Source organism: Strongylocentrotus purpuratus, unplaced genomic scaffold, assembly GCF_000002235.5.
Source record: "Strongylocentrotus purpuratus isolate Spur 01 unplaced genomic scaffold, Spur_5.0 spur5_scaffold_6, whole genome shotgun sequence".
Lineage (NCBI taxonomy): Eukaryota > Metazoa > Echinodermata > Echinoidea > Camarodonta > Strongylocentrotidae > Strongylocentrotus > Strongylocentrotus purpuratus.
The window spans coordinates 17247955-17392133 of record NW_022145612.1 but is presented as its reverse complement, the minus strand read 5'-3'; the positions used below and the strand labels follow the sequence as shown (position 1 = coordinate 17392133).

The 144179-nt window shown below is 37.7% G+C and overlaps 4 protein-coding genes across 7 annotated transcripts; 3 read left to right on the top strand and 1 right to left on the bottom strand.

Annotated features, from left to right (window-relative positions):
- The first annotated feature begins 8184 nt into the window (after positions 1–8184).
- On the top strand, positions 8185–11234 carry LOC105445197. The gene is made up of 3 exons (XM_030973184.1): positions 8185–8650; positions 9693–9982; positions 10233–11234. Exons 2-3 carry the CDS (start codon positions 9746–9748, stop codon positions 10422–10424), a joined length of 429 nt encoding a protein of 142 aa, XP_030829044.1. The 5' UTR covers positions 8185–8650; positions 9693–9745; the 3' UTR covers positions 10425–11234.
- A 17252-nt stretch (positions 11235–28486) lies between these two features.
- Positions 28487–98513, top strand: LOC594826 (tyrosine-protein kinase Fer). 4 transcript variants are annotated; one of them, XM_030973151.1, is made up of 22 exons: positions 28487–28581; positions 30095–30510; positions 33539–33571; positions 36886–37082; positions 57554–57664; positions 61641–61766; positions 66282–66452; positions 68731–68827; positions 69456–69648; positions 70992–71129; positions 75232–75354; positions 77074–77205; positions 81310–81526; positions 82638–82739; positions 83424–83486; positions 87070–87273; positions 87656–87838; positions 88608–88821; positions 89667–89790; positions 90781–90935; positions 91780–91902; positions 93013–98513. In XM_030973151.1, exons 2-22 carry the CDS (start codon positions 30165–30167, stop codon positions 93153–93155), a joined length of 3195 nt encoding a protein of 1064 aa, XP_030829011.1. In that variant the 5' UTR covers positions 28487–28581; positions 30095–30164; the 3' UTR covers positions 93156–98513. The 4 variants fall into 4 exon arrangements, with proteins under 4 accessions (XP_030829011.1, XP_030829012.1, XP_030829013.1 ...); XM_030973152.1 differs by lacking the exon at positions 33539–33571 and having other exon boundaries at positions 28489–28581; XM_030973153.1 differs by lacking the exon at positions 83424–83486 and having other exon boundaries at positions 28489–28581.
- A 7499-nt stretch (positions 98514–106012) lies between these two features.
- LOC100891139 (monocarboxylate transporter 7) lies at positions 106013–111394 on the bottom strand. Its single transcript, XM_030973360.1, has 3 exons — positions 111018–111394; positions 107500–107640; positions 106013–107166 (listed from the first exon to the last, which is right to left on the bottom strand). The coding sequence occupies exons 1-3, from the start codon at positions 111214–111216 to the stop codon at positions 106013–106015; spliced, it is 1494 nt and encodes a 497-aa protein (XP_030829220.1). The 5' UTR covers positions 111217–111394.
- A 16969-nt stretch (positions 111395–128363) lies between these two features.
- On the top strand, positions 128364–137600 carry LOC115919485 (monocarboxylate transporter 2-like). Its single transcript, XM_030973427.1, has 4 exons — positions 128364–129001; positions 134625–134765; positions 135336–136235; positions 137306–137600. The coding sequence occupies exons 1-4, from the start codon at positions 128803–128805 to the stop codon at positions 137476–137478; spliced, it is 1413 nt and encodes a 470-aa protein (XP_030829287.1). The 5' UTR covers positions 128364–128802; the 3' UTR covers positions 137479–137600.
- Positions 137601–144179: the final 6579 nt, after the last annotated feature.

Here is a 144179-nt window from a genome sequence, read left to right as displayed (position 1 = left end):
TTAGTCTCAGTAGGGAGCTTGGGCATGGATGGGATTTCTATTTCCCACTCTAGACCTCTTTCATATACATGTACATGTATATTGATATCGCTATGGGAGTTGAAATGGCAAATATCAGCCTGGTGGTGGTTATTTTACCTGACTGCTAAGAAAGCATGAATGCTTGTTTTGTTAGTAAGCAACTAGACGGTAGACGGCTTTAGGTCCTCTCCGAGGGTCTGGTAATGAGGATTAATGCCTTAACAAAGGGCACTAGCGCCTTGACTTGGTTTCAAACCCCGGTCACCGGATTACAAGACCACTGCTCTACCGATGTTAAATTATCAGCCTGGCAAATATATACACTTAATATGTTGTAGTTACTCCTCACTGAAAAGAGCAAGCGGAATATTCATTTTTGTAGCACTGATCTATTTCTATAACTCTCAATCTTGTAAGTACAGTGTAAACTGTGCTTACGTGATACCAATGGAATACAGATTTCTACAATATTTACTACAATATTATGCGAGGGATGCTAGCGAACGAGCGTTAAGGTTTTTTTGAATTTGTATAGAGTACCGAAGCTGTGAAGTCATAAAAATCTATTTTTAGAATTTCTCAATTTTTTCTTCATTTTCCGAAAGAACATCAAAAATAATGTCCAAATGTCGAAAACCAATTGAATATGTTAAATATTGGCTGAGATATGACCATCTGAATAAGATACTCCCCATAGGAACTCAGTGTTATATGCTCTGGCTCCTAATGGTAGGAGCCAGAGCATATAACACTGAGTTCCCATAGGACATATAGTCAGTATTTGCTATTCATTTTTTGCACTTTTTCGAATTTTCCGGGGTGTCCACCGTCCCCCTGGGATCGCCGCCCCCTGCCTACAATTAATGTAGCTAATCACAGCCGCTGCTAGCTACAAGCCCGAGTATGTACATCTCCAGCAATCCAAAAAATATCATACCGAGAAGAGTAATGTTAGACTCTGTCTCCAGTCATTCGCACAGTATACTTGACTGAACTGGCTAAACAGTACTGTTGTGTAAAAAATATATGCGCATCCCGGGCCCACCCCCCCCCCCCCCCCCAATCAGTCTGACCACGCTGCGCCATTCGGCTCACCCTCCCTGCAGTATTCCCTTAGTGCAAGTACATATTACCGACAGTAGTTCAGATGGCGTAGCCTGTGTGTGTTTCACGGGGGGGGGGGGGGGGTGTAACAGCGTTGCCATCTAGGGGCTGATGTATCATGTTCCTAACCCACAGCCAAGGAAGGAATCAACAGAGAGGGGTTGTAGGGACTTGAAGGGCAAGTCCACTCAAAAAATCAATAACAAACCAATCAAACTAAAAGTTTGCAAAATCGGATAACTAATAAGAAGGTTTTAAATATTTTAATGACATGGAAAAAACTTTGAAAATCACAAGACAAATTTGAAATTATGCGAACCAAATATTGGTACGTAATAGGGACTTTTAGATGTGCGACAGCTTTGACTGCAACGTGTGGCGTCATTTTATGGCACTGCGCATGCGTTACGTCGTCTCAGTCGGGGATCGAGAATGCGTCGACCGTGATTTTCCTAAATCTAGTACATACACACATACATATAGCGCCTTTCACTATAAATATGACTGACAAAGAAAGCGGACAAAATATACAGTTCCTCAGGAAGACAAAGGAACATCCCTTCACTGCTATTATGTAAAAATGTGTAGAACAGGTGTCACATGCATATTCACTTTTTACAAAATAGCAGTGAAGGGATGTTCCTTTGTCTACCTGAGGAACAATATATATTGTCCGCTTTCTTTGTCCGTCATATTCATAGGTTTATATGCTCAAGGTACTAGTATGCCGCGTACGCATAAAATATACAGTTCCTCAGGTAGACCAGGGCATGTGAGTAGTCTCACCTCCCTGGGTATCCCTTCCCTGCTATTATGTAGAAATGTGTAGAACAGGTGTTACATGCATATTCACCTGTTCTACACATTTTTACATAATAGCAGAGAAGGGATGTTCTTTTGTTGAGGTTGGAATGAGGAACTGATTATTTTGTCCTCTCTCTTTGTCCGTGATGTTCATAGTGGTTCTTCCTACATGCATGTATATCGTCGAGTGCAATCTAAAAGACTTCTAATTGTAGTCAACATGGGCAGTTAAGTACGTTGACATGCGTGATCAGTCGGCGTTCGTCGTGTTCTCGTCCACTCAATCTAAAAGTCCCTAATGGTGACCAGCAGTGACGTAAGAGGGGATGGGTATACAGGGAGGGGCGAGTTTCCCCCTCCCTAGCTCCTCTAGGAATTAAGGGCGGAAGCTTTGGAGTTTCATTAAGAGAAAGAAGATGATTCGTTGTACCGTTCTCGTCTCTTAATCCTCGTCTGAATTCAGTCCCCCCCCCCCCTCCTGCGCGAAGCGCGAAAGCTTTTACTATTCATTAAATCATAAGAGAAAGAAGACGATTCGTTGTACCGTTCTCGACTCTTATTTTAATCCTTGTCTGGAACCAAAAAGGTTCTTTGTCTGCTTCTTTTTCGTCCTACGTCCTCTTCCTTTTTGCTCCTCTCTCTTATTTTTTTGTTTTTGTTTTTTGGGCCGGCGTTTTAGGGAGGACCGCCCCCACCTCTCGGCCCCTGGAATCTCAGGGGTTTAAGGCAATCAATTACCGTCAGATGAGCATCTAAGGGCCCGCCTTAGGGCCCTAGATGGAATCCAGGGGGAAGAGCCCCCGAAAGCTTAGGGGTTTTATATGCATTTAATCACGGTCAGAAGAGCATATTTTGATACCTCATTATTTTGTGACACTGGCAGTTAACTATTTTTTCTTTCTTGCTCTCTTTCTTTCTATTTCTCCTTAATATACTTTTTTTTTAAGTGGGGAGGGGGGGGGGCCGGGGGGGGGGGCTCGAGGCTCCCAATCCCCGTCGTTGCGCGGGCCCTGACATGTAGGCATCTCAAGAAGCCTATTTCTTGCCTGGCTGTAAATTTAGGAATTTTCCAACAAACGCATACAAAAGTATAATTAATTTACGAAAAAGTGAGGACAAATCTCGGAAAATTATGTCATTTTAGCATGATGTAAACCACCGTAATGGAATTAGTAATAAACCACGTTTAAATTTTATTTCCCCAAAGCCGCCCCCCTTCCTATCAGTACGCCAGTGCCCACCCCCCCCCCCCCTAATTACACCTTGTTGGCGGGAAAAAGTCGCAACTGATCTCCCCTACCTTTCTTCTTTCTCATTTTTTCTTTCCCTTTCTTTCCTGTTTCCCTTTCCCTTCCCTTCCTTCTCTCTCTTTTAGGTTGCCCGGGGAGGGGGCAAGGGCCTTTCGGCCCCGACCCCGCTCCGCACGTTGTTGCATGATTAACAGCAACTGATCTTCCCTTCTTTTCACCCTTTTCTTTTCTTTTTTTTCTTCTTCCTCTTTTTTGTTCCCTTTTAGCTCTCCTCTTTCCCTTTTCCTTCCTTCTCTCTCTCTCTCTCTCTTTTTATATATACCGGTAGGCTTTCATCGAAAGGGTGCGGTGCGGTGCGGCGCGGTGTGGTGTGCTCAACGCACCCATTCGATAAAAGAGGGGGGCCTTTTCTCGAAAGGATGCGTTGAGAGCGGAGTACCGTTTTAACACACCCTTTCGATAAAAGCGGGGGGGGGGGGGGGCTTTTCTCGAAAGGGTGCGTCGACTAGTCTTTCGCATCAGTCGTTTAAAATGAGGATCTCGGACAGAAGGTAATAGTTGCCAATCTAAGTATATCGAAAATGTATTAAATAAAATGGAATGGTCTTGATTACAGAGTGGTCTCTTTCGTTATTACTATGTTGATTGGGGAGACAGAGAGAAGGAAAAAAGGGAAAGGGAAGATAAAAGGAAAGAAAGAAGAATAAGAAGAGAAGAGGGAAACGGGGGGGGCGAAGGACTCTTGCCCCCCCCCCGCCAAAAAATAAATCAGAGAGAGAGAGAGAGAAGGGAAAGGGAAAGAGAAGATAAAAGGAAAGAAAGAAGAGGAAGAAGAAGAAAAGAGGGAAACGGGGGCAAAGGGCTTTTGCCTCCCCCCCCCCCGCCAACAAATAAATAGGAGAGAGAGAGAGAGAGAGAGAAGGGAAAGGGAAAGAAAATATAAAAGGAAAGAAAGAAGAGGAAGAAGAAGAAAAGTGGGAAACGGGGGCGAAGGGCTCTTGCCTCCTCCCTCCCCCCCCCCGCCAAAAAATAAATAGGAGAGAGAGAGAGAGAAGGAAAGGGAAAGAGAAGATAAAAGGAAAGAAAGAAGAGGAAGAAGAAGAAGAAAAGAGGGTAACGGGGGCAAAGGGCTCTTGCCTCCTTTCTTTCCTATTCTCCCTCTCTTTCGTTTTTCTCTTTCTTTCTTTTCTTCTCTTTTCTTTCCTTTCTTTTCTTTTTTTCTTTTCTTTTTCTTTTTTTCTTTTCTTTCCCTTTTACTCTCTTTTTCCCCTTCCCCCTTTTCTCTTTTTTCCCGACGGCAGCGCAATTTTACCGACAATATCCTGACAGGTGGGGGGGGGGGTGTCGCACCCCCACACCCCCCAGCATCTTTGCCTGCGACGCAGTCGAAACCTTCAAAGCCAGACTCTGGGAAGCTATCCGAGGGGGTAATATAATCATAGTCCCTCCCCACAACTGCAAGGTGATGGGACTTAATTCTAAAATGTTCTAGAAGCAACAAACACTCTCTCTCGAACGATAACGTTCTTATTGGTCATCTTTATATCCCTCTTGAGGATCAGGACCAGGATCAGAACAGATTCTCTCTCTCTCTCTCTCTTATTTATTTTTTGGCGGGGGGGGGGGGGAGGAGGCAAGAGCCCTTCGCCCCTGTTTCCCTCTTTTCTTATTCTTTTTCCTCTTCTTTCTTTCCTTTTATCTTAATCGTACGCGTAACTATGCGCGTAACTATGCGCGCGTACGCGCGCATTGTTAGCGCCCTTTTGGCATAAGGAAATTTTCTTGTTTCGCAACACCTTTGGTTTGCCAGAAAGGCCCTCCTAACGCAAATGGATCATCCGTGTAGGTTAAGGCCCTTTTGGCGTAAGGAAAAAGATGAGATACGCGTTAAGGCCCTTTTGAAATTCATAATTATCTTCATAAATAAATCGAATTTCAACAAGTGAAGCACATCATTTTAAAGAGAATGATGAAATCTACAAGGTGATGTTAATAACTCAATAACCCCCAAAATCGGGTTAAGGCCCTTTTGGCATAAGGCCGACGATATTATATGGTAGACTATATTTCTATGGTATTTCTATTGAATGGTATCCCTATGGTGGAGGATATTTCAGTGGTAGCTCTATGGTGGATGATGACTTTATGGTATATCTATGGTGGTTATGTGACTCTATGGTGGCTCTAAAGTGAATGGTAGATCTATGGTAGCTCTATGGTGGCTGTATGGTGTATGGTATTTCTATGATATATTATGGTAGACCATATTTCTATGGTATTTCTGTTGAATGGTATCCCTATGGTGGAGGATATTTCAGTGGTAGCTCTATGGTGGATGATGACTTTATGGTATATCTATGGTGGTTATGTGACTCTATGGTGGCTCTAAAGTGAATGGTAGATCTATGGTAGCTCTATGGTGGCTGTATGGTGTATGGTATTTCTACGGTATGTTATATGGTAGAATATATTTCTATGGTATTTCTGTTGAATGGTATCCCTATGGTGGAGGATATTTCAGTGGTAGCTCTATGGTGGATGATGACTTTATGGTATATCTATGGTGGTTATGTGACTCTATGGTGGCTCTAAAGTGAATGGTAGATCTATGGTAGCTCTATGGTGGCTGTATGGTGTATGGTATTTCTACGGTATGTTATATGGTAGAATATATTTCTATGGTATTTCTGTTGAATATGGTATCCCTATGGTGGAGGATATTTCAGTGGTAGCTCTATGGTGGATGATGACTTTATGGTATATCTATGGTGGTTATATGACTCTATGGTGGCTCTAAAGTGAATGGTAGATCTATGGTAGCTCTATGGTGGCTGTATGGTGTATGGTATTTCTACGGTATGTTATATGGTAGAATATATTTCTATGGTATTTCTGTTGAATGGTATCCCTATGGTGGAGGATATTTCAGTGGTAGCTCTATGGTGGATGATGACTTTATGGTATATTAATGGTGGTTAGTGACTCTATGGTGGCTCTAAAGTGAATGGTAGATCTATGGTAGCTCCATGGTGGCTGTATGGTGCCCGGCCCCCCCCCCCCCCCACTCAGGGGTCGGAATGACCGCATGCGTGTTGCCAAAATGTCCGGTAAAGGGGTACTTTTCGTGCGACAAAGTCCGGCCTGAAAATTGTAAAAAAAAAGGGGTGTATTTGACTTTTCACCCGGAGATTTCTTTAAAAAGGGGGTGTTTTTTCTTTTTTTCTCTCATTTCTTTGGACTCCTGAGAAATTATTCCGAATTTAGGGGGTACATTGAGCATTTTTCCTGATTTAGGGGGGTCTTCAAAAGGGGGTTTGAAAATGTTGGCAGTCCTCAGATAGGGGGTGCTTTCAAAAAGAGGGAACGAGCATATGCGTACCCTAAATAACACTGAGTGGGGGGGGGGGGGCCGGGGTATGGTGTATGGTATTTCTACGGTATGATATATGGTAGAGTATATTATATGGTATTTCCGTTGAATGGTATATCCCTGTGGTTTAGATATTTTAGCAGTAGCTCTATGGTGGATGATGACTTTATGATATATTTCTAGTGGTTAGTGACTCCATGGTGGCTCTAACGTGGCACTTTTTACATAAAAAGGGCCCCTTTAGTTTAAAAAGGGCCCCTTTAGTTTAAAAAGTGCCCCTATTATTTTTTTTTAAGTGCCCCTTTTCCTTCGATAAGTTCCGGTTTTCCTTTGCAATAAGTGTCCATTTTCCATTCTCTTAAGTGCCCTTTTTCCATCTCTAGTAAGTGCCCCTTTTCAGATACGAGAAGTGCCCCTTTTCACTTTTGATAAGTGCCCCATTCACCTCTGATAATTTCCCTATTCAAATCTGAGAGGGGCCTTTCCCCTTTTAATAACTACCCCTTGTTTAACTCAGATAAGCGCACCTTATATTTTCACATGTGCCCCCTTTCCTTTCTAACAAGTGCCCCCATTTAAAAGAGAGCCCCTTCCCTTTATCATAAATGCCCCTTTTTCATCTATCAAAACAGTTACTTTTCATTCTTAAGTCCCTCTTCATTCTCATAGTCCCGTTCCATCTCTAGTAAATGACCCTATTAAATTCTGAGAGGTACTCGTTTTATTTTGACAAGTGTCCCTTTTCCTCCTGATAAGTGCTCTTTTCATCTTCAATAACTGCTCCTTTTATTTTGCCCCATTTAAAAGAGAGCCCCTTCCCTTTATCATAAATGCCCCCTTCCCTTCCTAATAAATGCTCTTTTTCCTTCTTTTAAGTGCCCCATCCCCTTCCCATAATTACCCCCTTTTCATCTCTCATAAGTGCCCCGTTTATCTTGACATGTGCCTCTTTTCTTTTTAATAATAGCCTGCACTTCCCCCTTCTCATAAATCCCCCCTTCCCCTCGTATTAAATGCCCCTATTAAAAACTGATCGGTGCCCCTTTTCGTACAACAAATGAACATTTCCCCTTATTATTAGTGCCCCTTTTTCATTCTCATAAGTGCCCCTTTTCTTTTCACCTCAGATAATTACCCTTTAACAATGATACGTGCCCCATTTTCACCTTCTGATAATTACCCGTTGTAATTTGACATGTGCTCCTTTTTTTTCTAATAAGTGTCATCCTTTTCGATAAGTGTCCCCTTTTCCTCTCATCACGTGCCCCTAATTTCTAGCTACTAAGAGCAATATCACCGAAAGCACACTTGCATTTCTAGATGTTATAATTATGGTACTTATCAAAGGTCTTTTCAGTCTTCTGTTATGATAATGTAATAAACCCATCAGGATTGGGTTTTTCTTCTTTATAATTGATGTAATTTTTCGCACTGTGACCTCACAAATCTTATTTATAAAGATAAAAAAAATATTGAAATCATCCCTGATAATGTATTCACAATATAGGGGGTATATACAAATGTTTTTTTTAAAAATATATATTTTCGCTTTGAGATTTCCCTTTGTAGGTGCCCTATTTATTTTCTCCAGAAAGTGCCCTTTTTGTTGGTCCCCCCCCCCCCCCCCCCCCCCCCCCACTTTGGAAGTCGCTCCACTGCCTCTGTTTGCACTCAATTAGTCTCAATCAATTAAAGAAATCATTAAATAAAAAATTCTAAACCAAATTGTAACAAGTAATGTATATCAGCAGAAAGTAGATAACAAGGGCTGTTTGCTGCCACCTTGTGCCCAAGATTTGAATAACTCTTCTAGCCGTTGGTCTCCAATTTCTACTCACTGAAAATGCTTCGCAAAACTCCAAAATATGTGAGGAAGAGGAAGGTGTTCAAAGGAGATCAATACCAGATATTACAGAAGAGTAACATGAATGCTGGAGAGGTGCCAGAAGAACTAACAGCTAATTCAGAGATCGAGGAAGCTTTCCCTGAATAAGTGTTTGGACAGCCCTATTTTTGGCCCTGGTCCCACATGTGAAGATCCGCGTCATTAGTGGCCCACAACTTGCAGCTGCTTTGCAAAAGGCTCACGTGTGTCTGGGAGGTATGTACTTACTATCAAACAATATTTTTAGTTTGCAAACTGTTACTTTGAGATTGTATTGCATGCTCAAGGGGTGAATGGCTCAAAAAGCCAAATCAAATGATTAAGAATAGAGTAAAGGAGGGGGTAATCGACCATCACCAGTTTTCGGCCGATCCGTTGGATGCATGGTAAAATCCCTTTAAAATCCATCGCATAATAGCATATCATATATCCCACACATACCATACCATGCCAGAGTCACTGAAGAACCACATTTGCAATGGAAAATATATCCTAAAAAAATCACATTTTAGCGATGTAATCGGTAGTCCCGCTCCCTGAATCTGAAAAATTAAGTATCTTACGCGTGTAAGAAATATGGGTACCATAAAATGAGCTTTATTTCAATTATTTTTCAGATTTAGAGTCCGATTTTGTGTGAGTCGCAAGCTCAAAAGTATCTCATCGCATGTATTTAATCAATGCAGCCTGATACCGCACAGCACACACGATATCTCTGTCCAATTCAGATTCCAATTTCTGATCACCGCAGAGGTAGTTTTCGGCACGGGAAGCTCCGGCTTGGGATACGTGCTCCGGCCGCTAGTGCTATAGATCAGTGGGGAAACGCATGGCGCGCTTGCTTGCTTCCTATTGACTTTGTACATGCGGCCGAAAACTGCCTCGCTAGGCCGAAAACTACTTCCGAAACAGTGAAAATGGAAATGAATGTTGTCATGGTAATTCATGATTTTTTTTCTGGGATTCTTTCTTTGTTTAAATAATAATAGTATTTGCTTCATGATTTGAACAAGAAATGATAATAAATATAGGAAGTAAAGAGTCCAAAAAATAGGATTTTGTCTTAAGTGGCCGAAAAACCCCTCCTTTACTCTATGGTAAATCGAAGTGGGGGCATCGGAATTGTCGTGAAATCTGTGAAAATGTGTATTTGTGTAATATACTACATGTATGTCATAACTAGCACTTTATTATTTGGGGATTGTGCTTTTCAAAATATTTTCCCTGTTCCATAAAGTGTTTTTGATATCTTTTACAGGGCATCTCATTCCTCTGGAGAATTTGTCAAAGAGGAATGGGTTGAACTGCGCCATGGTCCTTGGTTGCTTCATTTGCAAGAAGGAGAGGACATTCTCTTCATCAGAAAATGAATGCGAAGGACGTGGAAAGTCTGCAGAAATAAACCGCAGAGCTACTCTGGCAGCAACGGAGGTTGGTTTGGCACGGGATAGCTTGTGCGACTTGCTGACCATCCTCGGAACAGCCCCACTAGTCGAAGCCCCTAGCTACAACAGGCACATAGCCACTTTATCTTCCTTATCCCAAGAGGTTAGTCACCAGCCTTGTGTTTTCTTCATTACATTATCTTAGCTGTACGTACATTTAATCCAAACATATTTTTATTTCTTAGTTATGGTCGATAGACAGTATAATACATGTACATCAATATCCCTTCTTGTCAAATCAAGGGATGAAAATTAATCAAATCTAAATATTTGTAATAGGGTCTAATAAGTAAGGGGCCTGAGGGAACTTGAAATTTACTTGTTATTTATTACAAACTCTTTTTTTTTTGCAGACCAGTAAGGATCAGAAGAAGAAGGTGGCAGCATGCCTACGTCAAAGGGCCATGGACAAGGATCTGACCATCAGGGAAAATGATTATATGGACGTGGCAGTGCCCTACGATGGAACATGGCATAGACGAGGTTACACATCGAATCATGGGGTGGGGGTAGTGATACCGATCGATACAGGGGAGATTGTTTGACACAGAGGGTCTATCAAAATCATGTAAACAGTTTGAGTATAGAAAGGGTTGGGTCTTCAGTGTTCTCAGCCAGAGGGACCTTGATCGCCTTCAGAGACTCCAAAAATGAGCAGCAAGGCTTGTCTTTTCTGCTCCTCTTCGAACTCACATACAACCTCTTTGACTTGAACTTCATTGTACATGTTTATACAATGTTTTAGAATATTTCTGTGCTGCAACTCAGTGCCTTAGTTTTTATTGTACATGTTTATATATTTTTAACTTGCCTTTCATTTTAGTCATGTTTACATACACACTATATATGACATTTTAGATATTTAGAGGAACTAGGGTGATATATATGTGGGTATTTATTACACCTTAGTAGAATAAGTCCAAGTAATATGTGTTGCAATTATGAACTTGCCTTTTATTTGAGTTTTTATTGAACATGTTCATACAATGTTTTAGAACAATCCTGTGCTGCAACTCAGTGCCTTAGTTTTTATTGTACATGTTTATATATTTTTAACTTGTCTTTCATTTTAGTCATGTTTACGTACACACTGTATATGACATTTTAGTTGTTTCTTTTTAACTTGCTGATTATTTAGAGGAACTAGGGTGATAAATATGTGGGTATTTATTACATCTTAGTAGAATAAGTCCAAGTAATATGTGTTGCAATTACGAACTTGCCTTTCATTTTAGTTTGTAGTGTACATGTTTAAGTGATATATATTTTTACTTGCCTTTTATTTTAGTTTTTAGCATATGTACATGCATACAACTTTTGATATAAACCAAATACATCCTGCCACTTTCATTCAATTCATTTTTTTAATAAGCATCATGTGTGTATTGTAAGTTAACATTTAAGTTTAGATTTCTCAAAAATTCAATATATTATATAGTCACCATTCTGTTAACTATAGAACGCACTACAGCCACCATTCTGCTAACCATAGATCAAGATCCAAACTACCATTCTGAATATACCATTTCAAAATGCTACAATTAAGCGTAACATTTTGTTGCATATTTTGAATGGTAGTGAATGGTAGATGAATGGTGGCTCTATGGTAGATGAATGATGGCTCTATGGTAGATGAATGGTGGCTCTATGGTAGATGAATGGTGGCTCTATAGTAGATGAATGGTGGCTCTATGGTAGATGAGTGGTGACTCTATGGTAGATGAATGGTGGCTCTATGGTAGATGAATAGTGGCTCTATGGTAGATGAATGGTGGCTCTATGGTAGATGAATGGTGGCTCTATGGTAGATGAGTGGTGACTCTATGGTAGATGAATGGTGGTTCTATGGTAGATGAATGGTGGCTCTATGGTAGATGAATGATGGCTCTATGGTAGATGAATGGTGGCTCTATGGTAGATGAATGGTGGCTCTATGGTAGATGAATGGTGGCTCTATGGTAGATGAATGGTGGCTCTATGGTAGATGAATGGTGGCTCTATGGTAGATGAATGATGGCTCTATGGTAGATGAATGGTGGCTCTATGGTAGATGAATGGTGGCTCTATGGTAGATGAATGTTGGCTCTATGGTAGATGAACGGTGGCTCTATGGTAGATGAATGGTGGCTCTATGGTAGATGAATGGTGGCTCTATGGTAGATGAATGGTGGCTCTATGGTAGATGAATGGTGGCTCTATGGTAGATGAGTGGTGACTCTATGGTAGATGAATGGTGGTTCTATGGTAGATGAATGGTGGCTCTATGGTAGATGAATGATGGCTCTATGGTAGATGAATGGTGGCTCTATGGTAGATGAATGGTGGCTCTGTGGTAGATGAATGGTGGTTCTATGGTAGATGAATGGTGGCTCTATGGTAGATGAATGATGGCTCTATGGTAGATGAATGATGACTCTATGGTGGCTCTATGGTAGAATATGTAGGTGTGGCCTAATTTGAATAAATGAATAAATTTGTCCCAATTATTTTAATTAGTTCTATGGTAAATGAATGGTAGATCTATGGTAGATTTGCTATGGTGTTTGTATGGTAATCTATGGTAGATTTGCTATGGTGTTTGTATGGTGTACCATAGAGATTTTTTTTGTAAGGGACTGTCGCGGAGCAATTGTCGCGTTTTGCGGAGTAAATGTCGGCGGAGCAATCGTCGGCGGAGCATGTGTCATGGAACCGCCAGGCCGCGGCCGAGACTACCTCCAGAGCAGGGCCAAATGCGCGGCCAGTTTGGCCTCGCATTTGGCCTTTTGCCCTGTTACAGTGCGAGGCCAGGCTTGGCCTGGCCTGGTCTTTTGCTCACTGTAACAATGATCTAAGATTCAATCATTGTATATACAAATCTATCTCAATAGTCTAAAGTTAATAGCGCCACCTTGTGGTGATGTGTGTCGTGGTCGAGTGGATACGTCACCGGACTGTCGATATCACAAGGTCCGCGGTTCGAGTCCCGCAGCGGCACTAATAGGGACTTTTAATTAGATTGAGTGGACGAGAACACGACGAACGCCGACTGATCATGCGTGTCAACGTACTTAACTGCCCATGTTGACTACAATTACAAATCTTTTAGATTGCACTTGGCTATACATGCATGCAGCTAGTAACACTATGAACATCACGGACAAAGAAAGATGACATAATATATAGTTCCTCATTCTGCTATCAACAAAAGAAAATCCCTTCACTGCTATTATGTAAAAATATGTAGAACAGGTGAATATGCATGTGACAACTGTTTTTACATAATAGCAGGGAAGGGATCGTATCAGGACAATTACCCCCTGGGCAATTACCCCCCGGAAAATTACCACCCAGAAAACTACCCCCCACGGACAATTACCCCCCAGAAAATTACCCCCCGGAGAATTACCCCCCGAGGACAATTACCCCCAAAGGACAATTACCCCCTGGAAAATTACCCCCGAGGACAATTACCCCGAGGACAATTACCCCCGAGGACAACTACCCCTCGAGGACAACTACCCCCGAGGACAACTACCCCCCCCCCGAGGACAATTACCCCCGAGGACAATTACCCCCCGAGGACAATTACCCCCGAGGAAAACTACCCCGAGGACTTACCCCGAGGACAATTTCCCCCAAGTACATCTACCCCCTCCTCCGAGGACAACTATCCCCGAAGACAACTACTCCCAATGACAATCACCCCCGAGGAATTTGTAAGACATTGACAAATGTTGCGAGCTTCTCTCCAAATTGCTCTTTACAGAAAATTTCATAAACTTTCAATTTCTATGTTATTTGTGAAGTTCATTTTAGTGTTTTCAAATTATTTACTTCGATGTGGGGGTGGGGGGGGGGGGCTGGGAGTTGCCTAATTCCCCCGAAGTTTTGCTACCGAGTAAAGAACAGAAATTACATTTTTTGAAGAAATTCAACAATACATTGCGCGCAGATGAATACGCCTTACAGCCTCTCTCACCGACAATGGCAAAACAAAGAAATTAGTAATATTTCATTTATGTATCCTCTGTAACTTTTTTAATAAGCTGATCGTGTATTTGTCTTTGTATAATGGGCCCTCGTCGATGATCCGAAATTAAGGTTTTCTTCAAGTTATCTATATATTTCTGTTATCTATATATTTATGTTGTCATGCGGGAGTATGATATAGGCAGGTCGAGGGTTCAAATCACGACACCAGCACTAATATCCTTTGGCAAGATATTAACCTGCACTTGCTACTCTCCACCCAGGTGTTAAATGGGTACCCAGTAGTATGCGACCGTCATTGTTGGTCACAACGGTGTCGATTTTTATCCGTGGTTGGGGGGATGATAGGTGCCAAGATATTTTCGGCAATGGATCAAAGCAACCGAGAGGTAGAAGCGGGTGGCAGGTTGCACCCCTTCCCTTACAAGTCACCTTCAATAAAGATAACATTTCAGAGAATATGGGACCCATGTGGGCTTGCAACTTGGGTTATCATCCTCTCAAGCGCGTAGCAAGGATTTTATTTTAGGGGGCGGTGGGGAGCACGCGAAGCGCACTCCCTATAGGGGGTGGCTGCAGGAAAGGGGGTTTCCCCGTCCCACGCGAAGCGCGGAAGCTTTTATGATTCATTAAATTATTGGAGAAAGAAGACGATTTGTTGTACCGTTCTCGACTCTTAATCCTTGTTTGAATGAAGTTCCTCTTCCCCCGCGCGTAGCGCGGAAGCTCTGACATTTCATTAAATTGATAAAGAAAGAAGACGATTCGTTGTACCATTCTCGACTCTTAATCCTTGTCTGAATTCAGTTCACCCCAGGGCCCTGGGAACGATTTTTTCACCGGGGGTGCTGAGATATATATATATATATATATATATATATATATATATATACACGTATATATCCAGAGTAGGAAGCATTTACAACTTTATAACAACAAATTAGTCGCATTTTCAAACACTTCCTTGAGTAATATGATGTAAAATCGGTTTCTCCTGCCCCCTCTAAGAGTAGGGATCTTTTGCAATTTGAGAACCACATTTGGCGCATTAATATCCACCTGCACTTCCTGGAGAGAAAAAAAACGAGACTTTCTGATTAGTTAGAGGTTAGAGAAAAGTAATCTGTCATGTCTCGAGACGTTGCATATGCTTCGTTGCTGCACAATGCACAAAGACGGTGGTCTGGTCAGTGGCGGATCCAGGGGGGCCGGGGCCCGCCCCCCCCCCCCCCCCTGGGGAAAAAAGAAGGAAAAAAAAGAAGAAAAAAATAAATAAATAAAACAAGGAAAAAAAGGGGGGAAGTGTTACTTCCCCCAAGCCACTGAACGAAATATCTGACGACGTAATTTTTCCAATTTCCGGGGCCCCAAAAAAAATGTGGAGAGAAATTAGGGAAAGAAAAAAAAAAGAGAAAGAAGAAAGGAAGGGGAGATCAGTTTACCAACAAAGTGTAGATCAGGGGGGGGGGCGGGGCACTGGCGTCTTGATCGGGGAGGTGTTTATTTCTGATTCCATAACCGTTACGGAGGTTTACACATAATGCTGAAATGACATAATTTTCTGAGATTTTTCCTCATTTTTAGTAAATTATACATTTTTATGCGTTTGTTGTAAAATGACCAATTCCTAAATTTACAGCCAGGCAAGAAATATGCTTCTTGAGGTGCCTACATGTCAGGGCCCGCGGAACGGCGGGGATCGGGAGCTTCCACCTCCCCCCCCCCCCCCCCCCCCTCACACTTTTTTGACAAAGTATATTAAAGAGAAATAGAAAGAAAAAGAGCAAGAAAGAAAGAATATTGAACAGCCAGTGTCACAACAATATATAAGGTATCAAAAAATGCTCATCTGACCGTAATTAAACGCCTAAAACCCCTGAGCTTCCGGGGGCTCTGCCCCCTGGACTCAACCAACGGCCTTAAGGCGGGCCCCCTGATACTCATCTGACCGTAATTTAGTGCCTAAAACCCTTAGGCTTCTGGGGGCTCCGCCTGCTGGACCCACGCCAATCAGTGTCCTGCCAGTGTAAAAAATAAGGTATAAAAATATGTTCATCTGACCGTAATCAATGCCTAAAACCCTTGAGCTTCAGGGGGATCTGCCCCTTGAACCCCGCCTAGGTCCTTAAGGCGGACCCCTGGATTCTAATATGACGGTAATTTAATGCCTAAAACCCCTGAGCTTCTGGGGGCTCCGCCCGCTGGACCTCACGCCAATCAGTGTCCTGTCAGTTGCACAAATAAGGTATAAAAATATGTTCATCTGACCGTAATTAAACGCCTAAAACTTCTGAGCTTCCGGGGGCTCTGCCCCCTGGACTCAACCAACGGCCCTAAGGAGGGCCCCCTGATACTCATTTGACCGTAATTTAGTGCCTAAAACCCTTGAGCTTCTGGGGGTTCCGCCAGCTGGACCCCACGCCAATAAGTGTCCTGCCAGTGGCACAAATAAGGTATAAAAATATGTTCATCTGACCGTAATTAAACGCCTAAAACCCCTGAGCTTCCGAGGGATCTGCCCCCTGGACCCCGCCTAGGGCACTAAGGTGGACCCCTGGATTCTAATATGACGGTAATTTAATGCCTAAAACCCCTGAGCTTCTTGGGGCTCCGCCCGCTGGACCTCACGCCAATCAGTGTCCTGCCAGTGTCACAAATAAGGTATACAAATATGTTCATCTGACCATAATCAAATTCCTAAAACCCCTGAGATTCCGGGGTTTCCGCACCCTCGACCCCTAAGGCGGGCCCCTGAATGCTTGTCTGACCGTAATTTATTGCTTTAATCCCCTGAGTTTCCGGGAGCGGACAAGGTATCAAAATATGTTCATCTGACTGCAGACGCGTCCCCCCCCCCCAAAAAAAAAAGAAAGACACCGGCCCAAAAAAGAGAGGGGAGAAAAAGAAGAGGACGTAGGAAGAAAAATGAGCAGACAAAAAAAACATTTTTGAAATTCAGACAAGGATTAAGAGTCGAGAACGGTACAACGAATCGTCTTCTTTCTTTAATAATTTTAATGAAACGTCAAAGCTTCCGCGCTTCGCGCAGGAGGGGGGCTGAATTCAGACAAGGATTAAGAGTCGAGAATGGTAATACGAATCGTCTTCTTTCTCTAATAATTTAATAAAACGTCAAAGCTTCTGCGCTTCGCGCAGGAGGGGGGGGGGGGGGGAGTGGGACTGAATTCATACAAGAATTAATAGTCAAGAATGGTAATACGAATCGTCTTCTTTATCTAATGATTTAATGAAACGTAAAAGCTTCCGCGCTTCGCGCAGGAAGGGGGGGGCCAAATTCAGACAAGAATTAAGAGTCGAGAATGGTAATACGAATCGTCTTCTTTCTCTAATGATTTAATGAAACGTAAAAGCTTCCGCGCTCTGCGCGGGAGGGGGAAACTGAATTCAAACGAGGGTTAAGAGTCGAGAACGGTACCACAAATCGGTTTCTTTGTCTAATAATTTAATGAAACGTAAAAGCTTGGGCGCTTCGTGCGGGAGGGGGAGGGGTAAACTGAATTCAGACGAGGATTATTTTCGAGAACGGTACAACGAATCGTCTTCTTTGTCTAATAATTTAATGAAACGTCAAAGCTTCGGCGCTTTGCGGAGGAGGGAGGGGGAAATCGCCTCTCCCTGCACTCCCCCCCCCCCCCCCCCCCCACTACGTCAATGCAGGTCACCATTACGTACCGATATTTGGGTCGCATAATTTCAAATTTGGGCCCCCCTAAGAAATCCTGGATCCGCGCCTGGTGTAGAGCTTCTCAAGCGTTGGGAGGCCCAAAGTTTGATGGTAAAATTTGACTCAAATTGTATCATAATGTGAAAGAGGGTCTAATTTAAGACATATTTCTGCGAGGGTTTTCAAAACAAATGCGTTTAAAGTCGAATATTGATGAAAGAATACAAAAAAATTCTGCGTACAACAGAAAACCCAAATTATTGTTCTGCTTCTAATGAAGCTAACTTAATATCAGGGTGGACTTCCCTCCCTGTATTCAATAATGAGCAGAAAAGTGTAATCTATTCCTTTTTCCATTAGACCATTTTTCACCAACATGACTTATGTCTCAGCAACAATTTTTTTATATTCTCTCAGCAAAATAAACCAACATTTCAAATATATACAGGGCGTCTATAGGTTTTTTTTGTTAACAAAACTTTAAAAAGTTACGCAAAACGTTGTTTGAATATAAAGCTAAAATCTGACCGACCGTTGCCTGCCCCCAGATATCGATTTGCACAATCATGGATTGTATGTACTAATTCCAATTATGTTTTCACTCCGATGGATTGATTGTACTCCTTAGCATATAAAACAAGCTACAATAAACACACCGTTTAGAATAGTAGAATTGTAAGCAGGTAACCTTAGGTTCTTGATTAGTGCACGACAATCAAACCTTTCTGATTATCATAATAATTAAAACACCATATGGAATAGAATCGTAAACAGGTAACCTTAGGTTCTTGATTATAAAATTGTGCATGACAATCAAACCTTTCTGATTATCACAATAATTAAATCACCATATGGAATTAAATCGTAAACAGGTAACCTTAGGTTCTTGATTAGTGCACGGCAATCAAATCTTTCTGATTATCATAATAATTAAAACACCATATGGAATAGAATCATAAACAGGTAACCTTAGTTTCTTGATTATGTGCATAACGATACAAACTTCATGATTAAAATATTACTACAAACACCTATTTTACAATCTTTTTAGGTGCTCTTCAAAAAAAAAAAGATTAGAGATAAATGAGGTAAAAGTAATTATAGTTGTACAGGTTAATGCACAGAGAAATTTCAAGTCCATTGAATTGAAAGAGTGTATAAGCAGGCTAAGGTAATGAGAGTACATACATTTTGCACGATAGAAATTTTAGTTATTTTGTGGAAAATTGTTGGACACCAGTGGTGGATCCAGGAGGGGTGGGGGGGGGCGGAGCGAATTATCGGCCGGCACGATTTTCAATTTGCGGGAGCAAAAAAAAATTAAAAATTAGTGCTCACTACACCCCCCCCCCCCCCACCCCCTCACCCACTATGCGAATTATCGGCCGGCTGTTTCGCCGCTAAATATTTTCTCACGAATTGGGCCCCCTCCCCTGCCGCCGGCTGGATCCGCCCCTGGGCCTGGTACTTCACCAATAGTACTTGCAAATATTATTTCGAGTGTATAAACTGTGTTGTTATCAGAGGCGTCGATCGCTATACCTTTTTCAGTAGGGGGGGGGGGGGGGGGGGGGGGTGTGGAGGCCACCGATTACCGACAAAACGAGCCACCAATTACCGACAAGTATATTAATTCCAATGTCCCAATGTCTACAAATTTAACACTATTAACCCGGGGCCAGGAACTAAGTTATTTTTCAGTTTTTCCGTCACCCGCGCATAGCGCGGAAGCTTTGACACTTCATTAAATTATTAGAGAAAGAAGACGATTCGTTGTACTGTTTTCGGCTCTTAATCCTTGTCTGAATTCAGTCTCTCCCCTCCCGCGCGAAGCGCGGAAGCTCCTCAAGTTTCATAAATAATTTTGTTGTACCGTTCTTGACTCTATATCCTAGTCTAAATTCAGTTGCCCCCCTCCCGCGCAAAGCGCGGAAGCTTTCGCGTTTCATTAAATCATTAGAGACAGAAGATGTTTCGTGGTATCGTTCTCGACTCTTATTCCTAGTCTAAATTTAGTCTCCCCCCTGAGCCCCCTCCCGCGCGAAGTGCGAAAGCTGTCACGTTTCATAAATAATTTCGTTGTAGTACCGTTTTCTACTCTGAATCCTTGTCTGAAATCATTTCGCCTATCCCGCGCGAAGCTTTCACGTTTCATTAAACTATTAGAGAAAGAAGACGATTCGTTGTATCGTTCTCTACTCTTAATTCAAGTCCGAATGCAGCCCCCCCCCTTCCCGCGCGAAGCACGGAAGCTTCGGCGTTTCGTTAAATTATTAGAGAAAGAACAAGATTCTTTGTACTGTTTTCGACTCTTAATTCTTGTCTGAATTTTCAGTTCCCCCCTCCCGCACGAAGCGCGGAAGCTTTCACGTTTCATTAAATTATTAGAGAAAGAGGACGATCCGTTGTATCGTGTCCTTGTCTGAATTCAGTTTCCAGCAATCTGGTTTCCATTGTCAACACAAACAAATTGCAATCATCACTGTACACATAGATTGGCATATTGCAAGCTTTGCATGGCACCAGACCCATGTACTATTAGCTGTCACCACGCACGTGTGTCGCGGGTATGTTATAGGATTTTGTGAAAGAAATTTGTTTTAAATAATAATAATAAAAAACATAATTTGTGGCTGTCGGCTTTGTGACAATTTCGTAAACGAAGCATAATGATGTAGTCTACATTAAATATATCATACAACAGCATCATATAAATTTCCGGGGGTGCTGCAGCACCCCCAGCACCCCGCTTCCCAGGGCCATGGTTCACACACCCCCCCCCCCCCCCCCCTCCCGCGCGAAGCTTTGACGTTTCATTAAATTATTAGGGAAAGAAGACGATTTGTTGTACCGTTCTCGACTCTTAATCCTTGTCTAAATTCAATTTCTTTTGACGTTTCATTAAATTATTAGAGAAAGAAGACGATTCGTTGTACCGTTCTCGTCTCTTAATCTTTGTTTGAATGAAATTCCCCTTCCTCCGCGCGTAGCGCGGAAGCTCTGACATTTCATTCAATTGATAAAGAAAGAAGACGATTCGTTGTACCATTCTCGACTCTTAATCCTTGTCTAAATTCAGTTCCCCCCCCTCCCCGCGAAGCGCGGAAGCTTTGACGTTTCATTAAATTTTTTGAGAAAGAAGACGATTGTTGTACCGTTCTCGACTCTTAATCCTAGTCAAAAATTCAGTTTCTTTTGACGTTTTATGAAATTACTAAAGAAAGAAGACGATTCGTTGTACCATTCTCGACTCTTAATCCTTGTTCTTCCTACGTCCTCTTCCTTTCTTCTTTCTCTCTCTCTCTCTCTCTCTCTTTTTTTGGAGGGGGGGGGGGTGACCCCCCCTGCATACGCGCGTGTTTCCTCTCTATCTCTCATTATCTCTCTCTCCCACTCTCTACTTCTTTTTTTGCACTTATGCGCTTCGCGCTTGACATTTAGCTCACTGCTTTTTAACGCTGCGGCTTTGCATTTGGCGCACTGCATTTCTATGATGCTGTTGATTGAATAAATTGAATAAATTCATCAATTCCTGATGAAGCCGTATGAGCGAGAATTCAATTTATTCTTGTTTCATATACGGATGTCTCATTTACGTAATGTATCATGAAAATGAGATAGCAAAATGTGTATATTGATGGTCATCTTGCGAGTAATAACCATTAACTACTCTCATCGGACTCTCATCATTAATGTTTCTCTTCATTTTTTGGTTTTGATGGTGAATTGTTTGGGGGGATGATTGTACAGGCCACCCCCCCACCTGAAATATTGGGGGGGGGGGGGATATATCCCCCCCCCATCCCTCCCCCCCCCCCCCCTGGGATCGACACCCATGAACATAGAACTTGGCGGGTGCCTGAGTCATGCAAAATAGATAGTCTGTGAAAACTTTGGGATTTGGGAGAAACTTTTCATTTCTTAAGAGGGTACCATGACTCAAAAAGTTTAAATGACGCTGCTCAAGAGAAATGTATTTCTATGCATTTTGAGAAGCGCTTGACAATTACCTAAAACTTACATCCTTCGTGGAAATCAGCAGCCGCACTGCCGTTGTATAACTTATATGTATTAAAGGGAAATGTTTAGTATCGAGAAAGACAACGTGCTAGTAGTAATTGAACGAATATGGTAGCCATCTCTCAATCTATCAGATCGTCTTTTGCTATTGAATCCTGATTGTCCACGGGGGGTAGTTGTCCTCGGGGGTAATTTTCCTCGGGGGTAGTTGTCATGGGGGGGGGGGGGGTAATTGTCCTCGGGGGTACTCCTCGGGGGGTAATTGTCCTCGGGGGTAGTTGTCCTCGGGGGGTAATTGTCCTCGGGTGGTAGTTGTCCTCGGGGGTGGGTGTCTGGGGGGTAATTTTCAGGGGGGTAATTGTCCTCGGGGGTAGTTGTCCTCGGGGGGTAATTCTCCGGGGGGTAATTTTCCGGGGGGTAGTTGTCCTCGGGGGGGGGGGGGGGTTATTCTCCGGGGGGTAATTTTCCGGGGGGTAATTGTCCTTCGGGGGTAGTTTTCCGGGGGGTAAATTTCCGGGGGCTAGCTGCCTTAGGGTCCTTGGTGGTACTCGGGGTGCAATTAATCTAACAGTCCCTGGTCATGCTCATCTGATTAATGCCCCACTGGAATTAAGCTCTCGAGCTTTCGTGGGTTATCCTGTCCAAGATGACTTATTTTTGATCTGTTATTATTGTATATTGTTGTATGTTGGAAGCTTATCGAATAAAAATCAATCAATCAATCAATCAATTAAAACCCCTAAGCATGGGGCTCCGCCCCATTACCCCCGGGTTTTGCCTCTGGACCCCACGCCAATTTAGGCCAAATAAAATTTAAAAAAATGTTTAGCGTCCTGTTTTTTCGAAAAATAGGAAGGAGGAGGCCCCCTTTTTTTTTTTTTTTTTTAAATGGCCACTCAAACTGGCCGCTCGGTACATTTTCCCCGACAGTCGGGCTATTTTTTAAGATGGCCGCCGAACTTTTTTAATTTTTTTTTTATATCAGAAATGGATCCATCTTAGCAGTGTTTTCTTTTTCTTCAAAAAAAAAATTCAAAAAAAAAATTCAAAAAAAAATTCAAATAAAAAATAGGAGGCGGCCCCCAAAAAGGAAGCGGATGGGGACGCTAAACATTTATATTTTTAACATGGCCTTACGCTCCATTTGATTCGCTCGCTTTGCTCTACCTGATGTGTATTATTTGTCTTTGATGAAAAGGGGAATGTAATTGTATACTATATCATTTAAAAAAAAAAAAAATTATATCTCATTAGTCTAAAGTTAATAGCGCCATCTTGTGGTTATATTCGACACAGACAACAACAGAGGCACAACTCTGTTTGGTTGCTACAGTGGGAGTCTCTCGTACGGACTCAAGTATGTATCAAGTAATAGAGTTACATTTGAGCTTAAAGGGATAGTTGAGTTTTGTTGCAGGGGGCGCTACACACAAAAATAAATAAGAGGAGCCTTCCTTTGAAGGCCGATAAAAGGTGGAAGCCCGCAGGTTCGTCTTAATTCGCTAACATGTCCGGTCGTCTCTTGGACTGCAGAGACTTATGGATGTTAATGCAGAAAAGAAATGAAAGTGAAGGAGGGGGACACGAAATACTGGTAGGCCAATGGATCGAGGTGTCGATAAATCGACCCTTCGAGGAGAAATTTCTCCTGTACGCGTTGTTCTTCAAAATGCCAGTTCTTCAGATGACGATAGTCATGCAACAAAAGTTGAAAGACACAAAGCTTGAGATACGAGAAGCGCATCCCTGCAGACACCACGTACTGCATTAGACAAATTCGTGACAGAAGGCCAACCACACGGAATAGAGCCCTGTCCGGGATTTAGAGTCTGTCCTATAATCTCACATATTATTTCGTCTGTCATCCCTCTTGACTTCCAATACACACAAATAACACAATAATACACTTCAATTATTGTGGAATAGCCTGACAACGACTACTGAGAGCCGGCCGTTTATTCAGTATGAATGTTTAACAAACATTTCTTCTCGTTTCCGTCACTGGAAACCGGACCTATCATGGTCCAGGATAAAAAACCAGAGATAAAACTCAACGAGCATAAAAACTCTGGAAAACCTTATTCAAACACAGTCATGTAACAGTACATGACAAAACGCACTTTTATTGTAAATAAAAGTTGTCTCGTTGAAAGCTCAAGCTAGAATGATTCAATTACACACTAATTCATGCCACGCCCTGGACTCCGTGGCAGAATTAGCTCGCACACCTGTACGAGCTGCCTATGCAAATTACATTCCATCGGGGCACAGCCCCGGACCCAACATAAGTATGCATTCATTAACGATACAAACAACATTTGTCTGCTATACAATCGTACCGCAGACAAATAATATTACCATGTGGTATCAATTTAGTGAATGACACCAGCTATCAAATTAAACCTTGAAAACTAGCGATGCCGTTTTGCTCACACATCGGGCAAAATGGGATTGGGCTCAATATTGATGAGTCAAAAACATGAAGGCCAAAAATTGATCTTTTACTCCCAAGAAAGCCCAAATAAATACACCAAAAGGCATCGTTCCACCTTAAAAAATATTACCACGAAGCTTATGATTATGTAATGTCATATCGCCACAGGGAGTCGCAACTCTATGGCAGTTTTGGTTACTACGACACCAGCAAGCCATCAGTTGGTTTAAACATGTAAACGCTAGAAGAAACCGGGCAGGTGATCGGAAGCGATTGGCATCCAACTGCTTGTATCGATCTACACTGGAAAAGGACAGGGCTCGTCAAAGAGCTGTCCAAACTCTTGGATGTGGGTGAACGGCAAGTGCGGTCAGCAATGAGTCAGCTCTTCACGTTAGATGATGATTGTAGTGGAGTCCACCAACAGTTCAAGTTCTGTCTTGCTTTCGTTTGCTCTTCTTTCCTTAGAATGGAATATAATGTTAATGTGATTCGATTCGGGTTTTGTTATTTTATCTTTCTTTTCTTTTTTTTTTTTCGGGGGGGGGGGGGGGGGGGGCGAAAATGCGCTCACCCAACATTTTAGGTGACCGCCCCCCCCCCTGCCCCCTCACCCCCATCCCCCGCTTCCGATGCATGTGAAATATCCAACATTAAAATACAAGTCATGTTTTTCGACATTCTTTACATTTTGAAGCTAATTGACATTTATAGTTAAAAAATGGTCAATTTCGGTTAACCGAATTCTTTCTTTTAACCCTAGACCAAACAATTTACAAACGAGTCGGAGAGTTAGCTCATTTCATTTTCTTCTTACTTTCCATTTTCACCTTCCCTTTCTTGCTCCTTTCTCTCTGTCTTTCTTCTTCCTTTTTTTCTGCCAATCGATCAAGGAGGCAACCCCAGTGCGCCCACTCCATGTAGCTACACTATTGTATAAAATGGTGTTGATATTGTATTCCTAATATTGACGTAGACGTAAGATAGGTGTAATGTTTTGTTGACAAATTTATTCCACATGAAGATTCTGAAATATTCATTAACTGAAAAAGAAATAGGCCTATGCTCTTACATAATACATGCAGCCCCCCCCCCCCCTGAAAGCTCAGGGGTTTTAGGCATTAAATTACGGTCATAATTTTTATGAGCATATTTTGATACCCTATTTGTGACACTGGCAGGCGACTAATTGGCGAGAAGTCCAGGGGCTGAGCCCCTTGAAGCTCGGGGGTTTTATGTATTTGATTACGGTCTGGTGAGCACCCAGGGGCCCTCCTTATGGCACTTGGTGGGGTCCTGGGGCAGAGCCCCAGAAAGCTCAGGGGTTTTAGTATTTAATTACGATCAGATGAGCATCCAGGGGCCCGTCTTAGGCTCCTTGTTGGGGTCCAGGGGTGGAACCCCCGTAAGCCTAGGTAATTAAGGCATTTAATTACGGTAAGATGAGCACATTTTGATACCTCATTTTAAACACACCCTTTATCTGTGTTTTGTATGCCCCCCCCCCTGGCAAAAAAAGTAAGTGCTTACAACCCCCCCCCCCCCCCGCTCATTCACCGGCTGGCTAATTCGCCGCTAAATATTTTCTCACGAATTGGGAAAAAAAGGTGCTCCTTACCCTTCTATCCCCCCCCCCTTCCCCGCTTATTCAATGGCTGGCTCATTCGCCGCTAAATATTTTCTCAAAAAACCACCTTCCCTTAAAAATCCTAGATACGCCCTTGGAGGAGGGACATATATTTAATTTTTCTTTCCCCCCCCCCCCCCTCTCTCTCTCTTTCTTTCTCTCTCCCGCTCCCGCCCCCCCCCCCCCCCCTCTTTCCATTTCTATATCCCATGTTTGTATCACTCCTATCGCTTCCTTTTGTACATAGTTGCTTCGCCCCACCCGTCTTTATGATTCAGTTAAACCATGTTTATAGTTATTTGTTTTAGTAATCAAGCGCTTTTGACGAACATTTCTTGTATTAATTTTCTACTATATTATATAACCAGGCTGGTTGTTTTTGCGTTGATCTTGCGTTGAGGGACCTGACTTTTACAAGTTAAGATTTTCTTAAGGTCTCCTCGTCTTCCTACTGTACTTCACTAAAATGCATTATATGAACTTGTTTCTTATTATTGTTCCTTTTTATGTACTCTACCACATGTAATAAATTTGTTAAATTGAATTACATTCATGTTGCAAGAAAGACAAAAACTTGAACTTGAACTTGAACTAATTGAACTTGAACTATTCGGATTACGTGTCATTGTAATGGACGCACATTTCATTGAAAATAAGAAAGTTGTGATTTTTTGAAGTTGTTATCAGTGAAACACAAAGTGGCAACCCTTTGACGTATCTTGCGAGCTCCTGCTCTGTATAGAAAAAAAAGCATAAAACGTTGATTTTCTTAGTTACTGATGACAGAATAGATTTGTTTCATACAGGGGTTGTATAAATAATTGCAACAATGTATAATTGAACATTTTCGTAAGGGAAACTAAAAATAAATTGAATTTGTTCTTAGTTCATGGCAAATGGGAGGGGAGCTCCCAATATACGTCAGAGAGTTGCCTATGTGGTATTGATCACATCTTCAAAAATTCATAACTTTCTTATTTTCAATCGCTTTTCAATGTTCTCAAACCTTCAGTGACCTGTTTCTCTATTTTTTCTGCTTCTGGTAAAACCAACACTTAATAATCAGGGTGGACTTCCCCTTTCAGTTTAATAGGCTCAACTTTATTTTATTTTGTTTAGTTTTGTTTAATTTTTGTCTTATTTTTTTAGTTTTGTTTAGGTTTTGTTTAGTTTAGTTTAATTCAGTTTAGTTTTGTTTTGTTTATTTTGTCTAGTTTAGCTAAAACCTGAATTTTACACTTTGAAAAAGATTCGCGTATTCTTTATTCTATTTTATACGATAATTCGCTAACGTGAGGTGGGAAAATATCGGAGATCCTGAAAATCAAGGTAACAGCTAGTCCGCACCGTTTTGATTTGATCTTCTTTCATTATATTTAGGGTAAAAGGAACTTGTTGTAATTTCATCTTCTGCTATATTTTGTTATTTGTTATCATTCTATCATTTTCTTTTTCCGCTGTTTTTCCATCTTTCATCTTCTTTCTTATCTTTGAATTTTCTATTATTTATCATTTTCTTTTTTTGTCTATTCTTCGTTTATTATTCTATCATTTTTTCTTCCTATCGATCTTTCGTCATGTTATTCTTTGTTTTCTTTCTATCACTTTATTTTCTGTTTTTCTTATGTTATTTGTTGTTTTTCCATCTTTCATCTTCTCTTCTATCTTTCCATTATATATTTTTTATCATTTTCTCTTTCTATCTTTCCTTATGTTATTTTTTGTGTCTCTTCTTTGATCTCTAATGTTATGGTTTGTTGTTATCATTCTATCCTTTTTTCTTTCTATCTTTCCTCATTTTATTCTATGTTTCTTCCTTCTATCACCTTCAAAAAAAAATGTAATTCATTGTTTTTTGTTATTATTTTCTCTTCATATCTTTCTTTACGCTATCCTTTGTTTCTTCCTTCTCTTATGTTATTCTTTGTTTTATTATTCTATAATTTCCTCTTCCTATCTTTCTTTACACTCTTATTTCCACGGAGTCAAATTTCACTCTTTCTTTACGCTTCCCTTTGTTTCTTCCTTTTATCACCTTCTCTTATGTTATTCTTTGTTTTTTCATCATTTTTATCACGTTGTCTTTTTGTCTTTACTTATGTTATTATTTGTTTCTTCCTTCCATCACCTTCTCTTATGCTATTCTTTGTTTTCATTATTCTCATACTACTAAAGGCTAATGAGAATTATCTGCAACACAAGCTATCGTTCTCATACTAACACACTCTTTTATAATACTAAGGTCTTAAAAATGGATGAATTACATTAGTTTTGTTTAATTTTAGTAGGTTTTGTTTGCAGTTTAGTTTAATTCAGTTTAGTTTAGTTTTGCTTTGTTTTGTTTATTTTGTCTAGTTAAACTAAACCCAAATTTTAAAACTTTCAAAAAGATTTGCGCATGGCATCATATTTTATGACAATTCGCTAACTCTGAGGTGGGAAAATATTGGAGGTCCTGAAAACCAAGGTTTCCTAGTCCGCACCGTAATGTTTGAATTGATTTAATTTGATTTTTTTTCATACTATTTAGGGTAAAAGGAACTTACAGAAAAAGCATGATGCTTTTAGGTTAATTGTGATCGAGGGAGTTTATTCATTATTAGAAAGGACCATTTTAGTATTATTTCATATATCATTAATATATATATATTTTAAATTATTTGTATTATTATAATTTTGTTGATATATAATATATTTAATTTTTTTTAAGGTGGGGGGGGGGGGGGGGGGGGGCTTACTTTCATCTTTTTGGAGCGTTGGTCCTCATTACTAGTATGAACTTCAGCTCTCAATATTATTATGCAGGAAGTGGGACCACCATTTGGTGTTGGTACATGGATTTCATGTGGGTGGGAGTTAACTGCGCAGCGACTGTAGTATACTGTGGCGATAAACCTTTTTGACTTCCGTGTTTGGTAAAGTTCGCGGTGTTTGGTGTAATGTTTCATTCTTTAACTTTACTTGGTAAGTTTTATTTTTGTTGGTTATTTTTATGTAGTTTTTGTGATTAAATCCCAATCAAGACATACTTGTGATATTAAATACTCCATCTGAGCTGAGTGTGGTCCTAATTGATATAGAAGAAGATAGCAACAAAGATTAAAAAACTGGGATTATCCGGACCAAAATCAACAGGTAGCCGGTAGGTACTATGTAGTCCCACACGTTTGTATTTGTGTAAGGAATTGGATGGCCTAAGCTAAGCTAAGGCTAATGCATGCCAAATGGCCAATGGCATGGTTGTCTACACAGTTTTTAATATACAAGAATGATACTAATGCTGCTATGTGTGGTTGATCCTGTAATAGGGTCTACTTTCTCTCGCAGAATAATGTGTAGGTAAGTCATTGTTTTGCTATGATGCGTATCTGTTGCCGTGTTGGCTTTACTTTAGTACAGCCCATACATAGACCCTACTGACATAAGGATTAGGAGCATCACTATCCTGGCTGTGCTTTTGATTCTCAACATTTCAAACACCACTGTACAAAACTTAACTGATTTCACTCAAAATCGGTACTTTAGGGACAATTGATGACACCTTAATAGCAGTAAAATATTTTGTTTAAAACTTACTAATGTTAAAAAGAATAATTTAAAAATTCAAATTGCAAGTCTAGTGTCAAACTTTGCCAACGTACAGCTGCATCGACATGATTGTGTGCAGTCTATGCAATATTGTGTGGTGTGTATATATGTGTATAGGTCTAATAATACCTGCCTCACAGCAAGCATGCAGTGCTAGAGGTCAATACGCATTAGCATCGACTCTCTATGCTTTACTGGAGTGGTACAGCCTACTTACAGGTTCAAATTGAAGACAAAAATGGGGACAAAAAAAATCTTTATGGACAGGGTGCACGTAGAGCTTTATGCATTAAGCGCTGTACAGTGAGTTAACATGCTCCGATTGGCCGATCCTCTCTAGCGGTTTCAAATTTAAGTGAGAAAGGGCTCACTTTTAAGAGAGCGCAACAACAATGCCAATACGTAATCTCACATAACACACACTGCACACATAACTGGTGCACACTAAGTACACATATAAAATAGAACAATCAACGAACATTTGAGTACAGCTTGCAAGTTTTTACGTTAAATATGACGAAGATGAGAAGTTTTCAAACTTAAGTAAGGCTTAAACTTGAGTTAAATTCTTAACTCTTTACGGATGCTGAAAAAAATAGTTTAAAATAGAAGGTTTGACTAGAATATCATGATTTTGGTATCGGATCAAACAGGAGAAAGCGAATGGCAGCCAGCGATAGCCAATCAGAAGGGCCCTTGTAAGCGCCATTGTTTGAAAATGAGTCTGAGACCGGTCGAATTTAAAGCGCATGCACAGAGATGTAAGCTACTTTTCTACATGAGGGGTCTCTTTATCCAGGTGGTCGCTATAGCAGGTTTCAATGTAATTGACAAATATCAATTCAGCAAATAAGATTGAGTATATGAAATACCATTGTTCTTGCTACAGCTGATCTATGACTTGGTTTGGACAGTTCAGCGATGAGAGTGATGTCAGTCACTGACTTTTGACCTCGGAGATGGCGAGTGGAAACAAGTTTGATGAACTAAGAAAAAAATTCAGTGCAGATGGGGCAGGAAATCCTGCTGTGGGTTCGAGGCCTCCTCCTCAAGGCGCAAAAAATGTAAACTTAGCAGCTACGGGACAAGTGGGAGGGAGAGGAGGAGTTACACGAGGAGGGGGAAGAGGAGTCACACGAGGAGGGAGAGGAGGAGGAGGAGGAGCCTTTGGTAACAGAGGGAATAGCTCCAATTCAACAGGAACAAAGTTTTCTAGTAGTCACAGTCAGCCTATTCTGCCATCATTGCCATCCAGGACCCTGTCTCAGAGTTCCAGCTCATCGGATATTTCAGACATACCCCCAGGTACTTCATTTAATGCTTCTATGATAAATTTATATGACTACTCCTACTACAACAAACACTAAATCTACATGTACAAGTCCTACTATTTACTACTACTACCACCACCACCACCACCACCGCCACTACTACTACTTCTACTTCTATTATGATGACTGCTACTACTTCTACTACTACTACTACTACTACTACTACTACTACTACTACAGTACTACTACTACTACTACTACTACTACTACTACTACTACTACCAATACCACCACTACCTCCACCACCATCACTACCAATATCCACCACCATTTCTTCTTCTATAACTAAACTGCTCCTGCCAGTACTGTTGCCTGTTTACCATTACTATTACATAACCAGTGCCATTATATTATAGATATATTGACTGCTATGAGAACCTTGAGAGGCATTGCTGTTTCTATAGGCTCAAGGGGACGTAACCTTCTGCCGATGACCCCAGGGCAGGCGGCGCGCCTTAGGTCATCGGCAGAATGTAACGTCCCCGAGAGCAGTATAGAAACAGCTATGTTTCAAATATTAAAGGTAATGCAAAGTTTTGGGAAATTTTGAAAATTGGGTGGATAGTGATTCTTTAAAATTTTGATATATTTGGATGCCCCTGTGGATGTATTATAAGCACTAGAAAATTTAGCCCCTAAACTATTACTGCTTTCGAGCAAAATTGAATATAAAAATTTACCGGTACTCCCGGTAAATTTTGATGAATTTCAAATAGGGCCTACGGCCGTACAATGGTAGCTGCGACCATGATAATCTCAGAATATGTAGTTGTGATATATAATTTCTGAACGGGAACAACTAATCGGTAGATTTTAGTCAAGAAACATCGTTTTATAGCTTAATTTATATCTTGACCTTGAGAGGGAGCTATACAACATAAAGAGTTTATTATTTACAATTTCATAACTTTAGACTCGATTTCAACCGCGACAACGATCACTGAATATTGTAGGACCGCATATGCGTCTAATATGTTCATTTGAACCTAATTCACTACCCCCATACCAAACTTTGTATTACCTTTAAAGCAGTTCATTATCTTTTCTATAACGAATTCACAAACAAATCTACAAAGAATTCTTAACTTATCCTTTCCTTGAGTAAAGACAGTTTAAAACATCACAGAAAATCTGAGACACTGTCTATAAATCTTTGCTAGAAAGTTGCCTGAATCATTTGGGAATCGCACACACACTGCACTCTATTTTGTATCTGCGCTCGCAAAAAGAAACTTTCTACACTCAGCAATTAAAAAAAAACAGAATGTAGTGACTAAATCGCATAAACAATGTGTGGTATCCATGCTCGCACAAAGGAACTTTTTACACGTAAACCGTAAGAGAAATCTAGCCATCTGATTAGTCAAAATTGTTGTGATTTTAGCCATGCCCGCCTACCGGTCAATAGTTTTTTGAAAGATGCCTGTTGCCCTGGGTAACGGGCTGCATGAATATATTTTGCTGAGATCCTCATTTATTTATGTGTAAAAAGTTGGATACCATACAGTGCTTTTTGTCTGCGATTCCCGAATGATCGCTTCATTCAAGCAACTTTCCAGCGAAGATTTACAGACAGTATCTCAGATTTGCTGTGATGTTTTGACCAGTCTTTACTCAAGAAAATATAAGGTAAGAATTCTTTGTAGATTTGTTTGTGAATTCGGTATATAAAAGATATATGGACTGTTTTAATATTCCAAGCATAGCTGTTTCTATACTGGCTCTTGGGGACATTACATCCTGCTATAACCTATAACCATGAGGCGAGCCGAGGGGTTATAGCAGGATGTAACGTCCCCAAGAGCCTCTAGAAATAGCGATGCCTCTCATAGCAGTCAATATATCTATATTACCATCACCCTTACTGGTACTATTACCATCAAAATTACCATTAACATTACCAATACTATTACCAGTCCATGTAACATTACCATCATCATTACCATCATCATTACCATTACCATTATTATCATTACCAATAGCCATTATCATTACCATTACCATTACCATTACCATTACCATTACCATTATCATTATCATCAATATCAATACAATTAGCATTTCTGTTACTATTGTCATCATGTACCATTACTGCAACAAATCATTTATAATATTCAAAATTGTATTAATATGTCTATTTCTCCTACAACACACAAATTACATATCAGGAGCACTAACTGCTATTGTAGACCATGAGTACTGCTGAAACTTCTAGGTCTACTATAAATGTTACTAATAAGTAAATGTTACTAATAAGTAATATATCTTGTCATGTAACTGCTATGTAATTTTTACTTTGACCAATACTTACATATAATGTTTTTTTGCTCTTGCTATAACATGTTGCCTTCTACTGTCATTGCACTAGATTAACTAGCTCATTTTCTGGTATCTGCTTAGTACTGAAATTTGCATAAATTCCATTTTCTTGGTTTGTTGAAAGATTAGATCTATTCTTTAAAGAGTCTGTTCATAAAAGACTTGCATACTTTGGGTATATATTCGTTTCTATAAATATTTTCTTTAGAGAAAGCAAATTATGCGAGAGGTACTCTAAAGGTGTGTTTCAGAGTTGTCAAATTTGTGTTTCATCAATTAAAACTGTAGGAATTTATATTTGATATTTTCTTTTTCTATTGGATTGATCTGTTTCTCCCATTTTTCATTGCTGTTACCGTAAACTCTATATTAGGATATCAAGGGGGACTTCCCCTTTGAATTGTTTTTCTTCCGCCTATGTTAATCAGTTTACTCTCATTTTCTATCAGTAATGAATGCATTCGATTTTGATACAAAAACATTTATGTGGAACAATATACTGGTAACTTCAGTCATGTACTGAGTACATGTAGTTCACAAAGTCATTTAGGTTTAAGCGAAAGTAATGTGACCTGCAATCGTATGAAAAATGTACCTGAATGCTGAAATTAATTTGTTATAACATTAGTATGCTTTGTATGTTTAAAAGAAATGTTATGTTTTTTATCTTAATTGTATTCCAGTTAGTTCATCAGTGGCTGGTTATTCCAAGAAAGGTATATCAAATCAAGGGTGTATAAGTCATTGCCTGTGCACATGTGTATAAACATATTCCACTTTTGTCATCCATGATATTTCCAATATTCCTTAAAAACGTTTGAATTGGTAAAAATTTCTTTAAGTTCATTCATTTAAACAAAATAAAGCTATGGAAATTATAAAAATCAAAATTGTGTATAACAAACAAAGAAATCCATTACTGTGGATGTCATGAATCATTTGCAGGCACCTCAAAGGATCTAAACCCACACTGAATAATGCAACACGGAAGAAAGTTATAAAAGCCACATATTCCGCTATGATTTAAGGCTATATGTTTTCTGAAATAGCAAAATGGGGGGTTTTGGTATCATTATGTTCAAGTGATTGGCAAAGAAACAGGATTTTGTTGTGGGATCATTGAGAATCTTTACAACCTTGTACTCCCACATGAGTTTCTATAGTTTTTAAAGATTTTTTAAAATTTTATTTTTGTATTTACTGTTTTATGAAAAATCAGGGTCAGGTCTAGGACATTTGATAACATGGTATGCCAAATGTTCCATGGTATTTCAGGGGAGATTGGGGGGGGGGGGGGGGATGGTAGCTTGCATCAACTGTCATCAATATTTTTCTCTCCCTTTTTTTAAATGCAGAGTCGTTTATTATTCCTTAGTGATAAATCCTGTCATTTTGTCATACATTCTTTTGAAAACGAAATTTGATGTTCCCTGCATCTTACCAAGAGTTTGCATTAGCATTTTGATTGAATTTCAGATTCTCATCGTTGAAAATGAAAATTATTTCAATGCTTGTAACAGGTTTAAAAAAAGCTGTGCGATCATTTTTTGATAAGTATCTTCAAAAGTCAACAACATTGCAAGGTAAAAAGGGGACAATGCCAATCATAACCTTTGTGAAATTTTAATCAAGTTTTGTCACATATTTACATGTCATCAAGTTTTGTCACATATTTGAGGCTTTAAATTACTTTTATACTGCACAGCATAGGTGTTGGTACACTTCCGGTTCTTTTATTTCCCAAAGCTTGGTTATAAATGTTTGTATTTCCTTGATTGGTTAATTTTCTTAATCAAAGGTAGCTTTAAAAAAATTAAAAAAAAAAAAATCTTGTGTACTGTACATCTCTTCTGTACTTTTAAAGGTACTACAGGGTATGTCCCATTTGCAGGCCAAAAAAAATGAAAAGGTTAAATTCCAACGGCATTTGTACGATAATACTAATTTAGAACTTTCCTTAAAGAAAGGAGGCTTGAAAATGTCTTTAAAAGTGGGCAAATAACAACTATTAGTTTTCGAATAGACTTAAGTGCTACCAAGTCAGTAAGTAAAAGTCTGATTTTCAGACCATTGTACCAAATGGTCATACAGTACGTTTTGTACTGCACAAAGATTCAATCAGTTTAGTTTTTGCCATTACAAGAAGCGGATTATTGATGTAGACAAATGCTCATGTACCCTTTACAGCTCATTTTATGTACTTTATTACCAACAAAGAAAAAAGCCAGTCAGTTACTTAATAGTGTTTGACAGTGAAGTCTAGCAAGTAAACAGGTTTCCTTGCATAATTTGAATATTAGGATACTGCTAACGTTTAAATTTCACAGATAGGACATACAGTACATGACACATAATTCCTGGAAAGTTCTACAGAATCTGATGTTGGCTGCAAAAGGGACATAGTATCTTTAAAGGAATGGAGCCTCCAAGGTTAATTTTCTTTGTGAGAAGTAGTAGTTAGATGAAAGTAACAGATTAACATTATATTTCATGATATAATACTTTGATATTTAAATCATGACACAAATCATTTTTTTGTTTTTTTTTTTTTTTTTTTTTTGGGGGGGGGGGGGGGGGTGGTATTATAGAAATTAAATGTACATGTACAAGTATTCTAGTTTAAAGGGATAGTTGAGTTCTTGTTTCAAAGTGCATGGTTATTTCTCTTATTCTTATTTATGACATTTCTAGTGCTCTTTTAGAACCTGAAATTGCTATGAAGATAATTATAGACCACAAAATGTGTGAAATTTAGCCAATACGATCATACCAATTTAGCTCCACTTTAAACAAAATATGGTGACCGTTAATTAATTAATTAATTAATATTAATAATACATGGGCCGGCTGGTTGTGCGTATTATAGCCATGTTTTTTTATTGGTTCTGGATAAAGTCAAATGGCTGAAAAGATATCAAACTTTTTGTTATTATTGAAGTCACACAGAGATGGAAAGGTCACATCATTACACTTCTCTTTACGAAGATAAGACAAGTTTGCAGTACACTAAAGTATAAGCTTTCATCTGTACTTTCATCGTCAGATAGATGTTGTTTCAACCACTATGATCATAATGAAACAATAAACAAGATGGTCTTCAAAATTAATTTGCTTGTTAATCATGCTGCATTGTTTACCTTTACTGTGCCCACCCATTGCATGCTGCCAAGAGACTTTTGTTTGCATGAAGTCATTGTATTTTGTCATTGTGAAACTGTCTGTTACAGAGCCAGAAGGGCATTAACTACCTGTGTAAGAGAATATGAGTTAACGTCCTTCTGGTTCTCAGAAGATGCTATTTTTGCATGTTCACTTGCATGTTCACTTGCATATAAATATAGAACCAGTTTGGATTATCACCACTCATTTTCTCCACATTACTGCTAATTTGTCATGCATGCATGTGTGTTCTTGCAATTAAACTTCTTGTGCTGATCGAGCATCACATAGTTTTATGTTCTTAGGTTCACTTTCAGAAGTTAACCAGAACAACAGATGTTGAAAGAAAGAAAGAAAGAACAGAAAGATTGTTTTTGGGGGGTGTTTTTAACACTTAAAGTACAAGTCCACTCCAAAAACAACTTACTTTCAATAGAAGCACAAAAATCAGACAAACCAATAAAAACAAAAAAAGTTTGAGCACAATCATAAAACTAATAAGAAAGTTATGAATTGTTGAAAAAGTATTAACGCAGAAAAGATTGTTGAAAAGATTGTAGGAAATAAAGGATTACATCCAGTCAGCAGGATTTCTCTTTCTTTCAGTGGTGGGGGGAGGGGGGGGGGGGGGGGGAGAGAGCACGAGCAAAGGGTAACCATTTTCAGCAGGGGACGCCATAACAAAATTGCATTGAATTATCTTGATATTGATTTTTGAGAGGCGGAAGGGTATTATTTGTGTGGAAAAGTATGGCAGTTAACTCCCTACTGGGTCTTGACTTGCAATATCATAACTTTTTGCACTTTTGCAACATTTTGTGTAACAATTTAATGACTTTTTATATTGAATTTTGTATGATGCATCATGTAGCTCTGCCGGCAAGGATAACATCGCAACCTCATGCCAATTTCCATCAGTCTGAGGCACATATAGAAGAGGATGACATGTATAATGTACCAGATGAGGAGCCCAGTATGAATGGTGGAGAGCCAGATGATGACCTCTACATAGTGGATCTGGATCTTGACAATGATGCCGTCGTTAATTTTCCATCGATGTTCTACTTGGTAAGAGAGCATTAGTTGCATTTTTATAGTGCTTAATACTACTATTCTAAGCGCTTTGCATGGAATTATTGTTAAGTGCTTTTCTGCACATATAGTGCACACCCTCCACTCCAGAGGAGCAATCCAGTCAAATGTCGTTATGGTTTAAAGGTATGGCCTTCGATTCTCCCTCCTCAGTCCTGCATGGCATTCACATGTTTACTCTGCCCCTAGATAATCCTAAGAATATTTGTACACACAAGGTTATTCATTTCATGAAGTTTTGGTTTTGAATTCAAAACAAAGGTTAATTAATGCACATTGATTTCATGCTCATCTTCAGGCAGCCTTTGTGTGCTCAATAATGGCTGAAACTAACAGGCGACAGAGGTGATTTCTTGATGTGCATTTCTGAGGAGGAAGTACCGGTACATGTAGGAAATGTTTACTTAGCGTCATAGCCACCATAGTGGAGACACCATACTGAAATCAGTAACACCATCTTGAGTTCAACATCTTCTATCAACTGTGCTTTAATTTTATCTACTTTATAATGTACTGTGAGATAAACCAAATGCATTGTGGAATAGAAATGGATTAAGCGAAGCAATTCTCAGCAGCCTTTAATTAGTGAATAATGTGTGTTCAAATCGGACTATTTTATAACTTAGCAACAAAGTGATCGTCAACCGCTGTATTGATTGGATGATTCACTGTTTGTGCAGAAGGGCTACATGTGTACTTAATGATTTCTTTTCTAAGGATCTGATGGAAAAGTATTTATGTGCACCAGTCCCTTATTAAAATGTTGATGATTTTGGTGGCTTCTAGGTAAAATGTAGGGGCTCTGTATATGATTATGTAAGCCTTGGCATTTACCAGCACTCCAGACACCTACAATTCAGGTCCAGACCTCCCCCCTCCTCCCTCAACTCCCCCACCCCTAAAAAAAATGGAATTTTAGCATGGGTTGAATGATGCATAAAGACCCTAGAAAATTCAGTTCTGACCCCCAATGAAAAAATTGTGTAGACCTAGTATATGGGGGCCGCCCTTTCTGTATCAAACCAGGCTATGTTCCATGAGAGTCGCTGATTGACAGTCTGGATTCAATTAACAAATTATCATCAATGAACTGTTCATACATGTAGGTAGAAAATTATAGCCTGCACTCTACACTCTAAGTCGGCTGTTGAAATTGAATATAACGTTGGTCTAGTGTCTTAGGCTGTTCTGAATTTGAGATCAATCAAGATAGGGTTCTGCACACAAAAAGGGTATCACTATCAAACGGGTCATATTACAAATTGGAGAGGCATAGCTACTTGAAGATCCATGCATGTCTGCATTGTAGCTGGAAAAGTCATTTCTTTCGCATGTGAAATTCATTCTTCCCTGTTCCTTTTACAGGAAACTTTATAGATAAGCACTTGAGATCCTTTGTTTTTCTAACACTTACATTTTCCTGTCATTATTTGGATACAATGTAAGCCTGAAAGGATCACTGCAATATGCAGAAATTAAAGGATGCTTTTGAAATATTTTTGAGAAGTCATTTCAGATTGTGTAGTAACATAAGTCCATGTGAATTTAGAGTTAGTTTAAAAAATGTTGAATTTCCAGCTTTTATCAGTGATTATGAGGCAAATCTTCAAAATGAGTGTGACTGTTTGGGGATTAGTTAGTTGGAACAAAGCAGAGAAAGTTTTCCTGAAACTGCTCACAACATCCTTTGTGAGCCTTAAGTGACAGTCTTTAATGACTTACATGCATGTATCTTCCTTGTTTGTGTCATTCATTTTTCACGCATATTCTTGCCAACATCAATAAAAGCTTCATGTAGAGGCAAAGCTCTCCATTTATTTGGGATCATTGCTTTCAGAAGGCTGAAGCCATTCAACTTTGGGACCCTCTCGAGTGAAACTCTTGGCCAATAACGTTCTTGAATATATATATCTAAATCTGGTTAAAAGCTTCTTGTCAGAAGCCATTTTGGATTTACTTGTGAATATTTTACTTGTGACTGCCTTCGTTGGATACATTTTGTGAATATTGAGTGATTCTACCATGTATGAGCCTAGCTTTGATGACAACGGTCTTGATGATGAAGAATATGTTGCTGTTGATCAAGATGACTTTCCAGATATTTACATGGTGCCTGATGCAGTTGAAGAAGAAGAACCTACTGCACGTCGTCCATCCGTGCCAAATCGTTCATCTTTTGGTTCGTGTGTTCCAGACCATTCATCCGCTTGGCCAGCTGTCCCAGACTCTGCCCGCCCGCCTGTCCCAGACTCTGCCCGCCCGCTTGTCCAAGACTCTGCCCGCCCGCCTATCCCAAACTCTGCCCGCCCTCCTGTCCCAGACTCTGCCCGCCCGCATATCCCAGACTCTGCCCGCCCGCCTGTCCCAGAATCTGCCCGCCCGCATATCCCTGACTCTGACCGCCTGTCTGTCCAAGACAATTCCTCTACTCGCCCACCTGTCCCAGGCCAAGCATCGTCCCCTAGGATACCACATGGTCGTACTCTGTCTATGGTAAGCACCATCTTATTGGTATTTTCATTCTGTAGAGAGTTAACTTTAAAGGGATCCGGTAACTTTGTCTCAGATTCTGAAAAAAAATCCTGGATTTAGCTCATGCTGCAATGATAATTATAAACCTTAGGTAAGTCAGGAACCCCATGACTTTTACAAGCCGATCGCCTGTCTAATTATCAAGATATTTATGATTGGAATTACAAATTTTGAAACCGTTTGCCAACGGTTTTCATAAAACTACAGTCTATTGGGGAAAACGAGTATGGTAAAAACCGGTCACTCAAAGATTTTGACTTTTGAGGCACTTCTTGATCATTTTGAAGCGCAATTTTTTTAGGGCTTCAATATTACATCATATCACAGATGCTGATAACGCGTAGTGTCGTGCAACTTAACATTGTTAAACGATGCCTTTAATAAGACCAACAATAAGCCTCTTCACACAAGAAAAGAAAATTCTGAACCACGATTCAAATCTCATTTTTTTTTGTACATATGTACCTGTGAGGTATGTTAATGTACAGTGCATCCCAGAAAAAACGAAACCGAGAAGTATCGATGTTCTATCATAACTTAATCAAAACTATAATAAATGAATGATACATATTTGGAAAGCTTAGAGTCTCCTCTTTCAGTTGATGCTACTCAGATAATGCATATTTCTCGCATGAGTGATTAAAAGCAATTTGAAGGAAGGAAACCAAAAAGACATTTGGCGGGCCGTATCTGAATTTCGAAGTAAAATTTACATTTCTAGAAAGTTGAGTTTCTGCCCTTTCATATGACACCTCAATTAGGAAAAATGAGCGAGGAATGACAAAGTTCTGTTTGTTTAAATTAGTGCTTGCATTTCCATAAACGAATTCGTTTTCACTGGCTGCCTGTCGTATTAATAAACAAAATTAACAAAAGACTTAACTCCATTTCGTTGACAATCAGCCATGCATGAAGACTCTTGTCTACGGCTGATTGTCAACGAAACGGAGTTAAGTCTTTTGTCAAATCTGCTTTTTGCTACGGCAGGCACCCAGTGAAAACGAATTCGTTTGTTAAAATTATGAAAATGTAAGGGCTACTTTAAACAAACAGAACTTTGTTATTCCTGTCTCATTTTTCTTGATTGAGGTATCATATGAAAGAGCAGAAATGAACTTTCTGGAAATATGAATTTTTCTTTGAAATTCAGATACCGCCCGCCAAATTACTTTTCGGTTTCCTTCCTTCAAAATTGCTGTTAATCACTCATGCGTAAAATATGCATCACGTGAGTAGCATCAACTGAAAGAGGAGACTCTAAGCTTTCCAAATATGTATCATTCATTAATTATGGTTGTGATTAAGTTATGATAAAACATCGATACTTCTCGGTTTTGTTTTTTCTGGGACGCACTGTATATTGTCTTATCTCCTTGCCAATAGCTGTAACAAACAAAATCTCTAGTGATATTCATTGTAACAACATTACCAACTTGATTCACAAAAATGCACTACTATAATAATTACAATTTGGATCATTAATAGAACCTCACTTATCAGTGAGATTTATCTGTTTACACATGCAACAAAAATGATGGTGGATTCTTTTTATGGTTAAAAAGTGTTGTTGTTGTTGTTGATTGTATTCATGGCGTTCAGTCAAATTTGACTATTTATACCTAGTCTAGTTCTTTAGTCGTATCGAGGTAGTCGAGTCGTAATAATTCCTAGCTTGGAAACTCTGTGCGCCTGTGCTTCGCTGGTCCACTGGATGTATCATCCCGGCCCACCCTGCGACGTACATTGAGCAAGCTTATGAATGCTTCACTGGATCTAAGCCACTCAGATACACAATAATTTTAGAATCTCACTTTATAGTGCTCTGTGTTTAAAATGCCCTGAAGTTTTTTTTTGTTTTGTTGTTAAATTCAGCAGAGACGTGCCCATTACATTATTTAAAGATACTATGTCCCTTTTGCAGCCAACATCAAATTCTGTAGAACTTTGCAGGAATTATGAATATGTCATGTATGTCCTATCTATGGAATTTAAACATTAGCAGTGTCCTAATATTCAAATTATGCATGGAAACCCGTTTACTTGCTAGACTTCACTGTCAGACACTATTGAGCGACTGACTGGCTTTTTTCTTCTTTGGTAATAGCATACATAAAATGAGCTGTAAATGGTACATGACCATTTGTCTACATCAATAACCCACTTCTTGTAATGGCTAAAATTGAACTGATTGAATCTTTGCGCAGCATAAAACGTACAACCATTCCGTACAATGGTCTGAAAATCAGACTATTACTTACTGGCTCTATAGCTCTTAAGTAGATTTGACAACTAATAGTTGTTATTTTCCCACTTACAGACATTTTCAAGCCCCCTTTTTTTAGGGAAGTTCTAAATTAGTATTATCTTTCAAATGCCGTTGGAATTTAACCTTTTCATTTTTTGGCCTGCAAATGGGACATACATGTAGTGCCTTTAATGATAGTAAAGTTAGTAATTTAAGAAAAAAAGCCTTATAATTAGTTACCGAAGAAATGAGAAAATAGTAAAATTGAGAATGGGCAGTGTGGACAATACCAAATGAACCATGGAGGAATCAGGAATGATAGTTATGAAAACATGTACAGCATTATGATACAGGGGAAAAAACAGATTTTCTCAATAGGTTCACTTCCTCGTTCGATCTGCTTAGATTTACAGTTGGTTGTGAACTTCACGAAGTCATTACCATTCACTGAATTCGTTTGTTACTTTAATCATATGAGTGGTCTAAAATTTATCCCATTGCTAGTTCATTTCATTTTTGCAGTTCTAAAAATCTTGTGAAAATTAGAGAATAGTATGGCTCTCTTCTTCTTCTTACCCGACCCTAAATTGAATGTTTTGTCTAAAAACATACAAGGGCATACAGATGCACCCAAGTACTGTACTCACAGGTCACTGTTTTTGCTAATTGAGGTTTGTGAGTGTTATAAAATTGCCGTATTTCTTTAGAAGTAATATTCAAAGTTCGAATATCACAGAGACATGGAACCCCCCTATTAAACATCCAGAGCAAAATATTTGGGGGTGGGTGATTGGTATATTCGAATTGAATTGAGAAACACTATGATAGCTTCATATATTTCAAATCTCGCTCCTGACCAGGGGCCCGTTTCACCGTCAAAACCTTTTTTCAATGACAAATTACAAAAATCAGTGACGAATCTGCTGATAACCAATCAGAAGCAAGGATTTCAGTAGCTTATAACACACACTGTCTTTTGTCACTGATGACAAGTTTTGTGAAATGCCCCCCAGATCAGTGTTCTAAAATGTACCAATGAAAGATTTAAGTAGCTGTGATTTATATTCAAGTGAGGCATTAGTATGATATCTATTTATTGTATTTCTATACTTTACTCTATTTAATGTTCACAGTCCCCCAAAGTGTATTAAGGTGCTTAGAATTGTGAGTAACCCTATATCTTGTGTGTATCATGTAATATCAGACATGTACACTTATGGTGCCATTACAGAGAAGAAAATCCTTTATGTTTCACACAGAAAAATAATAAAAATAGAAAAAGTAAGTGCACAAATGGGCAAAACTTTGAAGAAATACTTGTTGTTTATGTATGATATTAATTTCACATTGTAATATGAATCCTCTATGAGTTATATCCTCATTGAAGGAAATTGATATGTAGGATAAATGTTATTGTTTGAGAGAGTCTGTGTTGAATGATCACTTTCTTCCGTGTCATGCTGTTATAACTGATATCACATGCACTTTCATTCATGACAAGCATACAGTAAGTCTAAAGATTCATTTTTATACAGGATTTTATATTTTGATCATTGAACAGTGATCTCTTTGCATTCATTCATTGTGCAGGGTTTCATGAGGGAAATACCCTGCTTTGTTGTTGAGCAAAGATTGAGAGAGCTAGCCTAATTCATACTTCAAACATTGTGCTTTGAACTTTGCAATTATTTGCACTGCAAACATTATAGTAGTAAAGATTTCTTGCTTATATACCCATTTTTATCGATTAATGTCTGTATTAAGAAAAAGATTGTGTACTACATGGTGATGATATGGACAATATGGAAAATGATTAAAAAATAGAACCTTTTAGGGCAGGCATATTGGTTTATATTATAGTAAGAATAGGTATACAAGAGTTAAACTTACAACTACCTCTATACAATACAATTGACTTGATGTTGAACCTCTCAAGATTGCTGAGGTAGAATCTTGAACACTATGATGTTATTTTACCAATCAAAATATTAATTAAAAAAATTAAAACCAAGAGCTGTATAGCCTTATTATTAAAGGTACATGTATCATTCTTATAGTAACCTCAATATTCTTAACAGCATTCTGAAAAGTGATGAATCACAATTCATTGAGAGATATGTTTGGTCAAACAGTTTTTGAGCGTCAAGTGACGCCTGGCTGGAATGCTCCCCAGGGAGTGGAGACTGTGGACACAGTGTGTGCGGGCAAGTTTTGAATCCAATGACCGTGGTAATAGTATATCTGTAAAGAGCTTAGAGACATTTGTATTAAGCACTATTTCAAAGCTGAATATTAGTATTATTATTATATATGTTTACTTTAGAAGGCCTGCAAAGAGACTTGTCTCTCATTAACAATAAAAAATACCCCCCCCCCTTCCCGATAACAGGGAAAAAAACACATTTGAAGCCTGCAATTAATGGAGTAAATGCTCAAATTGATTTTGAAATTGTCAGTTGAAATCTCATACTTCAGTTCATTGGGAGTAAGCACCTGTTACTTTGTTTTTAGGTCAAATATAATGGCCACCAGGACAACAGGTTGAGCTGTACAAATCAGCGAAACAACATCTGCACACCTATGAGGTCTCCATATATAGATTCCACTTTCAGTTGTAAATCAGAATCAATTCATACTGTAGGCTAGTCCATTATATCAATCCACAGTGCGGAATAAATTTCAAGATACCGGTGCACTGTATTTTCAGATGGTACATATTTGTGATTTTTTTTCCCCCCGATATTTGAAGCAAAACTTCCTTGAAAAATCATGTTTGACGTAAGTATCATTTTCAGTCCAAACATATGTATTTGTCTAATGACAGTTGATATCACACCATCCAGGGACGTAGATTGTCTTTTTTTCTACACAAGCATTGAACACTAGTCACTTCATTGAAAGAGAGTGGTTTACATGAGCTTGTTTCCTGTTACAGGTATCTTTAAGTTGAATATGAATGACCAAATATTGGATATTGATTGATTGATTGATTGAAATTAAAAATAACTTCCTTTGTGTCAGTGGTACAATATTTGTACATATTAGAGTAGGCACATGAAACGGGAAGCTTCTACTATGCATGTATATTGATGTTGCATGCAATATAATCAGTATCTGCACTGAGCAGTGTTTTTCAAACCGGTTACTAGCTGCAGCACCCCAGGATGTGACATCTAGCTCAAGGGGTGCCGGGAGAGGAATGGATTAAAGATCTATTTTGAAATAAACATCCAATTTGTGAAAAAATATGAGAAACAGCTACCTATGTATTTATATGAGAAAAAAAATTGACAGCGATTTGCTCGAATGTCCTCATATTTGTGTATCGAGGTGAGACCAAATATAATGTTTTTTAAATTCATGTATTCTATTTACAAAATAGCAATTTGACCATATTGAAAATGTCACTCGCTTGCTTCACTCGCATGACACCTGACAAGTACCAGAATGATGCTAAACTTTGTTTTTCTTAAAAGGGTGCCATGACTATACAAAGCTTCAAAAATGCTGATCTACATGTATATGTGTGTTGTTGGGGAATATAGCATAAATAAAGAAATTGAACCTTACATGCCTCATATGCCTGCATACATGGTGATAGAAAATAACAGTAAACACTGCCTGCCAGCTTTGAAGGTCCGTCTTGGGCCATTGAAAGGTATATACCCAATTATTCACATGTGCCAAAGGTAGCTGATATATTTTACTTGAAGTTGATGAAGTTTAGGAGTTGTTGTAAGTTTTAATCTAAAACTTGTTCCTTCATCCTATAGTGCTTCAAGGGGCAGGTAGTTCAATTATTATACTTATGCAGATTAAAATATGTATTTGAAAACTGTGAAGACACAAGTAGTGAATTGCTTTAATGTGTTTGTGATCGATGGGTATGTCATTCAGCTTATATAGAATTGGAAGTCTGTTATTTAATCTCTTTTCATGAAAAATTCTCCTGGATATACGTAACTATCACGACCTTCAATGCGTCATTGAATGCTAACTACAGTTTGTACATTACATATTACTGTTAAACTACAATTGTTTGTCTCAGCATCTCAAATTGATTGAAAATGTGCTGCACATAGCAACAGAGAGGTCTTTAATGTAACCTCGTAGTAAATACCTAGTAATAAATGTCTTTTTATAGTAACCACTGATTACAAATAGAGCTCATTTTCTATTAACCTGTGAATGAAAATTGTACCAAGGCGTGTCAGTGACAATGTGTAGCATATTGGTCTTTTTAAAAGAAAATTCATCGGGGGGGGGGGGGTAAATTGTTCTTGTTAACTTATCATCTACAAACATGTGGGCCTTTAAAAAAAAAACTTCATATTTCACATTTTTTTTAGAGATTTTGATTTATAAGATGCAGGCATAGAAATAAGCAGATATTTAGACTTGATGAAAATCTTTGTTTATGTTATTCAGGTATTGATTTTCAAAGGGTTATATTGAAAGTGCATGTGCATGTATTTCGATTAGGATTATGTTTGTCTGTTGAGAACTAGGGGGGCAAAGATTTGATATTTAACAAAGTATTGTGCCCGTCTGGCGCTCAACCGACGATTTGATGTAGAATAATAATTTGAATAGGTTTGTACCTGCCAATATCCAAGAATCACAATCTTATCAACCCGAACAGTGCCCTCTGTGGGCCAGAGAGGTGAATCCGTGTTCTCTTGACTCATTGTGTGGCATAATATGTTGGGGCAGTGGAAAGAACCTATAATGCCCCCGTTAGACAACACAGCACAGGAGCGCATCACTGTGCCCTATCACAGCCTGGAATGACGGGAGAGGCAATATTTAGTGCGTGCTTAAAATTGTGAACAAGTGATATTTTTCCTTTTGGTTTGTTTGCAAAGGAGTTTTCACTCATTTGTATACCCCTGTCACTTTAAAAAAGTATGAAATTTTGCTATTTTAGTCGGGTCTTGTGAAAACATGACACCAAAGTCATGGACTAGCATTGAATTTTATTGGACTCCCAAATTTCTCTTTATTTATAGGATTTTTTTAACAAGGAAATAAATAATGATAAACAATAATGTTAATAAAAAACTCTGGTGAAAAATCACAGGGGTGCAAAAAAAAAGGATATTTGCCTTTACATGTATGTTCTCCATTTATCTTGCCTTTTGTTGAGTAAAGATGAGCCTTACCCACATTGCCTAATGCATCACTTGCAAAATGAGATTTTAAAAAATAAATTGCTTCCTTTAAAAAAAATTGTGTAACATGCAGCACTCCCCCTATCCAAATATTAAATACCGGTAGGCATGTACATAGTACTTTAGGTTAAATGCAATCCGCTTTTCTGTTAAAACTAATAAAAACTGCATTTTCAGTAAATTAACTTTGTCAGGACTATTTACTTTTTATTTGGGAATAATAGAATAATTTTCCTCACAACTCTTCAACAATTCTTTAAAATAGAAACATAGTCACATATATTCACATCCGATATCTAATCTTTGTGGAGCATGATTTGAAAGCAGAATTAAATCCTCTCCTGAGAGCCAAGAGGGCATTAACTCATATACTACAAAGATTTAACTCCTTTCTGATTCTCAACAGACCAAAGTGATGTGGTCATAGCAACGGCAATTACACAAAGGCATATTATACCTCATGTTTTCAGTGTGGAACTCTTAAACATGTTCATTATTAAACAGGGACATAAAACATGTACATGTATGTTTCTTTAATAGTTTGTTGGGTACCGGTAGACAAATATTGGCACTACCCTTATTCATGACAGAGAAGAACTTGATAAAGGTGTTGCTAAGTGTTCCCATTGACTAAAATTAGTTTGTGTACTAAAATCATCTAATTTTGTGGGAGGCGCGATAGCTCAGTTGGTAGAGCAGTGGTCTTGTATTCCTGTGACCCGGGTTCGAAACCAAGGCGATGCGTTAGTGCCCAGGTCTCTCGGAGAGGACCTAAATCCATCAGTCCTCTGGTTGCTTTAAATACTAACAAGCATTTATGCTTTCTTAGCAGTCTGGTGAAATAACCACTACACTACACTACACTATCCCTTATCAAGTGGTATAGATTGTAATAGATACATTTACGTAAAGGTTCAAAGAACTTTTAATGTGTACAAATTAATTACCTGAAAAAAAATCATTTGTGTATAGCTAGAATGTATAAAATCAACCTCAATATACTTTACCTCACGGTAAAGTCTATTTAGAATCTAATCTATGGGAGTGCGTACGTCAAACTAGTTTATTCGCTAAGAAGACAGTTTACTTAGAATGTATTTAAATTGCGATATCTCTTTGAAGAAGCTCAAATTTTGAAAACAGTATAGAATGTAGCCACATGGAACTTTTTAGATACATATCAAGAGCAAAACATGTTTAGTGATTGGTACTTGGTAGTACTGCTAACAAGCATTATAATCCCTGGCAAGCACATTTGGTAGAAATCACATTTTAAAGCAGTGAACTGGTCAGTAAACATCACTGGGTGTTGTTTTTATTTAGAAAAAAGGGCAATGCCCCTGTCTAGTTAATAGCTTACAATATAATATTTCATGAGATGATCATGTTTTCCTGCTTGTAAATTAGTGTGCAGGTCATAATATAGGTTGGTTTGGTTCACATATGTTCGTATCGGGCTTATTGCCAGGCTGGAAATGAGATGTTTACCCAGTCATTTTCCCTTGCCTAATATGGCAACGATCCAACTCAAAGTTTTAGTTTTACTGTAATGAACTATTAAAATGAAAGACACTTCATAGACAATTTAGCAACAAGCCTCACGAAGCATGATATGAAATTGCTTGATAGATGTGATAAGACTTTTTACAGTAATATCAGTTCTAATGCATGTTCTTGTATACCAAGCAATGAAATATTACAAATACGGTTCATAACAGCTCTACATGTATTGTACTTCATCATGTTTAAACCCCTTCTGTGCTGTTGACAGCCACAAGGTACGTGTTTGGACTATTAAGAATTGCCACTTTTAATTCTCCTTGGAGCAAAATTAGGTACCTTCGGCTCAAAGTTTATTTCAAGGAAGATACAGTGGCTGTTTGGAACCAGAAGGGCATTAACTTGTACCTTGTAATACAGAGTTAACAGCCTTCTGGCTCCAAACAGACAATAATTATGTTATTCCCAATTTAACAGAGGAACAAAGAAGTATAATTCAAAAGTACATGTAAAATCTTGAAAGCTATGTACCGGTAGTCCGGATTGTCAAAAAATTTGGTGGCACAGAAGATGTGGATATTTAATAAAGACAACAAAATACAGAACCACTGAAATACCTACACTTTTCCTTGTCAGTAGAACATTGTAATTTGATTCTATTTGGGGTGTATTGACAGAATTCCAGCTTTTTTTAATGAACAAAAGTCTGTTTTTATGGTGTATTAACAGAGATATATGCCATCTTTTGTGTACTAAACAAACACATACGGTACATTAACTTTCCCAAATTATGGATATTGGGGATTTCGCATGTAGTTCATGCATGTCTGTATACTGGCTTATATAGTTTTTATTTTAACATTCTAAAATCGAAGTGTTGTGTATCATAGCCTTGTGTTATTCTGTATAGTAACCTCGAGAACCGTGGTCCATATGACATGGCCTGCCGGTAATTATTCAGTTACATTGTTAACTTTCCCCTTGAGTTGAATTTCAATCTTAAAGGTCGTCTAAACCGGAGAGAAAATTTGACAGTCACGTTGAATGGTAACCAAGCATCAGTCGACCCTATGACATCATAGTCTTGTTGCTTCCTGTTAGATGAGGGGAAAGAGAGAGGGAAAGATAGAGAGTGAGTGAGAGAGAGAGAGAGAGAGAGAGAGAGAGAGAGAGAGAGAGAAAATGCAGTCCAGTATAGTCTCATTTCTAGGCAGTTTCCATCTTGCGTGCTGTATAATGATCAGCATTTTTCAACCTTTAAGTTTTCTGCTATTCCAATCCATAACTCATCAAAGGATTTTTGTTTAGTATCACTCTAGTAATTGTTGAGATGAATGATCATGCAGGCGTACAGGCATATTTTCACAAGGGTGGGGGTGACACCTCATGCCTGCATGTCTCCCTGCCTTTTGCTAAATTTTGCTCGCTTGCTTTGCTTGCTCATTAAGCAGAATAACACCAATTTTATTGTGAAAATGTTATTTTTCTGTGGCACTAATGTCCTTTGGCAAGACATTAATCTACATTTGCCACATTCAACCCAGGTGAGGTGAATGCGTACCTAGGTAACGGCTGCCGGAGCTAAAGCTAGGATAATAATTTCCAAAGCTCTTTGGAAGCACATAGAGATGTTATTTCATAAGGTATTATGCGCTTTACAAGAACCGAATATTATTATTATTATTATTACCGGTATTATATGATCTACATGATTACTGATATATTGACCAATATGGATCTTATTTGTAATTTGTTAACATTCAAATTGCTTATATAATCTGAAATTTCCATTTTGTAATATGCTCTATTAAATGTAGTTCTTTTACCATACAGGCAATCAGACACCTCACTTAAATTAAGTCGCCTTCTTAAAGTCAGAATGCTCTGATCCCACCATCAACCATAATTATGTCAATATTTTTAAAGAGCATAACACATATTTGTTTCTTTGGTTTTGTTTTGTTTCACTGTATAATTTTTTTCACTGGGGTTGCTATGGATAGAACTGAGGAAACATCATAATGGTGGGTCTGTGAAGGAGACTAAGATGACATATGACGTCGGCTGTCTTGGGGGGAAGACTGGGAAACATGTGACATTTGAGCAATAGAAATAACCAATGCATTCAAGGATGTTTGATGTCTAATCTCTTCCTATTATGCGACTGGTCCATATAGGAGGTGACTTATAAAGCGGAAAATAATGTTCATACTAATTTTAGATCAGGGAATAAGTGTTCTCCACTATTTAACCAATCTGACTACCACTACTAATAATTAGCCATGGGGGGGGGGGGGGTCAAATGAATTCTTATTGTTTTACTTTCTATATTTGTATTTAACAATTCATTACACTTTACAGTTTTCATAAGAAATCGCTCCTCCCCCAGGTTGTACTTTTTCAATTGCAGAATAATAAATCATCTATAGTTGGGTCTTCTACAAAAAGACCTAATTCAGTTATGCTGAAATATTTCATAGACTCGATTACATTTAACCTGCACAAACAGAATTTTTCTTATGCATGAAATGTTCATGAATTTTGTTGACTATTTCAGATTCTCAAAATAATTTGTTGTCAATCAAAATAAGAATATTTGATTTAATTGATATGTATTTTGTAGTGATTTTCCATCATTGAAATAATTCATTTTGAATGAAGGATCTCTGAGTTTGACGAGTACGTCTTATTCTGTCATATCTAATCTGTGGTTTGGAAATGAAAGCATTGCTTCCACAATAAATTGAATATTAGGCTTTAAAAATCATTGAGCTTTGATTGTACAGCGGTGCTAATTTCTGAATACTGTGCTAATGAGCAAACATTGATATCATGCCAGATACATGTAGGTTTAATAGCCTCTTTGTGAAAGGGATCACTATTTCTCCCTTATTATAGTTTTAGTAACAGACCATGCATTAAACTACCTTATTTTAGATATGGCTAATAAATGCATGCCGTCACTGTGCTATTAAGTTTTTGTGATTTTATTCTTTTTCAGCACTCGTTCTATTTACCATTACTATTTTTTTATTGTATGTCTGCTATTTTATGTTAATGTTTTTTTTTAATAATGTATGTTGTTTGACTCTGGTTGGCATACCTACCAGCCTCTGTTATTCATCCCAATTAGATAAGATAAGCTGTTAATTACGATCATTTCAAATTTCGATATTCTTCAAATTGCTGAAATAAAGGGGAGAATACTATTTGTAGTTTAGCAGTACATACTCTCCATACTATATTTTGAGCAGTGCCCCAAGCCCCCAAGGGTGAAGGCACTTGGGAGAAAAACAGAAATTAGTGATATTTCTGTACAGGACAAACGGGAGAGTTGACCGTTACCACCTCACAATCCACTGACAAAATTGCCCATTTGAGATTCGCACAGCTGTAGTGATTTCATATTTCATCCATTCATAACTTTATTATTATTAGTCCTATTTATTTCAAACTCTCTCCATTCTGTTTTTTGTGAATATTCGGCCCTCATTTAAATGAACAAGAGTTAGATTGCCCTTTAAGTACCACTTATGTTTAGCAACTTTTGTAGCATTGACAACTTTTCATGATGAAAATTTGTCTGTTTTGTACCTTGCGGTATATAAGGAGTATAAAGAAGACATGGTTTCAGGAGTTATGTTAAGTAGCCTGAAAATTATCGCAAAACAAACAAAATGTTTCTTTGCTTTCATCCTTGAGAATATGTGAACAGGAAAATATCAGCTGATAAGGTATGATATTAAAGGCATCGTTTAACAATGTTAAATCTGACATGCACGGCCCTACATGTTATTAGTGTCTATGATATGGTGTAATATTGAAGCCCTAAAAAATTGCACTTCAAAACGATCAAGAAGTGCCTCAAAAAAGTAAAAATCTTTGAATGACCGGTTTTACCATACTCGTTTTCCCCAATAGACTGTAGTGTTAGGAAAACCGTTAGGAATCGCTAAATTTGATTTTTATTTCCAATCATTAATATCTTGATAATCAGACAGGCAATCGGCTTCTAAAAGTCATGGGGTTCCTGACAGAATGAGGCTTCAGTGAACTTACACTGTCTTGTTGTAATGCATTTTAAATAGCAACTATGGTTTGAGTGACCTACTTGTCGTAATGCATTTGAGCTAGCAACTACGGTTTGAGTGAACTTACATTTGTCGTAATGCATTTTAACTAGCAACTACGGTTTGAGTAAACTTAAACTTGTAGTGCATTTGAGCTAGCAAATATGGCTCGAGTGACCCTACACTTGTCGTAATGCATTTAAACTAGCAACTATGGTTTGTTGTGTGGTAATGAAGAGTTGTGTGACACGGGGGAAGGGGTATACATGAGGCAGTATCAAAGGTAGGCTCATCTTAACACATTGAAGTTGGCAACTATGCTTTGTTGTCTATGATATTGAAGGATCGAGTGTCAAGGGGGGTATGAATCACGATGAGGCAGAAAGCCGACCCACAGGAAACCTCTCATTTCCTACGCGTTTCAACAAGGGCAGACTATGATGTGCGAAGCAGCCTTGCAAAAAGGGGGCTCGATGCTCACTTAGCGAAGGAAAAACAACTTTAATCAAATCATTGGGGTAACTGTCAAAAGGGGAGTATCGTGTGGGGCATTATAACATAACTGTACCTGGGAAGTAGCACCTCATGAGACGAGATTCTTAGAGACGAGACAATGTTGTTTTGGTGTCTTACGTCGTAGAATTCGGACAGTTTTTGTTTGCTGGATGCTGTGTCAATTGTTACCAGTGCGGGGGTCAGAGACGCGGTTTATGGAAGCTTCCTATGCGTTGTGTATTTGAGACGAAATGAGTCAGCGTTGAACTGCCAACAGCTGCCCCCTCTCGCAACAGTGAAGTAAAACCTGGCTGTAACACGTAAACTCCCCCTGCGCCCTGAAACAGCGACACAAGACAAGAAATGTGTGACTAAAGCCAGGGGAAACAAATAAAAGTTTCGGGGGAAGCCATGTTTATTTTTGCCGTCTCATGACGGCAAAGAGGCGCAGCTAGTATTCCTCTCTCACATAAACTTGGAATCTAATACTTTGGATTTAACTTCTGGGAGGAAATCTTATTGCTTTCTCGGGGTAGAGATGAGCGGAAAAACTCTTCTCCAATCGACGCACTCGCCGGTACACGACCAGCTGACGCGAGAGGTGCGCACATTCAGCAATGCAGTGCGATGGCACAAGTTGGTGAGTCAAACCAACCTTTCCAGCCCCTTTGTACACAGAGCTATGATGTCTATCGTGACTGTCCAATCAACAACAGAGTTCTAGTTGTGTAGCTAGCTGATGTTGTTTTCCGCCATTTTGGATTCGACCCAGATGGAATTTATCCTATGTTTCTACCCTGGAGATGGCTAATTGTTATCCTACAGATTCCTGTTTATACATAAACATCTCATATGTTTTAGTTCTTGCAAGATTTCTATCTTTATAGAATTACACTACATGGAGTCTTTTTATTTTAAAATAATTTTGAAAAAATCTTTCAGAATAGTAGAAGCATGGACACTCGTACTATTATAAAATGTAAAAACTAAGTAAACTATATAAATGTTTGATGTATATTGCCTTTACTATTTTGGGGGTGTTTTGATTTTGTTTTTTATTTGCGATACACCTGTAGGTGTTATCTTGGATGCCAGCTAAAATGTATCAACTTGATTTAATCTACATGTATTACGCTGTTTTATGCTGAAGAATTAATGTAACTTTATTATTTGCATTTTTTATAGTCAACATGTTTTTAATCCTTGGCCCAGATATTATAGTAAAATTATCATGATTAGATCAAGGAAGGTAATATCTGCACAGAGACCCGGCACACAGACAACCACAATTTACTACAATTATATGTGCGTTGTGTATATGCCTGCATGATTGATGGACCATTGTGTTGTTTTATTACCCAAACCTTTCCTTATTACTAATCACAGAACGAATCATAAATGATGTGTAAAGTTGCTCTTGCACAACCTTTTACAATGCACATTAAACCACCACTCATATTAGCTGTGTTCACATGGAAATTTCTTAGTTTTAAAATCTATGTGAACAAAACCTGAAAGTTATAAACAACATTCCACTAACCACGATGAGGGTTCACACAAGACCGAAACAACGAGTATTCAAAGTTTGCATTAAATGGCAGTCAAGCAGTCATTCTCACCTCATGCAAGCCGGGTGTATAACCTCAAAGTTAACTGCCTCTGCACAGCACATAACTTTGAGTGCATGCATGAGCTCCTCCCGTTGCTCATAGCTGTCGCGCTAAACTTAAGATCTATTGTGTTTTGTAACTTTGAGTTAACTTTAAAACCACATCCTAAAATTTAAGTTAACAGAATGTTGTGTGAACCTCGCTATAATAAGCTTTAGAGGAAAGCATGCATGAACTGCAATTTTACAAACCTATACAGATCGAGCCAGGAGTATTTGCTTTGAATACTTTGCACTTTTGTGTGCATGAGATCGGCATAATATACTCAGTGGTTTTGAGTTCATGCGTATTTATGAAACCAGGGAAATGCCTTTTCCATGTTTCTTCCTGTGTATGAGATGAATAGATCAATGTTCCTGGGCCCACATTCAATCTGATTTCAACATCTCAAGGTTTTTAGCTTCATATCTGAATATTCAGGAAATAATATGCTTTGATGTTTGAAGGGGAAGTTCGTCCAGGTATTAAGTTGGTTTTATTGAAACTGGGAAAATGAGAGGAACAGATTAGTGAAAGTTTGAAGAAAATCTATTTACAAAAGTTACACGATCAAATGCAAATTGGTAACTCTGTGGCACACATTTCCAGGACCATCAAATTGTGCTCTGAAGTAAATTATGAATTTTCATTTTCTTTAAGGAAAATATTCATTTGTACCTGCACTCTCATGGCTTAATGAAATATATGAAATCCTTCCTCAACCACCCCAAAAATGGAAATGTATGAAAATTTCAAGATAAATCAAATGAGAGGAATGCTTGAAAGGTGCGTTACTGAGTTGCCATTTTGTGGTTGATTGATCATAACTTTAAAAGTTCATGAGATTGCTATTGTTCATTGGATTTTCCTCAAACTTTCACTGATCTATTTCTCTCATTTTTCTGCTTCCATTAAGACCAACTCAATATCATGGTGGACTTCTCCTTCATGAAGTTGCTTGAAGTTTTGTTTCAATTTTAATGGTAGGTAATGTTGAATCAGATTTGTGAAGTAAGTGTCTGCATTATGCAATTTAATTTTTGTTCTAAGAGACAAACATATACATTTACTCTATTTAAAAAAAATGAAATTACGAAATATATTTAAAAGGAATTAAAAGGATTTCTGGGCACTGGATCCTTATTCATAATTCACACTGAATTTGATCTTAAAGAGTTTTGTTTTCCTTTCCAAGTTTCCATTAATGATCTTGAAGATTTTTGTTTCCTTCCTGTTAATGATCTTGAAGAGTTGATTGATGAGTGGATAGTTTCCTTCTCAGAAAAGTGTCAGTTGCAGATAGAATTATAAGGTGTCATTAATGAGGAGTACAGTAATTTTGTAAGGTATACAGCATGACTGCGACAATTGTATTTCTCAAATATATTTTGTTATTCCTTTCAATTTTTTGTCTGTTTGCAAGAGTTGTGGAAGATGTAGACATGTCATTGCCAAGTGGTATTAAAAAATGTCTACAGACGAATGTGAAAGATATAGCACTCATTAAAGAGAAGGTTGAGTTCTGGGAAGAGGTAAAAAATAATTTGTGAGCGTTATCATTGTTATTATGCAAGGGTGGAAGAACATCAGATTAAACATGTTCCCTGAAAAGCATGGCTCTTCAAATGCCTTCATATTCTAAATATGACATGAAACATCGTAAAAATCGGGGGGTAGGTTTTTTTCGCCATGTGCTCGTGTAGTCCCATATACATCATTTTGTGTACAGTGCTTGTAACTTTGCCAAGATTTGGCCAAATTTCTTATCATTTTGATGATTCCAGAACCTTGCAATACACACAAATACTTATATACTAGATGATCAACTTTTTCTGATAGATTCCACACCGTTTCTTTCACAATGCAATCACATGACCAGAACTCAACTTTATCTTTAAGTAATCTTACATTTGTCAACTGGGCAATAACTGTCACGATTCTTTTCAAATGAGGAAACACTTGTATTCTAAACAATGGCTTTCTAAAGCAGATAGTCTGCAATAGTAATAGTCGTAACTCGTATAAAAGATGCAATAAAACAATCCAAGCCTTCACTATGATATAGAAACTTGATCAGAAACTTGGTCATAACTCTGTGAGGTTTGTGGTTGTTTAAAAGACAATGGATGGAGATGCCTTAATTGGCTGTAAAAATAAGGTATAAACATTGCTCTTTACTGTGAAGTTATAAATCACATGCCGCTTCCTACATCCAAATTATCAAGTATCCGTCTAAAATTTGTGATCTACGTGTAGGTATAGTATCAGCAAGGTCATCACAGGAAATTTGCAAAATAAATGAAGTTAGCAAGAAGGCAAAATAGAGGTCTAAATCCCTGTCCTGAAACACCAATGTTGCCATGGCTGTAACATACACATGTTCATTTGATTACATATGTGACGTATGGACTATGGAGGAGAGCCGATGATTTTAGTATGAGGCATGCAAATGATTTGGAATAGAGGTCGTTTATCATGGTTGCTTGAAGTTATTTTTTTAATGACAATTGAAATATTAAAAGTAAAGAGATAGAAATTAACCTCCAAATGAATTTGAGTCAGCATGAGTTGCCTAACCATATTAAACCTTGCTTTCATTTCATAACTTTGCACTTTGTGCAGTTTATGTCCAATCTGACAGTTTGATACAACACAATGTTATTACAAATTGTTTTACATTATGCAATTAACATGGCTCCTTTTCATGACAGTTAGATTGTCCTGTTTGGTTTGATTGAGGTTTGATATGAATATTTGTTTCTTCTGTTTTGCTTTCCTCATTTAGGCAAGGAACTCAAGTCGAATGGGATTTGGCTCTGAACTACAAAGTAAGACGGCCCACGATGCAATCCTCAGACTCAATGATCAAGAACTACGTCTCATGGACACACTGAAGGTAAAAATAAGGTTGGAAGAGAATTGTAACAGCTAGTATATTGATGACACCCTGCTTGTCCTATGCTTCAGTGGCCTTATGCTCAATTGGTGCTACACACATTGGTGCTACACACATTGGTGCTACACACATTGGTGCTACACACATTGGTGCTACACACATTGGTGCTACACACATTGGTGCTACACACATTGGTCCTACATACATTGGTGCTACACACATTGGTGCTACATTCATTGGTCCTACATACATTGGTGCTACACACATTGGTGCTACATACATTGGTCCTACATTGGTGCTACACACATTGGTGCTACATTCATTGGTCCTACACACATTGGTCCTACATACATTGGTGCTACATTCATTGGTGCTACATTCATTGGTCCTACAAACATTGGTGCTACACACATTGGTGCTACATTCATTGGTGCTACACACATTGGTGCTACACACATTGGTGCTACACACATTGGTCCTACATACATTGGTGCTACATTCATTGGTCCTACACACATTGGTGCTACATTGGTTCTTAGTACCGTAACTAGTACCGTAATTAACGGTGTATAAACCACACTTTTTTGCCTAATTCAAAGTCGGGGGTGCGTCTTATACACGGTACACAAAAAAAAAGTTTTTAAAGTTTTGATTTATGCCCCTCCACCTGACGCTATGCCTGGCAATGTGTCCCAGCTCAGTAATCAGTGTGTTGACTCACCACTCGGAAACTAGAACAACACTCAAATTTGTCTGTCATCTTGGTTTGAAAGTAAGCTTTCTGATAGATCTCAATACCGGTATGTAGTTTATAATAATAATTCCTCCAATTTTTCTTCTATTACACGGCGTACCACAAGGTTCTATCCTAGGTCCTCTACTGTTTTTTAATTAACATTAATGATCTTACACTTACACAGCTGCACCTTGCAGTTAAATGAAAGGCCTTCCCGCGTGGGTTTTTTTTTAGGGCGAAAAAGAGGGGTGCGGTTAATACACGAAGGCGGTTTATACACCGTTAATTATGGTAGTCTTACACTAATATTTTTTCAACATATTTTGTGCATGCAGTGAAGGCTAAAAGGGTTAAGCTAAGGGACACCTAAAAACCTGAACCCGTACCCTCAAATCACCTATAAGGGAGGGTACACAGAGGGGCACATTCTTGGATCTGTATACATACATGTAGGTATGCCACTTGGGTTTTAAAGCCCATCTGTACTATTTTACAGGAGGGATTAGACCACCCTGCAAGGTCACTGACAGGTGATTATCTCATCAAATCAGCTCTCAATTAACATAAGAAAAAGAGGATCATGGGGGACCAGTGGTAACCGATTAGGCATTGTTTGCTACATAGAGGGCGCAAGTAGCTATAAATAGTGCAGTGGGGCTTTAAAGGAGGGGGATGGCAAGGGACAAGATGTGCCCCCTTCCCCTAATTAACCACTAACTACAACTGTAGAATCTTGAGAGGCTGTTTAAAACAATAAGCGGTGTGGTGTGAACTCATGACTTGTTTTCAATCCCTCTATCTTCTTGTTCAATATTTGCGTTTGCATGAGCACTAGCTACAGGTTAGACAAATACAATTGTGTGTATAGAGTAGGAGCTGTGGATAAACAATAAAGAGCATACAAGTCCTAGATACCTCTGTGAAAAACATCAGCAAAAACAGTTGAAATCTATGATAACACAGAATAATGTCATTATTGTGACTTCAAGAAAACAAACATTCTTGCCAAAATCGATTACAGGAAGCGCTTTCGATTACTCTGCAACCTTTTGCAACCTACTTCCAAAACATTGTCATTGTGGAGCAAGTAAGTACCGTACTTGCAGAAATTGATTTACTAGTATATCATCAATAATGATTTCAATTATACTATTATACTATTAATTTATTTTAATTTCATCCATTCCTGATTTCAGTGCTTCATAGTATTACTATTCACTACATTTTGAAGGAGATAATCATTCCTACAGTACTATAGGATTTGTAAAAACAGATTTTAGAATGTATGCAATCAAATTGGTCAAGCGACACCACATGACAGTGCATTATTTTTTCCTACCACATCTAGCTTGCCAAAAAAATTCCTCTAGGTTGATCTTGTTGCTTTGACGGGGGTACATGTATGTACATGTATGCTGTGCTGCAATGTACTGTACACATCATTTTTTTCTTTCTGATAGATGACCAAAATTTTTCTCTGAAGGTTTCATTCCTTTAGAAATGTCAGTGTATACATTATGTATTTGGCACACCCCGCTCAAATTGGCAAGCCTGCAACGCTGATAACCAGAAATACTAACGACAGGACGTAGCAATATAGAGCTGTATTTAAAGCTATCGCTACTTCCCTGGCAGTGGTTCAACTCTACGTGATCTTTTGTCAAAACACGTTGTTATACTTCAAGTGTTCACATCATTACCACTATAGGCTTGTTTACACTTGCGGTAACCACCACACTTTCACTTGTCACGTGTGAACAAGGTGGTTTACAATGGTGATTTATTTTTTTTACATTAATTTTTTTTTTTTAAATGTAAATGATAGTTGGATATGAAATAAGTGGCTTCATGCCACAAATTCCTATGCGTACTCACTTATCTATGTGTTACAAGATACATAAATGTGAAGTGTAATTAAAGGTATAGACCAGTTTTGGAAAACGCCCCCCTCTCAAAAAATGAAAAGGAAGCTCTTATTACCAATCATGTGAAAGAATATGTTTCTACTAATACGTGATGATACAAATTTTGCCGGGAAACCGCCTACTAATTGATATATTTGGTACATGTGTTGCATAGTCCCATATACATCTTTCTGTGTGCAGTGCTTGTAACTTTACCAAGACTGTGCCAAATTTCTTATCATTTTTGATGATTCCAGAACCTTGCAGTACACACCAACACTTATATGCAAGATGATCAACCTTTTCTGATCGATTCGACAACGTTTCTTTCACAATGCAATCGCATGACCAGAACTAGTCTTTACCTTTATAAAGCTTACCAGTATGTCTTTATTCAGAAGAAGAAACAAAACTGCATTTTAGTTTACTTCATAATATGTGAACAAGCGATTATGAATGCATTTAGGGAAGAAAAAAACTAGTTAACAATGTTGAACAAATATGAACTGATTTCCCTACATTGTACAACTGTTGAAACATATTACCCGTCACTAGAGACTGATGTATAGTTACACTTCAAATCATTAAGTGTTGAACATTATTGCTTTGGTGATTATGCAGTTTCAGTTTCAGTTCAGTTTCAGTTTTATTTTTCATTTCCAACAGAACAGTAATTATGACAAGAAATCAGATATACAATTCAACATTCAATAATATAATACATTTTACATGGTTTAAAGTTGTGAAAATAGAAAGTATACATAATTATCCAGTATAATGGGTTTTTTAATTCTTAAAAAAGATAAACCTGTGGAAATGGAGGGATCCACTGAAAAGCAGAGCTTGTAAAATGTGGATAAAGATAAAGACAAACATAATTTTTGTCACATGTAAATATATCAACTTGAAAAAAATATATATACCTAGATTACCAAAAAGTGGCAAAATAATAATACAATTATAAATCCGTAATTTGACAACTTGTTACGATAGCGTATAGTGAGCACTGGAAAGGTCAAAAGAGACAATGACGACTGACAGATAAGACATGCATATTAATAATTAAAAAGAATATATAAGACAAAAGAAAATAAAGCAAGGAAAGAGAGAAATGGAAGAATAGAAAATGTTGCTGCATATGTGATGAGTAAAGAAAAAGAGAGGAGAAGTGGAGAAGAGAAGAAGAAGAAGAAGAGAGAGAGAGAGAGAGAGAGAGAGAGAATGGAAGTATGATTCAGTACAATGCTTTGATAAATAACATTATCATCACAAATATATTTTTTAGGTGAAAGTGCATTTAAAACAAATAATGTATGTTCATATTTTGTTGTTACAGCGAGTTGTATCACATCGGATGAGAGCAGACAAGGATTATGCAACTGCTCTGCAAGGAATCGGTAACCTAGCAACCAAGTTTGACACCGATGCCCAGTTATCTCACAACAACAGCCCTCTCCTCAAGGTAAATGTCCTGTCGTAATTCTCAAATGCTCAAAAAGGAAACGAGTATCTTGGAGCTTTGCACTAAAAGCCCATTGCACAATGTAAGATCCCACTGCGATCCAATTTTTGAAGCAATCACAATTATATTAGGTATTGAAATTTAAACAAAACATTGTATTGAAACCTTTTGGTCCAAGTAAAAGCCACATTGGCTTCAGTTTATGGCATTTTTACTCCAATATGGAAGCTTGCAATCCTTCAATGCTTCTATCATTTAGATTTTACCTGTGTGAACGGTCCTTTCAAATGCTATCGTGGATTCTTCAAAAGTTGGACTGCGAACAGAATTATTAGGAATATTGTAACATTCCCTTTTCAATGATGCCAACATTATTAAGGTACCGTTGTTACAAGCATTGTTAAACCTTCGCTCTGGTACTTTAATGTGCGATGACTTGTAGGCTACACAAGGATTATTTATGGAATGTAGAATTAGTAATATCGAAACAAAGCAGGCACTCGATATGAGAATTATTATCAATAGAGAGTGCTATATTGACTTCCTCTTTATCATTGCTAGGTAGAATGTGAAGCCTAGTCATAGCTCATCACTATCAAGGTTAACAATAAATCACTCCAAATCACTCCTTCAGTGATTCTGTATAAAGGCAATGAATATCATTGTTGTAGGTCAGACCGCAATGCTTATGAGCCTTTCTATGCCATTTCCTTATGACAGACTTCATCAGTGTGAGAGTGAGAGCCAATTATTTCACTCCTTGAAAGTGACTCAGTAACATTGTTGAAGGTTGATGAAAAAAAATGTAATTTTCGTATGAAATGGTATTACATTCCTTGTACTAACCCTCTGACATGCAAAAAATCCTGAACAAATTCTCTAATCACAAAGATATTTATGGTTTTCTTTGGAGGCGTCACTGTGCAACACCCTCTAAAAGTAAATTCTCCTAACCATTTTTGAATTTTCCCAACCGTTTTTCCATGAAAATAAGACATAAGACAGGTTTTTTAGATCATTCCACACTTAAATGTCTGGAACGGTTTTTCGAGCCAATTTATTGCTTTGTGACGATTTACATCCACTTAAAATGTAATTGAATTTTAATGATACAGTTGGGAGAATTCAGGAATCAATCAGATCAGTTTTTCCCAATTTTTATCATTAATCATGGTCTGTTTTCACTCAAACTTTTAGATTATCTTCAATTATACATCTAGCATTGCAGTACTACCTTAGCACCATTTTCTCTCATCTGAACAATGTTACCAAGTCCCTTTAATGTGACGTCCGTTCTAAAGAACTGATGTGGCCAGTGTATCTTGTGTTTTAGAACCCAGATTATTTACTCTTTCATGTGTGACTATATTTATTGTTATTGTTATTATTACATTAGATATATGCATATTCATAGTTTTCATTATCATTAGGGTATGATCAGCCCTGTACATACATGTATTTACTGGCAAGTTCAAGCTACAGTCAAACCTTCTTTTAATAGTGCCCACCTGTATAGAAAGTCCACCTGTCTATAAAGACCACATTTTTTGTTTCCCTTAAATACGGCTTCCCACTAAAACCTGTACTAGAGGAACATGTGCATAAAGACCACCTACCTATAAAGACCACTTTTCGTGTATCCCTTTTAATAGCGGTCTTGAGATACAGGTTTCACTGTATTGTTATCCAGTTTATTAAATTTGAATATATCTGATCATTGTATCAAGTGAGAAGCGCTTTTATGAGCTAAGATAAGACCAACTATGAAGTAAAATGGCCCATTTGATGTTGATCTCTGTTCAGGACTCCGCAATACTTGTTAATGTATGGGACATCAAATTACCAAATACCTTGTGTACCTGAATTTTTAGATTTAGAAGTTAAACCAATCAAGTTTTGGTTCCAGATTGTCGTGGCTAGCTAACTCCCGAAGCCTAAGTGCTGCAACAGTTCCTCCTCCTGGTTTTGTGTCCATATTTCTCATATTGGAAGTTTCGTTGAGCATACCATATTCATTTGATAAGAGACTGGTTTACCTAATGAAATGGTTCTTGACCGAGTCAGTTGTACTTGATCGTTGAAAAGCTGACAAACATGCTTTGCAGAAAATGTGATTAAATTGTAGAAGAAAACCCTTGAGATATGAAATAATGTAGTTGACAATTTCCAGTATATAACAACTTGTATGTCTAAACTGGAGCAAGGCTAGCCATTGTATTTTTTCCATATCCTTCCTGTTGTTCAAATTTTATGTATTTTTTGCTTTATAATTATGTAATTATTTCAAACTGGAATTCTCAGTATAAGAGAAGGTCAATGCATTTAATAATTAGGAGATTTTACAGCATAGTAATGGAAACTAGGGCATCGTTTCATGAAACTGTCATAAGTACAAGTTCACTGACATCCCATTGAAATGCGTGTTAACCCTAATACACGTATTTCAAGGGGATGTCGGTGAAGTTGTACTTATGGAGGTTTCGTGAAACGCTGCCCATGTGTACTAAATATTCATTAAAGAAGGGTATCCTCTTTCTGGATTAACCGTTTAACTTTCACAGCAGTAGACTGTTGTCTCTGCCCAGTAGTTTGATATCTGTTAATCAACATTTGCACATGCTTCTAATGTCATTATAGCACGTTGTAATGGATATGTCAGCCATGATGATTCGATATGTCAATTGAAAATAATCTTGTATTTCTGTCCTAGTTAACACCCTAGATGTATTTGAGGTTCATGTATTGCATGTAAAGAACCAAAAGTCCCAAATATTAGGGACAGCAAATTGCAATGTAGAAGCAGTTTCAAGGAGTTGAAATCAAAGATATTTAGTATATCGGTGAGATGTGTATTCCTAAGGTCAGAGCTTATGTCATAAATTAATGAAGTTTGCATATCATACAGTAATTTACAGATATTGGTACCGGTATGTGTGATGTCTTATCTGTAAATGAAGAAACATCTGTTTCTTCATGCAGTTTACAATTTATTTTTAAAACACCCAACCTAAATATGGATATCATTCTGTTATAAATCCTTTAAAAAAACAAAAATCCTAATTAGTTGAGTAGTCATACAATTTATTAGTTATGACGTTTTTGTCATTTGTGTGTTAAAAATGTATTGGAAAGTTACCCACCACTATATTACAGTGATACATGTACATGTAGTTACCAATATGCAATTTCGTAATGTAACCAAATTTAATGCGTAAGTCTTTGTGAAGTGCCTCAATACAATTTATTTCATTCACCTGATATTTAAGTATAATAGTATTTCAATAGACAGAATCTGAACTGCATACATTAGTTGTTGCCAGGTAGGACAAACATTATGGATTGACCTACCTAGCAACACTTAATATATATGCAGTTTGCATTCTGACTATTGAAATACTATTATTCTTATCAGGTGAATTAAATAATTTGAAATGAGGCACTTTGCAAAGACGTATGTATTTAATTTGGTTACATTACGAAAATGGCCTATTCAGAAAGTTTGAAATTCTCATAACTTTTGAATTGTTTGTCCAGTCCATACCTTTTGTAAATTTTGTCAAAATTTATTCAAACTGCCCCCCAATCTTTCCCACCCTGTTTTCCTGATTTTTCTTTTTTCCTTCAGAGCGACTTGATGTTGAGTTCAGGGCCCCCGTCTTATAAAGAATTGCGATTGATCCAAATCAATTGAAAGTCCTCCATTCAATCTTAAGTTTGTAGTCTACTATCTGCCATGTACATACTACATAGTTGCAATTAATATCAACTCTTTATAAGACGGGGCCTGTAAAAAAAATATTTGTATCTCTTCTACATATGGCTTGATTTTCTAGGTTTACATGAAGTCAGGGTAATTAAAAAAAGTTCACTGTACTAATGACTACCTGAAGGATACATCTGAATCATGACCCACCTTCTTTTCCTAAATCCAAAACCTGGCATTTTCCCAAGACTTTAAGAACCAGTTTTCCTCAAGCAATATATAAAAGTGGTCAACCCAAGGACAAAGTGCTAATTACAAGATTTTAATTTGCAATCTTGACCCAACCTCAGACCCAATCTCAGTGCGAGTATTGGCTCTATCCTCGTTTAGCAGGATCCAAATATAGATGGAGATTTCAGAGGATTTTGTTCCAGACAATGTGGGCTGGTTTAATGGGCTTTACGCCTAGGCCTAACAATCCATTGCCATGCTAGTGTGCTTTGGAACTTGAAATAGGATTGAAGAAGGTTAGACCCCCACCCTATGTAGGCTTAATAGTGCTCTACCTTCTTATCATGTTCTCCCTGTTTGAAATTATATTCTTTTTAGGAACCTGGTTCCTTCTAAGAAGTACAATCAAAAGTTCTTTTATAGACTAACTTGCATTTTTTTATGTCAATGTTAATTGCATTTTGCACATCTATCCCAATGAATACTGATCATGTATCATAACTTTTGACAATGATTATGATATAATACATTTGATATCACATATCTATCTATACTCATATTTTTTTTCTATTTCGGTACAGGCATGGAATCACTTGATTGAGGAAACCGACAGAATATGCAAGTTGGTTCGGAGTAACGCTGACGAGGTTCAGAACATCGTAGAGAAGCTTGCGTTGCTCATCAAAGATAAACACGACTCAAAACGGCAGTACACGCAGGAACGAACCAGGATAGACTCTGAGTTTATGAAGGTAACTTAAATACCTATGTAGCTATAGCTAAAGCGTTTTTCAACTTTTTTTTTATAGTCACTGCACCCTTTTAAGAACTATAAAGTTTTGCGTCAACCCAATTCTGTATTCATCAAAGAAGATTCATTTTGCATCTCTCTGGCACTCGTAAAATGCCATGCACAGATGTAAGGACACATTTGTTTCTAAATTTTGCGAGAAAGCAAAGCAAAAAGAGAAGACATCATTAATGTTGTAAACAAATTATTTTGTAATCAAAACACACTATATAATATATAAAATTACTTTTATGGGCACATTGGTGCTATTATTACATGAGGTTGCCCTTCCAATAAACTACACAAATAAGCTTACTATAAGGCTTGAAACATCTTTATTATGAAGAAGGGTGACAACATGTCTGCTCTCAAAATCTGCCCCCCCCCCCCTGTTGTGTGCCTAGTCTACAAATTCATACTGTAGGTTACCACAGCCACCAAAAGCATAAATACAAACATCATATAGTTATTTGGTCACCTGATACACGAATGCAACAGTATTCAGGTATCTTGTTGCCCAGAATTATTCTGTTTCTTAAACTCACTTCAAGTGATCTATGTGATGAAGTTAATGCAATTGAGATTAGAATATACTTTTTTTGGTGGAAAGTTGCTAAAATCGATTTTGATTGATCATTATTGATTTACCAATAGAAGCCATTGGACTATGGCTTCTATTGGTAAATCTATAATGATAAATCAAAATCGATTTTAGCAACTTTCCACCAAAAAAGTATATTCTAATCTCAATTGCATTAACTTCATCACATAGATCACTTGAAGTGTTGCCAGTCCGTGAAGTGAATAAGCGTAGTAAAAATGAAACTTTTATATATAAAATATATGACATATTTGGGCACCTTGCTGCATGAATAAGACATTCAAGCACGTCACTGCTACAATATGGAGGTATTGAGGCACTTAATGGTCTGGATTCATCCTATTAGTTTGTTTCCAAATGTGAGTGTGCGAAGAGAGCAAGGAAGAAAGACAAATAATTAATTTGAAAATGTTTTTTTCCTCCTGAAATACATAGCAATTTGTGTTATATTCTTTCCAAGAAATTGACATTATTCCAAAAGAAATTTTGGTATATTAAATTTCTCTCTCTCGGCACCCCTAGATATGGAGTTATTGGAGTTTTTGTTGTTGCAATCTTCAATATAGTTTTTCAAGTTGCACCATCTCTCCCTCCCTCATACCGTCCCCTCTTATCTCATTCCCTCCCTCTCTCTTTCCTTTGCTCTTGCTCCCTCTCTCTCTCTACTAAGCACGCTCTCAATTTCCGTTACTAAACAAATTTCATTACTATGTACATACATACCATGTAATGTTTGTTTAATCTCCTGGGTTTCAGTGCATAGTTCTCAGACATTAAAAGCAGCAATTTTTCCATTTATTTGGTTTCACTTGATGCAATTGTAGTACATAAATTGGGGAATAACAGGATATACCGCGGAAGATGTGAGGATAATAAAACTGCACGTACTGTGATGTGATGTTTATGAACGTATTTTAACAGTAAAATGAGCGAAATTGTTCTGTGCCTTCTGTAACTATTACATATCTTGAATACCACTTTTTGTGTGGTCTCTTCCCGCTTCCCTAGTTATTTACTTATGTATTAAAGTCTTTTGATTGTGATAAAAGAGAAAGATATTTTGTCAAAATACCTGTTTCTCACTATAGTTAGAATGTACCTGTACATTTCCACTTTTAAGTGATTCAAACAGTGTTCTGCTCAATGATAAGGATAACGTTGGAGGCAATTAACTTGTACCTTAAAGGAGAACATGCACAAATATTCCGACACCGTGTATACATGCTGCATCATCTTCCTATTTCCCTTGTATGCAACATTTATCTACCCCTCCCCTAAACTACAGGCACAGACTCTAGTCTATTGTAAAGTTAAACACTATTCCATCAAATTTCAAGCCTTGCTTAACTTTTTTGTTTAGGTCTCTGGCTGTGCAAGGAGCACCTACAGAACATTATGGAGTGCAATAGATCATGACATCTAGTAGTGAAACAGTTCAGGTATTCTGCTACATTTAAAGGACAGACGAGTATTTGTGCCTGCGAACTACTCCCCCACCCCTCTCAAGAGTGCAGACTTTAGAGATGCTGCTTAAACAAAGATGATCTCTTGTAGTCTTATGATTTCTAATGTTCAGCTTGTTCAATGTTGTGCTTGGAATATCAAGATTGATATATTTGTTTGTTATTCTTTTGTGTAGGCAAGGAGAGAAGTGGATGAAAACCTAAGTACTTACAAGAAGTCAGCGAGGGAAGCCAGAGAGAGTAAATCCAAGTATGAAGAACAACTCCAGAAAGGTGAGACTGACTATAGGTTGTTATGATGGTGATGGGTTAGCTGGTGATGGAGAAAAAAAAGGGATACGAGAGAGAGAGAGAGAGAGAGAGAGAGAGAGAGAGAGAGAGAGAGGGGGGGGGGTCTGGATTAGAGGAACCTATTGACAAGTTGCATCATACTGCTTTAATAGATGATGATGACATGATGAGATAATTAATGGTGAAGATGATATTGATGACAGTGATGATGATGATGGCAATGACAATGATGCTGACGGTGCTGTTGCTGCAGTTAGCAATGATGTTTGATCAAAATGATTATGTTAATGAATTTGATGGTGAATGTGAATATAATGGAATAGATGGTAAAATTTAACTGATAACCAGTGTAAAGCTGAGGAGTACGAGTGCATGTAATGAGTTAGCTGGTTGCACGGCACTCGTTCCTGCAACATCTGCTCCATGTCAGTATCCTAGACTAACAAAATTCTTAACTTCAACACTTGACTCAACACTACAGCTAACCCTAATCCTGAACCTAACCTAAACCCCAAAGCAACCCAAACCCTAACCCTAAACCTTGAAATAAAGCCCATAGCAATTGTTGCCGGAGCGAATTTCATGTCACCCATGTCTCTTCTAATTTCAGGTAATAAAGTTAAAGACATTGATAGATCCAAGGAGAAATACAAGAAGTGTGTGATCAAACTCCACAAGGCACACAATGACTATGTCTTGTCGTTACGGGCAGCAGGGTTACATCAAGAACACTATCGTAACAACATCCTTCCAAGGCTGCTCGAATGTTTACAGCAGACGCAGGAAAGCCAAGTCGCTCAGATGTAAGTTGTAGTCCGTTTGATCAAAGACATACATTTTAGGGTTCTCACTGGAACTTTGACACCACTTGGGTATCCACATATATTCATACCCATCTCACACGAAGCCAAAAAGGGCATGAGAAAGTCCTGGGAGAGGAGTCCAGGGGGTGTTTCACAAAGACTAAGATCATCTTTAAGTTGGATTTAAAAATGGCAGGCCATTCATGCCACTGTTTGCTCTCTCCATTGGTCTCTTGATTATGATCTTTAGATAATATTTTTTCCTTCAATAATGGACTATCAAAAGATGAAAGTTCTGTAGATTTGTGACCATGATTGGTACGTCCCTTGAGAAACCAATGCCAGTAAATGATGAGAGAAAATAGTGGCATGAACAGCCCATCATAGTTAAGTCCAACTTAAAATCGATCTTAGTCTTTGTGAAACACTCCCAGGAGTTTTGCAGGTGTCAGGGTGTCATGATTCATTCACGTGACTCTTCATCCAAGGGTTTAGGGTTCGAATCCGAACCTGACACTAATGTCCTTTGACAGGACATTAATCCATATTTGCCACTGTCCATCCAGTTGTAAATGGGTACCTGGCAATTGCTTGGGTTACAATAATTGCTTGGCCCTCGGCCCTCAGGAAGAACAGCAGTTACGACAACAAAGTAAGGAGTCACACCAGTATTTAATGATCGAAGCAAGCTTTTAATGACTTTAAAGGGATCCGGTAACTTTGCTTAGATTCTGAAACATAATTCTAGATTTAGCTCATGATGCAATGATAATTATAAACCTTGAGGTCAGTCAGGAACCCCATGACTTTTACAAGCTGATCACCTGTCTGATTATGAAGATATTTATGATTGGAATTACAAATTTTGAAGACTGTTCACTTGACGGTTTTCATAACACTACAGTCTATTGGGGAAAACGAGTATGGTAAAACCGGTCACTCAAAGATTTTACTTTTTTGAGGCACTTCTTGATCATTTTGAAGCGCAATTTTTTTAGGGCTTCAATATTACACCATATTACAGACACTGATAACACGTATGGCTGTGTATCTCATATTTAACATTGTTAAACGATCCCTTTAAGATAAAGATGTTTTTTATCAACCATGGTATTTATGATTTTTTTCACTAGGTTGGTTCATCACAATCTCCATTGTTATGTAAATATATTTTTCGAAAAATATAATCAGTTATAAAGTGGCACACCAAAGGACTTACATTTCTATGTTAAATCAATTTTCATTGGCTGTGAGGAATAAGCCATGTGAAAAATACATGATTTGACTAATTATGTGACAATAATTCAAAATTGCCATAACTTTTTTTTCCTTCTCCCTAACAGTAAGCAAGTGATGGTGGAGCATTGCAACCTGATAAACTCAGCATCTGGGAAGTTTCTTTCACACTACAACAGCATCATGCAGAACATGGTGGAGATTAGACCAGAGAAAGAATACAGTAGCTTCGTGGAAAATTACAGGTAAGAGACTGCCACGGAATATTGAGAGCCAAAAGAGCATTACCGTATTTGCCGGCGTAAAGGCCGCACTATTTTTGGAAGAGAAAATATCCAAAAGTCGGGGTGCGGCCTTTACGTCGAAAGAGTTAAAAAAAAAAAAAAGTAAGTCAAAGCCAGCACGAATTTGCACATATGGGACTACGAACGGTACAATAACTATACTACTATGATACAGGACATTTCCACACATTTCCACACAGCCAATGCATTGCAAAAGTAAAAGAAGGGCCCGTTTAACGGAACTGCCGCGAAGCATCCAGCACGTGAATTTGCCATTTTCAATCCATTTCAATGTATACATCAGAGAAAACTGCAGGCTATGGCATCAGTGCGGGATGGCCGAGCGGTCTAAGGCGGTGATTTTAGTCACATCAACATTTGTGCGCAAGAGATCGAATCCCAACTTCAACTTATTTTTTTTAAATGTCAAAATCGGGGGTGCGGCCTATGCGGCACTGTGGCCTTATCGCCGGCAAATACGGTAACTATGCTCTTCTGGCCACCTGTCTATGAAGACCATAATTTTTTGTTTCCCTCAAAGTGATGCTTGTAATTGAAACATGTGTTAGAGGAAACCTGTGTATATAGACCACCGGCCTAATAAAGACCCCTTTTTGCATTTCTCTTAAGGCCCGGTCACACAGCCCTCCACGGGCGTATCGCGGCCGAATCACGGCCAAAAATTTCTGCCCGTGAAGCAGACGCTGTTGGACGCTTTGAGGTCGCGATAAAGACGCGATACAGCCGTACTTTACCCGTCGTTACACGCGGTAAGAAATTCACACGCGGTTGGCCGCGCGAAAAAGTTTTGGGCTGCCCAAAAATTTAGACCGCGGGTAATCGCGGGCGGTACACGTGGTACACACGCGGTACACACGCGGTAAAGACGCGGTACAGACGCGGAACGAACGTGCTAGGACGTGCTACGGCCGCGGTTAAGACGTGGTTACACGCGGAATTGGACGCGAAATTTTAGCGGGTAATCGCGGGTGGAGCACGGTCATAGCACGTTTGTTCCGCGTCTGTACCGCGTTGTTATCACGTGCATTAGCGTGTGTACCGCGTGTAAGCGTGGTAGGCCGCGGTACCGCCGCGCTTCACTTGCGATAAGGACGCGGAACAGTCGCCGGCGTCTGTTCCGCGGGCATACCACGGGTAAACCGCGGGTAAGCCAATTTTGCACATTTTCCACCACGGGCAACCGCGGGCAAAAAAAAAAATCGCGAAATTTTACCCGCGATACAGACGCGAAAGGCTGTGTGACCGGGCCTTAAGGCGGTCTTTCTATACAGGTTTCACTGTAAATGAGTGAATGCCTTTCTAGCTCTTAGTCGATGAGATGTAGTAACTTGGATTGGATTATAAACTTTATATCTTCTTGGTATTAGTCATTGAGCTATACATCCTTTAGCTGTAGGGGAAATTGAAAGGGATTTACCCTCGCAATGCAACACACTGAATTAAGGAAAGACTTAACTCCGTTTCGTTGACAATCGGCTGTAGACGAAAGACTTCATGCATGGCTGATTGTCAACGAAACGGAGTTAAGTCTTTTGACAGTTCTGTTTTTTGCTATGGCAGGCAGCCAGTGAAAACAAATTTGATAAAATTATGGAAATGCAAGCACTTCTTTAAACATACAGAACTTTGTCATTCCTTGCTCATTTTTCGTGATTGAGGTGTCATATGAAAGGGCAGAAATTCAAATTTCTGGAAATGTGATTTTCTCTTTGAAATTCAGATAGCGTCAGCCAAATGAATTTTAGGTTTCCTCTCTTCAAATTCATCTTAATCACTCATGCATGAAATATGCATTATATTACAGTTACATCAGATGAAAGAGGATCTCGGCTTTCCAAATATGTGTCATTTATCAATTATAAATGTGACTAAGTTATGATAAAACACTGATAATCCAAGGGAAACACAAAAAGTGGCCTTTGTAGACAGGTTCCTTTAGTACATGATTCAATGAGAAACCATTTTCAAGGGAAACAACATATGTGGCCTTTGTAGACAGGTGGTCACTAAAGCAGTTTTAACTGTATATTTCTTTTTCTGTTATGTATTCCATATTATGTATTAATGTTTTTTCGACTCACATCATATCAAATCAGACGAGATCATGCATTTATTTTTCCAAAGAATTTCCTGTGAAGGCCTTCTACACCTGGGTCCAGAAAGATAAATTTAGATTATCTCCTAATACCTCGTCTGATTCCTTTCCTTTACTTGAGCTGTAGGGAACCATTGGTTATGTAGTCCTATCAGTGAGACTATGGAGACTGAATGCTTAACCAAAGGCCAAAGCAATAGCACACTAATTCAGCTACTCCATTTTCAAGATAGTTGTTCCCTCCCCTTTGTCACACCACTTCCTTTAATGTAGTAAATATCCTGAAAGATGGAAGTTTGCTCGAAGGAACAAGGGAAACATGAGGGCATTCACTGGAGATAAAAAACTCAAGAGGTTGAGTTCGGGGGAAAGATGGAAAAAAAATTGTCTGTTTTTCATTCTTTGCTTGCCACAACTTGTAACATAAGGTGACACATCAAGTACCATTGGTGTAAGAAGAAGTGCCTCTGCTTCTCACCTCTATGACACAAACACAGACTCAACCGGCTGTGATTTTAAAAGATGCGAGAGTGCCGGACCGTCAGACTTGGGTCACTACCAAGGGGTTGATACCTATCACCAAGATATTGTTTTGTATGTTTGAAGGAATCATTAACAATGTTAAATCTGAGATGCACGGCTCTACGTGCTATCAGTGTCTGTGATATGGTGTTATATTGAAGCCCTAAAAAAATTGCGCTTCAAAATAATCAAGAAGTGCCTCAAAAGAGTAAAAACCTTTGAGTGACCGGTTTTACCATACTCGTTTTCCCCAATAGACTGTAGTGTTATGAAAACCGTTTGGCAAACACAAAATTTATATTAATAGATATTCAATCGTAAATATCTTGATAATCAGACAGGTGATCAGCTTGTAAAAGTCATGGGGTTCCTGACTGACCTAAAGGTTTATAATTATCATTGCAGCATGAGCTAAATCGAGGATTTTTTTAAAGTTACCGCATCCCTTTAAGTTCAGGTCGAGAAGCCTATCCCAAAAATTTGTGCTTGTATCATCAGTAGTGAATGAATCCTAACTGAAATCATGGCACACTGCTGAAGTGATTGAGAAGTGAGATAAGGTGCTTTCTACTCGTCATTAACGTCCAATTCTAAAGACAATGTTGAGTTCACATCAACCAATTTCATAGTGAAATTTTGTATCTAGAAATTATATCTGATTATGAAGTAAATAAAAAAACATGCATATCATTTACAACTTACATTTGTTATGGTGTTGCAAGTTTTTCACAAGTTAGGTCACCGCCAAATTGTTAAGTGTGCGATGTGCTTTCAGAGTTTCACCAGCTTGCTTGAGTAGATTAGAACAAATGAAGGCCATTAACTCTCGCTCCAAACAGACGTTATGCAAACAGAAATTTGATTTATAGATAAAGACCAGTTATGGCCATGCGATTACATTGTGAAAGAAACGTTGTCGAATCGATCAGAAAAGGTTGATCATCTAGCATATAAGTATTGGTGTGAACTGCAAGGTTCTGGAATCATCAAAATGATAAGAAATTTGGCCAAGTCTTGGTAAAGTTACAAGCACTGTACATAGAAAGATGTACATGGGACTACGCACACGTGCGTTATATCTATCAGGTCCAAATAGATATAATAATTTACCAAATATATCAATTAGTAGGCGGTTTCTGGACAAAGTTTGTATGATCATGTATTAGTCAAAACAATGAAAACATATTCTTTCACATGATTGGTAATAAGAGCTTCCATTTCATTTGTTGAGAGGGGGGCATTTCCAAAACTGGTCTTTACCTTCAAAGAATGAAAGATTTGTATAAACTCAAGACTACATTGACCTGTAACTTCTATTGATTCCTGTATGCACCAGTAAGATTTTTCTGCACCAGTAAGATTTTTCTGCACATATTTGAATTTCTTTTTGAATTCTTTTTGAATTTCTTTTTGAATTTCTTTTAGAATGGAACCCCCTGCCATGGAGACATTCACCTTCGACCTCTCACCTTCAGAAGACTTCCCTGATGGCCTCAAAGAAAACACTATAGTACTTGACACCCTCACCATTGAAGCCATTCAACATTCGTAAGCCAACATTCCGCTTGCTTCCTTCGCCCCTCTCTCTGCATTGTCGCTCGTGTGCCACATGTGCAATTTTTCAAAAAACAATGGACACTAATTGATGAAATTAGCAAGAATTGCTTTGTGCAACACAATGACTTTGCAAATTAACATTTCAAGTCTTGTTTTAGCTACATGACAATTCTTTAACAGCAGTATAGATTAATTGTGCACTGGAAATGGTTACGGTAAATGATCTTGAAGCTCTTGGTATTAATATCTCTCCCATAATAGAAACTACGTGATACAGGGAGATTATTTGTGTGGCATTTAAAGAGTTAAAGACACTATGTCCCTTTTGCAGCCGACATCAAATTGGGTAGTACTTTCCAGGAATTATGAATATGTCATGTATGTGATATCAGTCTTGAGAGGGAGCTATACAACATTAAGAGTTTAGTATTTACAATTTCATCACTTTAGACTCGATTTCAACCGCGACAACGATCATTGTATATTGTAAAATCGCATACCGGTATGTGCATTCAAACCAAATTCATGACCCAATACCAAAACTTTGTAATACCTTTAAGTCTCACTGGCTTCAACTTAAAGCCAGTGAGACTTAAAACCCAAGTATAGTGTTGTCTTTGAGAGCCCCTAGGGCGTTATTAAACTCTTAACATGTTATGTTTAGTCAACGCACTTGTGGCTCTCATAGGTAACCACTGGAGTTTGCAAGATTCTATATTTCTTTATTTCCACGTGTGGGATGGAACACCCTGATCAACATAGGGCGTGTTCACACCACAGTGAGATAGCGCGGTCTATCGTAGCACCCCCTTATTTGAGAGGTCCTGTTGCCATGACGCGTGACGTCATGAGGTCAGAGCGGTCAAAGATTTCGCGCACTATTACGAACTAGGAGTGTTGACCGCTCTGACCTCATGATGTCACGCGTCATGGCAACAGGACCTCTCAAAAAAGGGGGTGCTACGGTAGACCGCGCTATCTCACTGCGGTGTGAACACGCCCATAGGTGATGTTTTTCATAGGTGTCCACAATCACTCCTTGCACTACTTGTACCTATTTCATCAAACCCTATATCATATTTGAGAATCAAGTTTTTCAATGGATATCATTGTTGTAAAATTTTTATCTGATGATAGAGGGCAGAAGGAACACAAAGAATATCAAAAACCAGTTGGGGAAAAAATATATTTAGCCTCAGAATGGGCACAAATTGAAGATTTCATAGGATAGGAGGAAAGGGGGAGTGAAGGCCGAGGGTGGCGTTAGACCTTCAATTCATACTGAGATGTCTTTTCAAAAGAGTAAAGATCAATGTCATTACTTTTGGTGATTCCACGCAGAGTGTTTTGAATGACATACATGTAAGTAAGTTATATATAATATATCTATATTTTTCATTAACCATTGACCATTGACGAATTGTTCTTTCCGGTATCATTGCTATTAATAGTCAATAGCTATATCAAGAGATTTTTTGATGAAAGTCTATCAGAATGTATTATACTGAATATAGAAAATACTCTGTAAAAATATTGAAAAGTGCCATTCAGCATGTTGTCAAATGTCAAAGCCTCCACACTGAATTTATGTAAATGGTCTTGTTTGAACAATTGTTTATTGTTGGGGGTTGGGGAAGGGGCTTGCCCTTAGACACCTATATTTGTCAACCAATTTGTCTATGTTTTTTTTGTGGTGACATTATTTTCTAGGCACTCGTCGTTAGATGAGCAGCTGAAGAACACTAGAGACAGACTGACGGCAAAGAAACAGGAACTCAAGAACCTTGATGAGGAGATACGCACTATCCCACCATCACCTAAAGAAGAGGGTGCTATCCTAGAGTGAGTCTTCTCTAAAGAAAAATCACTAGAAATACTGATGAAAACTGTGTTAGGTGCTGTGTCTTTCACTAAATCTTTTTCAACTTTCTTTGGTTTGAATCTCAGTTTTAATAATTTAATTTGAAATATTATTCCATTATCACTTTATGATGTTTGTGATTTGCAATTGGGTAATTCACAAAAAGTAGCAATAAAAATCAAAAACAAAAATATTATTTGTATGTATGTCAAGATGTTATCAAAAGAAAAATAATTTTTTTTCTTGATGATTATGATGTTTCTTCTCGTGTTTGAAAAAGGGGATTTCTTTTTCTTATGGACAAATATATTTCTAGATCATTTAAGTTAGAAGGACCATGGAAATTATTGGAAAATTTGAGTCAAAGGCAGATAATTAATATATTAATGAGCCCTACTCTCATCTAGTTTATCAAATTCCAAGGAGACATTAAGAAATATTGTGATAGAGCTCTAGAAGCTGAATGGATATTGGATTGCAGTAGTGATGTGAATGACCGTGAGATGTGCACGCAATTTTTATGATTATTTTGAACCAAATTACAGGTCAATGAATTTGTACCTGTATTAAATTGCTTTCCTACAAATTAAACGCTTCCAACTTAGTTCCAAGAGTGACCTGACATTTGCTCCTGCAACAGTTTCTTGAGGCTTTATTTCATCCAAGGTATAGGGATGGGGATTGCAATTAGATTTTTAGGTTTAAAGCCCATCTGCACTAGTTTGGCCAGGGGGATTAGACCTCCATGTAAGGTCACTGACAGGTGGTTATCTCATCAAATCTGCTCTCAATAAACATAAGAAAAAGGGGACCATTGGGGACCAATGGTCACTGATTACCGGTAGGCATTGCTTGCTATATAGAGGGCGCACGTAGCATTAAGTAGTGCATTTGGGCTTTAATAGGTTTAGGGTCAGGGTGGGGTATTGTGTTGGATCTAGGAGTGAAGTTAAGAATGTGGTTAGTGTAGGAGATTGGCATGGAGCAGTTGTTGCAGGAGTAAAGTGTTGTACAACCCCTTCCAAGACATGGGACATATTGCATATGATGTTGAGTGCTGATAGTGCATAGTGAAAGATGTTTGACTGAAGAGACTTGCTATTAATGTGGAAGGAGACTACTTTTGTCCTGTATAGCTGGACTGTGCCCTAAATTTTAAGTGGTAATACAAGCTCTGCAATCTAGGTGCTGGGGGCATTATTCATTCTTGCCTGTCATTGCAAAAGCCTTCAAGAAGGAAGGCACTCAGTTTTAATGTCTTTATTTTTTTTTGGTATTGAAAATTTGCATGAAATGTAGGCTGTGTTTCTTTATCGCATTGTGATGTTATTGTTCAATGCATGGCAATGAAAGTGCAAGGCTTCGCTAGCTGTACATAAATGTGGGGATGCATATATAGGAGCAAGGTATCGTTGAACACTAAAAGAATTGAAAACATTGATTCATACTTCAGTTTTTTTAATGAAAATGCCTGACAAGAATGGAACAGTATATATATCCCTATTTCTGCTTCTTGCTGTAGCTTCAAAATCTAAACAGAATCCAAGCTAGCTGCTGCTGTTGCTGTTGCATGAGAGTTAAAAGAGAAAGTGAACATGGCCACTACTTTGCATTGAAAATTATACACTGAATTGAGGATGCGTTTACACTTTTTAAATTCTCATGCTGCAGACATGCCGGTTATTCAGCGTTAATGAGGATTCAAGTGGAACAGCACCATAGAAAGTATGACCTTGAGAATGACCTTGAGTCTTTTTTTGATGGTATCTTGCTCCTATATAGCATGGTCTTGTGTATGACAGACTTCATTATTGTTGTATTATAGCATGACAAATTGCATCGTCAACTAGGAAAGCAGAAGTACAAAGCATTCAGATTCAATGCCCTTCTGATTCATAAGGCTTGGTCAGACCCCAACAATAACAATAATTTGAGTGGTCACAGCTGAATGATAATCAAGCTTGATGACCATGACCTGGCCACATGGCTTTTGAGCAGATGTCACATTGAAGAAGTGAAATCATTGACCTGTGTATAAGGCGCACCCCTATTATGGGGGCAAAAAAAAAAAAAAAGTTTTTTGTTTTTTGTTGTTGTTTTGTTGCCGAAAACCCATGCGGGGAAGGACTTTCATTTAACATCGAGGTGCAGTTGAAGGCGCTGATTTGTGCTTGTGAACTTGTCACAAATAATAGTAACAATGTCGTTTTTAGAAGAATGTGTAAGATCATTAAATGTAAATTAAAAACAATAGAGTACATAGAATAGAACCTTGTGGTACACCATTTGTTATAGACAAAAAAATTGAGGAGTTATTATAAACTACATATTGAGATCTATTAGAAAGATTACTTTCAAACCAAGATGACAGACAAATTTGAGTGTTGTTGTAGTTTCCGAGTGGTGAGTCAACACACTGATTACTGAGCTGGGAGACATTGCCAGGCATGGCGCCATAAATAAAAAAAAAAAAAAAAAAATTCTGTACCTGTGTATTAGACGCACCCCCCGACTTTCCATTTTTTTTCGGCAGCAAAAAAGTGCGCCTTATACACGGAGATTTACGGTGTATGAAATTTAGCCAATACGATTTTACCAATTGAGCTCTACTTTCAACAAAAAAACGGTGACCGTTAATTAATTAATTAATTAATAATAACAATACATGGGCCAGCTGAATGTGCGTCTTATAACCAACACGAAAAAGCCAACATCGACATTGGCTGGAATAAAACGTACAAGGCGCTATTTCGCTTTTTCAACGGCTGGTTCAAGTTATCTAATATTTATGGTGGTACACAAATATTAGAAATGGTTATATTTATGGATAATTCAGCCATCTCTGAACCGATTTTGATCAAACAAAGATGATTTTGTCATTTTTTTCATTATCTCACACACAAAAAAAATTGTGTAGCGCCCCCTGCAATAGAACTCAACTATCCCTTTAATACAATATCATTGAAGTCTGAGCAGCCGCGAGAGGGGGTGGAACAGAATTCAGACAAGGATTAAGAGTCGAGAAAGGTACAACGAATCGTCTTCTTTCTCTAATAATTTAATGAAACGTCAAAGCTTCGCGTGGGAGAGGGGAGGGACTGAATACAGATAAGGATGAAGAGTCGAGAGAGGTCCTGCACCCACCCCCCTAGGGAGCGCGCTTCGCGCGCTCTTTAAGTGATTCGCACGCTACGCGTGCTCACTACCGCCCCCCTAAAATGCAATCCTGGCTATGCGCTTGATTGCATATTTTTGTGTTAGGAAGCCCTGCATGAAATGATTATTTATTTGCCTTGATATGTGAATAGATGATTGTAAATGGATTAGAGTGGGAATGTGGCATGACACAATGACTGGAGAAACTAGTAGAGGTGTCCAACATACGATGCGCCATTATGTCCAAAGTTGAGGGTTAGGGTTGCTATTTGATTTTAGCATAGGATTACGGTTAGTGTTGGGTCAAGGGTGAAAATTAGGAATTCGGTATTGTAAGAAATTACGGCTAAGAAATTAATTATCATAGGAGCATGTGTTGAACAACCAGAGTACAAGATAGGTCTCTACATATCACACAGATACTGCAAGTTTACATTATGCATTGACATGTAGATTTGCCCGGCTTGAGAATGCTTAAAAGTTTGTGTTATTGTGAAACTGCATGAATGCGTTCTTTAAGTTTCTCAGTGCAAAAATACAGTCTTTTATCAGGCATAAACAGTGTAGCTTACAGGGCACAGAAACAGGGTTCAAACACCTGTCAGAGCACTATCCTTAAAGGCACGTACCGTTTAACGCTGTTAAATCTGAGATGCATGGCCTTACGTGTTATCAGTGTCTCTGATATGGTGTAATACTGAAGTACAGAGCATATATGCAGTATGCTGTCAGCTTAGTCTCACACAGTGCGTTACACACAACATCTGACAAGGGTTTGAGCCTGCATACAGGGTATCTCAACAGTTGTTCTGATTGAAAAGAATTTACTAGATCATATGGAATTACAATTCTAATTCAGATGACCAAAAAACGAAATCACCCTGTCACCTGTGTGTAAAACTTACCCCTGTGTTTCCACCCTTTCCTAGTCTGTTATCCAAACAGAAGCAGTACCGGGATGCGAGTCGAGAGATCCAGGAGCTGCGATGTCAAGAAGCCAAGCTTTCTACTCAGTACTCAATGCTTGATGTTAAGCTGAGTGAGATGGGGGACGAGGACAACCTACCGCTCGGCATCATCTTCCCAGAAGGAGGAGGTACCGGAACTCTCTCCACTAGAACCATACAGAGCCCTAACCTAAACTCAGTAAGTCAGCCAGCCATTCTCCCATTCTCCTATTTGTCAATGCTACTTTAAAGATAAAGACCAGTTATGGTCATGCGATTGCATTGTGAAAAAAACATTGTGGAATCGATCAGAAAAGGTTGATCACCTGGCATATAAGTATTGGTGTGTACTACAAGGTTCTGGAATCATCAAAATGATAAGAAATTTTGCCGAGTCTTGCTAAAGTTACAAGTACTGTACACAGAAAGATGTATATGGGACTACGCACATGTGCGCGACACATGCGTTATATATATCAGGTCCAAATAGATATAATAATTCACCAAATATATCAATCAGTAGGCGGTTTCTCTGCAAAATTTGTATGATCATGTATTAGTCAAAACATATTCTTTCACATGATTGGTAATAAGAGCTTCCATTTCATTTTTTGAGAGGGGGGCGTTTCCAAAACTGGTCTTTACCTTTAAAATCATGTTCAGGTTTGGAAACTGCCTTTCACATATAAAAATGGCCGGGGGGGGGGGGGGGGGGGGGGGGGGGGGGGTGAAGAAGAACAAAAATACAATGAAATTTATTTTTTCTTCACAATCAGTACACAATTACCTGTTTTGGAAAGATTTCGCTTGTTGTACTGCAAGCGTCTTCAGATCTTTGACCTAGCCATTGCTGTTTCTGATGCAATATGATGATATGGTAGACTAGGATCATATTTTGATAAGAATGTATTGCCCCAAGGCTCTGTTAATGGATGTGTTGCATTTAGAGACTATACATTTACCTGTATGTATGTATGGCCTTCCTTTGTATATCTGGTGGACTTGGTGCTATTTTGGAAGTAATTGTCAATGTTACATCAGCAGTCTGCTGATTCTCGTCAGTGATTTGATCATTTTACGTGTGAGTGAATGGTACCGGTAAGAAGAAAAGAAGGCTGCATCAATAAAGGCCCAGATTTTAACTCACTTTAGTGTTGTAAGATACAGAAATGTGAAATGCACTTTATCTTACGGTACATGAAGTGTACTTTCAAAGTCATTGATTTGTCCTATTGTTATTAATGAAATTCTTAAGATTTTAGACCCAGCTGACTTGTAAATGATTAATTAATCCATTTGTCATTTACCAGAGCACAGACTCGACGACAGAACAGAAAAGTAAGAGATCGAACATGGCTAATAAGATGACTAAGATCTTCAAAGTGAGAGCCGGACATGACAGCTCACATGAGGTAAGATTCTGAGCCATTTCATCTTCTTCATTTTCAAGTGAAGTTAATTTTGTATTCTGGTAAGAGGATTTGCATGTCAAGAGAACGGGGGCCCATCTAATGAAGTGATTGGATTGATTTGAATTGATCAAAATCGATATCAATCGTAACTTTGTACTAAAGAGCTAGGAGTCTGTGATTGATTGGAGGACTTGTGATCAATCTGCATCAATATTGCTAGTCTTAAACTTCTAACAATATCATTAGATAAAAAAGAGAGTTAAAGTTTAGTTCATTATGCTGATTATGTAGTACTAATAACTGGTACCAGTAAAGCATGATTAACATTTAGGTGCAAACAACCCTAATAGTTTTCTGTAGTAAGTGTTCACACTAATCATACAGATACTGTTCAGGGGAAAGTATGGTTATGAATGATATAGAAGACGGACTAGTCAGTCTATGAAGTGAATAACCCTATTATATTTTGGTATGTATTGTTCACACTGACCATAACATTCAGAGAGAACCATGGTTATGGTGTGATCAGTCTATGATGTGAACAACCCTACTAGTTTTCTGTATATGACGTTCACACTAATCATACTATTCAGCGGGAATCGTGGTTATGATGTGATCAGTCTATGATGTGAACAACCCTACTAGTTTTCTGTATATAATGTTCACACTAATCATACTATTCAGCGGGAACCATGGTTGTGGTACAGAAGACAGACTAATCAGTCCATGATGGCTGTGAGTGTGAAGGTAACCTAAGCATGATCATAATAACGAAGCATTGGTTATGGGAATGAATTGGAAAACTTGAATGACAAGACTTTCTTCCTTGTTTGAAGGATCATGTGCATGATTATTAGATTTGCTTTGATTGAAATGAAATCTTGAAAAATTAAGTTTTCAAATATCTTAGCTTCTTGATGTGAAATGTACTATTCAGAGACTTACTTGTCATTTCATGTATGTATGGTACGTTGTGGTGCACAGTGGAGTTTATTTGAATGGTCATAATATAATATATGATTTGTTATTCTTAAATTCTCATTTTTATAGTACATTGTAAATTTTGTATGTCATGCACACAAAAAAAGAAACTTAAATTGGATATTAAATTTGTTGAAACTGATGTATTTTAAAGCAGGTAATTATGGTTAAGTTATAAAATTGTAAAAATATAGAAAAGAAACGATATGATATATTTGTGCAACATTAAACAGTGATGACAAGCTTATATCACAGGAATGTATACCAGTATACAAGTAGGGCATTAAGCATGTCCGTATCATTTTAATACAGAAAGAGAAAAGGATGAGCATGGCCATGGTATGTTAAGGGATATCCAATCTCTGTGATGGGTGCATCTTTGCTCTGTCTGTGTCTATAGCATTGGTCATCACCATTGTATTCAATATGATCTTTATAGTCATCTTCATCGTCATCATCATAATCATCAAGAGAAACATTAAGAAAATCTTGATCGTGTTATCATAATCATCACCTCATTGAAAAACACGTCATCATAGGTATTGTAATTATAAACATACATCTACTACTCCTTGTGATCTTTAACATTATCATCATCATGACATCATCATCATCATCATCATCATCATCATCATCATCATCATCATCATCATAGTTATTGTTAAGAGTTATCACCTTCATCATCGTTGTCATCACCACCATCATTATCTTAGTCATCATCCCCAATACCTTCATACTTCATCATTTTCGTCATCATCATTGCCATTGTCATCATCATTGTCAACAACAACAACATCATCCATATCAATAGAATAATCATCTATTGTCATCACAACTACCCTTAAAGATAAACTCCAGTTCTGGTTAAAAAAAAAGAAAATTAATTCTCACAGAATCAAACGAATATTACGTCTGAATGTTCAAGATTACAAATAAATGACATGTGCCAAACAATTTTGGAAGAAAATGTATACTGCCTGAGTAATGTTTCTGATCCATTCCACACCTTTTCTTTCACAATGCAATCAGATTACCAGAACTGAAGTTTATCTTTAATATCTTAATCATCGCCAACAATAAAATCATCATCTTATGATCTTAGTCATCATTATCATCATCGCCATCGTCATCCTCAAGTCATCAACATGATGGTAAAAGACAGTATTGCATGTTTTCTATCTGCATGTCTGGACAATAATAGCATTTCTCTATACTTCATTGGTATAGCATATAGCATGTGGTGCTACATGATCTGTATTGATCAGCGTTATTATATAGAGGAATGGAACATCATGGTGTCGGGAATATGGTGGCCATGGCGATATATGTGACGGAGCAGATTGTAAAATGCTTTTTTCTCTTTGTGTGTGTGTACATATATGTCAATCTTTTATTGTCAGTACTAAGTAGTACATCTCTATTACTCTTTTCACACTGGTTTTGCTTAACCCCGTACTTTGCTTAGCCCCGTACTATCCTTAACCCCGGACTAACTTTTTTGGCTTTTCACACACGCTGTTTTTAGTCCCGTACTAGCGCCTATTCCGGAATAAGAAAATTCATGCTGTTCTCACTGCAATTCGTTAGCCCCGGATATCGTGAATGTTATGATTGGACAGTGGGCTGCTTACTTCGCATCTGGCCAGCTGCGATACGCTCTGTTGCGTAGTACCAGACTATTTTTCATTTCTATTCTCATTCATTTACTTGGCACCGGAGTAAGCACCACAATTGCTGGGTTAGCCCTGCTATTTTGCAGGGCCAGCTAACCCGTACTATATAGGTGGGGCTAGCCCACTTTGGTAAATATGAGTCTGAACAGAAAGTGGAATAAGCTTAACCCCGGACTATAGGTGGGGTTAAGACCCCCCTTAACCCCACCTATAGTACAGGGTTAAGTAAAATTTTGCCAGTGTGAAAACAGTACTAGTGATACAATACATCTATTTGATAAAGGCAATCCTTAATATGATGTACTTCAACAATAACGTAACTGTGCAATAGTCTGTGAAATGATTAAAGGTAAAGACCAGTTTTGGAAATGCCTCCATGTCAAAAAATGAAATGGAAGCTCTTATGTTTTGACTAATACGTGGTGATACAAATTTTGCCGGAAAACCGCCTACTAATTGATATATTCGGTAAATTATTATATCTATCGGGACTGGATAGATATAGGTTAGTCCCATAAACATCTTTCTGTGTACAGTGCTTGTAACTTTACCAAGACTGAGCCAAATTTCTTATCATTTTGATGATTTCAGCACCTTGCAGTACACCAATACTTATATGCTAGATAATCAACCTTTTCTGATCGATTCCACAACGTTTCTTTCATAATGCAATCGCATGACCAGAACTGGTTTATACCTTTAAAAGTAATTTTTTTTGAAGGATCACTAGCCAAAGTGTCAGTTTCAATATCGTGTGATTCATATCCTAAACTAGCATCTAAACTTTTTACCACTTGTAAGTTTGCAGGCATTTTACTTCTGTTTACAAATGGAGGAAACACATGCAATAAATTTAAAGGCATCGTTTAACAATGTTAAATCTGAGATGCATGGCCCTACGTGTTATCAGTGTTTGCGATATGGTGTACATTGAAGCGCTACAAAATTGCGCTTCAAAGTGATCAAAAAGTGCCTCAAAAAAGTAAAATCTTTGAGTGACCGGTTTTACCATTTGATCGTTTTTCCCAATAGACTGTAGTGTAATAAAAACCGTCAAGAAAACATAAAATTTGATTTTGATCTACATTCATAAATATCTTGATAATCAGACAGGCGATTAGCTTGCAAAAGTCCTGGGGTTCCTGACTGACTAAAGGTTTATGATTATCATGGCAGCATGAGCTAAATCTAGGATTTTGTTTCAGAATCTGAGACAAGTTATCCACTCTCCCTTTAAGTGCCTTTACTTGTAACTTGTACCAACAGTTTTTCTTCTTTAGTCACCCCCCCCCCCCCCCCAGAATAAAAAAAGCTGACATATTTAAAAAATGAAACCAAAGTTGTGTGATTAAAACCTTGTGATTATGAGTATCTAGGCTCATGAGATCAATATTTGAAAATCAATGAAAATGGTACTTCTACCAGTAACCTTGAAACCAAGATTTTCCTTGTGTGATGTCAAGATAGGTAGGATACATATGTCACTTTATTTTCATTTCTAATAGTGGAAAAATTCTACAGAATAAAAAGAAAGTATAGAGTTTATGGGAATGCACAGATAAATAGTGTAGTTTTCCTGAGAAAAGTTCCTTTTGCAATCTTAACAAATTCTTGGAATGAAGAACATATATTGTTTGACACAAAGGATAATGTTTGTATGTTTTTTCGAAATCTAGCCAAGCAATAACCAACCTACAGAGCTTCGTCTTGAGGAGGAAGAGTTCTACCATGGGGCATTGCCGAGGAAAGAGACGGAAGCCTTGCTGGTCAATGATGGGGACTTTGTTGTGAGAGAGAAGAGCGATGCCTGGGGGCGCTATGTCCTATCGGCCAAGCATGCTAGCAAAGTCCGACACTTCCCTATCCAGATAAATGATGAGGTAAGTAGTTCATTAAATAAAGAAAGCTAGGTCTACCATTCATCATCTAAAACTTCAATTCCCCTGAATTTTTCTGTTTTATTAAGTGCAACAAAGCTAAATGTGTGTGTGTGTAATTGGGTTTTTACAGACGTGTATCAATCAGATATTATTATTTACGTCTGGGGACAGACCTTTAACGTCACCATCCAAAAGACGTGACTCGAGTTTCGAACCTGCGTCCTCGGCTGAATCAGTTTGTAACTTCCATTGTTAGCTGGATTACAGGCGCACACCACAACGCCCCGTTAAATGAATGGGGACAATCGAAGAGTTCATTGTAAATGAGTTTAGCAGTATAACATTTGGCACTTCTGATTCTCTTCTCTTCTCTGTCATGCAGAATATGTATCGATTAGAAGGTGATGCTTTCCAGACCGTGGGAGAACTGATCCGTTTCCAGCTGAACAGCAGACAGCCCGTAACCAAGGCATCACAAGCCATCCTACTCAAGCCAGTGTGTCGGGTCAGAAACGAACATGATCTCAGACATGAGGAGATAGATCTCGAGGAGAAGTTGGGGGCAGTGAGTATAACCTGAACATTTAGAGACATGAAACTTTTGCAAATCGTTCTGGATGGCCAATTTTCTCTGCAAAAATCTTTGGGAAGGGCAAAAGTGTAATGTTCTATTCATTGTGATTCAATTATTTCACGGCATGACACTGTCATAAAATTGAACTACTTGCACAATCCATGAACGTTGAATGAGAGCAAAATTTTCTTGTGTTGATGTATCTTGTGGTGGGCAAGGGATGATTGAATAGGGGTAAATCTACAGATGAAGATGATAAGATTATTGATGATAAAGATATAAACAGTGATGATGATGCAGCTGCTGATGACAATGTTGATGTCTTTGTTGATAATACATTTGATACAGAATATGTTTTCTGCATGAATAAATTAGCTCTTAAAGGGTGTAATCTAAATTTCAAACAAAATTCAATATAGACGAGTGATTCAATTCAAGGGGGTAGGTGTATAAACACCTTGACTTCTCGTACAGATTTTTTGTGTACCCTTGAGATGCTTCAAGTTATATTGGGAGGCTGTAGACAGGGCTTAGGTAACACTGTTAATTGATGTGGCTTTAAAGCAATAAGACAAAGACATACCTGTATAGTGAAATATATAAAGAGTCCATTCAAACTGTTGCTGTGGTATCTGAAAAACATATCCATCTCTTGTTGTCCTTAATTCTAGATGAAATTCTTTAAGTTTGCAAGTTTTGTTTTCATTGGCCAGTGACCGATGGATTCATATTCTTCCTCATTCTCATCCTGTCTTTAAAGGGTCATTTTGGTGACGTCCATCGAGGTAGGATAAAGAGGACGCAGCTTGCAGTGGCAGTCAAAACATGCAAGGAGACGGTTGATGCGGCAACCAGGAGAAAGTTCCTCCAAGAGGCTAACATCCTTAAACAGTACGACCACGCCAACATCGTGAAGCTTATTGGAGTCTGTACTGATAAGCATCCCATCTATATTGTCATGGAGCTTGTTCCTGGTAATGTGTTTTCTCTCTCTCCTCCTCTTCCCTTTCTCCTCTCCATGCTTCTCCTCTTTTTCCTCTTCTTCCTCTTCATCCTTCTCCTTCTTCTACATTTCAATGCACACTATCCAAATTCCAAACTTCAATGTTGAACCCAACATCATACTGAACCCTAACCCAAACCTAACCCTGTAAAAAATTTAAAATTCCCTGACTTTGCATGACTTTCCAGAGCAGGATAATGTAAATTTCCATGACCATTTTCAATGATGTACATGTCTTAATTTATTTGGAAGACAAAAAAAAATCTGTCATTTTTAATTTTAAAAAGAACATTGTTACTAGGTCTAACTTAGTTCACAAGCACTTCAACTGTGCCTCGTAATAAAATGAAAGTATTTTCGAACACTGAAATAAGACGCGATCTGATCTGGTAAACAAAAAGCAAAAAAAGCCCCAAAAGCCACACACAAAAAAGCCAACAAAAAATTGGGGCTTTTTTGGCTTCTTGATAATCACATCAGATCGCGTCTTATTTCAGTGTTCGAAAATCCGATGATCGATGACAGGGTTGCCCAAAACCTAACCTAAAACTCAATCACAGCCCAAGCACTGCCCCTGTGTCTTTGATGATATTTATCTGAACAAATGTTGAATTGCCGCTACCTCAATCTAACTGCAATCTTTTCTTTTCTGTCAAACAGCACATTATCCTATGCATGCATTTACAATGAGTTAATAGCAACCTAAACAAGGTGAAATCCGCCTTCTATTCTGGGAGTATTACAAAATGTTGTATCCTCTATGTAATCTTACTCCATTTGCTCTTTTCTCTCTCTCTCTCTCCCGATCATACCCAGGTGGTGATCTGCTGTCCTTCCTGAGGACGGATCAGAATGAATTGTCCACCAAGCAGAGAGTCAAGATGGGTGAGGATGCTGCCTCTGGAATGGCTTACCTCGAATCCAAGCAATGTATACACAGGTCAGTGCAACCCATGCACCTGCTAGGGTCCAGTGGTTGAATCAGGGTCCTGGGTTCAAATCCCAACCCCAATTGTCCTTTCTCTGAATATCATTGTACCTATCTTACAGAGCATAATTTGCAAAAGATATGTTTACAAAGTGCTTAACGGGATAAAGTAATAGCGAAGCTTGTCATTTTTTAGACAATATTGAACTGGGTCTTCAGCTTCGTCTGTAAGAATGAAGTCAAAAGTGAATAGATGAAATTATCTTCTGAAAGTTCTAACAGTATATTATATTAAATCATCTTAGAGCTATGTATCTGCTTTTTATCCTTGAGGGATTGAGGAACTGACAAAAGAGGTCTCTCTTGTTGAATCAACGGGATTGGAATATTCTCTGGGATATGGAGATCTGCACATTTAATACACATACTGTAAATGAATTTCATGTTCATATACTGGGATAATGATTGTGAAATTACTCAGAGATTGTTGTGTTATGTACCCTGGATGGATTGAGGAACTGACAAGGCAATTTGATGGAAAATATTTGTCAGTGTGTCACGTAAAGTGTATGAGATTGGAATGCTCTCTGAGATATGAAGATGGTGCACATACTGTACACATGTAAAATGTAGTTATATACATTATAATAATGATTGTGAAATTTGCTTGAAGAGTACTGAACGTAGCGCATCTAGTTCTAGTGAAAGTATATTTATATCATTGTCAATTCTTTAATCTTTTCACTAATTTTCCTCGTTATTTAGTATATCGGGGCCATTAAAAGAATATGAGAGAAAATAGGCCAGGCTCAGTGAAATAGTTTCCTTCAGTGTCAAGAAAATATTTTTATATAATGATGGTATTTACATGTACATGTATATCTCAGTATATGTGAAATAAATATACATGTTGGCCAGACCCTGTGAATAGCTTCCTTCGGTATGAAAAAAAACAACAATTGTCTGATGATCTTGGTTGCATGTATGTCGCTTGATTGACAGAGATTTAGCCGCACGAAACTGCCTGGTTGGAAACAAGAACGTGATCAAGATTAGTGACTTTGGTATGTCGAGAGAAGATGATGTCTACACGATACGTGAGGGCGCCATGAGGCAGATTCCTATCAAGTGGACTGCCCCGGAGGCTATGAACTTTGGTGAGTTCACACCTACCCAGGATTACACCCTGGGAGGTGTTTCACAAAGATCCTAAGTTGAACTTATCTCTAAGTTGGACTTAACAATTATGGAAAGCCGTTAGCATCTTTGAAATTATTTTGTAACAGTTATTTTAAAAGGCATAAAATGTTAATTCAAATCATTCATATTTTATTTTATCAAGGAGATTTCTTGTTCGTGATGTGGAATTTATAAAAAGTCTAAAATACTTGAATTTCTGCTTTTGAATATATTTTATTTTTAGGCTACAAATGGCTCTCCATAATTTTTAAGTACAACTTAAGATCTTTGTGAAACACCCCCTGGAGTGATAGCTAAGCCATGGCATGGTGCCTTTGAAGTGTCACAGAAGAAGTTATTGTAGTTTTTATCATAAAAGGTCATTTTCAACTTTGTTTTTAATAATAATAATAATAATATTGGATTTTTATATAGTGCACATATCCACCATGCATGGTGCTCAAGGCGCTATTACCCCGGCTCTGCTACGCAGCGGATTTCAAGGCAAGGGCATTAGACATTTGGCAGGGCAAATTATTCATTAATATGTGTTTCATTGCACTCCAAATCAAATCTTAATGTAGGAGTAATCTTATTATCTAGACAAGAAGAAAGAATACGCTGCATTCAAAGCAATTTGTGAAATCACTATTTCTGTGCATCTTTTCACCCTGAAACTTCTCACCTGCAAACTGTTGGCTTATATTGAATCTTGTAAGGTCGAAAACGCCATCTCATGTTTGTGAACTCTGAACAAAATGTGAAAGTGGTCAAATTAATGACGCATGTGTTGAATCTTGATTTGTTTTGTGTCTCTCCCAGGTAAATACACATCAATGTCTGACGTATGGAGCTTTGGTATACTACTATGGGAGATCTTCTCCAACGGCAGTACGCCTTACCCCGGCATGACAAACAATGAAGCAAGGGAGAAAGTACAGCAAGGTTTGTAAAAACATAATCAAATGTTTCTCAGGGTTCAACGAAGTGGGAGACTGTGGCATTTTTTTTTCTTTTTTAATTGCAAGTGGATGATAAGAGAATAAAAACAAAAATAGCTTTTAGTAACAGAAGGTCTTATCTGCATGTTATAACATGTACAGAAATGTGAAATGCATTACGCTTATGTCATTAAGAAAAAACTGCTGCAATAAGCCGCAGCAGTTTACCATGCGGTTTACCTTGACATGTGAACAGCCTTCAAGTTCTTTTTTAGATATGTGGCATGATCCACCTTTTTTTAAAAATTTATGTTCCACTTTGTCACAGAATACCAAAGTGTTAAGTCTTTCTGTTGGAACCCAATGCAAAAGTATTATAATGAAAGTATTTTAGAAATGAAAAGCTTGTTCATAGGCCATGCACGTAATGAAGCTCATAATAACCCCTGATTCCCCCCCCCCCCCCCAACTTGCATAAGATAGTTAAAGCTGCATGACTGCACACACATAGACTATATCAAACTATTGCTTTAATAAAACACTATGGGGGGTATTCCAGTAGCGCGTACTAAGTTAGCGCATACTTAAGTTAGTTCATACTTTTATGGAGTGCCTGTTGCAAACTAATTTACCCTGTACAGATTATTTTAATCCTTCAATGAAAAGTGTCCAAAAAATTAATTTTGCAATGAAATGGGATGAAAAAGATATTATGAGTATGAAGTGAATTTCAACAACATATTTGGTAGATTATCTTTATCATGAATATTGAAGGAGGAAGGTGAAACCTAGCATTCCATAGAAGTGTGAACTAAAATTCTTGTTTAGTCTGGACTTAGTCCCGGCTTAACTTATGAGAATACCACCCTATGGCCCAAATCCACAAAGGAGGTTTAGATTTAACCCATGGTTTAAACTCTCATTTACCTAACCCATGGTTAAAAATTAGCGCAAAATAAGCATACCTTGCCTTGCGCGCGTCTAATATTGGACCTCTGACTTGTGTCGCGCTTATTTTGCGCTCATTTTAAACCATGGGTCAAATCCAAACCTCCTTTGTGAATTGAAGCCTATGATTGTATGAAATTTGAAACCTTTGTTGTCATGTTGCTAGGTTACCGGATGCCTCCTCCTGAGATCACCCCTGAGGAGGTGAGGATACTGATGGATAATTGTTGGAAGATGGTGGATGAAGACAGGCCAAGGTTCAAAGATGCTCAGACAACTCTCAAGAGGGCTTATAAAACAGTGCGGTAATGATATGCTATGGGGGCTTCTAACAGATGTCCTCTCAGTCAGGGGCGTATCCATGGTTTTGTTTTAAAAGGGGGCTTAATTTCGGCAAATTACACGGCTGAAGGGGCAACTGTTTTCTGAAATGTACTCGGATACTGGAATCATGATTGTGAAATCATCAAAGATTATAAGGTTATTGATCTAAGTGCTGTAAGATTTATTTATCATTTTGGTCAGCAATGGGGGCCGGGGGCAGATCCAGAAATGAAGGGGGGGGTTCCCAAAAAATGTAATTATTCAGGTGGCAAATGCTTTTTGTTCTCTGAAGAAAAAAAAGGGAGAGAGCCTGGACCAGTTCTACCCCCCCCCCCCCCCCCCCCATATAAACAAAAAAATACAAAAATAAACAAAAAATCTGGAATGGCTCTCAGGATTTTTTTTTCTTTTCTTCAAATGGACATCATGGATTTTTGACCAAACAGGACCCAGTATCATCAACCTTATAACTAGATCCTTGTCATGGTATTCCAGGAGCTTCATCATCTGCTGAAAGGAAGAAGGACATTAACTCTTACCCTTCCACATGGAGTAAATGCCCTTCTGGTTCTCAACAGAAAATGTTTCCCTTCCTTTTTATTTCTATTGTTTCATGTGATCTCAGTCTGAGGGTATGTTGCTATGCAGCTTATTTAAATCTCTGCGGTAGTGTTTGGAATGTGCATCACACTTTTAACCCGTATGAAAGGGATAACGTTGGATTTGCCCTCCAATATCCTTCTGTGTCACTAAAATAAAAATTGAATGCATCGGATTGTACCTAGCAATATATATGAGAAAGCAAACAATCATAATAGACCAATGAAATTGCCCTCTAATAAGAATATTATTTGATGGTATTATGATGATTGTAATTAGTTTACCATCATATGACTAATTAACTTGATTATGAATTTAAACTCATAAATGTTATACGATTAGGATGTATGGATATATTCTTTTTATACTTTGCAGAAATATGTCAGTTTGACCACACACAACTCTATTGCCATCGAATAACTCATGTTATTAATAATTTATCACATTTTATTTCTGAATACCAACTAAATTGTTCATTAAATTATCTTCACAAAATCTCAAGTAGAGATGAATTAAGATGAATTGAGGGAGAAACGTGGTCACATTAAAAACTACTCTTGAACAAAACCAACTTATTTGCTATCATATTGTTGTTTGAAAATAGAGGCAATTATACAGCGGTACCTTTTATCCATTAAAAATTGATTGCTTATGTGGGTTTTTTGTCAAGTTTTGATTAACGGCACTTTGCAGAGATGTACATGTTTGTGAAAATCATTTACTTCATGTCTTCCTGCAAGAACAATCCTGTACAAATCCAGGAATATATGTAAAGAAATTATGCAATATTTGTAATTCTTTTTTTTTACAATTGATCTGTGAATATATGTTTTATTGTGGTCATAAATTTGTAAATGAAGAAAGTGTGACATTATACAATTCACATACCAGTAAGACAAAGTGAGTTCTGCTTGATACTCTGAAAAATGTCATGGATTGATTTTTTTCAAGTAAAGTGTGTTTTAATAATGATGTAAATAAAAATTGGTTGTGCGACACATGCTCTGGCAACCATATCTCCTCGGTCAGTATCCTACACTAAAATGAATGTCTAACTTCAACCATGGACCAAACACTCTGCCTGACCCTTCATTGTAATCATAACACCAAAGCTAACCTTAAACCTACATCTTTGGTGACATAAAACCCGGAGCAGTTTTTACAAGAGCATATGTCTGAGCACATGCAATTCAAACTTTCCCTGCAGCTTTGTTAAACTGGCATTGAAGGCTCACAGCACTTGTCAAACATGGAGATTGGTATATATCTTTACCATGAAACATCTATTATTTAAAAGAAAAGTATTTCCGCCGACACTCCTCCGTTTGTAGATCTCTCATTGTAGTCGGGTTATCTGGCAATTGGTGATCTATGCAAATGGTTATAGTCATATTACTCAAAGACTGGTTAGCTAGTGTTGGAGACGGTTGTAAACACTTTACTCTAAGCATTATGGTTTTGACAACATAAACAAACAAAAAGCGTATAGTAGAATATTAGAATGTTAAACAATAGTGTTGTGTATGAAGCACTGGAGATACCATGGGACAGTCAATTACTGGGTAATATTGCTTGGTTTGACAGTTTATTATTTTCTTTTCTTCATTAGGACTTCCATTTTATCTAAGCTTTAAAGTGCCTTATTTTTCTTACATAGAATAGATGGTTTCTTATAATAAAACATTATTTCAGCAGTGCATTAGAATTTGTCTTTCCATTTCTCTTGATCAACTCAGTAGAATTATCTGCTTCTTCGTTTCAAGAATAATTTGTAAGTGTCTTTGGTTTGTACCATGCCTTTCACACAGCAGACCACAAGAGGTCTCTGTGAATACAAACTGGTGATGGTTTCATTATGCTTGTATATAAGACATAAATTGTATGTATGTACTAAATTGCTATTTATAACATTTCTTACCATTTCTTACACATTTAGAAATGATGAGTAAAGTTGTACAATTTTCTTTGTATTGTGTACATGTAACAAACAATAATGTATGTAATGGAATGTAGAAATTTATATATTTTCAACTGTACATAAATCATAGATCCTGTATAGTTTAGTTTTGGTAGAAATAGCATTTATTTCCATCTTTTCCCTAATTTTTTTTTTCCAACATTGATTTAAATCAGCAAATTTAATAGTAAAAATAAACAAATAAAATAATTTAAACATCTATTATTTGAGGAAATATATGACGGAAAAACATACAGTATTTGTTACGAGGCTTTTACCAGCATATGAATAGTTACATATTTAGAGAGAGAAAGACTCAACACGAAACAATGGTAATAATTTTTGGCCCATATAAATATCAGCAAAAAGAGATATGTTGTCTACATATTTTACATGTTCGTGCAGAACAACATTATATTTTTCATGAAAAATCAAATACTGTTCCATTTTTTACAACATATTGCAGATGACTGAGTATACTTCCAATGAAGAACCATTTGATTATTCCTAAATTCCAATTGAAAGTTATATTTTTGCCATTACTCAGAATATGGAGCCTGTTTTCTTATGTTTCTGATTTCTTTTTAGTTTTTGTCACATGGAGTCAATATGTATGTATATATTTGGTGCTTATGAAATTCAAGTTACAAGGAATTTAAATCTGTCTTCCATGAATAGAGATTTCAATTATCTTTCATGGATAAAATAATTAATTCCTTTGCCTTCCACTTTTCCTTATACATATATCATTCTCAAAAGTTATGATTACAGTCATCTCTGTCAATTATGCATTTACAATTTCCGTACAGGATATACATATACATGACGTACATCATGTAGATTTATCTATATGAACTGAGAGCATTTGCAATCGAAAGCAAATTCTCATATTAATGTAATTATTAACTTCAAGTTTTCAGTCTTGGGAGGTATTGAATGTACTTCTTTTTCTGATGCTCCCAGACGTAAGTTAATAACAAATTTTATGTCGATATTAAAATTTGGATATGGTGCTTAACTCCTTGTATATATTTATGTCAATATCTCCCTTCTTTCCTTCTGTATTTAGCTGTCCAAGACCCGTCTTCTTTATGAAATTGCTCTCAAAAAATGGTATTGTTTGTTTTAGGTGATTTTAAAGATAGACTGAAGCCTCCAGGAGATTGCAAAAAGTATGAGAATACACTGAACATTGAAACATGATTGAATTCTGTCTTGGGATTTTTTTTTCAATGGTTAAAAAAGAAGTACAACATTTGTGTTGAAATATTCTGATGATTTCAAGAAAAAGGAATGACAGGATCATGACATGATGATCATGCTAATTTGATTACCAAAAAACAGTAATGTCAATATTCTTTTTTCTTTGCACTTTCCTCAGAGAAGTCTTGATATTTATGCATTGAAATTGTTCTTATTAGAGAAGTATGGGTGCATTACAGGGGCTTAATTTAATTATATGAATTATCCTTGTTTTAAATATTGTTTGTATATTGAATCTAACTTATTGCTTCACTCTTTCATTTCTTCTAGCAATATGATCTTTTAACATATTTTTAGACTTTATTGCGTAAAAATATCTAGGTTTTCATTTTTATAGATTTTAAATAGGACATGAAAGGATATAAGAAAATCATTTGAATTGAATAATTTGATATCCTAATAAAATGATTTCATACCATGACTTCAATAAATTTGTATCATTTGCCTTTCAGACCAAAATGCTCTAGAAGTTTTGTATTTTTATTGATTTTATTGAGATTATAGCTCATTTCTAGGTGGCATATATTTTCCTTAAAAGTTTGTGCTTTGAGAAATCTAACGAATCAAAATTGTCCAAGAATTCATTAAGTCCATAAATGATAGATCCTGATTCGACGATATGCTGTATTGTTCAATAAATCGCATTAACATATGTATGATTCACTCATTAACACATACCCAAGGATACAAAGCCTGTCTGTGTAATATATAACATGATATGATAGCATGAATGATCAGGACCCTGTTGCATACAAAATACTACTGATCATAACTTTGCCATCAGTATTTACTACCATGGCAACATCACTCAACATCCAATCAAATCAAGATTTCCATGTTACAAAGTTACAATCAGTGCTAAGTTTTATGCAACCGAGCTTTGATCAAAACCACCTTCTCAAAAGGGGCAACCGATTCAGTGAAAAATGTACTTCTTTTTCTGGCTCAGATGTATATGAGCAAACTTAAGATGTATCTTTCATGTCAATAATGGATGGTAAATAATTATGCCAAAAATTGAAGAAGTGATGATTGATTGACTAGTTGAGATTTTCATGTTCAATTTGTAGTGATAAGTATAGTCTTTCAATCTGATCAATCACAACTCTTTCGTATGATTAACAATATGCCTTATTTTAGTTGTGATAATGTGGGAAAATTTCATTTTGATTTTTGTCTGTGTAAGGTATACTTAACGCAATGTGCTGCATCAAAATCATTTAATTGATTTATAGAGACAAATAGAATACTTATATATGTTGCCTTATGAATTTTATAATTATAAATCATCATATACAATATTAATTTTATGAACCTGCTGTATATAAATCATGTGCTCGAATAAGCTTTGTAAGATTATCATAGATTTTAAATTTTGATTGTATCAAATTGTAATAAACTGTAATAAGCCAATTAGCATATTGGCCACAAAATGTTGTAACCATATTGTTATTTTAATTCCCTCTGTAGATGATGAAATTTCATTCCAAATGAATAAATGGCATATATATATAAAACTGGAACAGCTGTATATTTTTTCTTCTGCAATGAGATGTATTGTACCCGGCAGATGTTGGCATGTTTTGGACAGGATAAGGGTATATCAAATTTATTGTCACACTGTTATCACACCTTTTCCTTTTTTAAAGAAAGATGGGGAATGAGAGTGAGAAAAAGGATGGTAAATATTTCTGCACTTTAATAAGCAACAACAAAAAAGTAGACAACGCTTTTAATTCATTCTTCTCATAAACATTTTATATAAAGTTATCTTTCATATATCAAAATAAACATAAAATTCATCTTCTTTAAGATAATATGTAATTGTAATCATAGCATTCACGAATGAGCGAGCATAGCCATTTAACAATTAATAAGTCTCTGAAAGAAAATCGCAAACTGAGGCATCTGGCCATTCAAATGTCGATGTGCATTTCACTCTTTCAGAGTCAAATTAAAACAGTGAAGAAAAAAAAAACAATCCCGAGAAGCACGAAAGGAGATGTCTCTTGACCGTGCTTGTCCAAACCATGCAGTCCTGAAACAACAGTTGGCATTTGGAGCTCAATCATTCTCATTGTTTCTCTTTCTCTGTTTTCATTGTTGGAAAAGAATATCTCTCAGATGCACATGTTCGTTAACATTTGAATGGCTCCTTGCTCTTATTTTCTGCAATTTTCTTAATCAGACCTTGTAATGGATTAATAGATTAATATGCCCATAAAAGCGTGGAAGTTCAAAACTTGATTTTAATTAATGTTGGTAGAGTGTTAATGTTCCTTTAACTTGATATATATTTTATCATATTTTCTTGACGGTTTATACGAAAATTCGGAACAATAAAGAGCGTCGAGTTACTTTTTATGCTTAGTGTACATATATTTCTTGTTTTGTTCATAAAGATAATTACTTGTTTAGTGATAGAGCAAAGTAGTAGGAGAAAAAAATGGATGAACAGAAAATGTAGAAGAAAAAAAAATCACAAACAAAAGCATAGTCTTCGATCTAGCATGCTAGAGAGAATTATGAAGTCGTACAATAATAGCAGCACATAATATGCTGATATGCTATTATACCAAACAAAAACAAAACAACGCACACACAAAGAAATACATGAATACGTGACAAATAAACCCGTTGCAATAGTTGCTTCTGAAATACATATTTATATCTTGTTTCATGTATGTGATTCGTTTCTTGAGGTGTATATTATAGGCACAAACATTATTATTACACATATCAATGTGTATCAACAAAGTTTTATATGCCAACATATTATATATTAACAACTTTGACCTCGAGTATTGCCTTTTCTTTGTGTGCATCATGCATCTTAAGTTATATACTTCGTATCAATAATATTTTCCATGCAGCTGCATCATGCATCTTAAGTTATATACTTCGTATCAATAATATTTTCCATGCAGCTGCTATTCAAATGAAAATCTATGTGAGATGGCAAAACAACTGAACAACTGAAATACCTGTCTTGCTTGCTCTTAGGTACCTCAATATACATCAGGTTGAGAAGGTATTTTTCAAGATCGGTTCGTTCGTCAAAGATATGTTCATTTGCTTTTGTAAAGGGGTTATCCCATCCTCCTTACAAGGTATTCGAACGAACAATTCTCAAAAGTGAATATAGCTTCAGCAATTCAACTTTGCAACTTACGGAGGTATTTTCTCACCTTGTAAGACAATTTAATGAGACGGATATGGTACAGTAAGAAGTGCTGTGGTGAGCTAAAATAGGTATTAAGAAAAGATGAGTCTGTCGGTGAAAGAAAATGGCAAAATATGGGGCACTAGCCATTTAAATGTTGATGAGCATTTCCATCTTGTAGAGTCAAATTAAAGCAGTGAAAGAAAAAAAAAACAATCTCGAGAACGCGAGAGTAGAGGCATTTTGACCATGCATGTTAAAAACATTGCAGTCCTGATACATTACCTGAAATCTAGAGCTGTAACTTTCTCATTGTTTCTCATTCTTTATTTCCAATGTTGAACAAGAATATACAGATGCACATGTTCATTAACATTTGAATCGCTGCTTGCTTTACTTGTAATCTTCTTTTAATCGGATATTCTAACGGTGAAATGAATATGCCCATTCAAGTGTGAATGTTTGAAACTTGATCTTAATGGATGTCGGTAAATTATTAATTTTCCTTTAATTTGGTTGAATTCTATTATATTTTTGGCGGTTTATATGAAAATTGCTCACAATAAAAAGAGTCCACTTTCTCTTCTTTTACCGAGTGTATATTCGTATGGGTTAATCCTATACATGTGTTGCATCAACCCCCTAAATGGGAGCAATAGAGAAGTTTATCTGGCGTTCTGATAACAACGAACGTATACGTGAGCATAATTATTTAATACTTACAAGAATAATGACATAAATGGAATGTTTAAAAAAAGCATAACAAATATAGTATTCAAATTTCGAAATTAGTATTGATCATCTATGAATTTGAAAATTGGTGTAAAATTTCAGAGGTACAAATATCAGATAAGGTAAATAGTGGTCTACGGTATTAATATGATTAATATAACGATATAACATTCCGACGATAAATAATCAAACAGCAATTACACCATTCATGTCAGCACCATCATAAGTCATCAAACCATTCCTCTTTGGTTTAAAAAAAAAAATCATTATTTTAAAGCTTATGCCCTGCAACGTTAGCTTCATCCAGTGTCAACGCCTCTTTCTTCTTTCGCTGATAGTTCTGTGCAATGACGAAACAGATGTAACTGAAAGAGATGAGAACCTCGGCTACACCTAACGCAACGAAGACTAACTTGTAATCCTGCGTCAAGTCGTATATCAGACCTGGAGAACATATAGAGTGAAAAAAAGAATAGGGATAGTAGACATTATAACAAAGACAATTCTCACAGAAGACAGACATGAACACATATGTAAATTGAATATCCTCGTTGTTTTTTTTAAGTAATGAGAAAGGGTTTAAGACCAGATAAGTGTGCATAGGATATAATTTCTAGCTATGTTGCTGGGTCAGTTGCAGGAGTCGTAGGTGTAGTGGGTGTTGTAGGCATGTCTCAGGATCTATTCGAGGAGGAGATAGTAGTAAAACTATAATAAGAAGAAAATGGCAAATGGGAAGAACGTACCCTACAATTCAGACAAAGGGTAAGGCCTAGTTACTAAAATGGGACAGGCAAAAACTAATCAAATTATAGTTTTTGTTTCTTTGGCCTTTTATTACACGATTGTCTTTTTTTATTATTCAATTCTGCATAGGAAAAAGTCGTACCATGAAAGAAAGGATAAATCACTTTTCTTTATCTTAAATGAATACGTAATGGGCTAGAGTTATCAATAACCTAATATTTGGCATGCCTGTTTGTCCTAATATAATAAAATTTGAATATTATCACTAATTTACAATAACTATAGTTCAATTTTTAACAGGTCATCAGGACATCTGCCAAAACGAACACATGCCATCCGGGCAATTAGCCGCTCCTTTCACTCCCTGACAATCTTAATTCCCCCTCAGACCAATTTCCCATTTAGAATGACTACCTTATCAATCATCCTTGACGGCTTCCCAAAAAGAACATATTGATATGTCATCAGGACAACTTCCGGAGAGAATATATCAGGACAATTAGCCATTTGAAATTATGCTTCTTTGACAGTAACATTACCAGCCCCTGGCCATTTCATACTCTCAGAACGATTTCCCTCCGGAATTACTGCTCCTAGTAAGGCTATCGTTAGGATAATGGCCAGGGGTCAAGCCAATCTTTGGTGTTTTGAGGTAAACGTCCAGGGTTATGGTGTTCAGGGGTAATTGTCCAACTCTAGTTCTAGGTTAGATATAAGGTCATCTCACCTGAACCCATTCCTCCCACGATATTCAAGTTCAAGTTCAAGTTTATTCAAACCAAATTAAACATAAACAATGGTATAAGATATAACATCAAGGAATACAAGAATGATAGGTTTGGGACCCCAGTGAAGCACAGCTTGTGAACGGGGCCCCTTTACATAGTAGACTATACAGTAGGTATATAATGGCAGATATTGGCAAGGAGTAACATATTTACAACGAGTATAACTCATGTTTATGTAACAATGTAACAACTATAGTAACAACATAACAAATTATGCAGATGAGTATACCCCACCCCCCAATTACAACACATACACAAACACACACACACACACGCACACACACACATAACGTGCACTTCATACATGGCTACCTCATCTTGTTTTATAATACATTCATGTATCTGATAGCAATCTGTCGAAAAGGTGTTTTGTACAAGATATTTTAAACCGAGACAATGTAGTAATACTAATTATATTAAGGGGTAACTTATTCCACTTTTTAACACAGACAGTTCTAAATGATTTTAAGGCAGTATGGGTCCTGGCGTATGACTGATGGACAAGGCTACTCTGACGAGTATGATAATGATGGATGGAAGAGTTTTCCACAAACACATTAGTCAAAAATGTATACTGGAGTGATTGACATTTAAACATAAATATTAAGCAATTAAGAGATACCAATTCATCAAAAGGCAAAATATGCAGTTGCAAAAACAAAGGAGTACTAGGTGTTCTATATTCTGAATTTGTTATATACCTAACAACTTTCTTTTGAAGTACTTGCAACTTATGTACATGGGTCCTAAATGTGTGACCCCAAGCAATATTACAATACATCAAATGAGGCATAATAATAGCATTATATAAAGTAACTAAGGTGTATTGGGGAGGAAATAACGAAGTTTGGATATTACTCCGGTACTGCGAGACACTTTAGTACATACTTTATCAAGATGTTCTTTCCATGATAAATATTCATCAACCGTAACACCAAGAAATAGCACATGTTGACTGCGATTGATCTGTTGACCACCAACAACTAAGGGGTGAATATTTTCAGGGATTTTCCTCCCTCTAGACCTAAATATTACACATTGAGTTTTACCAGTATTCAATAACAGTTTGTTACAACAAAACCATGTAAAGAGTCTACAGATTTCAGTATTAGCTGACTGCATAAGAGAGTGTACATTCTTGTGAGAATATAACAAACATGTATCGTCAGCAAAAAGAGAATATGTAAATAATTGAGACGAATTAATAATATCATTAATGTAAATCAAAAACAGCAATGGGCCAAGAACAGATCCCTGAGGTACACCATACTTCACATTGCTAGATTGAGACTTGGCACCATTAACGACAACAAATTGTAATCTATTTTCCATATAACTTTTAAACCAATTTAATGCTATACCTCGAACACCATAATGATTGAGCTTTCTTAAGAGTATATCATGATCAATTGTGTCAAATGCTTTTGACAAGTCTAAAAATATTCCAAGGCAATAATTCCCGCTGTCAATTGCACATATTATTGTATTTACCAAATTTAAAACACCCATAGTAGTGGAGCAATTTTTACGGAAGCCAAATTGCTGGGGGATCAAAACATCATTAAGAAGCAAAAACTTATTTAATCTTTTGTAGACTAATTTCTCAAGAATCTTTGAAAATATTGGTAACAAGGCAATTGGTCTATAATTCTCAATGCATTTACGATCATTCTTTTTATAAACTGGAACTACTTTTGCTATTTTTAACTTATCAGGAACGAACCCTTGAGACATTGACTTATTGAATATATCACAAAGCGGACCTGCAATAACATGCATACAATCTTTTATAACTCTAGGAGAAATATCATCTGAGCCAGATGACTTAGATGGTTTCAAATCTAAGACAAAATTAACAATCTCATGCACAGTTGTTGGTCTAAAAAATAGAGAGGATGGGTTATCCCGAGGCAACAAATAATCTTCAAATAATGTCTGCACAGGTGGAATTTCTCTACTTATCCTTGCAGGCAAATTAATAAAATACTTATTAAAATATTCAGCTTTATCAAGATTTGAATTTAAATGAATTTCCCCGTGGTACATTTCATCTGGTATTGGATCCTTTTTACCCCTCCCAAGTAAATCATTTATATGAAACCAAGTCTTCCGTATATCCCTCTGTGTACTTTTAAATACATCACCATAATAACTTTTCTTGTTATTACGGACTAAATTAGTCAAGGTGTTTTTATAGTCTATATATTTCTTTCTATTCGCCTTACTTTTATGCCTAATGTATTTACAATAAAGCTTATTTTTATGATTTATAGATTTCAGAAGACCTTGGGTGATCCAGGGTTTTTTACATTTCTTTTTCCTACTCAACCGAACAAGAGGAAAATGAAATTCATACAAGTTACCAAAAATTCTTAAAAATAATTATAACTGTCATCTACATCAATAAGACTATAAAGAAGAGACCAATCAATAGTAAGAAGATCTTGCTTAAATCTCTGAACTCTTTCATTTGTAATCACACGTCTAAAAACTGTAACATTTACCTTTTCATTTGAAAGAGACTTCCCTTTATTAATACTAAAAATGGGCATATGATCAGACAAATCCGAACAAAGGATTCCACAAGCAAAATCATCTTGAATACAATTTGTAAAAATATTATCTATCAATGTTGAAGTAGTAGAAGTAATACGAGTCGGTTTAGTAATCAAAGCAAATAAACCAAAAGATGTTAAAAAATCAACAAAGTCTTTTACTCTGCCATCAGAATCACAATTTAATAAATTAATATTAAAATCACCCATAAGATAGACATCTTTCTTTTCCCGGCCAATAACCTGCATATGATAATCAAAAGAATGAATGAAAGAAGCAATATCATTATCAGGTGCTCTATATACACAACCAACAATGGATTTCACATTATCAATGGCTATCTCTACAAAAATAGACTCAAAACCAGCATGCTCGCCCGATAAATCAGTACGCAACTTATAATCAATACCATCCCTGACGTACAATAATACCCCACCACCTCGTTTATTAGATCTACAAACTTGTAAAAGAGAATATCCAGGAATGTCAAACAAACACGTATTTGTTGTTTGCTTGAACCAGGTTTCTGAAATTCCAATCACAGAAAAATTATGTTTTAAACATGACAAGAAAACTAAAAAGTCTTCATAATTCTTAAAAAGACTTCTCGCATTTATATGCATAATGGATATTTTACTTAAGTTATTACATTGAAAATCACTACAGTCCATATACTTGCAGTCACTGACTACATGATCAAGGTAATCTTGAACATTGTCATCCATGATAAAAATTTGGGCTTTGATGGGAAACCACCAAGTATAACAAGGTAATAGAACTCAAGTTCATGAGGACATAAGTAAACAACAAACAAGTGAACAGATCAAATTGTAGAGGAGGAGCCTTCACACATACACTCACAAACACCCATATCAACACACACACAACACTAAATACAAAGTAAAAGATCAATGGATATATATACATGTGTAATATGTAAGAAAGAAAAATCTTACAAGCAAGAAAAATGTTCAGAAAAAGAGTTGGTGCAAAACCTCTGGGATTGATAGAGAGTTACTAGGTATTTAAAAACGTTTCAACTCATTACAAGGTTGAGAACTTGTCGAAGGGAAGAGAAGGCCCTTTTCATAGAAATTCCCTCCTCACTGGTTTTTAAGGCAGCCATGATCCTCCCGTCGATGGACCAAGCAGCCTCAACTTTGGGGTGGTTGACAAGCTTCATCAGGATCTGGTGATTCGTCTGAGTCAGGTCCTCTTGGATCGAGATTCCAGAACCCTTCAGACGTCTCCTATCCTTCATCATGGCTGCCTTTTTCTTATACTGGGTGAATTTCACCAGGATGGGGCGGATATTACCCACGGCGTAGGCAAAGATCGCCAATCCCAACCCCATAGCGAAGTCCTCGTCTGGTAGGGCATACTTAACACATACTAGGACGTAGACGATGGTGTGGTTGACCAAGAAACCAACGAGGAATGCATGGATGGCTTGGAAGACGTATTGGCTGCTTGCGAGGTCGAGGAAGAAAACAATCGACCCGATCAGGGAGGTAACAGCAGGAAGACGCAGACCAACCCGCGGGTAAAACATAAGGAAGACTGACGTACATATAAGGCCAGTTATTCCACCGATCCCACCTAACATGGCAAGGTATGCAGCCTGAGCTTGACTGATACCCAACGACTCGGCGTGAGGGACAAGGAACAGCGTCCAACCCATCCATACTATCATCATTAAAAAGTTTGGGAAAAGAAGTAACGCAAAAATTGGGACTCTCCGCAATACAGATAGATTTGTGATATCCAAGATGTGCGTTATCAATGATGTAGTCTTTGGTTTGATTTGAATATCTCCAGTGTCACTCTGAGTGGAAGTTTCTCTGAGATCATTTGCTTCATCTACCGCTTCACCTCTGTCGGTGTCTCTGTCAAGTTTCTGAACGGGAATATACTCTATTTCTTGATCACTCTTCTTCTTCCTCCTCCTCCGACCCCGAGGTGGCCTTAGGACGAGAGCACTTATCATGAAGTTCAGACTAAATCCACCCAGAATAAGTATGGTACCACTTAAACCGTAGATCTCTAGAAGGTTTTCTGTGATGACTGGAGTGATAAACGCTCCACATGGCGATCCTATAAGTGAAATGGTGTTGATGACATCAAACTTGACAGGGAAATGCTCATGGAGATTAGTCGTCAATGTGAACAACAGGAACACGTTCCCTAAACCTACAATAGAGAAGAAAACATACGCTTTTGTGTTTAATGTTTGTTTTTAAATAAATAGTATGAAAAATGACAAACGCAATCATTCATGATAAAGAATAGGTTGATTATTCTGATGTCAGTGTAATTGAATTGAATTAAATCTATTTCATCATTATATTAAACATGATAAAAGTGAAGGAAAGAAGTATATACGATTGAAATAGCCAAACAGAGGCAAGGGTTTAAAGGCCTGTCATGCTTTATCCAGAGATAGGCCTACTTGTTCTGCGAGGGTTAATTAATTATTTTGATTTTTTTTTTCTCAGAAAGATAAATGTATAACTCCACACTTACCAATGGCGGCCATGCATATGCCGAAAGGAGTAATACTTGTACAGAAGGAGGCACCTATAACTCCACCACTGCATAGAATGGCTCCCACGGCCCCAAGCAATCGACGAGATATTCGGTTTGAGATGAAAGCCGCCAATGGTGCTGGAATATGAATGATTGTTATTGATTGAATAATGACGATAAGGATTATAATAATAATAATACTAACGATAATATATCATCATAATACTAATAGTAACGATAACAATGATGATATTAATAATAATAATACTAATATCATTACCCTATCTTTGCTAAGTACCCATTGCATACACCTGAATACAGAGGGACAAGTATGGGTAAGACATCTTGTCCAATAATGTAATCGTCGAGCAAGGATCCGAACCAGGACCTCTTTTATCAGAGTCAAGTGCCTCCACCAATGAACTAATGGCTTTACGCTGAAAGTAACTTATCCTCGAGACAATATACATACACTCTAACGCACACACACACACACACACACACGCACGCGCACACACACACACACACACACACACACACGCGCATATACACACCACCCCCATACACATTATTATGTATATTAATTTGTATATATAATTTGCAGGAAATATTCGCGAGTAATGCTCTTTAGATATAATTAAAGGGAATAACTTGTAAATCGAGTGGTTTATGCGGAGTTCCAAGTGAACTCATGTATAAGTGTCGTAGTCGAGGGGGCTTCAAAGGTCTTGGTTCGATCCCGACATTTGCCACTCAATACCCAAGAGAGAAATGTGGACCTGGTAAGATGACGAAAGCATTTGTGTCAGTAATTGCCTATGCCCTTACGGTGACCATTATGGTAGGAATACTCCCAGGGAGTGGAGATGGTGCACATTGTGTGTGAATGAATCCGATGACCGGGGTTATAATATTTGTAAAGCGCTTAGAGGCGATATAGTACCGTATTAAGCGCTATATAAATCCATATAATTATTATTATATTATTATTAACTCTCGAATGTAAGGCCATTTTGTATGGACGTCATTCATGATATTCATGTGGGGGGGGGGGAACTATCCATTCACTTCATGATTTACTTATCTTAATAAGTAAATATTCTATGTAGAAAATAATTATATCTATACATGTAAAAGTATACTTTCCTGCTGAGGTTTACTCAATAATTTATGTGACCTTGATACCATTTCTTAACTGGTAAACACTCCATTCTTAGCTAAATAATGGCATCATGGTCATTTACTGCCATTCATTCTATTTGATCTATTTTCCTAAAAACATCTATTTATCTACCTAACAACAAACCTAATTGAACCTATCTATACTTCTATACATTTGTCTGTCCACCTACCTACCTACACACCTACGTACCTATCCTTCTATCTATCTATCTATCTATCCGTCAATCCACCTTCCTATCCATCCGTTCACCTTATATTAATTATCTGTCTAATTATCTATCTATCTTTCTATCTATATTTCTATCTTCTATCTATCTATCGTTAATCGAACTATATATCTTACAATCTAATGATCTTTCCACTACACCTACCTACATACTGCTGAGGTTTACTCAATAATTTATGTAAAGACCTTGATACCATTTCTTAACTTGTGGACCCCTTTGAAAATCAGCTGTGCTGAAAGGGCCATCCACCCTATGAGAGGAAATGAATAAATAAAAATAAAATAAAATACTACGTAACTTTATCTGCCCTGTCTACCTACCTGTCTTTCAATGTATCTTCTTTTGATCGATCTATTTATCAACCATCACCATCTTTTTTCTTTTTATCTATCTATCCACCTATCTCTCTGTCGATCCAACAGTTATTATCCGAGCCCATGCGATGTAAACTGGTGTGCCAACACAAAAATCCCAATTTCGAAGGGAAAACAAATGCTAAAAGATTAAACCTTAAATCAATTTTTTTTTAAAGTAAATATATGATATCTCCTTTCACTCAACTATCGATATATTGCGTTAAAATAACATCCCTGATTATCCTCATGGTACCAGAACATACACAGGTCCTATAGCTTTATACATTATACATTATACATTATACATAGCTTACATTTTTAAAAACCAAAATTTCGGTAAGCCCACTTTTCCTCGTCTGAACGGATTTTTTTTGTCTAGAAAATTTGAAATTTTCCTCCATTGAGGGGGGGGGGGTAAGGTAAGCTTTTTTAGGTCAGTCATGGTAATATCTTTTTTTTTTTTTTTTTTTTTTTTTTTTTTTAATAAAAAAAAAATAAAAAATAATAACAATAAAAAAAAAAATCCAAAAGGGGGGGGGGGGGGGGGGGGGGGGGGGGGGGGGGGGGGGGGGGGGGGGGGGGGGGGGGGGGGGGGGGGGGGGGGGGGGGGGGGGGGGGGGGGGGGGGGGGGGGGGGGGGGGGGGGGGGGGGTTAGGGGGGGGGGGGTTGGGGGGGGGGGGTTAGGGGTTTAGGGGGGGGGGGGGGGGGGGGGGGCCCCCCCCCCCCCCCCCCCCCCCCCCCCCCCCCCCCCCCCCCCCCCCCCCCCCCCCCCCCCCCCCCCCGTACGCGCCTGACGAGCAGTGTAAAGCCGATCGGGCGAGCAAACTGGGCACAGACAATTTGTTGACCCATGTTGTGGTACGGTCCATGGTTGACCAATGCAATGTATAATGAATGCCCTCATACCATATTGATTCAATATTTCCTTTGAACCCATCTAAAGCCCACAAATCTTTTCCTGACTATCTTCTTTCATTGGAGGAGGAACAAAATCTATTAAAATGACAATGGTGGCCGGGCCGGGCCGGGGGCACAGGATAGCTAGTAGGCCACCCTTCTCAGCTTATATGACAATCAATTATTGGCTTACAATATTATACCGCCCAACAGGAGCGGATCCAGCCGGCGGCAAGAGTGGGGGGGGGGGGGGGGCAATTCGTGAGGATATATGTAGCAGTGAATCATCCGGTCGGTGAATAAGCCGAGAGGGGGGGGGGGGGGGTAAATTGCCAGGGGGCCACTTTAGTTGTTTTTTTTAAAACATTTTTTCTAACCATTTTTTTGCCCCCCCCCCCCCCCCGTGGATCCGCGCCTGCCGCCCAACCCTGGGGGGATATTCGATTCCAACCTCATTTCACTATAATATATGTTATTGCGCCGCTATAGTTATCCACATAATTATTTCATCCCTAACCGATATCTTTTATAATAATCCTATGTTATGTACATGTAGATATTACAGACATTTAAGATTTCCTTTCGATATACTGAGATTTTGCATTATTGACCAATGAAAGAAAAGGTTTTCCTCGATCTTCTTCGTTTATACTTTGAGGTTCACAGCAATAACAATAACAAATGTAATACAAAAATTATAAAAATAGTAACAACAAGAAGGATGATTATGATAATAATAATAATAATAATAATAATAATGACAATAATAAAAATAATGATAACAATAATAGCAATAATAATAATAATAATAATAATAATAATAATGATAATAGTAATAATGATAGTTTCTTACCTGCCAAACATCCCAATGAATCAGCCATACAACAAACCAGTCCTATAATAGCATAGCTCGTTCCCATTAATTTGACGAGATGAGGTATGAAAATACTAAATGATTTCAGCAGTCCCGTCATTATTACCCAATGGCAAAATTTGGCCGCCAAAACCACAAAGCCCCAGTGAAGGGAGTATTCTTCATGCGACAAACCCATAATTCTATATTTGAAATTGAAACCGTGTAGTTATTATCCAGGTCATAATGAAAACAAACTAGACTTGTCTGACTGACCGTCTGACTGGCTGCTATACACGCAACTAATGAACTCGAATAGGATAAGGCATGCGTGTCTTTTTACACACGGCTGTTTGCAATTGAATTCGCTTTTTTCACGGGTGAATTGATATTTTAAAAAAAAATCTATTCATCATACTTTTAAGTGTATTTTGTGTTATAGCGAGTATGTGGATAGCCTTTAAACAAGGCCACATGCCTGATAGACGCCGAGCGACTAAAAAGAGACTAATCGCGAAAACCTGAATGAACGCCAGTGCGAATTGTCTTTAAACAAGGCCACATGCCTGATAGACGCCGAGCGACTAAAAAGAGACTAATCGCGAAAACCTGAATGAACGCCAGTGCGAATTGTCCAGACCTGTGGCCTTTATCAATCTGGTTTGGATTTCTTATGTTAACCATTGTTTCCGACTGGAACTCGCTTCAGAAAACGTAGAAAACGTATCCTAGCACGACGTCAGCGCAGCATATAGTATCCATCACACACACACACACACGCACACACAGTAAACTCTACGTAGTGCGAACATGGACCTACATGCCTACTATACGTACGTGCTAAGACCACTGACCACTGACCTCTACATGGAACGAATCACGAACGAAGCCAACTAGGATATCGCCGTTCTGATTGGTCAATGAATCCAAAGTAGGCGTATTGGCCTACACTCTATGAATAATTCATGCCGAGCAGTGAAACCCACTTTCCAAAAGGCCTCATGACATTCGTCATTCGGTCGCGCGTTCACTCCGGGTATCTAGACTCATCTCAGCCGCTTAGCCAGAGTCAACAAACGAGGCCTTGTCAAAAGGCTAGTATGTGGATGGATCACCTCGCTATCAGGCTAGTCTGCAAGCACAGACCCTAATTTGACACTTTATCAACAAATAATTGTGCCTTGAGAGAAGCCTAGCCCAGCTACCTACTTGAAACTACTGTCAGGCCAATGAGTTTTAAGAGCTGGAGTCCCAACGGGCATTAAGTTCTTCCAAGCAGCTGCCGTTTTGTAAGGTTATACAATAGAATTTACAGGTGTGCTGGTACCTTTGATATCCGAGGTTCGAAGCCGCCAATATCCGATTGGAAAGCTTGAGTTGTGATTTTTTTTTCTCATAGAAATATCGTTAATATGTCACTTGTTATTTGAACTAACAAGGGAAAAACAGACGATAAAATATGAATACAAAATCCTAATTGTGTCAAGAAATTTGCTTACATTGTGTTACCGCTCCCTCGATGGGAGGGCGTTTAAAACTGTAAATTGAAATGAAAAGAGAGAGAACAATGGTCAGTCAATGTGTATGGGCATCAGCAACAATCATGATGATTTATTTATGGTCAAATCCAAAATGGCCGCCATCTGATATTTACACATCAAGTGTAGTTACGAAAGGAAATGGGCTAGTATGATAAAAGTTTATATAGTAAGGGGGTTTTCTGGGTCAGCGAATCTGATTATGATGTTGCTTGTATCAATTGCAGGTCTCCTTGGGGCTGTCATGCTGGTCATATTGGCCAAATAAAAAATGGCCGCCATCCGAGTTAAAGGTCAAGCGTAGTTTCAAAAGGAAAAGGACCAGTATGATAAAAGTTGATGAATTCGTGGGGTTTCCGGGGTCGGATAATCTGATTATGATGTTCTTTTATCAATTTCATTTCACCATCCTGTCTTAAGGCTACAATGAAGTCCATTTCCTGGTTGAAAAAGATGAGGAAAGATGCGCCAAATTCACACTTGAGTGGGTTTAAATCTTGGCCTGCGCCCATAATCATCAATATGCAAACTTTCCTCTGTGAAATGCATAATAAATTCGTTTTAGAGGATTGGCAAGGAAAATAGATAAACTGTAGAAACAGACCATGAATAAAGAAATAAACAGCTTGTTCGATTTGTTATGAAGCATTATATTCAAAGACCCGGACAGCTTTATCTTTATTATTCATATAAATAACGTCTATAATCACTGTCGGACGGAGATAATACCAATACGAAATGCATTATGCAACGTCTAGACATAAAGGTGAAATCTCAACTTTATTTTTCTTATTCTTCTTTTAAATTTCGAAGCGTTGCATGGGATCTTAATCCTTTTTTTTTCTACATACATCAATGCCCCCATTTAAGCATACTTTGAATCTGGTCACGCTTCAAAAAGTTCGTGGCCTAGCATTTTGCTTCTGTTGATGATCAAATAGATAAAGCACTCTTTATAGATCAGGGAGAGTGTGAACAAAGCACGAAGTAGGAGCAGTGCAATTTAAATATCAAGGGATGGATTAGAGTTTATTTCTAAAATGAAATGAAAGGGCTATTTCATTTTCATGAGTCCTTACACTTCATTGAAGAAATAACCTCTCTTTATATCTTAGAGACACTTGCTCTTTAAAGTCAAATTAACTCGAGAGCATCCTGGGGCTCCGCCCCGGAAACCCCGGTGGGGGCTCACCCAGGACCCTAAAGCTGTGCCATATTGTACGGATCCATTAGAAAGCATAGTTCTCCTATGCAAACTTCCTCTGTGAAATGCGTAATAAATTCGTTTCCGATGGTTGGCAATGAAAATAGATAAACAGTAGAAACAAACCATGAATAAAGAAATAAACAGCTTGTTCGATTTGTTTTGAAGCATTATCTTTAAAAACCCAGACAGCTTTATCTTTATTATCCTTAAAAAATAACGTCTATAATCACTCTGAGATGGAATAAAATACCAATACGAATTGCATTATGCAACGTCTAGACATAAAGGTCGAGTCCCTGGGGACTTGGATCACGATAATGCCGATAATACTTTACCGATGACCAGATTTCAAGTAAAGTTTACTATAAAGAACCAATTCCGACATTCAGAAATGATTTTCGGTGACTGATGTGTCAGATGTGATCATTCACAAAGGAAAGGCCAGCACACACAAAAAATTACAATTCCTCTCTCAGCTCTCTTTATGTTCATGTGACCTTTGTAAAAGTTCGTTCCCGATTTTGGCGCATGCGGAGTGTGCAATTACGAACTCGCTTATGGATAAAAGAACATCATAATCAGATTATCCGACCCCGGAAACCCAATGAATTCACCAACTTTTATCATACTCGCCCATTTCCTTTCATAACTATACTTGACCTGTAACTCAGATGGCGGCCATTTTGGATTTGCCCAATATGGCAGTCCCAGAGAGCGCCCTTCTTGGCGTCCGGCAGAAATCGTAATAGTATGGTATATTAAATTAATTAAATGCCCATACCCCTGAGCTAATTCCGGGGGCTTTGCCCCCTGGACCCCATCTTGGGCCCTAAGGCTGGCCCCTGGATGCTAATCTGACCTTAATTGTAATGCCTAAAACCCTTGCGCTTCCGGGGGCTCCGCCCCTTGGACCATACGCCAATTAGTGACCTGCCAGTGTCATGAATATGGTATTAAAATATGCTCATCTGACCGTAAGTACGAAGCCACGTACAATCGATTACAACAGTAATTGTGGGGCCGATATCACGAGTATGCCTTCATAGAATAAAGGTTTTAAAGAAAATATTCACTTCTACTTTCAAAAGGACTGGCCCATTTGCTTTAAAAAATTGTAGAGAGTTATTATTATGTAATTTCTAGAAAAAAATGCCAACCACATGATTTACAATGAGTCTAAATACATTGATTTGCCGAGTTTCTTCCTTTTATCATCGATCCGTGCGAGTCACGGACGATCCGTGCGAGCAGAAAACCCGCATATTATGTCCGACGGACAAACGAAACTGGTAGGACAAACGGCGCGGTCACACCGGCCAGTGATCGGCGCGGCGGGGCTCCAAAATAGGCCCGGTGCCTGGCCGTTCGCTGGCCGGGCACCGAACTAATCGAGCGTTCGCCGCCGAGCGATTTAGGTCAAAAATCGAAGCCGCTATAGGTCAAAGGCTGTCGACCGATTTTGGACCCGCCGCCCAGTGACCGACTGATCTCCAAGCGACCGGGCGGTGACTGCTCGGCAGCCTTTGACCTATAGGAGCTTCGATTTTTGACCTAAATCGCTCGACGGTGAACGCTCGATTAGGTCTGCGCCCGGGCGGCGACCGCCCGGGCGGCGACCGCCCGGTCGCCGATCGTAGTCTGGGCGGCGAGTGCAAGTGAGCAGGCGCCGCCCGAATTTTAACTCCGCGCTAAAACTTCAGCAGCGACCGAGCGATGCCTTAAAAACGAGCGGTGCCTGGGCGGCCGTAGCCTTTAAACAAGGCCACATGCGACTAAAAAGAGACTAATCGCGAAAACCTGAATTAACGCCAGTGCGAATTGTCCAGACCTGTGGTCTTTATCAATCTGGTTTGGATTTCTTATGTTAACCCTTGTTTCCGACTGGAACTCGCTTCAGAAAACGTAGTGTCCAATCAGCGAACGTATCCTCGCACGACGTCAGCATATAGTATCCATCACACACACAATTCACACACACACACACAGTAAACTCTACGTAGTGCGAACATGGACCTACATGCCTACAATACGTACGTGCTAAGACCACTGACCTCTACATGGAACGAATCACGAACGAAGCCAACTGGGAGATCGCCGTTCTGATTGGTCAATAAATCCAAAGTAGGCGTATTGGCATGCTAATATGTATCTATGAATAATTCATGCGGAGCAGTGAAACCCACTTTGCAAAAGGCCTCGTGACCGTGTTCGTCACTCGGTCGCGCGTTCACCCGGGGTATCTAGACTCATCTCAGCCGCTTAGCCAGAGTCACGAGGCCTTGTCAAAATGCTAGGGCGGCCGCGCCGCTCGGTGGCAGGGCAAAATTGGCTAAAAACTCGCCGCTCGGCCGCCGAGCAGGCTACTTTTTTACTTTTGGGTAATGTAACCATTATCATAAGGGAGGGAGATAAAGTTACATTCATTATAGTATGGGGACAATACAGTACATATAGTTATATCAAGTCAAGTTGTACATGTATGTTCATTTTGACAGCTGCTATTTAAGATTGATAGATAAATGGATATAGGTAGAGTTAGATAAGCGAGTAGATAGGTGAATGGATAATATGGATAGACAGGTTGTTAGAAAGACACATTCATAGATAGATGGATGGATAGATAGGTAGACTGATAGGAAGAAAGCATGTATGTACCATGTTTTAGAAGAACACGTGGGTAGATAGTAGTAGTAGTAGTAGTAGTAGTAGTAGTCGCTGAATGCAGAGCGAATATATTTCATTTTCCACATAATATATAAGATAATCACAATAATTAACGTAATGATTTAACTGACAATCAGCATTGAAATATCTTTGACATTGCTTTTTGATAGTCTTGTAATGCAATTTTTTTTTGTTTAATACAGGAAATGAAAAACGTACCAACTTGAAAGCAATGCTTGTTATGTGTAGGTTCGCACAAGAATAATTCGAATTCTATGCATTTATAACATGCATTTTTGAAGGATTAGAGAGTAATAATAGATTAAAATGTGTATATATAAATATAGGTAGATATAGGTGGATAAATATATAATAAATATATAATAGTCCGATAAAGATATTGAAAGATTGATAGGTTGGGTGTTAGGTAGACTATAAACAAAAAGGAGAATTTTCGGGAAAGTGGGTCAAATGAAATGAGTAGAATGGAAAGCCATGTAGGTTCAAGTGACAAAAACAGGAAATGTAAATTGGTGCCATTATCCTGGAATGCACTACCCTTTGATAAAAAAAAAATCGATTAATACAAAGCTATCTTTTAAAAGAGCGGTGAAAACGTTTATTATTTCACATTATCTTTAAATCCACCATCACAATTTGCTTACTTCAATCTTTATAAGTTCCCCTCGTAAACCCTTCGTTACAAAACACGATAATTTTCATTACTCTAACTTGTTGCTTCCATTCATTGAAACGTTAATTATAACCTTCCATGCCCTGGTATGAATAAACTTATGAATAAAGAGTGGCCTACTTGGGATACTCCCAAAACCTGTTTTGTATACAAACAAAGGTTTACATTCTATATAAACCAGCTCGCTGATCTCACATTTCTATTCATATTGTCCAGAAACCTCGTGAGTCTTCTCATTCTATAATATATCCCAAGTTGGCCACCCAATATTCAAATGTGTATCTTCTTTTTTTTTTGTTTATATCTTTATATATCAAATTGAAATCCAACTACATTGTACCACATAAATCTGTTAATATTGATGTACACCCCCCTCTTTCTTTTTTCTTCTTTCTCTCTCGCTCTCTCTCTCTCTCTCTTTCCCCTTTTACCAATATTTGTTCCAGCATATTCGTATTATTATGTATCAATTGAGGGTACACAGTTAAAATTTTTGTGAACAAGTTGTTTAAAAGTTTAAACAACTCTTGATTAACGGGTGACCTGATCTAAGAGTTGTTTAAAGTTTAAACACTTAGTTGATCAACATTTTGAACAACTTGTTTAAAATCACAATTTAAACAACCGGTGTTGTTTAAAGACGGTTGTTTAAAACGGAGCTGTTGTTGAGTGGGGATTGTTTACACCAACTGGGTTGTTTAAAGAAAGTTGTTTAAAAAGGAGCTGTTGTTCAGTGGGGGTTGTTTACACCAACTGGGTTGTTTAAAGAAAGTTGTTTAAAAAGGAGCTGCTGTTCAGTGGGGATTGTTTACACCAACTGGGTTGTTTAAAGAAAGTTGTTTAAAAAGGAGCTGTTGTTCAGTGGGGGTTGTTTACACCAACTGGGTTGTTTAAAGAAAGTTGTTTAAAAAGGAGCTCTTGTTCAGTGGGGGTTGTTTACAACAAAAGGGTTGTATAATGGGGTATAATTTGGATTTGATACTCTGAATAAGTGCACCACTACTTCTGGGTCTCTATATAGGTATATGCCCAGATAGCAAAATGTTGTGGGGCCCATCTGGGTTTTATCTGGTTACAACTGGGCTGGCCCACTTGGCCCAGATGGGCCAGCCCATCTATTGCCCACTTGGCCCATTTGGCCCAGATGGGTCCCAGATAGGCCCATGTGGGGCCCAGCAATCTGCACCCAGGTTATAGAAGGGCCCCAGATGGGCGGCCCAGATTGGACCCACTTGGCCCAGATGGGCCCACGTGGAACCCAGATGGGCCCCACAATTGGCCCATCAATATACACAAGGGTTACCTATTGGGCACCAGATGGGCCATGTGGGTTTTATGTGGGACCTACCACATTCTATATATGGGTCAAGTGGGTTTTATATGGGCCCCATATGGGCTATAAGCGGGTTTATATATGGGATCCATTTGGGCCAAGTGGGTTTGATCTGGTCCCATATGGGCCAATTTGGTTTAAATGGGCTTCATATCGTTTAAATGGGTTCTATTTTTTACCCAGTTGAATTCAGTTATCCCATTTCAATATACAGGGTTACCAGTTGGGTTTAACTGGACCAGTCGTACCATTTGGCACAACTTTCAACCAGTTAAAAGCTCCAATTAGCAAACTTTATTAGTAGCTTATGTAGCACTTGTACTAATTAATTTTGCCAATGGCAACAACACATTATCTAAAATTCCCAATGTAAAGGCATTGGTGTTAAGAAGACTTGGTTAATTTACTGTAATGAGACATTTCCATGTACTTGTATTTTATTGAATCTGTTTTAGATCATAGTTAGTGTTTTTCCTAATTCATGTTTAATTAAATGAAATTTATACAAAGTAGTGAAATGTCCTAAATATTAGCAATTTACATTTCGTAGTATTTTCGAAATGAATTGCATATAACTAAATCTTCAGTAATTAGGAAATATCCTGTAAATTCAGATAAATTTTTAAAAAAACATAGATGTTCACGCACCCCATATTCATTATGCAAATTCTGGGATATATTTGTGGGTTTTGGGTGGGAAGGCCCATCTGGTTTACATCTGGTTTTTAGCTGGGCCCGGCCGATGCTCGATGTGCAACTTTCACCACCAAAAGACCCACATGGGGCCCACATGGGGCCCACATGTGTTGGTATACATGTGGGTTTTGGGTGGGAATGCCAATATGGGTTTTTTATGGGCCACGTGGGCTCCATATACTTGTGGTTCTGGGTGGGAAGGCCCATCTGGTATACATCTGGTTTTCAGCTGGGCGAAGGCAATGTTCGACGTGCGATTTTCACCACCAAAAACCCACATGGGGCCCATATGGGGCCTATATGTGTTGGTACTTGTGGGTTCTGGATGGGAAGGCCCATCTGGTATTCATCTGGTTTTTATATGGGACACGTGGGCTCCGTATACCTGTGGGTACTTGGTGGGAAGGCCCATCTGGTATACATCTGGTTTTCAGCTGGGCCCAGCCGATGTTCGACGCGGCGATTTTCACCACCAAAAACCCACATGGGGCCCATATGGGGCCCATACTTGTGGGTTCTTGGTGGGAAGGCCCACCTGGTATACGCCTGGTTTTTAGCTGGGCCCAGCCGATGTTCGACGTGCGATTTTCACCACCAAAAACCCACATGGGGCCCACATGGGGCCCATACGCGTGGGTTCTGGGTGGGAAGGCCCATCTGGTATACATCTGGTTTTTGTATGGGCCAAGTACGTGGGCTTTAGTCAGCCCATACAAAACCCAGATGGGCCCCAGATATATTGCTTTCTGGGTGAAGACTAACAATACGGTAGGGTAATTCTGCAATTCATGAATTAGCGCCAAAACAGTGCCCATTTTGCATGAGCGCGCATGCACGCACGTATAAACTGCATATATAGGGATGCATGCAATCTCTATGGCAGGAATTTAGCACACGTTGTAACCGAGTGCGCGATCAGTGCCGCACTGCATGACGCGACGATTTTAAGTCTACCTTTATTCTGACATTTGCGTACAGATACTGAAAATTGTTACTGTGAACTTACGCTATAAGTTAAAAACTTCAAATTGGTTAATAGAAAAGTGATTTCAAGTGAATCCCCAGTCACTTAGAAGCGCGTCGGTAGCTTGGCCGGCCATGATGTGTGTTGTGTTGTGGGTTGGAAAGTAAAAACTATTAAGCTAGATAAATGTAAGTATAGAGACAAACAAAATGGAGCCTGCAGAAACACGTGTGGTTGCTTTGGTAGTTTAATCCAGACTCAATGTCCATGTGCTTTTACATATGTATCAATCTGTGTAGTCAACAGAAGACCCTTGCATATACTTGCATTGTGTGTATGCATCTAATATGAATAACAATGAGCTGTGCCTGAACAGCTGCACTGCATTTCTAAGTGGCATGTTAATTTCAATTGCATGTTAGTTTCAAGGAACCTGTTTCTAAACATAACAATGTGAAATAAAGCTTTTAGCCAGCGCGCACTTTACCGGCACGATACACTTGACGTCATATGTAAACAACACTGTCTAAAAGCTCTCGTATAGTAAATATAGCAGTCATTAAATTTTAAACAACGAATGTTTAACAAAATTACTTTCGTTTCGAGCAACATTGTTTACAATTTGTTCAACTGTTGTTTAAGATAGTGTACAACTGTAAGTGAACATCACTTTTTTAAACAGCGTTTTTACTGTGTAGTCATGCTATCAAACTTTGCTTACTTTGCCCATGGACCTATTACGGATGGACATTCAACGTGATTCTTTCTCTGATCCAATAATAGTCGCCGCCTTCTTATTATGTGCATCTAGAACATTCAGCTGTTTTAACAATAACGACTGCGTAAGCATTTTCGGTCATTGACAAAGGAGCAGCTTCCCTCTCTTGGGTTTTGTTTGGATGGTGTGCTCTGTAAGAGTGTGTCTTAAATGAAAGCATCCCCAATGGGGAGCAGCAAAGTTGAAAAGCAGACGATTTTGGTGATATGAAATGTATTACTACTGATTCGCACACTTTCGCACACACCCATGACCTTATAAAACAGTTAGAAGGCCATGATCTTTATAAGCCCTGTGCTTTTTAACTATGGAATATTATGAGGAAATAGGGGGAAACAGGATTTTAAATCACAACCCAAAAATCCAAAAATAACCTCTATCTGGTAATATCAACATGTTTTTCAAAATAAAATACATGTACAGTACACGGAACAACAATTTCCGATTATAACAATTTCCGATTATAAGAACTGCACATCGATTTTCCATGATTTAGGCGAGTTATTATCTTCTGCGCATGTAGATTAACATGTTTAAAATCACTATCTTGATTCTGTCCCGGCTTTTTGGCGATGACCATCATGAGATCAAAGTGACGAAACATGTTCGGAATGTTATTGAGATGACATTGACGGAGACAATTAAAATGAATTCGTTAAGAAAACGATGAATGTCCATCCGTAATAGGTCCATGCTTTGCCAACCCTCCTGTTTGATGTTTTCGATTAGTTACTTTATTCGACATTATATTCTTTTGAAATGTGTAAAATTTGCAATGTTTTGTTTGCAAAAGAAAAAGAAAATCAAACAGAAATGAATAAATCAAATCAAATCAAATCAAGTATGGATTTTTGCCAAATAAGAAATGGTAGAGGGCACCATTTTTATAACCTTTATTTACCGAAAGGTCGATTGGAGGAAACATCAATCCCAGAATTGCAATGCGTTCATTGGCAAGTAGATAGTTTCCATAAGAAAATGTTTACATAGGTGATTAACCATGAAGTGAATACAAATGTTCCAATCAAAATTGTATTATGATAAATTAAGTTCACACATTGGCTTCGCTCTCCAGAGTAAACTTACTTTGAACTCGTTAAATGACTAAGGAGAGTTAACTTACTTTGAAGAGTTAATTTACTTTAGACAGGGAACTATGCTATCTAGGGTATACACTTACTATGAGGAGTAAACTTACTTTCGAGAGTACACTTACGTGTAGTGAGTGTATATCTGTACTTTCTAAAATTGTAAAGTACACTTCAAGTTCAACTTTCAAGTTGATTTATTTTACTTTATCAAAGATAACATAATTGAACATAATGAACAATGGAAATTATTATAACTAAACATACAATATAGAAAAAAATAATGTACATGATAGCTATGACAGAGAATACAATCATATATGTAGCATGGTGGAATACACTGGGATTAAAGATGAGTGTGAACATGCTGAGTAGTGCTTGAACTTGAAACTAGCCGAGTTAAAAGAATTATGAGTCCTAGGGGATATTTGATTGATAAATAAATGGCTTTGGGATAGACTATGTAGCTATATGTAGATGAAGAGACAAGGGAAAAAGGGTAGAGCAATAGGTCGAGTGGGGTTAAGAACGATAAAAATAGCTTGGACAACAGATTTGTTTTTGATAGAATTTAGTTAGGTGTTTGTGAAAATGGTGAATGATAACAGAGTCGTTGTGTTAGTAGTTAATTGATACTCTAGAGCCTGAGCTGTCACTGGTATCTCGAGAATATCCCAACGAGTGAATCCAGCATACCCACGCTAAAAAGTATAAGGACTTCCCTTTCATTTGACCAATCAGGAATAAAAACAGGTAAAAAGTTTGTTAGAGTTTTGGAATAGAAAGTTTGGACCAATGAAATAAGTTTTTGCCCTGTCCATTAAGAAGTCGACAGTGGTGGGAGATCAGGTGACCAAAAAGTATTATGGGATGGAAAAACAAAGGAAATTAATAAGGAATTTGTTGGACTCGAGGTGCGAGCTAGATGGCTGAACGGTATGTTAATTGAGTATAAAAAGACCCAATCCTCCCTTCCCTACACACTTGCATCCCTGGACCCCAAGCATTTGCCACCCCTCTCCTTCCACCCTAAGTTTAATTCAGCCACCACAGACATCTGGAGATCCCCGACTTGTACCAAATAAAGCTTCGTCCACGGAATATTTTGAAAGTTGCTGAACTTCATCTTCTTGTCACTGTGTGCTGACAATAATAGAAAGGGACTGAAACGACAAAGAGTAATACTGCACCTCGCCCTTCTCCAGTAAAAAGAACACTTCCAACCCAGAATAATAGAAAGAGACAAAGGAGAACGCTGATTTTGTGCTCGTATTTGAGAAAGTCAACGATTTCGACGTCACAAGGACCAGGACGAGCACACACCTTTAAGACCCTCCGACGCCCCCAGGACATCGAGAGGAAATTTCAAGTCTGCTACGCCCCGACACGAGTGCGACGAATCGAGAGACCGGAACAAGAAAGAGCTAAGTCAACCCGTTCCCCCCAATTAAAAAGGCCTATAAACTCTTAAAGACAAGTTATCGATCGATCGAAGACTCTACAGGTCCCAGTAATTTAAATAATCCTTTCCCTTTCCCCTTCCCCCCTCCCACTAATAAATATATTTTAAGTGAGTGATTGTTGATGTGGCTGCGTGGGTAAACGAGCTCAAGTAGTTAAGTAATTAGGTAAGGGATAAACACTGAAGAAACACGACACAAAAAATTGTAACCTTTTCTCGAATAAACGACCAAACGAAATTGTAATTGAAACTGTTTAATAAATTGTGTATTAATTTATGTGGTGGTCTCGTGGGTTTTAACTAACACCCCCACCTCGGCCGCGGTGAGATGATGCTCTCCGACTGGAGTTAACTGACCTAAACAAAAACAATCTCCCGAAACCATAGAACCGCCGCTGCCGAGGGGTCGGGGGCGTTAGAAATAAATCAATCAATAAAGTGGGGGATCTACTAAAAAGCAAAGCTCGTATTATGTAGGTCCCGGTACAAAAGTACCCTTACTTTCTTATAATTTCGAGAGTACACTTTATTTCGAAAATGAATTACTTTCTTAGGTATACTTCTTAGTTTGGCAAGCAAACTTACCTCCGATAGTAGATTTTTTTCTATAGTACAGGCTTAATCTTGATTTCCAATTGTTAAATGTATTCTTATAATTATTATAATTGTATTATTATTACCAGTAATTACTATTGTTATTTTAATTGTAATTATTATTATTATAATTAATTGTATTATAGCTATTGTCAATATTTTATTATTATTATCATTTTATATCACCATCACCTTCTTCACTGCATAACATGGGTGTCGATCCCGGGGGGATGGGGGGATATATCCCCCCCCCCCCCAATATTTCAGGTGGGGGGGATGGCCTGTACAATTATCCCCCCCCCCGATAATTCACCATCAAAAAAAAAATGAAGAGAAAAATTAATGAGAGCCCGATGAGAGTAGTTAATGGTTATTACTCGCAAGATGACCATCAATATACACATTTTGCTATCTCATTTTCATAATACATATATATATATATATATATATATATATATATATATATATATATACAAAGTTAATGAGACAACCGTATATGAGACAAGAATAAATTGAATTCTCGCTCATAAGGCTTCATCGGGAATTGATGAATTTATTCAATTTGTTCAATCAGCAGCATCATAGAAATGCAGTGCGCCAAATGCAAAGCCGCAGCGTTAAAAAGCAACGAGCTAAATGTTAAGCGCGAAGCGCAAAAGTAGCAAAGTAGCAATCTGCAATTAATGCACACCAAACGATTCTGGACAGTGTAAACATAGATGAACTCTGTAACGAATTCGTGATTAGATCGGAGACAAGGAGAAAGATTTTCGGACATTAGTATGACTTATAAAATAGTTCACTAATTGCTATGTTGTTTCCGTTCACCCTTTTTAAAATTCACGTCATTGTATCTCTATTTTTATTTTTTTCACTCATTTTATTTCCTGACATTTCATAAAACATTTTCATTTTTGGAGAAAGATTACTTTGTCACATCTTATTTTTGTTTTATTGAAAAGCTGATGTAGGCCTATATCACTGGCGTAACCATGACTTATTTTAAATTTCATACAAGTGATTTATAAATGTTCGTGATATCACATGATTTTCAACAGAATTCGCGTTTCTCCATTTCTGTTGCAAACTGACACATTCCCAAATAGCCAGGAAGAGCATATATTTTGTATAGTCACTAATGGGCCTAATTAGTGGCCGATAACGCTAATAGTAGTACACAATTCCTTTCCAGAAGCTATTGCGACAAGCACTGCCGGGAGATAACATGATACCAACCACACGGGCTGTGCATGCAAAGATTTGCGAACGAACGTTTCATACGTACATCATGTGGGGAAACTGAATTCAGACAAGAATTAATATACATGTAGAGAACAGTACAACGAATCGTCTTCTTTCTCTAATAATTTAGTGAAACGGCAAAGCTTCCGCGCTTTTCGCGAGAGGGGGTAACTGAATTCAGACTAGGATTAAGAGTTATAAATAAATGAAACGTCAAAGTACACGACACAACGAATCGCCTTCTTTTTCTGATAATTTAGTGAAACGTGAAAGCTTCCGCGCTACGCGGGGGATGGGCGAAAATAATTTCTGACGTGGATTAAGAGTAATAATAAAATGAAACGTCAAAGCTTCCGCGCGGGAAAACTGAATTCAGACAAGGACACGAGACAACGAATCGTCTTCTTTCTCTATTAATTAAATGAAACGTGAAAGCTTCCGCGCTTTACGCGGGAGGGGGCAACTGAATTCAGACTAGGATTAAGAGTTATAATTAAATGAAACGTCAAAGTACACGATACAACGAATCGTCTTCTTTTTCTAATAGTTTAAGGAAACGTGAAAGCTTCCGCGCTATGCGCGGGATGGGCTAAAATTATTTCAGACGTGGATTAATAGTAATAATTTATTGAAATGCAAAGCTTCCGCGCGGGAAAACTGAATTCAGACAAGGACACAAGACGAGGAATCGTCTTCTTTCTCTATTAATTAAATGAAACGTGAAAGCTTCCGCGCTTCGCGCGGAAGGGGGGGGGGGGACCGAATTCAGACGAGGATTAAGAGTCGAGAATGGTACATCGAATCGTCTTCTTTCTTTAATAATCTAATGAAACGTCAGAGCTTCCGCGCTACGCGCGGAGGAAGGGGAACTTGATTCAAACAAGGATTAAGAGTCGAGAACTGTCCAACGAATCGTCTTCTTTCTCTAATAATTTAATGAAACGTCAAAGCTTCCGCGCTTCGCGGGGGATGGGAGAAACTGCCCCTCCTTGCACGTACCCAGCCTCCTAGGGAGCGCGCTCTGTAAGTGATTTGCGTGCTCACTACCGCCCCCCCCCCCCTAAAATGAAATCCTGGGTACGCGCTTGGGGAGGAGTGCAACCTGCCACACGCTTCTACCTCTTGGTTGCTTTGATCCATTGCCGAAAATATTTTGGCACCTATCATCCCCCCCAACCACGGATACAAATCGACACCCTTGTTGCATAATGATTACAATTTCCTGAGCCTGACCAATGAGTTTTAAGGGATGGAGTCATGTCAAGCTCATTCTCTTTGTACCATCTTTGATGCCGCTAGGAGAAAATATGTCAGGCATGGATCTTCCTTGCAGATACGTAGACAAAAGATTCCTGCCTAGCTGCAAACTAACGGGCCACTTTCAAAGGTAAATATGAAAGGATACATTGTACACTGTTGGTCATAATGGTGGAATAATTATTTTTACCCCAGTTTAGGGAAGGATTTAAAAAAATTATTTATTTCTAATAGATCTAGATAATGGCATACATTCTCAGATTTTATTGAATATTGATTTGCGAGTGTTTCTTTTGCGTGACTGCTAAATCATATGTGTGCTACTATGCTAATCAGCTAGGGAACCTACGTCCTTAAATCATAATTGACAGTAATGAGGATTAATGCCTCACAAAAGGGCACTTATATAGCTGATCGACACGATTTTTATCCTGGGGCCTCACAGTAACGAGGCCATTACTTAGCCCCTGAATCATGACTGTACGCAGTGTTTGCTAGGGTACGCGGCCGCCCCCACAAATCCCCCAAAACGAAGAAAATGCAATAAATTGTCAAAAATTCATTGCAATTTCCCCCCGCCCCCAACAGGAAAAATTTCTCTGTGTGGCCATGCCTTGAACCATAATGCATGGCCCTACAGAGGAATTTTTCCTGTTGGGGGCCGGGGGGAAATGCAATGAATTTTTGACAATTTATTGCATTTTCTTCGTTTTGGGGGATTTGTGGAAGGGGCCGCGTACCCTAGCAAACACTGCGTACAGTCATGATTCAGGGGCTAAGCAATGGCCTCGTTACTGTGAGGCCCCAGGATAAAAATCGTGTCGATCAGCTATATATCAGTGCCCTTTTGTGAGGCATTAATCCTCATTACTGTCAATCATGACTTAAGGACGTAGGTCCCTTAGCTGATTAGCATATTAACACACATTATGATGAAGCAGTCACGCAAAACAAATACTCGCAAATTAGTATTCAATAAAATCTGAGAATGTATGCCATTATCTAGATCTATTAGAAATAAATAATTTTTAAAAATCCTTCCCTAAACTGGGGTAAAAATAAATATTCCACCTTTATGACCAACAGTGTAATTACTTTTCGCTACCACACGTCTGATAATACGAGCAGTACACATTGCTTACTTTCACAGGGGACAAGCGAAAAGAAATGGGGCAAAATTTCCTGAAATATTAATCAAAATTACTCGACTGGCCATGTGTGGGCACTAATCTGACACATAACATTATTATGAACTGTACATGAACAAAATCACTTTTTTTATTTTCGTGAGCCGGAAGTAATCGGAAAAGTGTCAAATTGCAGGTTTTAGGATTGTACAACTTTACTATTATACAATGTAAGCAAATTTCTTGACATAATTAGGATTTTGTATTCATATTTTATCATCTGTTTGATTTTTCCCTTGTTAGTTCAAATAAAAAGTGAAATATTAACGATATTTCTATGTGGAAAAAAAATCACTACTCAAGCTTTCCAATCGGATATTGGCGGCTTCGAACCTCGGATATCAAAGGTACCAGCACACTACTTACAAAACGGCAGCTGCTTGAAATAACTTATTGCCCGTTGGGACTCCAGCTCATTGACCTGACTAGCTGGGCTAGGCTTCTCTCAAGGCACAATGATTTTTTTTTATAAAGTGTCAAATTAGGGTCTGTGCTTGCAGACTAGCCTGACAGCGAGGCAATCCATCCAAATACTCGCTATAACACAAAATACACTAAAATGTATGATGAAAAGAATTTTTGTTGATATCACAGCCGTGTGTAAAAAGACACGCATGCCTTACCCTGTTCGAGTTCATTAGTTGCGTGTATAGCAGCCAGTCAGACGGTCAGTCAGACCAGTCTAGTTTGTTTTCATTATGACCTGGATAATAACTACACGGTTTCAATTGAGAGTCGAACACTTTTTGAATACACAGAGGGTTGTAATGTAATTGATGGATGCGAGTGAATAAATATTAAGGACCAAATTTCTTCAGAGTCTGAGGCAGGAAGCCATTGAACACTTGGAGGATATGGATAACGAGACAGTTCTGCATTCTAAGGAAATACTACTAGGAGAGACATGCCTCTGATTATAATAGGAAGATATAGACCAAGCTCACACGCATAGTATAGGAGTGGGGAAAGTATATGAAATATACTTCGCAAATACGTCTAGATCCCTATACAGAATCATAACATAAGCGCAGAGACATAATATTTTTGAAGACCATACGTACTGTTTAGCTACTATAGAATCATGGGTTTGTCGCATGAAGAATACTCCCTTCACTGGGGCTTTGTGGTTTTGGCGGCCAAATTTTGCCACTGGGCAATAATGACGGGACTGCTGAAATCATTTAGTATTTTCATACCTCATCTCGTCAAATTAATGGGAACGAGCTATGCTATTATAGGACTGGTTTGTTGTATGGCTGATTCATTGGGATGTTTGGCAGGTAAGAACCTATTATTATTACTATTATCAATATTATTATTATTTGAGTTATTATTGCTATTATCATTTTCATTATTATTGTTATCATTATTATTATTATTGTTGTTATTATCATTATAATTTTGTATTACAATTGTTGTTGTTATTGCTGTGAACCTCAGCGTATAAACGAAGAAGATCGAGGAAAACCTTTTCTTTCATTGGTCAATCATGCATTAATCCCATATCGAAAGGAAATCTTAAATGTCTGTAATATCTACATGTACATAGGATTATTATAAAAGATATCGGTTAGGGATGAAATAATTATGTGGACAAATATAGCGGCGCAATAACATATATTATAGTGAAATGAGGTTGGAATATCACCCCAGGGTTGGGCGGCAGGCGCGGATCCGCGGGGGGGGGGGGACCAAAAAAATGGTAAAAAAATAAAATAGTAATGTTAATTTTAACTTTAAAAAAACACTAAAGCGCCCTCCCCCCCTGGCAATTTACCCCCCCCCCCTCCCCCGCTTGTTCACCGACTGTATGATTGGCTGCTAAATATTTCCTCATGAATTGGCACCCCCCCCCCCCCCTCTTGCCGCCGGCTGGATCCGCCCATGTTGGGCGGTATAATATTGTAAGCCAATAATTGATTGTCCTTATAAGCTGAGAAGGGGTGGCCTACTAGCTATCCTGTGCCCCCGACCCGGCCACCATCGATCGTCATTTTAATAGATTTTTACCTCCTCCAATGAAAGAAGATAGTCAGGAAAAGGTTTATGGGTTTTAGATGGATTACATGGAAATATCGAATCAATATGGTATGAGGGCATTCATCATACATTGCATTGGTCAACCATGGACCCTACCACAACATGGGTCAACAAATTGGCTAGGTTGTGCCCAGTTTGCTCGCCCGATCTACTTAACACTGCTCGTATGGTTTTAACATTATTAGCAGCTGTCAGTTTAAATGACTGTCCCTTTATCAAAATTCCTAAAGGCGTGAGCAGAGCCTGCCTCTTAGCGTTTCTCGTTTTAATAAGACAGATACTACAAATTACCTAGCCTTCAATCAGTCCCTCAAAAAGGGGACGAGATGAACGTACAGTGAAACCATCCATGTGTGATGGAAGATAGACCTTGCAATACAGAGAGACAGATATATTGTTGGATTAAAAAATCAGTTCAGACGAGCAAAAGTGGGCTTACCGATATTTTGGAGATGAATATATTAAACTATAGGGCCTGTGCATGTTCTAGTACAATAAATTGATGTAATCAGGGATGTACTCTAACGTAATATGTCGATAGTTTAGTGAAAGAAGATATTATATATTTATACAATTTTTTAAATAATTAAGGATTAATCTTTTAGCATTATTTTGTTTTCCCTTCGAAATTGGGATTTTTGTGTTGGCACACCAGTATACCTCGCATGGGCTCGGATAACAACTGTTGGATAGACAGAGAGATAGGTGGATAGATAGATAGAAAGAAAGAATAGGTACGTAGGTGTGTAGGTAGGTAGGTGGATAGACAAATAGAAAGAAATATGGATAGGTTGGTTGTTAGGTTAGATAAATAGAATGTTTTAGGAAAATAGGTCGAAATGCCTATAGATCAAATAGAATGAATGGCAGGAAAAGCTATTAAGGTGCAAATGGCCATGACCGGAAATATAAAATTATGCCATTATTCAACTAAGAATGGAGTGTTTACCAGTTAAGAAATTCTATCAAGGTTTCTTTTTTATAATCTATACATAAATTATGGAGTTAACCTCAGCAGCAGGGAAGTGTTACTTGTACATGTATAGGTAGATAGGTATTTTCTACGTAGCATATTTACTGATTAAGATAAGTAAATCATGAAGTGAATGGATAGTTTCCTCCACATATTATCATGAATGACGTTCATACAATGGCCTAATTACATTTGAGAGTTAATAATAATAAAAATAATTTGGATTTATATAACGCTTAATAATGGTATATCGTCTCTAAGCGCTTAACAAATATTATTACCCCGGTCATCGGATTGGCGGATTCATTCACGCACAGTGTGCACCATCTCCACTCCTTGGGGAGTATTCCTACCATAATGATCACCGTAAGGGCATAGGCAATTAATAACACACATGCTTTCGTCATCCTACCGGGATCCCATTTCTCTCTTTGGTATTGAGAGGCAAATGAAGATTAACATCTTTCCAAATGACATTAGCCCGTGTCAGGATTGAACCATGACCTTTCAAGTCAAGTGCTTTAACCCCTCGACTACGACACTTATACATGAGTTCACTTGGAACTCCGCAAAAAACCACTCGATTTACAAGTTATTCCCTAGGAATTTAAAGAGCATTTCTCGCGAATATTTCCTGCATATTATATACAAATTAATATACATAATGGGTGGTGTATGGGTGTGCGTGTGTGCGTGGGAGTGTATGTCTACTGTCTCGAGGATAAGTTACTTTCAGCGTAAAGCCAATGGTTCATTGGTGGAGGCCCTTGACTCTGATAAAAAGAGGTCCTGGTTCGGATCCTTGCTCGGTGCCAGGTAAAAATGTCAGAGGTAAAAATGTCAGAGGTAAAAATGTCAGAGGAAAAAATGTCAGAGGTAAAAATGTCAGAGGTAAAAATGTCAGAGGTAAAAATGTCAGTGGTAAAAATGTCAGAGGAAAAAATATCAGAGGTAAAAATGTCAGAGGAAAAAATGTCAGAGGAAAAAATATCAGAGGTAAAAATGTCAGAGGAAAAAATGTCAGAGGTAAAAATGTCAGAGGTACAAGCAAAACAAATGAGTGCCGTCATAATATCTCAGCACTTTTATCACTCAGAATGTCGAGACGTACAGCTACTGCATGGGCTAGTCTATTATATTCCTTTCTAAATGGATGTGTTGTATATCGTACATGTCCTGAGGATAATATAATGTGGAAAATAGATTTTGAAATTTATTTTTTTGTGGAAGCAATCAGAGAAGGTTAATCATCTAGCATAAACATGTAAGTATTGGTGTGTAGTGCAAGGTTTTGGAGTCATCAAAATGATACAAAATTTGGCCCAGTCTTGGTAAAGTAACAAGCACTGTACACAGAAAGATATTGATATGGGACTACACAAACATATGGCATACAAATCGGGCAGCCATACAAAAATGTTACTTGTTATATCTGGGATATGAAGTCATTTGAAATAGATTTTCAGGGAATGACTTTTTTCTTTGATGTTCTATCACACTTGCATTGAACGCTCACAAATATTTTTTTTTACCTTTCCCCAGAACTCAACCTTCTCTTTAATTGATGTAACATGTGCGGCTTTCTGCTTTGTATCGGAGTAACAAAGCTGCTTATTGATTTTCTCTCAGACTATTTTATACCGCAATGGTAATCGACAATATTTTATTGCAACGCGCGCACTTCGGGAATGTGATGGTGCGGTTAGCATTGATAACATGGCTTTCTGCTTGTTTCAGAGTATCAAAATACCAAACCCTCAAGAAAGTGGAATTGTCGGAAATATGCATTTATTGGAAATGACATATAATAGTAGACATTGCCACGCAGTTAAAATGTCCAACAATCTTCAAATATGAAGGAGAAGTAGGAGGGGGAAGGTTCATAGATATCTGATCCTATTTTGGGGGCTGTACTGACTCTTCTTTTTATTTAATGATTACACCATGGAGCGACAACTCAGCCTATAAAACATGGCCAAACTTCTCGATTTTAGAAATCTTTTTCCCCGAAGTTTGCTCAGTGTACCAGTACCATTTGCTTATACAAAAACATAATATACCGGTATATAAATATTGAATAAGGCAGACTAATGGGACATGGATGGTGTACTCCGAGTTTCACGCCTTGCAAGCGGTCATCAGACAACTGATAGCATTCTTCAAAGTACATGATTCCTCTACAACCAGGGCTCAAATTAATTTTTTGTCCACGGGGGCTCTTCCCCCCAAAAAAGAGCCCCCGTGAGCCTTCTCACGGGGGCTCTTTTAGTACTGACGGGGGCTCTCTGTTATACAAATATCCATTGAATTGGTACCTATGATACTCCTCAATTATTTGCTATTTCATCATTATCATTTCAATCAGCATTTTCCCTCTTACAAATTTACAAGCTACATAGCTGTTACTGGCCTGTGTATATAATATATACGTATACAACACTGATCTTTATGATGTCTTTAACGGGACATATCTTCTTCTCCCCTTGCAAACGAGAAAGAAAACAAGGTCATTAAAAGGGATTAAGCGACAAATAATGATTGTGATTCAAATTGATGCGAATATTTGTTTGAATAAGCACTGCTATTCACCCGAATCTTCTTTGTAAAAACAACTTTTACAAATCTCAGCCATGCTTACTGAGTTGAGACGTTCCATTCAATGTAAAATACTCATTACAGAGTACACTTCTCCTAATCTGAAAGTAATCTTACAACACAGTGGCAGATTTGCATGGCTTAGATTTGTAAAAGTCGTTTTTACAAAGAAGATTCTGGTAAAAAGCATTGTTTATTCAAAAAAATCCTTGCATCAATTTGAATCACAATGATTATTTGTCGCATGATCCTTTTATTAAATAACCTTGTTTTTTTTTTAATGATTACACCATGGAGCGACAACTCAGCCTATAAAACATGGTCAAACTTCTCGATTTTAGAAATCTTTTTCCCCAGAAGTTTGCTCAGTGTACCAGTACCATTTGCTTATACAAAAACATAATATACCGGTATATAAATATTGAATAAGGCAGACTAATGGGACATGGATGGTGTACTCCGACTTTCACAGCTTGCCAGCGGTCATCAGACAACTGATAGCATGCTTCAAAGTACAAGATTCCTCTACAAAGACTACAACCTTGGTATACGCTCAAAATAATACAATAAGACAGCGGTGAAATAACGACTGCAGAATATCCCTCGCTGTTCTTTTTCGATAAGCCTGATATATAACCCGGGTGTAAACATAACAAACTTGTCACATGCTTTTGTTTTTATTTTATACCTCTAACATTTTTACCTCTGACATTTTTTCCTCTGACATTTTTACCTCTGACATTTTTTCCTCTGACATTTTTACCTCTGACATTTTTACCTCTGACATTTTTACCTCTGACATTTTACCTCTGACATTTTTACCTCTGACATTTTTACCTCTGACATTTTACCTCTGACATTTTTACCTCTGACATTTTTTCCTCTGACATTTTTCCTCTGACATTTTTTCCTCTGACATTTTTACCTCTGACATTTTTACCTCTGACATTTTTACCTCTGAAATTTTAAACTCTGACATTTTTACCTCTGACATTTTTACCTCTGACATTTTTACCTCTGACATTTTTTCCACTGACATTTTTACACCGAGCCCCTTGCTCGATGATTACATAATTGGAAAAGATGTCTTACTCATACTTGTCCCTCTGTACCCAGTTGTATTCAATGGGTACTTAGCAATGCTAGGGTATTAATATCATCATTATTATTGTTACTATTAGTATAATGATGATATATTATTATTATTAGTATTAGTATTATTATAATCCTTATCGTCATTATTCAATCAAACAATATAATATAAAAATATAATATAAAAATCATTCATATTCCAGCACCAGTGGCGTCTTTTATCTCAAACCGAATATCTCCTCGATTGCTTGGGGCCGTGGGAGCCATTCTATGCAGTGGTGGAGTTATAGGTGCCTCCTTCTGTACCAGCATTATTCATTTCGGCATATGCATGGTCGCCATTGGTAAGTGTGGAGTTATACATTTATCTTTCTGAGGAAAAAAAAATCAAAATAATTAATTAACCTTCGCAGAACAAGAAGCCTATCTCTGGATAAAGCATGACAGGACTTTAAATCCTAGCCTCTGTTTGGCTATTTCAATCGTATATACTTCTTTCCTTCAATTTTACCATGTTTAATATAATGATTATATAGATTTAATTCAATTCAATTACACTTATAACTGACATCAGAATAATCAAACTATTTCTTACAAAAAAGTACCATTGTAAAGATACAAAAAATACCATGGTAACCATGTTTTTTTTGGTCCAAATTACCATCCACCATGGTAACCGTGGTTATCATGGTACCAAAACAATGAATTACATTGGGTCATTAATCAATGTATTTCATTGTTTTGTTACCATGATAACCATGGTTACAATGGTGGATGGTAATATGGGAAAAAAACATGGTTACCATGGTATTTTTTGTATCTTTATCATAAATGATTACGTTCGTCCTTTTTCATACTATTTATTGAAAAACAAACATTAAACACAAAAGCGTATATTTTCTTCTCTCTCGTAGGTGTAGGGAACGTGTTCCTGGTGTTCACTTTGACGACCAATCTCCATGAGCATTTCCCTGTCAAGTTTGATGTCATCAACACCATTTCACTGGTAGGATCGCCATGTGGAGCGTTCATCACTCCAGTCATCACAGAAAACCTTCTAGAGATCTACGGTTTAAGTGGTACCATACTTATTCTGGGTGGATTCAGTCTGAACTTCATGATAAGTGCTCTCGTCCTAAGGCCACCTCGGAGTCGGAGGAGGAGGAAGAAGAAGAGTGATCAAGAAATAGAGTATATTCCCGTTCAGAAACTTGACAGAGACACCGACAGAGGTGAAGCGGTAGATGAAGCAAATGATCTCAGAGAAACTTCCACTCAGAGTGACACTGGAGATATTCAAATCAAACCAAAGACTACATCATTGATAACGCACATCTTGGATATCACAAATCTATCTGTACTGCGGAGAGTCCCAATTTTTGCGTTACTTCTTTTCCCAAACTTTTTAATGATGATAGTATGGATGGGTTGGACGCTGTTCCTTGTCCCTCACGCCGAGTCGTTGGGTATCAGTCAAGCTCAGGCTGCATACCTTGCCATGTTAGGTGGGATCGGTGGAATAACTGGCCTTATATGTACGTCAGTCTTCCTCATGTTTTACCCGCGGGTTGGTCTGCGTCTTCCTGCTGTTACCTCCCTGATCGGGTCGATTGTTTTCTTCCTCGACCTCGCAAGCAGCCAATACGTCTTCCAAGCCATCCATGCATTCCTCGTTGGTTTCTTGGTCTATCACACCAGCGTCTACATCGTAGTGGGTGTTAAGTATGCCCTACCAGACGAGGACTTCGCTATGGGGTTGGGATTGGCGTTATTTGCCTACGCCGTGGGTAATATCGTGGGAGGAATGGGTTCAGGTGAGATGACCTTATATCTAACCTAGAGCTAGAGTTGGATAATTACCCCCCGAACACCATACCCTGGACGTCTAGCTCAATACTCACCAAAGATATCTGTTACTTGACCCCTGCACAACTATCCTAACGATATCCTTACTAATTAAGAGCAGTAATTCCGGAGGGAAATTGTTCTGAGAGTATGAAATGGCCAGGGACTATAGTAATATTACTGTCAAAGAAGGATACTTTCAAAGGGCTAATTGTCCTAATGATTCTCTTGGGAAGTTGTCCTGATGACACACTATCTTGATACTATCAACATGTTCTTGTTGGGAAGCCGTCAAGGATGATTGAAAGGGTAGTCATTCTAAATGGGAAATTGGTCTGAGGGGGAATTAAGATTGTCAGGGAATGAAATGAGCGGCTTATTGACCGGATGGCATGTGTTCGTTTCGGCAGATGTCCTGATGACTTGTTATAAGTTGAACTGTAGTTATTGTAGATTAGTGATATAAATATTGAAAGTTTTATTTTATTAGGACAAACAGGCATGCCCAATATTGGGTTATTGATAACTCTAGCCCATTATGTATTCATTTAAGATAAAGAAAAGTGATTTATCCTTTCTTTAATGGTACGACTTTTTCCTATGCAGAATTGAATAATAAAAAAAGACAATGACTCGTGTAATAAAAGGCCAAAGAAAAAAAAAAGGGGAAAAAATCGATTCGTTGTTGCTTGTCCCATTTTATCAACTAGGGCCTTACCCTTTGTCTGATCTATAGGCTACGTTCCTCCCATTCGCCATTTTCTTCTTATTATAGTTTTACTACTTTCTCCTCCTCGAACCCATTCTGAGACATGCTTGCAACATCCACTACACCTACGACTCCTGCAATTGATGCAGCAACAGAGCTATAAATTATATCCTATGTACAATTATCTGGTATTATACCCTTTCTCATTACTTTAAAAAAAAAACGAGGATATTCAATTTACATATTTGTGTTCATGTCTGTCTTCTGTGAGAATTGTCTTTGTTATGATGTTTACTATCCCTATTCTTTTTTTCACTCTATGTTCTCCAGGTCTGATATACGACTTGACGCAGGATTACAAGTTAGTCTTCGTTGCGTTAGGTGTAGCCGAGGTTCTCATCTCTTTCACTTACATCTGTTTCGTCATTGCACAGAACTATCAGCGAAAGAAGAAAGAGGCGTTGGCAATGGAGGAAGCTAACGTTGCAGGGCATAAGCTTTAAAATAATGATTTTTTTTTTAAAACCAAAGAGGAATAGTTTGATGACTAATTGGTGCTGAAATGAATGGTGTAATTGCTGTTTGATTATGTATCGTCGGAATGTTATATTATAGTATTAATGACTGCTTTTTGGTGTTGCATTTGATCATCATCAAGAAGTGGAAATCTTGGGAGAGTTTCTTCAGCCATTTTTGCCTTGTTTGGAATTCAGTATACGATCGAGATTGCCATATCAAAAATATCGACCAATTCTTCGCACACGTACGGTATCCTCGATCGCTCAAACCAGTTTTTAACATGTGAACCTATGGGCATTTCACCAAGACTGAACTATTTTCCCGGTAACTGGAATTTTACCGGGAATTTTACAGGAATAGTTAAAACCATGACCGCAATTTCGGCCAATCAGATGACTGGATTTCTTAAGTGAGGTATATAATGTTTTATATTCCACATACAAATAATCTTGCCATACGATTGGTCAAAAGTAAATCACGTGATGAAAGATAGTTCGCCCTTCATTGATGGCGAGGAAAACTTCGTTGTTCAGTGTGGATCGTAGTACTATCTACACATTGCAACGCACTTTCATTGAAGACAGCTGCAACTCACTTTCTTATATTGCGTATAGCCTATGTACGTACATAAGAAATGCATGCACTGTAGGTATCATACACCGTTTGCTAGCTGTTAATTGGTGATTTGTTGCTCTAAAATGACGGAAGAAGTGAAATGTTTCCGATGTGGAATATAAAGCAAATAATCATCTCTTGGTTTCAGGCGATGGCAAACTATCACTTCCACCGCGATCTGAATTTACACGCTATTAATCTTTCCTCAGCTTCGCTTCGGAAAGATAGCTACATCCAGATCGCCTCGGAAGTGATAGTTTTTACAATCACCTTAACCAATGGTAATATTATTATTTGCTGAATATTAATCATATTAATATCATAGACCACCATTTACCATATCTATTTTTTTTAACCTCCAACAATTCTGCACCGAGTTTTAAATTCATAGATGACCAATGCTAATTTCGAAATTTAAATACTATATTTGATAAATTTTTTGTACCATTCCATTTTTGTCATTATTCTTGTAAGTATTATGGTATTGTAATAATTATGTTCACTTATATGTTCTTTGTTCTCAGAACGCCAGAATAATAGAGCTGTTACCATTAATAAGTAACTTCTATTGCTCCCAATTTAAAGGACAAGTCCACTCGAAAAATAACTTACTTTCAATAAAAGCTAAAAAAATCAGCCAAACCAATCATAAAAAGTTTGAGCAAAATCGGATAACTAATAAGAAAGTTATGAATTTTTGAAAAAGTATGTAAAACTATGGAACAATGAAAAACACAAAATAATTGCCAAGATGGTTATCAGTTTGTGATGTCATGTCCTCACTATTTATCAATTGCTCTATATGGTTTGATCCCATTAATTTCCCTTTTATTCCCCAAAACTTGATTTTCCCATGCCTTTGCCCAGGTTATATTTGTATCATATTGCGTGCAAGACATTTTACAAAATCTTGTTTGAACTTTGAAGAATTTATACTATTTTCTGAATATTGTATATTCATAATTATTGATTTTTATATAAATAACTCTATATTAGTGCATCCACACAAAAACATATTACTATTAATCTAACTTGGATGCTGGTGTGAAGAAATAAGATTCTTAAGGAAAAAATAGGAAATTTATATCATCAATATAAAGAAACTAATTAGTGGATAGTGAGGACATGACGTCACAGACTTATGAGTGAGTTGCCAAGTTGTCTAGTGATTTTCAAAGTTTTTAATGTCATTAAAAATTCATAACTTTATTATTAGTTATCCGATTTTGCTCAGACTTTTTTTGATTGGTTGGTCTGATTTTTCTGCTTCTATTGAAAGTAATTTATTTTTTGGAGTGGACTTGGGCTTTAAGAGGTTCATTTGATGCCACACAATATATAGGATTTACCAATTCGAATATACACTCAGCAAAAGAAGAGAAAGTGAACTCTTTTTATTGTGAGCAATTTTCATATAATCCATCAATAAAATATACTAGAATACAACCGAAATAAAGGAAATTAATACTCTACCGACATCATTATTTAAAATCAAGTTTCAAACATTCACACTTGAATGGGCTAATTCATTTAACCGTTAGAATGTCTGATTAAAAGAAGATTAAAAGTAAAGCAAGTATCGATTCAAAGGTTAATGAACTGTGCATTTGTAGGATGTTCTTGTTCAGCATTGGAAATAAAGAATAAGAAACAATGAGAAGGTTTTAGCTCTGAATGTCCAAATGGTGTTTGTACGGCTACCTGGTGCCTATAGTATATTAAGTGGAGCATTTGACGACCGAATAACATCAAATAGAGTGAGATGATGATTGGTGACGGAGAGAGAGAGAGAGAGGGGGGGGGGAGGGTGAAAGATAATAAGCAAAGTAGTTAGCGATTGAAAGGAAAGAAGAAAAAAAGAGATCGAGAAAATGAAAAAGAACGGACGGAAGGAACGAGAGAGAGAGAGAAAGAGACGGGGAGAGAGAGAGAGGAGAAAGAGATATAGTCTACCTGACACCCAACCTATCATTCTTTCAATATCTTTATCGGTCGATTAGATATTTAGTATATTATATTTATCCACCTATATCTAACTATATTATATACACATATTTATCTATCATTACTCCCTAATCTTTCAAAATTCATGTTATTAATGTATACAATTTAAATTATTCTTGTGCGAACCTACACATAACAAGCATTGCTTCCAAATTGGTACGTTTTTCATTTCCTGTATTAAACTAAATAATTTTGCATTACAAGACTAACAAAAAGCAATGGCAAAGATATTTCAATGCTAATTGTCTGTTCTATCATTACGTTAATTATTGTGATTATCTTGTCATTGTTTATATTATGTGGAAAATGAAATATATTCGCTCTGCATTCAGCGACTACTACTACTACTACTATTTACCCACGTTTTCTTCTTTGATGGTACATACTGCTTTCTTCCTATCAATGTACCTATCTATCCATCCATCTATCTATGAATGTGTCTTTCTAACAACCTGTCTATCCATATTATCCATTCACCTATCTACTCGCTTATCTAACTCTACCTATATCCATTTATCTATCAATCTTAAAGGGACTTTGTAACATTGTTCAGATGAGAGATAGTGGTGCTAAGGTAATGACTTCAATGCTAGATGCACAATTAAAGATAATCTGAAAATTTGAGTGAAAACGGATCATTATTCATGGTACAAATTGGGAAAAACTGATTTGATCGATTCGTTAATTCTCCCAACTATATTATTCTACTTCTCAAAGCCTGTTCAGCATCAAGACAAGGACAATTTAATTACATTTTAGGTGAATGTAAATCGTCAAAAAGCAATAAAATGGCTCTGCATTCCATTCCAGACAGTGAAGTGTTGATTTGTATAGCCTGTTTTATGTATTTTTGTCATGGAAAAACGGTTGGGAAAATTCAAAAATGGTTGGGAGAAATACTGTTAATCACTGTTAGAGGGTGCCTCACATCGACGCCTTCAAAGAAAACTATAGATATCTTTGTGGTTTGAGAATTTGTTCAGGATTTTTTGCATGTCAGAGGGTTAGTATAGTAAAAGGAATATAGTAAGTAACATTTTATACAAAAATTAAGCAATTTTTTCATCAACCTTCAACAATGTTACCGAGTCACTTTAAATAGTAGCTGTCAAAATGTACATACATGCACAACTTGACTTGATATAAATTATGTACTTGTCCCCATACTATCATGACGAATGTAACTTTCTCTCCCTCTCTGCTCCTCTCTGTCCCATTTCTTTCATAATGCTCTTTTCCCATCGTTCTTCCTTCCTAACCTAATTGTTAGGTAACCCTTTTTATTGTATGTGTTCGTATTTTTATTCTCGAAGGGACGTCACTTCAAGCCTATATGCTTAAGACCACCCCTCTCCTCAGTCTCCTGATATTTATTTTCAATGATACCATGTCATTATTATACATCAAAAGTTATAAGATTGTAACTGTAAATATGTTGATGTATATGGAAATTAAAAAAAAACGTCAAAATAAAAATAAAAACAAATCAAACCAACTTGTTTTTTTTTCTATCTGTCTGTCAACCCAATATGTATTTTCGTATTTATATCCATCGATCTATTTATTATCTAACTATCTATCTATCCATCTGTTCTCACTAAGCTGCATCTCTCATCTAACCTGATACAGCCATTCTTATTTCCACTCTTCTGCTAATTTCATCTTCATTCAGTCCTGCTTTTGATAATGATAAACATTCTTACATGATGACAATATCGATGGTAAGAACACAAATCAGCATGAAGCCATGCATGGACGTATAAATCGTGAGGTTTATGTCTTTGCTTTTTAATCCACCCCTCTCTCTCTCTCTCTCTCTCTCTTTCTCTCTCTCTCTCTCTCCGTCACCTCTCCTCACTCTATTTGATCATATTCGGTCGTCAAATGCTCCACATAATTATAATTCATTACGTCCTTCTCTTGTCCAAATGAACCTTTATCATGATGTCAGTACAACCGGCATCGTGGATCACACATGTGAATCACATTTTCCCAGTTTTAATGTTTATCTTTCACCTTAATGTGATTGAAAACAGTAATGTTTAACAAATCTATACAAAACATTTCACAGAAACAGGTTATTATCGTTTGATTCCGCACCCTCTTTAATTAATGAGCAATAAATATATAAAGAAGGTAGATAAGAAGAGAATTGCGATGTTCATATTATTCATTATTTGAAAGGTCAGAAAATGGTCGTTAAGCTGGGAATCAACAATGCATACTATCCACTAAATCTATTAACATTTCAATGAAACCTCATCCATTGTTGTTTGTTTGTTATATTTCAATAGTCAGTCAACCAGTTTTGTTTCCCTCTCACATTAGTTGCTGCTATTCGTCGTAAATGATCGTCAAGTATAATCTTAAAATTGAAAGAAGGATCAAAATGAAACGGCACAATCGCAAAGACTTCCGATAATCACCCGAAGGCAATTTCAATAGTCCTTTTCTTCTACCAAATATTAAAATGTGCGAACATGACAAAGATGCATAATTATGTTAGCCAATCATGATTACTATGGGTTATACCGTAAAGCGAAATGAAATTGGCGCTGGAATCATTTCTTGCAAGTCCTTGCGCTCGGGGTTAAATATATATTTTTGTTCTTGAATGTTGTCATAAAAATAATGATAAGTGACAATGTGACCTATTGGTTATCAACGGCCGCATCACCAGGCATTCATATTTTTCGCCCGTGTTCTGACGTCTCTTGCTCGAAAATCGCGAGTGAACTAACCTTAGAATCACTATAAAATGTTGAAAATAATAATTGTTTTCGTTAAAGTATACTACATAAGACATAGAAATGACAAATAGACCGCTTTGCTACCCGAATATGGGATGACGGTTTGTCCAAATATTGGAAATTTCTAAAAATGTTATCAAGGGTTTGCATCCTTCCGAGGCTCATACAAAATTGTAAGAAAATTAAATATATTTGTGCCCTGAGGTCATGCATATTATAACGAAATAATGAGGAAATTAATCATAATGTTTTAGACTGTATTACTTATGGTGCTATTTACAACAAATCTTACTCTTCACAATTTTTCTATATACGAATATAACAAATAAAACATTGTAATAGGGCTAATTTATATCCATGAAAAAGGAGTGTATTGAAAACAAAAATGGTTTCAAGTTACCACATTAATTATGAAAAGAAAAATATATGTGACAAATATTGAAAAGGTTTTGACAAGTTTTCTAAATATTTAAAATGGGTTAAAAGTTAACAAAAACATTGTCTTACCACTTGTAAATATACATACATCTATATATACAATAAATGTATACATACACCTAACAGGTGACATTCGATGTCGTGTTATCCCCCCTCCCCCCCCCCCCCCCCAAAAAAAAAAAAAAAAAAAATCCCATTATTGTATTATTAAATCAGCAAAAAAAGAGTTGGAAAAATGTTATTTAAAATGTTTCATGTTGTACCCCGATATCCAACGATCACATCTTCTGGGGATGTTTTTTTTTATAATTATTGAGAAAAAATGTCCCCATCTTCTCTTGATAGTTAATGATCTATGAATAACAGCGGAGAATTTTCCTTAGCTCAACTTCCATTATGTCCATTGGGTGAAAATTGAGATGACACGGATCCCATACGTCGTCAAGACGAGTTTACAAAAATAAGGAAACCAATAGATGAAAATAGTGCGATATGGCCTCTGATCTCGTTTATTTTCTTTACAAGAGAGCAGGGGAGGCGTAGTATCTTCCAAAGTGACGGGGGCACCTAAAAAAAAGAGGCACCTATAAAGGGAAACCTCAAAGTTAACATACACCATTTTCAGACATTGGTATATACCCCTACATAGTCATGATTGTGATTACACTACCAGGGATGACATCAATATTTGTTTCCCTCTTTACATGGTACAAGATACTGCTTAAGCAGTATAGTTTGCAGTTGGTTGTGATGGTCTGAATATAAATTTTCGAGCTAGCGAAGCGAGTGAGCAAAAAAAAATATTTGTGAGGTCACAGTTCGAAAACATACATCCTATAAAGAGGACCAAAAAAGCAACCCTGATGAGTTTTAAGCAC

What these genes read in the sequence shown, in the direction of transcription:
- LOC105445197 (XM_030973184.1), top strand. Translation starts at nt 9,746, where the DNA reads ATGGTCCTTGGTTGCTTCATTTGCAAGAAGGAGAGGACATTCTCTTCA. An exon ending in TATCTTCCTTATCCCAAGAG is followed by an intron (nt 9,983 to 10,232) that starts GTTAGTCACCAG and finishes TTTTTTTTGCAG; the next exon opens with ACCAGTAAGGATCAGAAGAA.
- LOC594826 (XM_030973151.1), top strand. Translation starts at nt 30,165, where the DNA reads ATGGCGAGTGGAAACAAGTTTGATGAACTAAGAAAAAAATTCAGTGCA. An exon ending in AGCTTCGTGGAAAATTACAG is followed by an intron (nt 71,130 to 75,231) that starts GTAAGAGACTGC and finishes AATTTCTTTTAG; the next exon opens with AATGGAACCCCCTGCCATGG. An exon ending in CCCGGAGGCTATGAACTTTG is followed by an intron (nt 90,936 to 91,779) that starts GTGAGTTCACAC and finishes TGTCTCTCCCAG; the next exon opens with GTAAATACACATCAATGTCT.
- LOC100891139 (XM_030973360.1), bottom strand. Translation starts at nt 111,216, where the DNA reads ATGGGTTTGTCGCATGAAGAATACTCCCTTCACTGGGGCTTTGTGGTT. An exon ending in TTCATTGGGATGTTTGGCAG is followed by an intron (nt 107,641 to 111,017) that starts GTAAGAAACTAT and finishes TTCATATTCCAG; the next exon opens with CACCATTGGCGGCTTTCATC. An exon ending in CATATGCATGGCCGCCATTG is followed by an intron (nt 107,167 to 107,499) that starts GTAAGTGTGGAG and finishes TCTCTATTGTAG; the next exon opens with GTTTAGGGAACGTGTTCCTG.
- LOC115919485 (XM_030973427.1), top strand. Translation starts at nt 128,803, where the DNA reads ATGGGTTTGTCGCATGAAGAATACTCCCTTCACTGGGGCTTTGTGGTT. An exon ending in TTCATTGGGATGTTTGGCAG is followed by an intron (nt 129,002 to 134,624) that starts GTAAGAACCTAT and finishes TTCATATTCCAG; the next exon opens with CACCAGTGGCGTCTTTTATC. An exon ending in CATATGCATGGTCGCCATTG is followed by an intron (nt 134,766 to 135,335) that starts GTAAGTGTGGAG and finishes TCTCTCTCGTAG; the next exon opens with GTGTAGGGAACGTGTTCCTG.